At 36.1% G+C, this 144,179-nt stretch overlaps 3 protein-coding genes and 1 non-coding gene across 12 annotated transcripts; 2 read left to right on the top strand and 2 right to left on the bottom strand.

Moving 5' to 3' along the window:
* Positions 1–6,411: 6,411 nt before the first annotated feature.
* Positions 6,412–26,671, bottom strand: LOC140160915 (A-kinase anchor protein 17A-like). The gene is made up of 6 exons (XM_072184258.1): positions 26,473–26,671; positions 19,110–20,080; positions 17,306–17,454; positions 15,532–15,772; positions 8,994–10,676; positions 6,412–7,645 (listed from the first exon to the last, which is right to left on the bottom strand). The coding sequence occupies exons 2-5, from the start codon at positions 19,914–19,916 to the stop codon at positions 10,266–10,268; spliced, it is 1,608 nt and encodes a 535-aa protein (XP_072040359.1). The 5' UTR covers positions 19,917–20,080; positions 26,473–26,671; the 3' UTR covers positions 6,412–7,645; positions 8,994–10,265.
* A 3,973-nt stretch (positions 26,672–30,644) lies between these two features.
* LOC140160920 (arginine--tRNA ligase, cytoplasmic-like) lies at positions 30,645–53,932 on the top strand. The gene is made up of 15 exons (XM_072184265.1): positions 30,645–30,777; positions 35,793–35,948; positions 36,452–36,640; positions 37,382–37,471; positions 37,647–37,872; positions 38,278–38,414; positions 40,131–40,260; positions 40,763–40,870; positions 41,926–42,104; positions 45,987–46,096; positions 46,801–46,906; positions 47,693–47,806; positions 48,901–48,959; positions 50,013–50,260; positions 51,886–53,932. Exons 1-15 carry the CDS (start codon positions 30,733–30,735, stop codon positions 51,993–51,995), a joined length of 2,007 nt encoding a protein of 668 aa, XP_072040366.1. The 5' UTR covers positions 30,645–30,732; the 3' UTR covers positions 51,996–53,932.
* Positions 53,933–56,243: 2,311 nt separating this feature from the next.
* On the top strand, positions 56,244–56,317 carry Trnat-ggu (transfer RNA threonine (anticodon GGU)). Its single transcript has one exon. It is a non-coding gene; the product is annotated as a tRNA-Thr (tRNA).
* An 18,702-nt stretch (positions 56,318–75,019) lies between these two features.
* LOC140160914 (tripartite motif-containing protein 2-like) lies at positions 75,020–141,651 on the bottom strand. 9 transcript variants are annotated; one of them, XM_072184249.1, is made up of 7 exons: positions 141,470–141,651; positions 137,455–137,576; positions 134,837–135,014; positions 90,694–92,775; positions 87,047–87,202; positions 84,873–84,902; positions 75,020–79,313 (listed from the first exon to the last, which is right to left on the bottom strand). In XM_072184249.1, the coding sequence occupies exons 4-5, from the start codon at positions 92,722–92,724 to the stop codon at positions 87,050–87,052; spliced, it is 2,184 nt and encodes a 727-aa protein (XP_072040350.1). In that variant the 5' UTR covers positions 92,725–92,775; positions 134,837–135,014; positions 137,455–137,576; positions 141,470–141,651; the 3' UTR covers positions 75,020–79,313; positions 84,873–84,902; positions 87,047–87,049. The 9 variants fall into 9 exon arrangements, with proteins under 9 accessions (XP_072040350.1, XP_072040351.1, XP_072040353.1 ...); XM_072184250.1 differs by lacking the exons at positions 137,455–137,576; positions 141,470–141,651 and having other exon boundaries at positions 134,837–135,095; XM_072184252.1 differs by lacking the exons at positions 134,837–135,014; positions 137,455–137,576; positions 141,470–141,651 and adding an exon at positions 134,738–134,809.
* Positions 141,652–144,179: the final 2,528 nt, after the last annotated feature.

The raw sequence follows: 144,179 nt of genomic DNA, 5'->3' as shown, positions 1-144,179 counted from the left end.
TGTTTGATACTGTAACTACCGCAATACACACCGATCATACTAAACACAAGGTGAAACAAAGTATGTATTCAGTAAGTTACGGTTAGATACCATTACGAGATTCGTTTGGTGGATTTTTGTGTCAACATTTCCAGGTTAAATTCTGCATTTAAGATAATTAAAGAAATGGTTTACATTTATCGAACTAGGATACATATTTCAATGACTTTCATCATAAGAATTCCTTTTGTTGGGTGTTAACCCATGGTACTAAGTCAAAGAAACTGTTGATTTTGTTCAATCTACCTGTAAGTCCTCTGAAACTATTAAGCCACTGATTGAGCCTTGATTTATCTTGTAAATTGTACATTTTTCTTTAACTTTGGGATATATTTACCACATTGGTTGAGGCGATGTGAAAAAAAAAGTGAATAATTGACAAATTGACATGCTTATTTAGTAACATATTTAGTTGTTGAATTAAACAAAACAAAAAATGACCCAAAAAACCTGGTGTTGATTTCTTTTCTTGTATGTTGTCATTTACTCCTCTTTACTGCATTTACCTTTGCATAATTTGTCGTTTTGTCCATGTAATCGGCACAACACATACCGTATTCGCTGGCGAATTGGATGTAATAATTAATTACGATAGGTAAAACAATTTTTGAATATATTGCACCGTATTACAAGCAGGTTGCACTCATCACCTGTGCATGTCTGCGGTATATTCAAAAATTGTTTTACCCTATTGCTATCGTAGTTAATCCAATTATTACCTCGCTTTGCCAGCGAATTGACGGTAATAAATGCTCTCCCTCTAATAAATGCCACCCTGAGATTTTTCAATAAAAAATTGACTGATATGCAAAAATGTCGGTAGCCATGGAAACTGGCTATCACTTTTGCTAAATTGCATGGACATTGGACAAAGCCTATTATACTTCCATCCAGTTCATTGCCCAATTTCGGAAGAATTCCACCAAGTAAATCATGTTCTTGCTTCAAATGCACTTACAGATATATTTTTGTCACTCAAAATTTGTTCCCTAATAAATGCCCCTTTTCAAAAACAAAAAATTGCATGCACTGGGGCATTTATTACAGACAAAACGGTGTTATGCAGTTTCCAAACAAGTACTAGTATGCAATAAGTTTGAAAAGTTTGCGAGGTGCCGGGAGATACAGGCTGAGTCAAAAAGAAGTAAACTCATGTTTGAGGGGCTGTAACTAGAGATCTGTAAAGAATCTGTTAAAAATAAAAACACCATTAGAAAGAGCAAATTCTACGTCTAAATAAAACAAAGAATTGTTGCAATTGCTCACAGCAAACTCAAGTTATACTCATTTGAATACAACCACCCATTTTTGTAGTTGCACACGGTTTCCCTTTCCAAGTACCTATTATATTGATTGATAAGGCGCGATATTCAATTGCAAATTAAGTTACGTGGCAGGTGTGGTTTCGATCAATAATTCCTACATGTTAAAGGGTTCTTTTTAATATGAATTTTACCTCATTATAAAGAAACGGGCCAAATGACAACATGGCACCACAATTTACCGCACGGGAGCGCACGTTTCTGTCGACGAAGTATCATGAAACTAAGAGTCCCACTGAAGTTCAGCGTCTTTCTCGTCTCCAATTTCCCACAGCTAATCGGATTCCATGTAAGGGAGCAGTAGGCCCTATATAAGAATGTGAACAAGCTCAATGTGTATTGCACACTAAGGAACAGACAGCTGGAAGCTTCAGGCAGACCACAAACTGCTAGATCATAAGTGAGATCATAAGTGAACATTGCTAGAGTTAGATATGCGTTACAGCAAGACCCAAAGATCAGCTCAAGACGTAATCCTTGACCCAACATTCCCCCGTAAATCTTCTGCCGGATTGTTCGTAAAGACATGAATTGGTATCCCTACAAACTACAGTACCATCAAGGACTTCATCCTGAGTTTACATGCATTGTCTGTTGAATATTAATTAAAAGCAAAAGTTGTCATTTCAACAATAAATCCTGTTAGCACTTTGTTGATTTGTCGAAATTGAATCAATCAGCCGTGTGCAGCTACAAAAATGGGTGGTTGTATTCAAATGAGTATAACTTTAGTTTGTTGTGAGCAATTGCAACAATTCCCTTTTTTATTTAGACGTGTAGGGTTTGCTCTTTTCGATGATATTTTCATTTATAGCAGATTCCTTGCAGATCTCTAGTTACAGCCCCTCAAACATGAGTTTACTTCTTTTTGACTCAACCAGTACATGAACACAAGTTTCTCCTTTAAATGATACGCAACATGCCCAAATTCTACTCCCAGTTGGTATTTAAATATAGGTGGGACAAAAATGCAAACCACTTGATTCATCCTAAGCTGCACCAACTGTTCCTTTCACTTTGGTGGTTCACAATTTGTTTCTGGTTGATGAATGAGGGGTACATTTCATTAACATTACAATACGCCGTAGAAGTGACGTCATAATTGGATTAACTACCATAGCAATAGATGGATACAATTTTTTTAAATAGATCGCTCTGCTCTACAAGCAGATTACACTAATCACCTACGTAGGTCAGCACACATAGATTGAATACAATAACGCTCTTTTTAAAGATACTAATCTTACAGGTGCAAGTGATCAGTCTTTCTTTGATATCTATGGTTCAATGCATCGGTACCGCGTTAACGTTGTAGTGCAGGGCGGTATAGTCAAAATTGTATTCATCTATTGCTATGGTAGTTAATCCGATTAACTACGTCACTTCTACGGCATATATGCATCATCATGTCCAAGCCCATCCTACAGAAGATGTGCAATGGGTTTAGGACTTACGATGCATAAGTGCACTCAGTACGCCAGTGACCAACTGACCATCTTCTATTGATATGCAAAGTTGTGCTAAAAGTCAATTGATACATGTTGAAATCAGCATAATTCAGAAATGCACCTTTTTGCTTTGAAATTAATTTTCTTGGTAAAAAAAAAACAATATTTTTTCCTGAGACGAATATATTCGTCTCAAATTTTTTAATATTGTCGGATAAATACATGGCACTTGGATATACCTTTTTTTTTTAAATCCGACGTTAAAAAATTTGGCATGAAATTGTGTTTTTTAGTGCAAGATTTTTTATACGCCCCAACTTCGTCTGTGAGCTTTTTTTTTAAAGTAACTTTTTAGCGTTTCAAACTAATATAGTTCACTAAAGAAAGATTTTTCCCACCTAAGGCACATCGTGTGGGTCTATATATGTTTTGTCAGAATATCTGTTTTGATTTCACCTTTTTCACTTGCGCCTGCCAAAACGTTCAACTCAGTACTTCATTTCTAATATAACCAGCAGAAATCAATATTTATCCTGTGGCTTGCAAAATCATCCATCCATGGGTACATTCGCGAGTTGATTTTGACAAAATTGGTAGTCGGAATTGAAAAATGGTGCAATCAAAACCGAAATTCTGACAAAATATATATATATAGCCCTATACGATGTGCTTTAGAAAGTTGGGAAATACCTTTCATTAGTGAATTAGGTTACTTTGAAAGGCAATAATGTTGACCCCCCAAAACAAAAGCTCATGGGGTAAGTTGAAGCCTGTGAAAATCGAAAATCTTACACTAGAAGCCTAAATTTCATACCTAAGTTTAACACCAGGGTTTGAAAAAAATATACAGTACCAAACAGTTTTTCCCTGACATTTACTGAAAAAATGAAAATTATTGCTTTTCATTTGGCCGAGAAAATTAATTTTACAGTGAAAAGGTATAACTCAAAATATTGCTCATTTCAACACCAAATTCGATCGTTTGTATTGCCAGCCTCGTATAACAATAGCTATCGATTCACTGGCGTTCTGAGTGAGTGTTGGTGAAATGCACGCCATATCAGTGGTGGTATATTTGTTATGGCAAGAGAGAAATTGGGATTGGTTTATCAAAATGTTGAACTGTGTTAATTTCAGTTGTCAAGCCGGTAACCATTCAAAATCACCCGCTCAACTGGCTAGTGTCAAAATTCTGGTACAGCCCTGCAGTGAAATCATGCCATGGTTGGCTTTTCTGTACTGGGCATATCTGTAACCAGCCTTGTCGACGGGGGAGCGTAGTCATTTTGAATTTGGTTTCCGATTTGGGCTGATTTTACAGAAATTTTAATCCTGGTTTTACCTGATAATATAAATTGCCCCCTCCACTGGTTTAATGCCCTGTTCCAGGCTGCAAAATAACCGAAGGCAATTGCCTTCGGTGCCCAACTAGTTGCCTTGATGCCCTATTAATTGCTGCTATTGTTAAACATGTAATTGCCTTGTAAAATAGATGTGCCCTCTCAAAATTGCCTTGAAATGGGTGCCCTTCAGAATCCATGGTTTAGGACAAAGATAGGTAACAATAAACATGAGTAACCAACAATCCGTCCTCTCCCTTGAACATGAAGCAAATCATACACTATTTAATATCATACCAGGGTCTTTACTATACTTGGGGTCTTGTCCAAAACAAAACGAAAAAAAAACAAACCCTTTATCAGGGTGTGGACTGTTTTTAACTACCTAGAGATGGGGAAGGGAGAATTCTTCCCATAAATAGCCAAATGGTTGTAGTACAGTTTGAAGCCATGTGTTGTATGCATGACACGTATATACCAAAATGACAAATATATTGCCCTCTTGTGATAATCAAATTCCCTGCGCTTCTCTAATTATTCCATCTGGGAAAAGTGGATTTTAATTTTCCATAAGTGGCTGTGAACCCTTAGTGAGATTATAATTCTGACGACCTGCTACATGTTTGAGTGAAGAAAAAGTGTTGATTACAAGCATTACATACCTTTGTGTCCTGAAACCGTAGAATCATAGGCATTTCCTCAAATACCTATGGTAGAATGGTCCTAATGCTTTAAACTATAGGCCCACGTCTTTCAATTCATGCATGTAACACTTTCTTAGTGCTAATATCGTTATGAATTCGGCAGATGGCCAAATCCGGATTCGACTTTTGGTAAATTCATTTTACGCATTCATTACTTTTGAATTTGAGAATAAGGGATCAATGCTATACATAATAGAGGGCAGCATATCAATTTTTTAACGGAGATCAGATGATAACAGCATAGAAAGTATTCAAAAGAGGGCGGCATACAGGGTTAGCTAACGGTGACTCACAGTACGGTCAAAGACGATGTAAAACCGTTAAAAAATCAATATGTTGCCCTCTATAGGTAAGACATTGATCCCTTGTTCTCTAATTCAAAAGTAACGAATGCCAAAAATGAATTTACCAAAAGCCGAATCCGGATTCGGCCGTCTGCCGAATTCATAACGATATGATCTATTCCAACTCCCAGGCATGAGATTTTTCAGCTGATCAGCTGAATTCAGCTTTTTTGACTGTTAAAATTTACGCATTTTTATTTATTTTCAGCCCAATTTTGGGTCGTTTTTGCCAATTTCACACCGTTTTTCAGCTGTTTTGTCCACAGCCACTCTCATGCCTGAACTCCTTATAAAGCAATGACTATTGAACAACACATTATTCAGTCCAAACTGTTGGTTTATTTGCTACATGAAGTAAACACAAAACTATAATCCATCAACAGTCGTCAACATACTAAGGGGCCAATTTATATTTATGCCAGGAATTGTTTCCCTATTGCATTTGCTTCAAAACGTCCTGTCCTCCAATTTCTCTATTTAAAATTATTGGTTCAATTCCCTATTTTACCTGAACAAAGAACTGAAACAGCTGGTCCAGTTTTCCAGGAAAGGCTGTATGGTGCTCGAAGCAAATCGTTGTGAAAAAATTCTCTAGGCGAAAATCTCAATAAATCTTCAAATTGGCCAACCAACAAAATCTTTGAAGGGAACATTGGTGATTGTCATCATCAATGGACTATTGCAGGTGAAATCCATAAACCCCCTCCCTATGGCAGACATGAACTTAATTTATGCACAGGGGTATAGATTTCAAATGGAGTCGCCCATTCAGGTAACCCCATTTACAATTCTAATTCCCTGTGTAGGAGACCAAGGCCATGTTTTCCATACAGGGTATGTGGATTTCAATTGGAGTAGCTTAAGGGGGTACTACACCCCTGCCCAATTTTATGCCTATTTTTGCATTTTTCTCAAAAGTTATAGCGCATTGGGAACAAGTAAGATATGTATATTATAGGGGCAAGGACTACAACTACTGCACTGGAAATTTTATTTCAGCACAGACAACAGTTGTGGAGTTACAGTCAAAATGAGGGAAAACCAATATTTGATCAATAAATCAATAACTACTTGCTTTGAGTTGCTGAATTTTCAGTACAGTAGTTGTAGTCCTTGCCCCTATAATATACATATCTTACTTTTCACCAATGTGCTATAATTTTTGAGAAAAATGCAAAAATAGGCACAAAATTGGCCAGGGGTGTAGTACTCAGGAACCATCCATAATCCAAACATCCCATGCAGACTTGGTTGCAAAGTTATGACTTGACTTGGTACAATGCAGAGCCATTTTCTTTTATTGAGGGGTCAGAGCCAAAGGCCTTAAGTACAAAAATGACATGTAATGATACAGGTGTTTTTGTACTTTTGTATACACATTTCATGCACAGTGTTGCACTTACGGCTTTACATTTTCACTTCACTTAGGGCTTTACATTTTCATTTATAACAGTTTCTGTGGCCATTCGCTGTCATAGTGCACCAGGGACTGCCTTTTGAAGAGAGCGAGAGCGATCGCTCTCCACTGCTCTCCTTAAAACTGGTATAGGAGAGTGATTTTTAGCTCTCCTTAATTGACCATTCTCTCCTTACATTCTATTGTAAATGCTCTAAACAGCTCTCCTTGAAGGCACCAGAAGAGCTATTTAATGCTCTCCTGCAAATTACAAAAGACAGTCCCTGGTGCACGTTAGTAACCATTGGTTATTGGTTCAAGCCTGGGCTCATACACCTGTTCCGAATTATGATATGCCATAGGCTTTTGTGTTGTGATCATTTCGATCAGTGGTTCGTAACAAAGGAAGCATGAGCCGAGCCAGTTGACCTAGCAACGGTCATATTCTAATGTACACTACGCCAGCGAATAGCTTGATTTTGGCTATACAATCATAAGGTGCCCAGTGTTGTAAGAATTATTTTGGTACCAGACAGCCCTATGTACAAAAATGCCATTTTGAGATACACATATTTTTGTACTTGGGGCTTTCTGGCTCTCACACATTTCATGCATAGTGTTGCACTTAGGGCTTTACATTTTTGCTTAAAAGTTCTGTGGCTATTCGCTCTCGTAGTGCATGTTAGTAACCATTGGTTACTGGTTCAAGCCTGGGCTCATACACCTGTTCCAAATTATAATATACCATCCATAAGCTTTGTGTTGTGATCATTTCGATCAGTGGTTCATAACAAAGAAAGCGTGAGCCAGTTAACCTAGCAACAGTCATATTCTAACGTGCACTATGCCAGCGAATAGCTTGATTTTGGGTATACAATCATAAGGTGCTCAGTGTTGTAAGGATTATTTTGGTACCAAATCACATTTTGGCCAAAAATGCACTTAGGGCCTTTTGGCTCTGACCCCTCGATATATGTTACCGTTTTTGGCTCCCTTGTTTTTTGCATGTATCTCAATTTCACAATGGGTCTGATTGGATCAGATAAGGCCATCTTAAGGTTACACAAAGAAACGTATAAAAAACGTATAATAGACGTATAAAGTTGTTCTCTAAAACCGCGTTTTCTCAGCAATCAAATATCGCAGTGAGTCAAATGTTGGTGCATGGATGTATCTTTACATTATTTTTGTGTGTTTATACAAATTTTTAGAATCCGTTTGAAAATCCTTCATTTAAATCATTTTTACGCACCATGTTCACAAGGTCAAAAACGCGTTCCATGCAGTTTTTTTCAAATGTTCGCTCCGTATAAAACCACGCCGAGTGATTGTTTTCTCCTTTTTTGTATTGTACTACAAATCGACCAAAGAAATAATGTTGCCATGGGGAAGAACCAAATACAGTACCGATTAAATTTTATTAGCCCGTTTTGGGGAACAATTTTCGAGAATCTTGTACCACAAAACACTGTTATGTTACATTATCGATATCTGGATTGTGGAGCGTTAATTTGGATTTCTAACTGCCTACATTATTTCTCAAATGTCTGTCGCTTACTTTACCATTTGAATTTCACTCCAAATTTAAGCTACTTTTGCAAAAAGCGAGGTTTTTCGCCATCGATACCTCCGACATTTACAGCGGTGATGAGCTTGTTTATCATAAGAGCCTGTTATGCACTATTCCATAATAGTCAGTTTGAGATCAATCAATTTCATGTGTCCCTCAGTGGCGCAATCGGTTAGCGCGCCGGACTTAATAGCCTGCTATAGTTTTGAGCTGGAAAACTTTGGTACGTGTTCGAGTCCCTATGAGGTCCATTCCATTTATTTTATTTTATTTTTCTCTCACATTTATTTCTTTTTTCTTGTTCGTTTCTTTCTGACTGCAGCGGTTGATTGTTTTTGCCCTTTTTTCATTATATAATTCAGGAATTTTTAGGCTATACTAATAGGCGCGGCCTATGAATGTATTTTTACAAATTATATTGGTTGTTGGTTTTGTTATTGTTGTTGTAGTTATTGTTGTAGGCCTATATATTGCATAATATAAATAGGCCTACTAATAGGCCTATTATAGCCTATAGAAGCATTGATTTATTTCATGACAGATATCATCCAGGATACTTTTAAAAATTGAAAATTTAGAAAATCCAAAGGAAAATTGCCGAACACGGCTGCCCACAATCAACCCCCCCCCATCAGCCCATATGGTCCTATCATGGTCGCCTCCCTATCCCTGCAACATATAGGATGACTCACGAGCATGCGGTTTGTCCGTGGCCCTAGTTCAGATTGATACACTATTGTACGCGTGAGTTCATTCTTTTCTGCATGGCTGTTTCCATTATTAACTTACGCCCCTCTGGAATCAAGCCTTGAAAATCAATTATATTTAACCTTAATTCAACAGTTCATCTCAAAGCCCCCACACGTATTAGTAAAATCACCCGGTTTTTGTGTGTTATTCCTGCTGCATTGAGTAAATAATAGTTTTTTCTCGCTGTTTTATTTATTTATTTTTTTTAATCCACCACACAAAAATATCACGTCTGACATCATCTAAATCACCTTGAGTCAGTAAATCTCTGTGACAGTTGAAAAGGTGGTCTATTCTTATCAAAATGCTCATCCCACAGATTAAAAAAAAAGTAAAAAAAAGTTTTAAAAATCGCATTCCGCATAAGGTTTTCAACTTGGGAAGGGCTTTGAGACAAACTATTAAATTAAGATTGCCTAATGTCAGAAATTATATTGGCATCTTTGATGCGCTGACATCGGTATTAATTATGACTCTACAAAATTGATTTGATCAATAAAATGGGTTGTTTGTGACTTAAACTTGCCTTGAGAAACAACCATATGAAGTAGTCCTATTTCTTTCTCAGAAACATTAAAATTATCTCTGGATCCACACATTTTGATGGACTTAAGCATGGCATAGCTTGTAAAATAGGAAAAATATTAGTTGTAAAAAAATAACTATTTTGCTTCATGTAACTCATATTTTATTGATACCATCATATCACGACGATGGTAAGGCTGAACAAAAAATGGCAGGAGACTGTGTGCATAACTATGTTAACATTGCCTTTTTATATCTGAAATGCTCTTACATTCTGTTTTGGCTGCAAAAAAGCATACTATAGTCCATATATCTACCTCCAGTCACCGGTACTAGCTTTGAAGTTCATTGTGTGCTGCGTTTGCTTAGCGTTACTTGGTGTGTGTACATACTTTAACGTGCCTGCGATCAACATGCCGCATATGTACACGCAAGAAAACATGCTAGGCCAACACATCACATGCTGAAAATCGAAGCTAGTGCTGGTGACTGGAGGTAGATATATAGACTATAAGAAGGGTTTTCCCATTTTCTGCAGAGCATTTATCTTCTATAGCCTATTTGAGGTTTGAGGTATACCTTCATGTAGGTATACTCAAGAGTAGACCTACTCAAGAGTTAACCTAGTATCAAGACGGGAATTATACAGCTTACAGAATAAAGCTGTATAATCCCCCAATAACACCCTTGACAATAGGTTAATTCATATCTACATGAATGATTAGACCCTAATTTTACTTCAATTATGACCAATTTCTGTCAAGTACTTTATGCTCTAAAAATCCAAGATTAGCACCGCTTATCAAGACGTACTGATGCTGGGAATGCTAAAAATGTATTCCACTATAGTTATAAATACTAGTCCATGTGCCTGTTTTCTTGTTGAATACTTCCACTGGACTAGACCTCCCAGGTGGACTCTCATCACCCCTGATATTAGTTGAAGTCTCCGTCTTCACAACAGCAGATTTGAGTCTTTTAGGCCTTGTGGCCAGTTGCTGACGCAACTCCTCTCTTTCAGTTTCTTTGCGTTTTTCCTCACGTTTCTCGTGATTTTGCATGAGTTTCTCTTTTAATTTTGCCTCTCTACGTTTCAGTTCCCTAAGTCGTCTATCTTCGTCTCGTTTCTTCTTTCTCTCGGCTTCTTCTTTGCGCTGTTGTTCTTCCTGCACCTGTCTGTTGCGTTCTTCTTCTAGTTCTGCTAGCTTCCTCTCTACTTCAGTCTGTTGTTGTATTATCTGAAAAGAAAATGATTATAAACAATGCAAATCTTTGTTACTTCAAACAACAAAATCAACAATGTAATTTGTAGTGCACAATGCACAGGTATAAACACACAAGCCTCAGCACACTTATTAGGAATTCGACCACTGTGCCCCAAGACACCCCATGTTAATTATTTTAAAGCAACAATCAGAGACTTACAGGTGAAAAGTTGTAACACAATACCACAACAAGAGCACCAATGGCGCTGTGGCTCTTTGCTTTTTGGGGACAGTGAAAGTAATTTTTCTTGGGAGTCAAATGCGCAACAGGTGACATTATTTGATTATGTGACAGGTCACATGTTGGTTGGTACATGTAGCTATCTCATTTGCAGAGCATACATTAATCAATTTAGGACAAATTTGAACTCAGATGACCCCTGGGTGACCACGGATGACTCCGAAATGCCCTTCCAAAATTTGACTCCAAAAGTTGACTGTACTTACTAAGTTTCATGCCCATTCAAGTTTTTAGTAATTTGACCTCAAATGACCCCTGGGTGACCTCTGATAGCACTGAAATGACCTTCCAAATACTTGACTCTAAATGTTGACTGTACCCACCAAGTTCCATGCCCATACGACAGTTTTTAGTCATTTGACCTCAGATGACCCCTGGGTGACCTGAAATGACCTTCCAAAAACCTGACTCTAAATGTTGACTCTACCCACCAAGTTTTATGCCCATGCGACAGTTTTTAGTAATTTGACCTCAGATGACCCCTAGGTGACCTCGGATGACCCCAAAATGACCTTCCAAAAAATTGACCTCAGATGATCCCTGAGTGACCTCGGATGGCCCCGAAAGAACCTTCCAAAAATTTGACTATAAATGTTGACTGTACCCACCAAGTTTCATGCCAATGCGACAGTTTTGATTAAGTTGACCTCAGATGACCCTGGGTGACCTTGGATGACCTTCCAAAAATTGACTCTAAATGTTGACTGTACCCACCAAGTTCCCTGCCCATACGACAGTTTTTAGTAATTTGACCTCAGATGACCCCTGGATGACCTTAAATGACCCCGAAATGACCTTCCAAAAACCTGACTCTAAATGTTGACTGTACCCACCAAGTTTTATGCCCATGCGACAGTTTTTAGTAATTTGACCTCAGATGACCCCTAGGTGAACTCGGATGACCCCAAAATGACCTTCCAAAAATTTGACCTCAGATGATCCCTGAGTGACCTCGGATGGCCCCGAAAGGACCTTCCAAAAATTTGACTATAAATGTTGACTGTACACACCAAGTTCCATGCCCATATGATAGTTTTAGTAATTTGACCTCAGATGACCCCTGGGTGACCTCAGATAACACTGAAATGACCTTCCAAAAACTTGACTCTAAATGTTGATTGTACCCACCAAGTTCCATGCCCATATGACAGTTTTTAGTAATTTGACCTCAGATGACCCCTGGGTGACCTTAAATGACCTTCCAAAAACCTGACTCTAAATGTTGACTATACCCACCAAGTTTTATGCCCATGCAACAGATTTTAGTAATTTAACCTCAGATGACCCATAGGTGACCTCGAATGACCCCAAAATGACCTTCCAAAAATTTGACTCCAAATGTTGACTGTACTCAAGTTTCATACCCATATGAGTTTTTAGTAATTTGACCTCAGATGACCCCTAAGTGACCTCAGATGACCCCGAAATAACCTTCCAATAATTTGACTCTAAATGTTGACTGTACCCACTAAGTTTCATACCCATACGACAGTTTTAGTCATTTGACCTCAGATGACCCCGGTGACCTCGGATGACCCCCAAAATGACCTTCCAAAATTTGACGTCCACATGACCCGGGTGACCTCGGAAGACCCTGAAATGACCTTCCAAAAATTTGACTCTATTATGTTGACTATACCCACCAAGTTCCATATGCCCATACAGCAGTGTTTAGTAATTTTACCTCGGATGACAAGGGGTCGTGGATGACCCCTTAACTTACTTAAAATATTTAAAAAAACACCTTGGGGTCAAGGTCAGGTGAACAATTCTTATGACATTACTATGCTTATGCCCCCAACCCAACCCCTGGACCCTCTCAAGGTATTTCATTTGGATTTTTCATAATTTTTTAATTCATCTATTTCAATAAAATTCATTTCAATAAATTTTATTTGTTTCACTTTTATTTTTTGTTTATTATTTTATCATATTAATTTTGCATTTTCTTATTTTATTTATTGTGATTCATTTTTATAAGCAAATATCACTATTTAAATATTATTTTATTCTATTTATTTACTTCAGCACTCCCAATAGTATTATGAACATTCATTAATAGCATAATGAACCAATCACTGCCGGTTGAGCTTTTGTCATACAGGCTTGATATAGCAAGTACGTACAATTTTCCACCTGGTGAAATAATATTCTGTTTTGGCGTTCCTAAAGTATTATGCTCGGATTTGACTATTTGAGACAACAAAATGTCCTTATTTTAACAGTTTTATGTAAAATATACTCTATCCTATGTTCATACGAAACATGAAAAAGGTTGCTTTGGTGAAAGTTATGAAATTGATGGATTCCCGGCGACCATTATTTTTGAAAGATCGGAGAACATATTTTCTGGGGACAATTTTGCTTTCGTCCATGTAAATTGCTATGTGATTCTTCGTCAATTTACTCCACGAAACTTGGTGATTTCCGCAATTTCAGCCACAAAGTCATCATTATTGATTCTTAATCTGCTGTAAAATCTAGCATATTTGTGAATATTGATGTAAACCAAGCTAAGAATAACGAAAGCTTCGACATGGTTTCATCATAGCTCGATGGTTTCATGTTTACACTTTTCTTTGATGTAGCCGGCCCTATTAAATTGTCATTTGTTTTCAATAATATAATTGAAGATTTCGCCACTGATCTATTCCTTAAGGGCTCTTTCTCCTTTTTTATTTGGTGAAAGTTCAGTATTTTTCCCCCGATGCTTTGGCTCTCAGTCTCAGTCAGAGACAGCGAGTTGCATTCACGTACTGCTGCCTTTGGGTTGGTATCTGGGTACCGGTAGGCCTATGAATACATGTATTTGCTAGGTTGCGATGTCATGATGTGCGCTACTACAGCGCTAGCAGCGATGACCGGCCCGCCGGACATGTCCCTGGCAGGTACTAGCATGATCCCGGTATGATTGCCGTGTGGCAGGTATGCAATATGCATTTCCAGTGATCATCATCAAGATTTACAAGCAACTAGTGACATAGCCTAGCTAGATCTCCTTCCACCTCCCTTGTGAAATTGAAAATGTCAAAGGTATCATTCAACATTATTTTCTTCCTAATCATCTTGGTAAACTATTTTCATGATAATTATTTTATCAAAAGTAGCCATGCTGCACCAGCCCAGCCGGGCGTATTCAAAGTCCGAATGTAGAAAATCACGACCTTGACCTGAATCAGATGCATAGAAAATAACCATGGATTCAGGGTTGCCAAACCCATGATTTTGTAGCCCATTGGGCGACTTTTTGAAGATTTTCCCGCGACTTTTCCCTGCCCCATATAAACCAATGGTAAAGAGAAAAATTGGGCGACATTTCGGTTATTTGACCCGCCATTCAAGCTGAAATTTGTTGGAAACCCTGGTTGTTTTTAACCAAAAATCGTCACAGTGCTTTCGTACTGCACTTGCGCAAGCAAAATAGTCCCCCAGAAAAGTCATTTGTTCAGATTTATTCGGGGATTTATTCAAGATTCAGACATGTTCTTGACTATTTTTTGACATTCCTTAACTATCTCTTTATTTAAATTATAAAGAAATAGTTAAGAAAAGTTAAGAAGTAGTCAAATAATTTCTGATCTGAACTAAATCTTAAGAAATGTACCTCCATTGGTTTCCGTCTGTATCACGCATCTTAAATTATACAGACCAGAATGATCTCTAGCACACACAGGGAACCAAGATATAACTCGATTATCGTGACTATTTTGGTCTTTTTTACCCAAAATAATACTTTTATCGCCTGGATTTCAATAAAATCTGGAGTGCAATCGATTCAAAAATAACTTAGCCAAACTTAGAAACGAAACTTAAGTCTTCATATCAGTCATTAAATTATCCTTAGCATAAAAACCAACAGCGTATTGTGGCCTGAAAATGAATGCTAGTTAGTTGCATGACAAAGGCACTGATAGCTCCGCTCAGAGCCAATAAGCTATCGCAGCCAAGATTAGCTTCCTGGGTTCTTGCATGGGTACCCGAGGTAATAAGCAGTTAGTATCTTGTCCAGGGGAATTTCAAGTGGCTCAATTTATTTTCTTAAGAACAAACTGGTACTGCATCAGGGTTTGAACTGGTATCCTCAAACCAATGCACAGAGTCTAACGCTGTCTGCGCCACCGATTGAGCCAACTTGACTGCTTGGTGGTTCTCCAACTGCAGGCCTTGCCTGATGTCGCATTTGAGTGAATTTTCACATTTATAATTACCTACTGATAATTTAATCAGGTGAGGAACAGATGAATATTCATTCCTCCATCAGTTTTCCTTACCGTAAGGCCAACAGATTTTAACATAATTTGTCCATAACCTATAGGGCCTGGTATTAATTTTCAAGGATATTTGACTAACTTATGCAAAATTGCATATTTTTCACTGAAATTCTCATCACGCAAGGATATCCTTCAACAACATTTTGCCACCAATAGTCTAACAGATCTTGAGATACAGTTGCAGACAGATGTTGATGCAGACGTACAGAAAAGTGATTACTAGGTTTCTTCCTGATCACACTTCAGGTGAAACAAGAAAAGCAATACAATTCAAACAGTTTACAAAATAAAATCTAAAAAAATATCTTGCAAATACCTTGGCTCTCTCCAAGAGTTCTGTGAGTAACCTGATTGATTCCAGTCTTCTCTGAGCTATCAGTAGCTTTCTCTCTTCTAATAGGATCTTCCTCTGGAGTTCCTGTTCACGCTTTTGTTGCTTTTTCTCTTCTTGCTTCCTTCTTCGCTTTTCTTCTCTTTCCAGTTGTCGCATCTTTTTCCTGGTTAGTTTTTCCAGCTTACGTCGTTTCTTGTTTGATTCTTCCTTCTCCTTTTTGATCCTGTAATAAGGGCAAGGTAGAGATGCACTTAGTGCTTTATCATAAAAGGGGAAAATATATGGACAAGCAAACAGTCATGCCTACTTAAAGGTTAATGTTAAGGCATGTATGCCTGTGTTCACAAGCTGGGGTATCCATCTCTTTATGAAGTACTGGGGCCAGACACATCCATATGCTGGTTTCATACTTTCCTGTCGCTTGCTGCTTTGCCACTCTGACAATGATTTGCTTCATGATCACTTCACAGTCACACCACACACCAGAAACACTAGCAGTGACCAGTGGCAAGGAGTTGAATTCAAGTCAACTCGGGAGCGGCCCGCTCTGAGTATAAGAACCGGAAACAATTTTTGGCGGTGCTGAGCAGCAACATTGGCTTTCATAATCATGCCGCTGCTGCTCAGCAGTGTACCACTCCGCTTGCAGAAAAGCTTAGCGGCAAGTGGCAGAAAGTATGAAACCAGCATATAATATGCTGGGCTAGGAGCCCATCTCCCACACAGCGTGTCTGTTTACCTCCCCAACATACAATGTAAGCCAGTACTCATTTATATATCTGAGCGAAGAGGAAAGTGCTCTTAGTACCCAACACAATGGCACCACCAGATCGTAACCAGTAACCTTACAATCATGAGTCAAAGCCCATACCGCGGAGCCACTGTGCCCCCACTTGTGCGTTAATTTCTGATTAATATGTTGTAGTTAAACCAGACTTGAACGCTAGTCCAAATGAAAATGAAGATCGGAGTGCAGCCTCACTACAATTAATCACTGATAACAAATGCTGTTCATGTGATATGAAAACAATGCAGACTTATGTCACCTTGATTGATGGTATTCATATGAGGATGTTATCATCCATGATGAAGGAGGAATAAATATCAAAGGGGAGGGCATTCTATACAGACATGCTGTCATCCTGGAGCAGCAACTCACAGGAAAGTGCATGATTTTAAATCATGGTACAAACTGCACAATCCAATTTATGTATTATTTGGTAAAATTTGTAGCATTTTTGATACGGAGCCACAGCACAAAACAGTGTTTAGGGTGGGGATTTCTTATGTTTGTTAAAAGTGTTATCTTGTTGCAGTGAGAATGAATGAACACAACGTGCCATTTTAGATGTGTGCTTAACCCTAGCACCCATAAATACCACAAAATACCACAATGAAAACCGCTGCGCATGTGTGAATCCCAGGGTCTGCGATGCCGCAATCACCCTAAGTGCTATATGCTCATGGAATCGCTGTCCGGGGAACCTGACCTGTGTAGCTACCAATCGGTGATTGTGTGCTTGGCATGCGAAATCGCAGGTTCAAATCTCAGGGTGCCAAGTGACTTTTTGTTTTGTTCATCTTCTCTCCTTTTTGTTTCTTCTTTAACTTCCGATAGCAAAAAACAGGGTTCTGTGTTAGGGTTAATACACACGTCTGCTGCGTTCCATATCCTCCTTATGGATGTGTTGTCTTGGATGCATTCATCACACTGTGTTCATTCATTTACCATTCTCACTGTAAGCTTAATACTTACCTTTCTTCCTCAAGTCGTCTTTCTTCCGTTTCCCTCTCAAGTTTTTTCTGTTCTTCTCTTTCCTTTTCAAGATCCATCAGTCTTTGGCGCTCTTTCTCTCTCCTGCGAATGGACTTGGCGCTGAGATGTCTTGTCTTGTCAAAATCAATCTGGTGTTGAAGGAAAAACCCACAAATTACAGCATGAATTTTCTAATGTAAGTTCATATGTGCTGGTGATAAACAATTTCCATAAGTTTAAACTGACTTTCAGCACAAAATTCACTAACCTTGAATTTTCGATGTGACACATCCTCATCAGAAGAAGTCCTAAGATGTTGTGATGGACTTGCCCTTTTTGTTGACCATCGCGATCAGGGACTGGAATTGCCAACCTTATACAGTGCCCTCATTCGACCAAAAGTCACCAATGGTCAACAAAAGGGTAAGTCCATCACAACATCTTAGAACTTCTTCTGATGAGGATGTGTGTCACACATCGAAAATTCAAGGTTAGTGAATTTTTGTGCTGAAAGTCATTTTAACTTCAGCATGAATTTTATCAGCTGCTTCACCACATTCATGCTGAATATTTGATTAAAAGAATGATCACCTCGACTCGGATAATATAGATGTGGGTGCTGCTAATAAAATAGATATAGTTAAGATATTTTTACCTTATTTTGTCATAAAATTGTTTCATAAAATTCAAGCCATATTGTAACAATTCCATAAAAATAGAATTAGTATTTCTTTTCCATAAAATGTTAGCTTTTACTGTCAGATACGTCCCCTTTTAAGGTAAAGCAAAGAAAATGTGTCAGTCGTGCTATGGCACAGTCCTTTGATGTGCATAACCATCTCACACGCCATGAACATACTGTGTTATGAATATCAAATACGCATTCGACTAAAATTTCCATTGTAATAATTAAATAACTGTTCCTGCGCTTTATTCCAAATCTCAGATTTTGACAAAACTATTGCACCTAAAATCTTGAACATTACAAATTTTATTTGAATAATATTGAGGGCATCCTCCTTGGTAAATGTTACAATATGGCTTTAAGTGGACGAAAATTAATTTATGTGTATGATTTACACAAAACAATTATAAAATGCTTTTGTTTAATAGAGAGAATATTTTCATTTGGTGAACTAATGGAACCACAGACTACTACAGACTATCCACAACTAGGTTAAGTCCCAGCATCACCCGTTAATGAGGGCCAATAGTTCCATGAAGTGCGACAGATGAAACTGATGTGCATATACCACATATTTTTACAGTCTTTTGCTAAAATTCTAAGACACACAACGCCCTATCACCTATTATGCGAAGGCTGTCCTCATTGTTAGACATGCACGATCGAATGATCGGCCCTCATGAATATCCATGAATTTACAGAAAAAAGCACAGGAACTTTGGCTGCTTGCAAATATAATTAATAGTCTGTGAAGGGAACAGTTTCTATTTGTGACCTGCTACAACGAAATCAGCATAAAGTCGCAAGGCCTTAGTAACGCCTTGTTGGTGTTCACTCACTTGTTAAAGCCACTAAGTATGTCTGTATGTCCTTTGTGAATTGGGGCACAATGGGCCATTCACGAAGGATAAAACTACTGGCTTGTACAGGTGGCGGCAAACAAAGAACATCAACTTAGTCAGACGAAATATCTCGAAACTACCAACTCAACAAAATGAGTATAAAGTCGCGTTGACTTTACGCTGATTTCGTGGTAGCAGGTCACATTTCATTTCATGAAAATATTCATAAACATTCAATATTTGTATAATATCCCTTGTTTTATTCCCCCTTCCTCACCTTAAGTTCAGCTGTATATGCCTTCCCATCTTCTGTTTTTCTCATTAGTTTCATTCCTTTCAATGCATCCATTGCTTTCACAAAACCAATGTATTCTTTGAATTGCACATAAGCTTCAAATGTCAGTTGATTACTGAATGGAGAAAATGTCCTGAAATTACCTCCTGTGATCTGATTTTCATGTCTGTAAGGATCCAACAAAGGCACATCAATGTGACGAAGATCTCCAAAAGTTTGAAACACCCGCCTCATGATGTTTTCACTTGGAAGATCAGGTTCTGATTTGGTGGCAAACCAGCGACATGGAAGGTTTTCCAGGTGGATTGTGTCAGGTCGTTCACCAGGGTTGGCCTCGTTCATTCCTTTGGCGTCGCGAAAAAACGAGTCCCAATCGTGCCGAATAGGGAACGGTATCTTAGCTTCAGCAGCTCTGATTTTGAGTGAATCGGTGAATCCACTTAGTTTGATAGCTTTACCGTCCATTCGGGCGATTAAAGTTTTGATCAAACTCTTTGCCTCAACTTCTGCTTCAAATCGCAGAAACTCCAAAGAGCTCTTACTGACCCTTAGCACCAAGAACTGATCAGGTTGGGCCATTCTTTTAAGCTTTTCCATCACTTCCCAGTTACTTAGACTCTTTCCTGGTGTTTTGAGTTGAGGTAGAGTGACTGATATATTCAGTTTAGCGATGGGTTTTAGGAATAATCCTCGTTCTTCAAAAAGTTCAATGGCCTCTGATGCATTATTGCACAACTGGGCTGCTGAAAGCACTGAGTTTTGAAGATGGTGGACGGTAGGACGAGACATGATTACTTCTGTGGTGGGATGAGGTTACTTGGTAACAGGAAGATTAGAGCAAGCTATGAGGTTGAAAGGCTGAATACTTTCTTCAAAGTCTGTCCAATCACTAAGTTATTATCAGTAATATTTTCTTCTCCACTGCACATACATACTTTTCTGAAGCTCACATCCTGTAATGAAAAAAGGTACAGTAACACAAATGATTAATTTAAGGGTACTACTTAGTATCTTAAAGCTGTATTTATCACAATTTTACACAATTTTTGGGCACCCCAAGCATGATAACTTATAAGAAATCCCATTGTCCTTCAATGCAAATATCGAATACACTAATGTGATCACATATACACAACGTAATGTTTGACGCACAGTAAATGACTCTGTACAATTATGATATGATTTTTAACTTATTTAGCTCTTTAAGTACCGTACATCAACTGGCATTTATCTAGCCAAATTACATAGGAATTTTCAAATCTATAGTTATAAAATGGATAGGCACTTGGTGTAAACTCTGTGTGCAGACATCATGACTATTGTGGGATACATAAATTAGACTGCATGTCTTTTGGTAAAAATGTGTGAAAACCAACCACTACTTACGCGCAGCTAGTGCGCACCTCAACAAGCGTGTTGCGTAATGACAGAGACCATATCCTCTACGGTGTGATAGATGACATACATAGGAACTAACAAAATTCAGCGCTTACAAGCTAGACCACTCCCACTGACTAAGAATTGTAACTGTTTGCCATTAAATAGCAGCGACTGAAAGACAAAGTTTCCATTGCACAGTTTACCGGTAAATACTTGACGAACAGCATCGATCGACATGCCTGAAAACTTCAAGAAAGTTTACTGGCAGAAGGTTGGGCCGTCAACCCAGCCGTAAATCAATTAACCCCAAATCATTGCATTACATGTTGATTTTAGTAGGCCTATTACAGAATTTTGTAATTGTTTGACTTAAAAAAATGAAATAGCAAACTTGAGAAAAGAAGACTGAAGAGTAGAATAAAATTGTGTGTATTTTCTTTGGTTTTAAACATCATGAATTCGTTCTTGTGTCACATTACACCATTGGGGGAACCACCAGTTTTTATCGACCTAAGGATTCAGTAATATGTGAAGTGTCATGTCAAAAACAGACACTTTTAGGCAGGTTTATCAATTTTTAGGTTTTTACATATCTTAAATATGGGCAATTCCAAGCGTTGCGGAATGATGCAAACTGCCTTTGTACGAATTTCTTTTTGATGCAGCAGCCAAATATGTATTAACAGCACAAGGTGAATAGCATAATGTTAAAGTATTTTTGGTTAGTGAATGATTAAGGTAGGAGAAACTTTTCCAAACCACCCTAATTTCCTAATTTGCATATGGTCATTTTCACGGTAAAGGGTGTAACTTTTGATTTTTAGGGTCAAAATTTCAAACCACTTAAATATATTTCTGTTTACTGAAATCATGCATAGAAGCAACTTAAATTCCAGTAAAATAATGTTTCAAGGCTTAAACCTTTTGATTTCTAATAAAAATTTGACATTTGCATAACATTTTGGTTAAAATCTAAGAAAAAATGTATTTTACATAACCTCAGAAAATTTTGACATGAAAGCTGGAATACATGTGAAATTCCATTCCAAAGTAAGTCAACAGATATAAGTTAAATTTTATACCATGTTTTGCTATGTTTGTAATTGCAGTTTTGAAAATTTTTAACATCAAGTGTCATTTACAATGGAAATTTCCAAACCTTAAACATATTTTTTAAGTTTTAATTGGGTTCCTAAAATAATTTGAATGTCTAACTTCATGTACAAATACTACTTGATGAAAGGAACCTCCCAGCCAAGTTTCACAGAAATTGGAGTTATTTTTTTAGAATTGGCAATTCAAGCGATTTGTGTTTCGGAGGCTTCAGTTAACAACACAGGTGATCATAAAAGTAAAATATTCAGCTAACTACTACAAGTTGACATAAAAAATAGGTAAAAAATATCACAATTACCAATTTTCATGCTTTGCTTCTAAGTATTGAATTTCAGTTGTGACAAAAATTAAATTATCACAGCAAGTCATTTTTTTTGTTTCGGAGGCTTCATGTTAACAATTGTTAAACATTGCAGAAGTAGTTTTTTGAAAACAACAGTGTTGGGATCATCTAAGCTGTTATTTTCTTGTGTGTATTGAATCAATGATTCTATGCGGCAGATATTGTAGATTTATCACACATTAATTTTTTCACCCATTTGTCAAGTATGGTGTTTTTTGCATGTGAAGCCTCCGAAACAGGCTTTTTAAGGTATCAGTATATTTTTCAAACATTAACCATAATGTCAATTTTTTTTATATTTTTGACATTCTGCACATATCAAGTAATAATTACAATGCAGATATCAGTATGAAACACACCAATTTAGATATGCATAGATGATAATTAAGTTTATTGTTGTTTCGGAGGCTTCATTTGTTTCGGAGGCTTCAATTGTTAACGGAAAGTTTGTATTGGTTCCCATTTTCAAACGGTGATATATATCTCCACGATTTAAAAACATGTGACTTGAGGATCTACTTTGCTACATTTTGATAAATAGATTGGATGAGCTCTTTTATTTATATTTGCACAAGCTTGCTGAACAGTTTGTTTCGGAGGCTTCAAAAAGTTAACGGAAAAACGGCTATTTGAAGTCAAGATTTTATAAAAATTTTAAAAGCTTGCAAATCGGCTAATTTTTGTTACCCATTTCAAGTTAAGATAACAACTGTTATGAATCAAGAAGAAGTGAAGAAATAACCAAGAATTATGAACCAAAGCTACACCCACAAAGTTTGTTAACAATTGTTAACGGAAAATGAAGCCTCGAAACGACAAATATCAAGTCCGGTTCTCAAAAATACAGGGCCGTTCACAATTAAATCTAATGTGGCAGTGTTTACTGAACATATGACTGTACTTTCAGGATAAGAAAAATTATCCATGAACTAACTGAAGAAAACACAGGGTTTTACAAAAATGTTACTGTTTTTATAGTTTTTCAAAATGGCAATATTAAGTACATTTAAGCCTGCTAAAACTGAACGCAGTAACTCCCAAAGCTGATTATGCTACCCAACGTAGCTGCTAACTAGATCACTTATGTGGCCAAAAATCATGGAATTCTGTGGCTTTATTAGAACACTACGGATTAAAATGTTAAAAATCCAAAGTTACACCCTTTACCGTGAAAATGACCATATGCAAAGTTCAAGCGCTATGGAATGATGCGCACGGGACCAGTATTTTTTTTTTAGAACATTTTTGACAAACTCTGTGAGTTTAGTAATCTGAGATATTAAATTTGCCACTTAATCTAAAGCTTAGGATGTAAACTGACAATTGTCAGTATCGATTTAAAAAAATTTGGGCATCGTCTCTTTATGCCAAATTTTCCGACACTAGGTCACGCTATGAATGATGCAAGGAGCGCTATGGAATGATGCTGTGTGTAAAATCCCATAGAAAATGAAAAGCAGTCCATGTTTGAAAATAAAAATAAATAGATCAATAAATTTGAGTAAATTGTGTTTTATATACTTGGCTACTTTATATGTTAGCTGACAAATATCAATATTTATCCAAAAATATTTATCACCGATTTTTTTAAATCAGATAACTTGTGTTGCATGGTCACATTTTGAAACTAAAATTATGTCAACATTTTGCTAGTCTAAAATTCTTGGAAGTGAAATTTAGCACTGGGTGTTAGCCATAGGATGTAACATAACAACTATCACCATCTATCAAGAAATAATCATCACAGTTTTTATTTTATCGTAAATTTAAAGAAAAAATCCTTGCAATCCATGAATCCTTATGGCGTTGCGGAATGATGCAGGGGGTTTTGTGGAGTTATGTCACTTACAATGGTTCAGGCAATGCTGAAACATCAATTACTGTAAAGATAATTCTGTGCAATGCATTTCAGAAAGTTCTAACCCAAAATTGTGAATATTTTTTTCAAACTGGCACATTATGAATTATGCATCATTCCATAACGCTATGGAATGATGCAACTTTAATTGGTCGTTACCGCCGCAAATTAGACTTTTGAAAATTATTTTTGGGTCATTGGATAGGGATGAATAAATTTGCTTTGCATTCTAGTTTCAATGAAAATCAACCTTATTTTAAAATTGCAGTGATAATAAATGATACTTTTGCGTTGCGGAATGATGCTTTTAATCGTAAAATTGGTACTCAAACAATGCTGATGAAGCTACACGTTATAAAATTTGAAAATTTCTGGTGTTTATATTTTGAGCTACTTATAAACTTTATATTCACATGCATAATTTGTTTCCAAAATTTTACAGTACAGAGCAGTTGCTGTGTTTTTAGTTTTGCTGCTTTTACCAGTCAAGAATATGCAAATTTATGCAAATTAGGATGTTTTTCTAACAATGGACACCATTTCCTCCTAAAAAAGTACGTTTTCAGAAAATATAGCTTTTTAGCTACAATATGAGACCAAAATCACATACTTGACTTGATTTTTAAATTTTGACAATTTGGGCGAGGTTGCTTGGAATTGACCATATAGAGATATTTTGCTCCACAACACCGTTTTACCTAATAAAATCGGACATTCCTAAGTGAAGATATTGAGTGAAGATATTGAGTTTATAAGTTATGGTACCGTATTATAAAATTGGAAATTGAGATATTGGCCTTTTAAATACCGTATCATTGACAATGTTGAGAGTAGGAATTACCTTGAAAAATGTCTCAAAAAATACAAGATGCCAGTTATATCGGTCAGAAACTATCAGACAATATTTTAAACATTAATAACATCACAAATTCGCAACAAACCCAAATTGTGAAAAAAAACACCCCAGGCAGATTTTTGGCCATTTCTCCATTTCTGATCCTGCCCAAAAGTGTCTGCTTTCATATGTACCACATCACATATAAAAACAAATTAAAAATTAAATGGTCTGAGGATTTTAATTTTGGGCAAAAAAAAATGGAGAAAAATATGAGGAGGCTACTGTACATTTCTAAATCTAATGCGGTGAACTGTGGCGTTTGCATCTTGTACTGGAATTTTGCCGATTATTTCGTCTTTATTTCTTCATGATATCAATATATCTAATCAAATACAATGTATCATTTATTACTAATACTATCATACATTTGTATTTGTATTGGTTCAATCAAGCATTAAATGATTAAAATTTTTATACTGGATCGTTCAAGCATGCTCAACCATTTTTGCAATGTAAGTTCCTCTGGCCCTACATGTATAGCTAAAATAATAGTTTCTCGATCATGAGAGTATGAATGTAATGCATGCACTGTGTAATGTCGCAAGTTTAGTGGAACTATTATTTTAGCTATAGTAGAAGTAAAAACGGATACTATGGCCAGAGTTCTAGGGCTAGTGCAGGCTAGACGTTCGCTTTTCGTATCTCTTTCCTTGTTGGAAAGGTACAACGTTGATGAGATAGGAACATGTACCGAACATCCGGGACCTACTCTGCCGTGTTTGGCTGAGTAACGGTACATGAACACGGTCTTTCTTTTGTGCCTATGTAAATTAGTCATTGTGTAAAGCTGTGTTTATACCCATAGGTTACTCATCATCAGACTGAATCATTGTCGTTAACTGCACAAGTTATGTGTGCAATTCTAGAGAACGTTGACCGACAGAGGGTGTCAATATAGGCCTACCGCTTTTGAAAAACAGCGATTCATGCGCATGCTCAGCAGGCAAATACGACGGCGATTTAGTACACTGATCATGTGTGCGATTCAGATTTCTGCAAAAGCGATTGAGTATAAATGCATCTTTAGAAATGACTGGCGATTGTGTGTTCTCAAGTGGGTTTTATCATGTTAATTAGTGACCTGACACCACAGAATTAAAACCAGAGAACCAGGACTCGACCGCCATCTTGATACAGGCATGGAGCAAAAATTGGGGGTATTCGGTTTCCCTCGGAATGCGCTTGAGGCATTCGTTGTCATGCAAGCGCGACATGGATGGGCGCATTTGAGAGACGCACTTGATGCGACCTGCACGCGAGTACCGACGCTTCAGATGAGACGCAGAATTGTTTTCGTTCGTCTCCGCGCACCGTCGGCAAGGACCCGAATACCCCCAATTTTCTCCCCATAGCTGACGTCGCGATTGTACGTGGCGGTATAGGGAGTCCCGGTTCTCCTTTTCTAATTATGTGCCTGACACATATTTGTATTGGTTCGATCTCGATCAAGCATTGATTTTTTGTACTGGATCGTTCAAGCATCTCCAACAAATTTTTCAATGTAAGTGCCTCTGGCCCTAGTGGAAGTAAAAACGGATACTATGGCCAGAGTTCTAGGGCTAGTGCAGGCAGTCAATGACAATGCATGCATTTACTGCAGAATTTTGCACCTGCTGCTGCTAAAAAGTAACAATACAATAATAATAATATTCAATGACAATGATCACAAGAAAAATCAAACAACAAAACACGCGTACGATACGAATTTGTTGATGTTAAAGAGTTTTTATAGCGTAATTTTGGAACATACCCCATGTGTATACCAAAACAACACACACTCTTGCAGCTATATCTGGTTCCATACAGCAATACGCAGCCAAATTGCATCAGAAAATGTTCTTCGAAGATGCCAAAAAGATGTGTTGCAGTTTTCCGAGCAGAAACTTGTCAAATATATCGATCAATCGGTTTTGGAAGGCCTGCGCCGTTGTTTATGGCTTGCCATCGTGGTGAAGACTTATTTTGTGACCTGTCTGTGACTTTCATGGAAATAGCTCCCGGGATTGATTCGTTTTGACGTGACATTGATATTACTGGAAATGGACGAAAACTGCATTTGTGTAATTTACAGCGCAAAGACATCATAAAAATGGATGTTTTATCACTGATCGACCGTCCATCGCCCAGCTGTAGGCCTACTGTGCAATATATTGGAGGAATCCTACATTCTTTTATAGGATACCCGCCGTTTACCCGGTACATCAAATTTGGCAAAAATGTACCGGTAAATCTTAATAAAACACTGAATAATTCTTGACATGAGATTAAGGGACCGTTCACCAACACTTGTTAGGGGGGCCCTGAAATATTTTGAGCCTCCTATTAAAGGGGGGGCCTGAAAAAAATGACCACAAATTTAGCTGGGAAAATTGAGTATATGCTTTTCTATGGGGTTGACCCATAATTTTCATGTCAAACAGGGGGGGGGGGCTGAAAGGTCTGTAAAGGGGGGGCCAAAACAAATTTTGTGATGACATTTTTTGCATCAGGCCCCCCTAACAAGTGTTTGTGAATGGTCTCTAAGTGAAACATTTCAATATGACTTCAAATATTTAGGTTGAATAACATATTTTTATGTGATTTTTAGCACAATTTGTACCCAAAAATTATTACAGAGGATATAACTTCCTCAAGGATCCTCCGACCTCCGCAGTAAAGTTTAATCTTCTCCGTTATGTAGCTCAGTAGCTGTGGGTTTGCCAATAAACTGTGGACATATACATGCTGCGACACTATTAGGACGAACCTTCTCTATACTTTTATGACAAATCCATCTCTGCCGGCATTTCAAATGATGAAACTCACACACCGCAATCAAAACTGCCGCAAAGGAAAGAATAGTATAAGGTCACTCAACTTAGGGACCGTTCACAAACACTTGTTGGGGGGGGCTGATGCAAAAGGGGGCCCTGAAATTTTTGACCCCTAAGGGGGGCCTGAAAAAATGACCACAAATTTTCCTGGGAAAATTGAGTTTATATGCTTTTCTATGGGGTTGACCCATAATTTTCATGTCAAAAGGGGGCCCTGAAATTTTTGAGGCCTATAAAGGGGGGGCACGGTTGTTTGGTGGGATCATTTATTAATTTTTCAAACAAAACATCATGTATAACCAAATTTTAGGCTTAAACAGCTAAAAGTGATATCGTGCTAATGTATACAGATGCTTTTGAGTCATTCTCAACTTTAATTTCCCCTCTTTTACAAAATTATTCACTTTTAATAGTATTTTTTTAAACTTTTTTGGATATAAAATGTATCTATTTATGACAAGATAGGTGGCGCTATTTAGATACTAGAAATTACTCTTTCAGGCTTTTAATAAAAATAATTCCTTTTATTTTTTTATGAAATATGTTTATAAAATTTCTTTGTTGCTTGTTTCACCTATTCCACCTGTTTAAAAGGCAGTATTGATTACATACCTGAAATTTTTTGTGATGAAATTGTTTTGCATCAGGCACCCCTAACAAGTGTTTGTGAACGGTCCCTAAAAATAGCGTAACAAATCCTTTAATTCATACAAGGTTTTCTTCCTAACATCATAAATAATCGATAGATATCAACTATTTTAATAGTAGAAGTAACAACAGAACATAACAAATATAAACTGAGCTCAAAAAGAAACTTATAATTTTTCACAAGGTCATATCTTGAAATCCTGTCCATCAAATTGAACCAAAATTACACTTCAATACTCTACTCTTAACACATGTCAGTAACCAAGCAGTTATCCAACTGACACAACAGCAAAATGCACTGACATGGGACAGCTTCCTGGACCACATTCACAGCCCAGCCCTGTTTCATGAAAAAAGTGTATGAAAAGCAGAAAGCAGCACCGTTTTATCATCTGTGCAAGGATCTTGTGTGCATTCTCATAGATTTATTGTCCTGGTTGCCAAATGTTGGGCTGTGAAAGTGAAGGAAGTTCGGGAAGCTGTCCCATGACAGTGCATATCAAAACCTTTCTATGTGAAAAGTAACATGTTTTTACCCAAAATAATATTCACTGCGCAATGAAAAACGAAAGTGACCTTCATGAACGCGAGCTATGTGGAGTCATGCTAAAAATAGATCGTATAGTCTACGCAAAGTCTACGCTTGGTCGCATTTCACTGTAATGCGAATTATGCTGTGCCATATAGACTGACTAAGACTAGCAGACCCAGCGAGTTATCGAAGAGACTAGTATACAAATATTTACTGCTCATGAGGATCTGGTGGAATCTATTGGTCCCGAGGTGAACTGGAGACCGTGAGCCTACTATTTTCCCGAGACCGCCAGGTCGAGGGAAAATAGTAGGCTCACGGTCTCCAGTTCACCGAGGGGACCAATAGATTCCACCAGATCCCGAATTTTGAGCAGTAAATATTTGTTTTATATCCTTCATTAATATATTCTTTGTTCATTAAACACAAGGCATAGGCCTAGGCATAAATGTAGGCTAGGCCTAGGCCTAGTCAAGGCTACGCTGGCCTTGCTTTGTTTTGATTGAATGCACAGGGCACGCACACAGTTGAGTGACTAAAGCTTACCGTGAAAACGTTGTAAGCTGTTGTAACCTCTACAATACCGTCGTGAAACGAGTAACCATGTTCTTTGTTATTTCACCATCAATATAAGATAGTGATCCTGATGTAAAGTTCAGATTTATGCCATTAAACCGCCGTATTAGCTGCACTTCTGTGCTGCTTAAGTGTGCTTCGCAAGACAAAACGAATTGCTACACATTAATACCCCGGAACCGGTACTGATATCCCGTGTATGTGGCGAGTTGCACTGACCACTAGGAACTGCGACGCGGTTATGAGGTCATACGCGCTCCGGGACGCGCTCAGAGGGAGATAGTAAAACTATTTCCCCGGGAGATAGTACTTTGAATAGTACTCCGTTCCCTCCTCAATCGGCTTTTTAACAAGTTTGCAAAATAGCAAAACTATTTTTGGTCACATGATACTCGTTCAACCAATTAATGAACGAGAATATATTAAGGAGGGATATAAAACTGACTTCTGATTAGGGGGTACCCATAGTTTTTTGTATGCGGCGAGACTAAATTCAGGTCTATCATAACCATTTTTAGATGACCATTAGGGAAAATGTCTATACAGTCGTTTAACCCGAGGACATTTTTAATAGCGTAGCGCTATTTCGTAGAGTGACTGTTGGAACAGGGCAGGTTTGACAGGAAAACCCAGAAAAACTTGATTCCACGCAGGGAAAGGAACACAATTTAGTGAAAACATGGAATAAATAAAAATTCAGACGGGTTCATGGAAGCACCTACAGCTTCAAAAAAATAATTTTAGGCTTAAGGAATATCTCGAGGTAATATAAACGTGGGAATAGAATTCTGAGTTCACTAGTTCGAAATTGACGGCGATTTAAAGAAAAATTTGGCCATTTTTAGCCAGTTTTCTGTTGCGTTTTGAATGGCCAAGTCTGTCGTGGATTCACTGATTCTGAAATGTTACTAAAGGTTTTGATATGCATTTTGCTGTTGTGTCAGTTGGACAACTGCTTGGTTACTGACATGTGGTTTGAGTAAAGTATTAAGGTAATCCTGTGTGTAATTTTGGTTCATTTTGATTGACAGTATTTTAAAATATGACCTTGTGATTCACAAGTTGTAAAAAATTATAAGTTTCTTTTTGAGCTCAGTTTACATTTGTACCTGCATAATATTTTACAAATAACTTTGTGCTGAACGGTTAGTAATTTTACAGTTTTCAAAATCGGTTGTTTTGTCAAAACTTGGAATCTAAAATTCCTAAGAAAGCTAAATATATGTAGATCTTAGAATTTTAAACAATACTACCAATAGTAATGCTCTTCATACCTAGAAAAATTCAACTTTCCTCATATAGATCATTCTGGGACACCCTGTATCATAATTTTTGACTGTGGTGGCCTGCTATACTTTATTTTGCACAGCTTCAATCAATTATCTAATTGATATCTCCGTGCTGCAATCGCCACTTCGCTGCCAACTTTCATTCTCTAAACATGGATCCTACCGTGTCCGGATTTCTTTCACGTGCTGTCCAACAGGTAAGCTTACTCCAATATGTTTTATTTTTAGTAGCAATATAATGATGGTAGAGTATATTTGACTGGTATTAACAGCATGATAAACATGAATATTAGATGGGACATGTAATGTACATTTAACTTTTAAGCTTATCATGCTTATCATGGATGCAGTGCCAGTGTGTACATACGTCAGAGTTGTTCGAAAATTTCTAACTTTCGTATGAACAACCGATAGCTTGTGATACGAAAGTTAGAATGTGGAAGTATACGTGCTCATGTAACGTACCTTGTTTGGCACATGTACACGGTTGCCATCCAGGGCCCAATATCATGCATATGAATAAAACTTCTTCCTCAAGTCAAGTTAATTATTGTCTCAAAAATATGAGGATATTGTTATTGACATATTAGTGACACATGTGCTATATTCCTTCATCAATTCACCTTGACGATACTCACGAAAAACGTCATTTTGTGTCAATTTTTCTCGAGTGATCGCCAGACATCACACAGTCCCCATTGTAAATAGGTGATCGACACATGTAGTGCTGGGCTCACATGTTCAAGAACCGGAAGGGTATCACCATCAGTTTGCAATGACCCTGGGCAATGACAAGTCAACCCTTGCAAATCGGGAGATGGATTGATTTGCCCAGCACTGGATTTTCTCAAATCTTTAATCACCGACGCAGTTGGCAGTTGTCAAAACAACTATGATCAAGCAAGGTTGCCGAATTAAACGGACTCATTATATGGTCGGAATTTATACTTCAGCGCCCCCCTCCCCCGCCACCCCCCCGCACACACTTCAGCTTCAGCTAAGATACATAAATGTTAGCAAATTGGACAATCTAAAAATTGTTTTCATCGTTTTAAAACTGAAGACGCTTTCGCCCGACTGGCCGTGGTATACCAGCAATCTCTATCTTCTATCCACACATTAACCATCGTGTCGTCGTGGATAGATAGATAGATTTCTCGATCAAACGTCAGAGTAGTCCGAATTTAATCAGACCCAGAACAAAATATTAATTTCTGACATGATCGTGTACTGGGTCTGACTGAACTGTTTCCATATGAAATCTTGATGGCAAATTGGACAATAGAAGCACGTGGTTCTACGTGACAGCTTTTTAATCCCTATTCATCATTCATGTTACGTGAATCACGCTATTGTGGACCATCCTTCTGATACTTGGAACGGTCTTTTGTCTACATCTCTGTTTGTAAACAAACCAGGAGGTCGAAATCGTCCTCCTCGCCGAATACGAAAGTCAGCGTAATAGTACGGCACTAACGTCAGAGATGATCATGCAATGCATGAATGCTGAATGCATAACATGAATCGATGTATCGATGATCATGTACTAGGTATGCTAGGTGAATTCAAATTTGCCATCAAACTGCATCATTTTATATATCAAATTAAAGCCCTTGAGTAAAGAAAGCCAAAACTGAAAACATTTTTGTCATAGCACTTTCCGTAGCAAAGTTACATCTTGTCAAAGTCAAAGATTGACTTTCAAGATGGGTCACCATATCCTCGAGGAGGTGAAACATCACCCGTACCTCGGCGTTGAACTTAGCAATGATTTGAAATGGTCTACTCACATCAATCAAACTGTTACCAAGGCTAATAAAATGCTGGGCTTGCTGAAGAGAAACATATACTACTGCAACAACAGCACTAAGTCTATTGCCTACAAGTCCCTGATAAGACCCAAGCTAGAGTACTGCTCCGGGATCTGGGATCCACAGCACAAATCAGATGGGGATAAGTTAGAAAGAATCCAAAAAAGAGCTGCCAGGTTTACTGTTGGCGACTACAGCAGGGAGTCTAGTATCACTAAAATTCTTGCTAATTTAGAGTGGGAACCTCTTCAGGACCGTAGGACCAAATTACGCTTGACGACCATCTATAAAGAAACTCACGGGTATATACCAAGTAACATCAAATGTCATCTTCGAGTATACAAATTCATCCAGTCAACCCAGGACCAGGCAATCGGGGGCCTTATCTTACAACATTATCACCACGCACTCGCTATATCCAAAGACTATTCGCGAATGGAACCAACTCGACCAGAACCTACGCACCGCACCCGACGTCAAGACCTTCAAGACCAATCTAGAAACCATCAACATCAAGACGCTGACGTCAAAGGCCCACTTTAATATTTAACCGCGACTTTGCACATGAACCTACCCCACACACACACACTTTTAAGCGACAACCAGAGATGGTGATTGTACGTGACCAGACAGATACAGATACATCAAAAAGATTCTGCTAGCAAAATTCCCCAAAACAGCATTTCGGTGGTGTTTCTAGATCTTAAGCTGAATTTATACTCAATCGCTTTTGCAGAAAAGCGATTTTCACGCATGCTCAATGTTTACTTACATTTCCAGAGCTTCAAGCCGATCAATCGATTCAAATCGCCGAGGCAAAAACGACGTCGCTTTTGCAAGTTGAAGAAATCTCAACTTCCCTGCGATATCGCTTGACACGTGAATGCGTCAACCAATCATAAACAACCATCTGGATCTATTATTTTGCTAATTAATTTACCTCTCTCGATTATTAATTTTTGGTGATGAATTAATTCAAAGCAATAATTATTGACAGCAACTGATGTTTTAAAATGTATTTTGTGGCATTTAGAATATTTTAATTGTCGTCTGCAATCGCTATCGCCGTGATAAGTATAAATGCAAAAGCGACGAGCGATGCATCGCAAAATTCGGCGATTGCCCATCGCTTTTCAAAAGCGTTTAATCGCAATCGCTCGGCGATTGAGTATAAATTCAGCTTTAGTCTCATGATGATAGCAGCTTTTTTTAATGGAACTGCTATCAAAATCCCTCTGTGCGATTGTCTTATCACCATAAAAATCATATATTTGGGTCAAGTGAAGTATAGAAAACATATTTATGTAGGTTTCTTGACCAGCATGACCAGCCTGTCCAATCTGTTCTTTTAAATTTCTATGACTATGTATTAATATGTATTGTGTTTGGACCCCGGTCTAGGCGAATTTGGCTGACTAGCAAATGTGTCTAAGGTTTGCCTCTCATACCTACATATACATAGTATGTCAGTTGTATGAAGTAACTACAAATTTCGAACGTTTGAGGACTTGTTCTCAAGTTGTAGATACTCCCGTTTCTCGGACGTGAAAGATGACATTAAAACTCACTGTTGGTAACCCACGCTTTAGAAAGGGTGGGTTTGAGAGGTCCACAAAATACTTAAAAGGGTGGGTTTGAAAAATTTCTGGTTAAAATGTGTGTCCAAATATAAAGGCCCGTCACTGATAAAAAGGGTGGGTTTAAAAATCAACAATTGCAATCTCAAAGCTTACTGTAATTTCCGATTGAATGACACTATTAAAATGAAACACGAAAAACATTGAAATCCCATTCTGTAGTGGTTGGTCATCTAAAACTTCAATATGTAATTCTCTTTGGATGCAAATCTGCACCTCCTGGACCATCATAACCACTTACATGTATCCAGGGCCGTCGCTAGAGGGGGGATGGGGGGTGTGACACCCCCCATCGTCAAATCCGTCGGCAAAATCGTGCCATCGTCGGCAAATTGCAAAGAAAGGGGAGAAGGAGGAAAAGGAAAGAAAAAGAAAGAGGGAAGGAGGAAAGAAGAGAAGAGAAGAGAAGAGAAGGGGAAAAGGGAGAAAAAAGTAAGTTGCACGTGTTATGCGCCTATGCCTAAAAACATGCAGTCGGGTCGATCGAAGTAGGTCTTATAATAGGCCTGCAATTATTTTAGGCATTGCTTGAAGGCGGGTCGTCGCCCTAAAAGCATGTGAATTGTGAAAATTACTGCCGGTCCGCCGAAATGCACGGCCCGTCGTCACATTTTGTCACCAAGTCAGTATTATATTAAGACGGACTCCGTGCTGACTTCAACATCAATACATGCATGACAATACATGCATGATTTAATATTGTGAGTCTCAAGTCTTGTAAAGCAATGATTTAAATAGTGTAAAAATGCTGTACCAAATGGCTTCAATTGGACCTTCATTTTGCAAAATTTCGCAAATTTCCCCCTCAAACACCCCCTGCGTAATGGATAAACAAGTGGCCATTTTCGCTTCTGCTTTCAATATTTGCCAGTTTAGGCCCTATAGTTTAACATGTTTTACAAAATTTATACACTTGCAATAATAGGGAAAACTTGTCCACGAAAGATTCCAAACTAAAATTTACACAAAATAGTGCCAAAATGGTCCACCAAATCGCTTCAATTAGGTCTTCATTTTGCAAAAGTTTTACTTACTTCTGAGGGGGGGACAAATCCCCCCTCAGACACCCCCCTGCGTTGTGGTCACACAAATGACCATTTCCGCTTCTGTTCTCGACATTTTCAAATTTTTGTTTAACACAATTTATAGGCCTACAATAATAGGGGAAAATTCGCGCAAAAGGCTTCATGGACCGCTCATTTCACAAATGTGGGGGCTTTTTCAAACTAAAATTTTACACTCTAATAGTGTCAAAATGGTCCACCAAATTGCTTCAATTGGGTCTTCATTTTGCAAAAGTTTCTTACTTTTGAGGGGGGAATCCCCCTACGTTGTGGTCAATCAAATGGCACACAGACGGCTCGTTGGCAATCATTGACTCTTACACCCCCCTAATGAAAAAGGTCTGGCGACGCCCCTGCATGTATCTATGATTAGTAACCACGCTTAGAAAGGGTGGGTTTCAGAGTTTTGGTTTTGTATAAAGGGTATGAAATAAAAAGGGTGGGTTTGAAATGAAAAGGGTGGGTTTGTATCACCACTGCCAACTATGAAACTATCCTTTTTTTCTTAAAAACTTGAAAAATGTGAAATAATGAAATAATGGAAAATAATGAAATATTTGATCAGCATTTCTTTCTGACCGGAGGCGGGTAATGGGAAACTGGGAATCAACTTTCATTAGCCTTACGGAATTGCCCAAAGGCTTAATGAGAACACGCTTAATAATAATTGTCTTTTTTGTGGTAATTGTATGTTTTTCAGGAGGCTGATATAGCCCGTTTGAAGGCAGACATTGCAAGACTACAAAACAGCAAGATGCAGGATGGATCTGATGAAGAAGATCAAGTATCTCCTGAATTACAGAAATTGAGAGCCGCCAATGATAAACTCAAATTCCGCATTACTCACTTGAAACGGGTAAGTTATTGGAATTGATTCTTCCCAATGGCCACAGTGCAAGAGTTTTTTTTGAGGGGGGATATGAAAATATAAATTTGATGAACAGACCTGGAAGTAAGGCAGGTCCTCCTTGTCAAATGCCCTCAATTATGCAAGGGCTCCAGGATTTCTTAGAGGACACAACATGCGCATAAAAGAAACACCTGGAGAGCCTGCAGAAAGTTGGGTTTATTTTGAGGCATGATGATAAATGCTCTCCCTAGTTTGTTCGGCTTATACGTGAAAAAAATGAGACTTATAACATTGTGTAGATATAGAATAGCGTGCATGCAGTTGGGCACAGCACTTACGCTAGTTGCCAGTAGCGGCGTAAGCATTGAAATTTAGGGCCAAGGGATGAGCACATTTTGTACCAGTTTTATTGGGATATTTGTGCAGAAGCGCACAAAAATGTTTTCAATTTTAAGACTATTTTTTTATAGTTTACATCGTTACAATACATATTTGCATTTTTTATACAGAATATTGAGGCAGAAAAAGGCCAATCAGATGACTGCATGCCTGATATCAATGAGGTGTTGAAGGATGTGTTTGGCGATGCCATCCGTGCAGCCTTCCCAGACTTAGCAGATCCTGTCATAGCAGTGACAACTAGCCAGCAACAGAGGTTTGGAGACTATCAGTGTAACAGTGCTATGGGTCTCGCTCAGGTGAGTCACATTGGGCTATGGTATTCCAGTTGAAATCCATACACCCCCTATGGAAGACATGATGTTAATCTCCTACACAGGGAGTGTGAATTTCAAATGGGGTTACCTAAATGGGTGACTCCATTTGAAATCTACACTCCTTGTGTCGGAGATTAGGCCATGTCGTCCATAGGAGTTGAAAGAATGGAATATCCCATTGTACGTGCAAAGTGCCATGCTCTGACTCTGCTGTCCTATTAGAAGTGCATCGTTTCAATTGAGTTACCCACCACCGCCCGTGGTCAAGAAAATATCACAACCTTCAAGAACCTTCTTAAAACCCACCTCTTTGCCGCTGTGTAGCTCCCACAAGCCAATGGAGAGAGCAGATAAATGGTAATTTGTGATGCGATCAAGCAAAATCAGTCGGAACTCAAAATATTAAATTTTCAGTTTCTTATAGGATAGTAAAAGCATTTAAAAAGCTGCATTTTGCAGAAAACCCCATTGAAATTGAATAACCAGTTCCAAAGATATGAGCAATTAAAGAGTCTCCAAAACAAGAGGAAACAAAACGAAATTTTTTTGTTTGGCTATATCTCAAAATCAATATTTCCAAGTTCCGACTGATTTTGCTTGATCGCATCACATTTATGGACATTAACAATAGTTAACCACTGTGCCATGCTATTCTATCCGAATATGTCTGTGTCTGACTGGTATTTGGTTTTGAGTGACATTTTGTTTGTTTCTTTTCTTTAGCAACTCAAAGCCCTTGGACAGAAAGTTGCTCCAAGAGAGATTGCCCAAAACATCATAAGCCATGTTGGTGAGAATGACATTATTGATAAGGTGAGTTAGGTTGAAGATGATTTGAAGATGATGATTTTGTAAACTTAGTGCATAATATTTTATATCAAAACTTGATCTCTTGGATCACATGGGAATGTATTTGAGAATTGGATTAACTTGTAGCCAACTTACAACACGGTTTAAAGTATGAGATGCATTGTTTGAATTCTTCCAGTTGGATATTGCTGGTCCAGGTTTCATCAACATCCACTTGAAGAAGACATTTGTCTGCCCCATCCTGAACAAGATCTTGACCAGAGGAGTTTTACCACCTTCCGTTGGGGAGAAGAAGAAAGTCATTATTGATATGTCGTCACCTAATATTGCCAAGGAGATGCACGTGGGTCACCTGAGGTCAACTATCATTGGAGAGAGTATCTCTCGTCTTTTGGAATTTGTTGGTAAGGATTGTTGAAATTATTGTAATTTAGAAACTCTCAGTACTTTTTTCCCACCACCTGAATTTAAACAGAACGCTTTGAATGGCATATTTACGGTGGAAGTGACAGCATTTTACAGCTGATTTAAGACAACGTGCAGTCATGCATTGAAGAGTGGATGCGCCTTAAAACACCTGTAGTATTGTCCAAAAAAAACCTGAAAGCACTAAAAACATCTGAAATTAACTATCGCATATTCTTTGGGTAAATGGCTAAAGGAAGAACTGGGAAAACAACAAACAAAGTTTGCAGGTTTTTGCCCCAGGTGGAAAAAAACATGATTTCCACTTGGAAAACTCCCACTTTGCTTCCACTTGGAAAAAAAAACCCATCTCTCTAAGTGTTCACATTATTTTACTGTTTCAGGTCATAATATACTCAAACTGAACCATTTAGGTGACTGGGGAACTCAATTTGGCATGCTTATAGCTCATCTGGAGGACCAATTTCCTAATTATCGTGAAGAATCCCCACCACTTCAAGATCTTCAAACATTCTACAAGGTGAGGACAAGTCGTTAGCATTTCAACAGGTGCAAGGTCTTGAAGAAGTGGTTGCAGTTATCCAAAAGAATCGCTGTATGTTCAGAGCTAGAAAAAATGTATAAGAATTAATTCTTTTTAGAGAAAGATTTTCAGTACCACAAAAATCAAATAAAGTGACTTCCAATAACCTTTAGTCATCCAAGTTTTTAAGCATTAGTGAAGGGATCAAAATGATGAGTCATTCATTAGGCAAAATCAATTCAGTCATCAATCAATCAAGTCATTCAATATAATGATGTATATTCATACGTAGCGGTAAACGTAAATAGGAAGCAATTTAAGACTTACTACGCTACTCAAATTTCTCTCACCGGAGCGCTTTCACCGGGTCAACCGGTGTCATCAGCGGATGCTATTGTTCTGAAGATTTGTTGTTGCTAGTGATGTTATTGGGAAGGGTTAGACGTCGACCCTGTTTGGGACAACCTCCTGACCCCCCGGAACCAAGGGGGCGCCACCACATCTTCAAGTTTGACGTCATCTACATCTGTGACATCATCGGAGGTGTTCCAATAACATCACTAACAACAACAAATCTTCAGAGCAGTAACATCTGCTGAAGATGCAGGTTGACCCGGTGAAAGCGTTCCGGTGAGTGAAATTTGAGTAGCCTAGAAGTCTTTCAAGTTTTCAAGCATTGGTGAAGGGATCAAAATGATGAGTCATTCATTGCTTAAAATCAATTCTATTTTTCATCAAACATTCTTGTTGAAATAAACTTCTTGAGATACATGTATTATTATGCTATTGAAAACAATGATATATATAAAGTAGGTAATGGGGATACGCATCCTGCACAAAAAAGAAACACAATGGGGAACTATTGCTTGCTACAAGAGGAAACTGAATATAATTAATAAGAAAGAAATAACAGTTTAACAATCCAAAATGTCACAAATTAACCAAGACAACAAATACATTTCTTATTAATTATAATTCAGTTTCCTCATATAACAAGCAATCGTTCCCCATTGTGTTTATTTGTTCTTGTGCAGGATGCGTATCCCCAAAACCTACTTCACTTGTATTATGTTGGGGAAACGATTAAAAGCATCAGTAATGATCTCCTGTACTTCCTTCCTTCCTTCCTTCCTTATAAGTGCAATCCTCACATGAGTGAGAACAGGCACACTGCGTGGTGTGCATGGGCTGGAACAAATAACTTGTGTTATGTACTTGCATAATACATGTATTTGTTTGTGTGTATTGTATACCTCGACTGCTCACATAAGACCCAGTTTTAACCACCGTTTATCAGTGGGATCTGGTAGCCTAATGGATAGAGCGTACGTCTAGAGATCGGAAGGTCGTGGGTTCAAATCTTATGCCGGCACTTTCCCTTGCTTTTTTTTTCATGTTGGGTTGTATGCCGGTCGGGATTTGTGTTTATTTATCTTGTTTAATTGTAACACTTTGGGTTGTTAAACTGTTCTTTCTTTCTTAATGATATATACAAAGAATTGGACTTTTAGCTGTTTTTTTATGACTCATTTTACTATATCCCATCACACAGATGATGTTAAAGTTGTCAAACAGATCACGATATAAATATAATTTCTGAAGAGGAATTGCTCTACTAAATGTCATCTTGTGTAAATATTGAATTATGCTAAATGATATGGTAAATAATTTCATTGACAATGTAATTTCATATTGTTTTGCATATTTTTGTAGGCTTCCAAGGTACGTTTTGATAATGAGGAAGAATTCAAGAAGCGGGCCTATGCGCTTGTAGTCAGGTTACAAGCTCATGATCCAGACATCATCAAAGCATGGAAGCTTATATGTGAAATATCATACAGAGGTTTGTATTATATGTATGGGTTACCTTCTTTTACACTTGTATGTCCTTCTTGAACACATTTATTACGAAAAAAGCAAAAAACACCAGAACAAGGAACACAACACTGGGAACAACAATGCTTCTGGAAAGCTCATATTTTAAAGCAGTTGTCACATTTCACACACATATCAACTTACAGTTCTGCTTCCAATTTTTACTTTTTGTACCTGTTTCCCACTTTTACGGTATTCGTACCAAATTTTCTCAATCAGTGTTATTAAAACTTTCCTCCCACTGACAAAAGTGGGGGTGGGGTACATGCCCCATCCCACTTTGCATATGCCACTGTAGGTAAACTATCTACAGGCCACACTTTCCAGAAACACATCCAAAAAAGATTACCATGGATCAAGCTTACTATTAAAAATCTTAAATTAAAATTTTAGGAATCCGGCAGTTTTTAATGTTTTAAATGTATATGCTTAGAATATATAATTTCATATTTCTTTTTCCATTGTTGCAGAATTTAACAAAATCTATGACAAGTTGGACATCCATAATCTCATTCCAAGAGGCGAGTCATTTTATCAGGACTTGATGGGTGATGTTGTCAAAGAGTTAGATGGCAAAGGTAAGCGGAGTAGTATACTTGGTAGATTTTGTCATTAAGCGAGGAAAAAACCTGTCTTACGTCGGAAGTACCCAAGTGCAAAAATGTAGCATGAATAAATTTTAATGTAAATTTAATATAGGAAGAAATATGTAGAAAGAATATGGACTGAAAATATGTGATTTGATTGTAGAAGTAAACAATATTTGTGAGCTTCAAATATCCCATTTATACTATAAATTTTAATTGAATGAACATAGCCTGACATAGCGCGAGTATTTTTCCGTGTACAGTGCGCGATGTGCGCCAGCGTGTGAAACTGTGCGAGCATAACGCGAAATCGCAAAAGTGAATCCAACCATGCCAACTCAGATGTGCATTGGTTAGTATTTTGATTATTGTTTTCAAGGTCGTACATTCACGTTGTAGTTTGAAATACGCGATATATGTTCACGGTTGGATTGCATGAGAAAGCTGTGTTCATTCAATTGAAATTGCACCTTTTCAGTGGTAGTAAAAGGTAAGGGGGATGAACCTATGTTCACAGGTCAGAGTGTCCGTGGCTCATTTGACTCCGACTCCTCCACAAAATGTGGCTGGGGGATGGCTACACGTCCTCCACAGTGAGTCTGTTACCTTCCCAGCATTGAATAAAGCTGGTACCCATTTGTACACCTCGGTGGGGAGAGGCAATGCTCAACATGTGGTGCCACAGGGATTTATACTAACAATTTGAGCTACCTCATGATTATGAGTTGAAATCTTAGACTGCTGCGCCACTGTGCCCATGATAGTATAAGTATGATTGGGTGCTTAAAAGTGTATTGTAGCTCAGAATTGTTACTTGCTTCTGATTTGAATCTACAATTTAGCTCCCTAGCTACCTTGTGATTATGAGTTGGAAGTCTTAGACCGCTGCCCCACCATGCCAGTGCCAGTTGTAGTTTAAGCATGATTAAACTACAATTTTGAGCTACAATGCATTTTAAAAATCTATTGTTACTGAAAATTGTTACATGCTTCAGAAGAACCTGTTTACAACTTACAAACTAACTACTTAATTACATTTTGTTTAGGATTCCTGGAATTTGATGAAGGTCGCAAGATTATGTTTGTCCCTGACACAACTATACCTATGACAATAGTGAAATCAGATGGTGGCTACACATATGATACCTCTGATATGGCTGCTATAAGACAGAGATTACATGACGAGAAAGGGGATTGGATTCTCTATGTAATTGATGCGGGACAGGTAAGCGGTTTTGCTCATCCTTTTAGGGTGCATCAAACGCCCCTCATGTCATGCAGATTTTTTCTACCTAGTCTTAAAATGTTCCATTGGGCTAGAATACACCCTGTGTAAAATTTGAAAAAAATTGAAGGTGGTCTAGGGTGGCCTCGGTAGCGTTGAAGTTGCAAGGTATTGAAATTGCATTCTTACGTATGGCAGCTATTTAGAAACACCTTTGTTACCACAGGATAAAATAGCTGCTATTTGTTTTATTGCTTACAGTGATGCTGAGTGATCATAATGGATATCAAAAAGTTCCAAAATGAAAACAATAATCATGCGTAAGCTGTAGAGTCCTCACTTATCAACTTACAAAGGAATAGCTGCCATATGTGCTATTTTCCAATAATGACTGTGTATGTTGTTTGTCCTCCTAGTTCCTTAATATATGTTGGTTTTTTGACAATGCTACAGGTTTAAATGATATTTGTTTACTGTAAAAACACATAAATAAGGTATTCCTTATGCTAAGAACCATTTATTTCTACAATATTATATGTTCCAGCTATGGCGACCCCTAGTGACGTCACACTGGATAAATTCCATTCACTGTGAGAGGAGGTTCGTGAATGCAATCACAGATACTTAAATTTAAGTATATCTGTGATGCAATGGAGCAAATAAATCTGAAATCAATACAGCATTAGTTTGCTTAGAATTGAACAGGGCACCTGTCTCATTAGTCATAGGCTGTATAAGGGTGTAGTTGCAAACAGCTTAGGGTACCAGCTTATTTGATGCAGCTTGTTGGTCTGAGTAATTTTATTGAAATCGGCCAAAAATTGAGACAGTGCCGGCCAAATAACGACACACAAGGGGGGGGGGGCGGATTTGACCTTTATTTTCTAGTTTTAAAGGAATTTTATCACATTAAGAATTATGTAATGCATTTTTGGTATTTACTTACATAGTTTTAGGTCTCCAGGAAGGTCATTTATGCACTTTGTGTCAAATGAAACTTTTATGTGTCCTTAAAAGTAACGGTTTTGGGCAAAATTAGGCTGTGAGGGCGCTTTACCATTTAGTGACCCCTTTCGCAGCCATTTTTTATTTTTAAGTTAATCATACTAGAGATAATCATTAATCATCCATATTCTGAAATTTTCAGTCATTTGTCACATTTGGTGTGACCGTGGCGCTAATTTTTAATACAGGGGTAACCTGCCCATAGCAATATACAGGGGTCAACGAACTTTGTATCACATGTAAGTCAATGGAAGCGTCTCTACACATTTTCAAATGGTTACCACGCACAAGTGAAATAAGCTTGAGAGTTCAAATTTGGACAGATGCTGTTATTTATCAGTAATTTTGATTTGATAATAAAAAATTATAAAATTTTAGTAGGGGGGATACGTAACGGCTATTATGTTGAACAGCGCCCTCACATCCTAAATTAGCTCTTAAACTTGCATCAAAACATACGATTTGTGTAAAAATTGCATAAATATATCCAGAGGACCCAAAATCATGTAAATAGTCATTAGAATCCAACAAACAGCAAAGAAAATGCCCATAATTGTCAAAATAGTGAAAAACAGGGGGGGTCCCAAGAAATCCCCCTTGTGCGTAGTTTTTTGGCCCGCACTGTCTCATTTTTCAACCGATTTTTTTTAAAAGGTGGCAAAATGCTCAGAAGGATTAGCTGCTTCAATTCAGCTAGTACCCTAAGCTTTTTCCAACATCACCCCTTTTTTTGGGCTGTACAGCCTATCACTAGTCTCATCAAATTCCTCTAATACCTCTTTGAAAGTCATAGAGGTGTCATCAAATTTGGGTTGATCCTTCATGTAAGCTAATCCTAACCCTAGATACTATATAGGCCTAGTATTTATAACACCAATGCCTATCATTCGTAGAAGTTGAGAATGCTGCAGATTTTAAGATTAAATGACCTGGAACACTGCATAAGTCTAAATGGATGGCAAATTTCTTGTATTCAGTAAAGATCTGAGAAGAATCCATTACGCAACTTTCTGCAGGAATGATCACCAAGAAGCGGCAGTTAACAACCTGGAATTCCTCACAGAAACTGTTAACAACTGGCCCAAGTGGAGTTGATGTGGAGATGCTGAATTGTAAACCAGAAGTCTTGTGACACTAAATCTGTAGTGGACTTGTGATATCTCCTGGGAACTTTGGTTCCCAAACCTGTGCCAAATTTGTCTCTTGGTGCTTGTATTTCTTCACTTGGTTGAAGCTTAAGGATTCTATCAGCCAACCGTTGTTTCTCATCCTCCGGTATCTTGCTGCTAAAGAGGAAAGTGGTACCATTACAGGTGTTAAGTACCAGAGGTATTGCTTAAAAAGGCTTTAACCATGTTGACAGCGCTGCTGGAGACATCAGGGTTCACAGCATAGTAACAACACAGTAGACTTTGAAAGAGCTGCAGATCATTCCAAGGAGCATCAACAACACTGCAAGTACTCCACCAAGGGCTAGAGATTAGTGTTACGAAATAAAGTCACAAAGTCTTGCAACTTTGATTACTGCTGCTTCTTGGTGATCGTTCCTGCAGAAAGTTGGTTTATGGATTCTTTTAGGAGATAGATCTTTATTGAATACAAAACTTTTGCCATCTCTAGACTTATGCAGTGCTCCAGGTCATTTGAACTTACTTACAGCTCAAATTTCTCAGATGTTGAAATCTGCATCATTCCCAACTTATGAATGATATGCATTGGTGTTCTTATATTCTATGTTAGAAATTAATGGTTTTGAGCATTAGGAATACCTTATTTATGTGTTTTTGCAGAAACAAATATCATTTAAACCTGCAGCATTGTCAAGAAACCAACATATATTACAGATAAACAACATACAGTCATTATTGGAAAATAGCACATATGGCAGCTATTCCTTTGTAAGTTGATAAGTGAGGATTCTAAAGCCTATGCATGATTATTGTTTTTATTTTGGAACTTTTTGATATCCATTATGATCACTTATTATCACTGTAGGCAATAAAACAAATGGCAGCTATTTTATCCTGTGGTAACAAAGGTGTTTCTAAATAGCTGCCATATGTAAGAAGGCAATTTCAATACCTCGCAACTTCAACGCCACCGAGGCCACCCAAGACCACCTCCAATTTTCTTCAAATTTTACACAGGGTGTTTTCTAGCCCAATGGAACATTTTAAGACTAGGTAGAAAAAATCTGCATGACATGAGGGGCGTTTGATGCAGCCTCAGGGAGTGTGGATTTCAAATCGAATGGCCACTGTGAAGTTTGTTTTGTGACATCTGTATTCGCTGTAGAAGTGATGATGTAACAGGATTAACTACCATAGCAATAGGTTAAAACAATTTTTGAATATATCGCCCTGTACTACAAGCAGGTTGCACTTGTCACCTGTGTATGTCTGCAATCATAGATTGAATACAAGACCATTCTTTTCAAAGATACTAATCTTACAGGTGTCAGTGATTAGCATGATATGAATATTCTATAGAAATACAGTCCAGGTCTTTATCCCTGTTCTTTGACATCTATGGTTCAATGCAGAGGTACTGTGTGAACGTACTAGTATAGTGCGATCTGTTCAAAAATTGTTTTAACCTATTGCTATGGTAGTTAATCCTATTACATCATCACTTCTATGGCGAATAGAGAGAAAAAATAGATATATATTTATTTCAATATGTTTTTATGAAGTTTGGGGATTTTACTGAACCGTTGAAAACAAAACTTCACACATTTGACCTGCTATTGTAATAAATACATGGTATCATTCGAAACCATCAACAAATATGCACCCATTTTGTTGATATGGACCCATTTTGTTGATGAAATATATAATTGCACTGGCTTGAAAAAAGTATTGAATTTGTTGTTTTCAGGGTGTCCATATGCAGTGTGTATTCTCAGGAGCTAAAAAAGCAGGGTGGTATGATCCTACCAAGAATAGAGTGGAACATATTGGCTTTGGAGTGGTACTTGGTGAAGATAAGTAAGTTTGTAGTGGTGAAATCTTAATGATAGACCCAAAGACAATTTTGTATTTTGATTGTTTCAATAGTTGGTTGGTGTCACATTATACAGTTAAATACTCCCCAAGACCAAAATAAAGCAGCATTAATTATGTCAAGTGGAAGCAGTGCCAATAATTATTTTCATGTGAAGTGACTTTGTATGGAAGTCAGAATTCACTGGTCAAATTACACCTGTTGACTTCAAGTTCATGGCAACTTTCTAAGGACATTGCTAATAGCCTATACTGAACACTGATAGCATTTTTACAGATGCTGCTAGCGTTTAATCACCGGCAATTTTTGGATACATGCTGTGATGAGTAATACGATATGGGCATTACTTTTCTGAAACAAAAGGCTTTATATTTCTATAGCTATAGTCTTATCTCAAGTTAACACCATGTTGGATTTCAAAATGGCAGATTTGATTCACTCACGCTACCCTAATTCTGTGGGGCGTATACACATGCGTAGAAGGGTTCCTTGTCTGTACGCTGGTGACGCAACCGTGTAAACGCACTAATTCGAATATGCCCTTGCAAAATCCAACATGGCGTTACTTTCAACTTGAGATGAGACCATACATATAAACATAAGAAGTGCTTGTAATTTACAATATTGAATTTTTAACTCCTGCACAGTCTATCATTTCACATGTATATAAACTTGTTATTTGTTTCAGAAAGAAATTCAAAACTCGTTCAGGCGACACGGTGAAATTAAAGGATCTGTTAGATGAGGGTTTAAAGCGCGCCTTGGACAAACTGAAAGAGAAAGGCAGACATGAGGTAAATATTTGATATAGTGGAAATGATCTGTTAAGGGGGTACTACACCGCTGCCCAATTTTGTGCCTATTTTTGCATTTTTCTCAAAAATTATAGAGCATTGGTGACAGCACAGACAACAGTTGTGGAGTTACAGTCAAAAATGAGGAAAACCAATATTTGATCAATAAATCAATAACTACTTGCCTTGAGTTGCTGAATTTTCAGTGCAGTAGTTGTAGTCCTTGCCCTATAATATACATATCTTACTTGTCACCAATGCGCTATAATTTTTGAGAAAAACACAAAAATAAGCACAAAATTGGCTAAGGGTGTAGTACCCCCTTAAAATCAAGAGATAAAGTGAGAGGTGTGTAATTAATAACTATTGATGTGTAATTCTGCATTGCATTGAATGTCCAAAGTGCTTGAATTTTGGACAACGGAGAGTAACACAGAAATATGTTAAGGGGTTACATTAAAATGCTTCAAGGCATTAAAGTAAGGTCCATTTCCCTTTGATTAATATTATGTGTTGCCTTTAAGATTATTGAATTGGATTAACAAGAAATTAAATAATAGATGTTCATGGGGGTTAGGTTATATGGTGGCAGAAGCCATATATCTTTGATTAGAAGTAGTTTCTATGTGTAGATATTTGCAAAATATCCAGCTGCAAATATGATACAGAATTCTGAAATATAGCCAGACATGTTACCCCCAAAATGGTGGATGAATAATGTGTTTGCTTCACAATTGGATTGAAAATGCCTTCAACTTTTTTTTCTCATTTTAATTTCTTTCACAGGTGTTGAGTCCAGAAGAGCTAGAAGCAGCCCAGCAGTCAGTAGCATATGGATGTATTAAATATGCTGATCTATGTCATAATAGGGTCAATGATTATGTCTTCTCATTTGATAGGGTAAGTATGTTATGAAGAAAGCCCATCACCTAACCAATATCCAAAGTAACAAGCAAAACTGTAACACTGTTTGCTATAATCAAATGCTACGAAACCTTTGATTGGCGCGACTACCGTGATGTTGCAAATTGAGCTAACAACGCGTCTGGCGCACAGTTCATTCATAAATTTCCACTCGGCAACAGCAGATGGCTTCAGCAGCCAATCAGAGACAAGTGCGTCCAACACAAAAAATATGTGTTGTATACTTAAAATACACGCTCATCAAAGGTTTACTGCATTTGATTATAATATACCGGCTTGTAAGTGTGTTGAGAAAAACAAACCACCTCCCATTGAAAAGTACATTTTCTTTGAATACAAATGCACATGCAAATAAAAAGTGTCAATAATATTGGTTTGATGTTGTTCATCTATAAATTATGGTCTTTTGATATAAATGTGCAATGCTCACAGGTGTATTGGTATATATTTGAATACATTAGCTTTTTTAAAATTTTTATATTTATCAAATCAATTAATGTCAGGCACTGTTCTCCTATGATCCCCAGGATAGGGTGTACAGACAGCCAGGTGTTGCCCTGATCAGAACTGGCTGTGAGATCTTTGTCATTCACTGCATCTGCCCCACAAATCCAAGTGCAGTAATGGAGAGAGTGCATAATAAAGTTTTTGATATTTGCCTCCATTCAAAAATTGAACCAGGGACTTAAAGATCTTAACTACTAGGCCACACTACCCGTGGCATAACATAAAGAACACTCTTTTGGGATGACTGGTGTAAATATATCTTGATTTTTTCACCACCTTTGTTATTTTCACACCTGTGTGTGGGGCCACTTTATTACGAACCACACTGTGTAATTCTAGCTCACACTCTCTATGCATTTCATGGAGTGTGTGTTTTAAAGACCCTTAGTTGCCTATACTGTTTTTCATCTACCCCTGGGTCCAGACCAGATTTTGGCAGCCCTGATAACAAACAAGAGGCTGGAATCAAAATAGAATTACCAAAATGGGATTACCAAGAGAAGTAACCCAAATTGTAATTAGTGAAGTAATAACTCTTGTTTGATTGTATCTTCTTATTTCAGATGTTGGATGACAAAGGCAACACAGCTGTCTATCTCTTATATGCGTACACAAGGATCAAGTAAGTCATTGGTTTGCAGAATTTTATATCAGTTAACCTCCTGAGCACTACCTGCTGATCTAACATTGCCTCTGATTGATCAATTACATGATATCTTCATTTTAATCACCAATCAGAATGGAGCTTTGCAAATAATTCACCCCAATTTTTTTGTGTGGTGAAATTATTCTAACAATGTTGTTGATTGGTCCAATTGATAATGAAAACTTCTTTTTGGCCAATCGGCAGGTAGTTCTCATGGGGTTAAATTTATCCAATAATTATGATGATAATAATAATAATAGTGAAGGGAAAAATTGCTGTAACAAATCTTTAAAAAAAAATGAAACACAAAATGTGTAAAAATAGTATAAAATGTCAGTAGGCAGCAACATGAAATGACAAAAAAGTAAACTAACTTCTGAATATTGTGAGCAAATGGGTAAATCCATTTAAAATCCCCCCCCCCCCCTGTGGAAGATATTGCAAATGTCTTTCACAGTGGGAGTATGAATATCACATGGAATTGGCACATTATCCAAATCTGTATTGAAACTCACCATCCTTTGTGGAAGAATCAGGTTGAATCTTTCTCAGAGGGTGTATGAAATTAAAATGGAACTGCCTAATGTGTTCATTCCATTTGAAATTCATACTCACCATGTGGAAGATATTTCTAATAAAGGGTGGTGTGGATTTTAAATGGAATAGCCCAATGAATATTCAAATGAGAAGTGCAACATTTGGAAAGCAGTGACCATTAAATAAGGAAAAAAAAAAAATTGTTGTGTTGCCCTCAACCGTCCGACCCTAAATGCTGAAAAATCAGGGTCGCAATTTTTTTTTTTTTTTTTTTTTTGAATGATGATTTTTACAGATTTGTTCAAAAACTCAATGTTTTTAACTTAAAATTAATAAAAAAAGAAGAAAAAAAAAGAAATCCAACCGTCCGACCCAAATTTCCCATTTTCCCACTTGAGGGCAACACAACGATTTCTTTTTTGGCCTAATATATGATGCAATCCATTCAGTAAATTGAATACTAATAATACAATGCATCATCTTGTATAACAGATCCATAGCCAGGTTAGCCAAACTGGACCAAGAAGCCATCACCAAAGCAGCTGCCTCAGTAGCGGTCTCACTTGACCACGAGAAGGAATGGAAGCTTGCCAAATGCATCATCAAATTCCCTTCAATTATCACCAAGATCCTGGATGATTTATACATGCATACATTATGTGAATACCTGTATGAGTTGTCTACTACATTCACAGAGTTCTATGATGTATGTTACTGTGTGGAGAAGGATAAGCAGACTGGTACGTATGGGTCTTATAAGAAGTCAATAGTATATAGAAAGGTTTCATTCTTCACTCTGGTACTATACCAGAGTTATCATACCCCAGTACTAAACTACCGACATGACTAAGCCCTGCTGGGATAAAACTTTTTTTGCTAAGAAAATAGTCAAGTTATCCAGAATTAATTTTAACATTATTGAGATATTTCATGTAATAACTCACCATCAAGAATAACTTGGGAGCATGGTGGCCGAGCGGAATGGGCTCCGACAAATGGGTACCGGCATTGTTAAATGCTGGGAAGGTAACAGACTCGCTGTGGAGGAGGTGTAGCGATCCCCCTATAGCAACATTACATGTAGGAGTCTGGCCCAATCGCCAATGAAAGAGAGATGGGCACTCCGATCACTGTTTGTACAGGATCGTCTCCTTTACCCTTTACCTTAAGTATAATTTAGTTATCAAACAACCAATACAAAAGATCAATGGTTGAAAAAGTTGAAATAGATTGTACCCATTAGTTGTATTGTTGCACAGTTTTTCTTCAAACCTATTTTATAATATTCCTTGCTCTCTTATGTAGCCTCTTAGTTGGCTCTGTGTATGTGTACTGATCCACCAATAGCTGTTTGGCCACTTAAGGTTCGTTCATACTCACCGCATTTGCGATGCGGTGCTTTGCGATGCGGTGCGTTGCCGCACTGCATCGTACTGCAAACTACTGCATTGCGATATCGCAGTAAAGTTAAATACATTTTAACTTGGAAATGCGACGAGTTGCGTTGAGTTGCGGCAAAAGTAATCGATATATCGGCATCGCAAAGCAACGCATCACAAATGCGGTGGTAGTATGAATGGACCTTTAGTCTTTTATTGGCATAAGTTAGGTAAAAAGCAACCTCACTTTGTCAAAGATCAAGAACAACATCAAATAAAAGTTTAAATGAAAAAGTTCGATTCACTCTTGCTGTAAAACTGATTGTGGAAAATTCTCTTTGTATGATGCCCTTGTCAGTGTCCAAGATGCCCTTGTCAGTGCCCAATTTCCCCATTAGGGAACAACCCAAAAGTTTGATGAAGCCCTATAAACGAAAGTCCTTTAGTTAGGGAGGGAGGTCAAAAAGTCCGATAACGAATAAAAAAAAGTAGTTTAAACATCGGTCAAAGTTGATATTTTTAAAGAATTTAATATATAATTGCAAAAATTTTAGTATTTTCTGAAGTACGATATTGACATTTTAGAGTGGTTGCTTGAAAATGATTTCAAATAAATATAGAGTGCAGTACTCACAACCTGCAACTTGTAAGTTCATTTTTTTAAGCAGCTGTACTGCACTTCCTGTTTATTTGAATATCCAGCAAGTCCTAATTTTTTATGAAGAAAAATATTTCCAAATAAAATATCTTAAACCTGATCATTATCCTAGCAATGTCGCACCCCTCCACAACCCCATCGACCGTAGCGATGGCCCTGTGCCCAATGAATACGGGTTGGAATTTTCGATATTTGACACTTACGTTAGAGGGGAGGGAGGGGGTTAGCCTTCTAACGAAAGGACTTTCGTTTATAGGGCTTCATCGAACTTGTGGGTTGTTCCCTTACCAGTATGTATGACATTTCTTAATATCTTTGTTCTCTGCAGGTGAGGTAGTGAAGGTCAACATGGATCGTATCTTGCTATGTGAAGCTACTGCAGCTGTCATGTCTAAAGGCTTTAGCATCCTGGGATTGAAAGAAGTCAGCAAAATGTAAATTACACACTCTACTTAACTGACTATTCAATGGTACAGTGAGAATCATGGCATCAATTCTCATAAAGAGTCTGGTAAATAAGTACTGAAAGGAAAAACACCTGTTCTACGGGCAGACTGACTTTCCATGTTGGCTGTGATTTTTATTCTCTTTTATACTGGAAGAGACTAATATAATAAGTGACCATGAAACATCACAGTAAGCTTGGAAAATCTGAAAAAATTTGAACAGTTTTGCAAACATTTTGACAATTTTCTGAATTCAAATATTTTTATTCAAAATCAATCCGCTTCGGCCAAACAACCGCTGTTTTACTTGCATGCAGCTAAGAGAAATATAGAAAAACACCCAAAATATGAAATCTGGGTCAGTATGGCCAGTAGAACAGGATTGGGGGTTTAGTTGTTGCCTAATGCCTAATTTTCTGAACTCAAAATAGCTTGCTTACCCAAGGGCTTTATATCAACAATTATGCCTTAATTCTATCACTGAATCCTGATCATGTATGCAAAAACATTTTTGCAATGTTATTTATTGAAATAATAACCCGGACAAGAGGAAACATCTTTATTCCTAGATCCCAGTCAATCACAAACAATATTTTATCATAGATATGTATGAACTCCTGTCCTAAATCTGGGATTTTGTTTGGCAAATATTACGCTTCATTTATATAGGACATCACATTGGAGATTGAAAAATTAATATTGAAGAGATCTTTTACTCTTTTTTTCTCAGATTAAGTGGGGATAAAATGGGAAATACATGGTAACACCTGCTTAGCTAAGGTGTGTGGAAGTGTAGAAGAGAAGTTTATTTTGCCTTTTGAATTAATGTGTCTCAAAAACAATTTGTTGCAAAAATGTAAATAAGCATTTTAGTCAGAATTTATAAAGCCATATAAGCATCATGTATATGATAAACTGCTGAAGTTGATTTATTTAAGTCATACATGTCCCGTAAGAAGCCCTTTGCAGTCACCAATGTGGGGTGAGCCACAATAATCGCATAATTAACCAGGGGACTAGTTTGAGAGCAGACTCACTAACCTTGCATATCATTTAGTACTTGAAATTGTTGGAGATTGTATTTCACGAATATAAAAAATAATAATTTTAATATGTAAATCTATCAATATTTATACAGTTATGTGCATTATTATGTTTTGATGAATCCAAGTGTGGGAAAATATTGGATCCAAAACCTAATAATGATAAAATTGGATGCTTTACGCCCAATATTTATTGGTCTCACTATGAGTTTTAAAATATTTTAAAACTCATAGCTCGACCAATAAGTATGGACTCAATCGATCCAATTTTATATCAATCATACTGTTGACTCACTTTGGGAGACTATATGCACTTTGTGAGACAAGCAAAACACAGCTGGTGCTCAAATGTGTACGCTTTTGGTGACTGGCTTGATACTTTTCAATATGGTACTTAGTTTTGGCCAATTGTAATATATTATACATGTTACACATACACAGAATCAGAAGTTGACATCAAAGTTATTTTGTTATCTGGGTAAAACAGTTTTCTTTATTAAATTGCTAGTTTAAGGAGGGTGTATGTAACACAATCTGGTCCATGGGGCAAATTTGAAATTGAATAAAAGCAAAAATATGGAGTAAATAAACAATAAAATACATCAGGAAATAGACATCATAAAACTTCATAACTTAGAACCAAGTATGCCAGACCTTAGATTAGAGTCCGAAGTTTACAGTTTTCTAAAATCCATTTTCTGTGTTGTAATCCGTGTTGTAAAATTTGTAAATCTGTGTCATTAATAAAGCTTAAAATGTATAAACAATGACATTAAGGGATCTGGAATGAGCGTTTTGAGCGTTTCGACAGTATTTTTTATGGAACATGAGAGCACCTCAGACGTATCGAATTGCATTCTGAATACGAAGCATGTCTTTCTGATATCAAATAATATTCATTTTTTGAAAATCACGATATAATACAAATTTTATGACAAATTGTAAAAATTTGATATTTTTCAATTTTTTGATATATAACAGACCTCGAAGTACATTTTATAAATCTAATGATATATTCTTAAAGTGTATGTAGCTGGGAGGAAAAAGCCGACGATCAATTGAAAATTTTGACCTTTCATATTGAAGATATGGATTTTTTCCCAAAAAGACCTCATTTATTTTGGTGTTTTGGGGAAAAAAATCCATATCTTCAATACGAAAGGTCAAAATTTTCAATTGATCGTCGGCTTTTCATCCCACCTACATACACGTTAAGTACAAATCATCAGATTTATAAAGTTTACTTCGAGTACTGTTAAATATCAAAAATATCAATTTTAATGATTTGCCATAAAATGTGTATTACATTGCGAATTTCAAAAAATCAAAATTATTTGATATCAGAATGACATTCTTCGATTCAGAATGCAATCGATATGACTGATGTGCTCTAATGTCCCACAATAAATACTGTCCAAACGTTCATACCCCACCCTTAATGTCACAATAAAGTGTTCAATATCGCGATCAATATGCTCTGATTGGAATATTCTCATGATAATAGGCCGACTATTACGAAGTTTGGAGGGATATATGGGGTTCATGCCTTAGTAATATACCAATATTTCGGTATTATTAAACAGTATTTTTATCATAAAAATTGACATACACAACTCCTCATCGTTTTTAACATTTAATTCTCTTATCTTTTTGTCACATCATACAAAAATGTCATTTTCCGTGTTGTACCTCCGATTCTGTGATTTTCTTGCGTTTTCCGTAAAACGGAAAACTTCGGACTCTACCTTAGATGTTTTTAGTATATGATTGCCTAATGTTTGTATAAGGTAATAATTTTGGCCTCCATTTACTAGACCATGTCTCATATTGTCAGGGCTTGAATCATGCTTTAGGCAACAAAAAAACAAATCCCTGCTTTCAGAAAGACTTGGGTCAGTCATGTGGGTAAACAAAAATTAATACCTGTGTATTCCCTAATTCATTATTTTCAATATAAGCTTCATGTTAGTGTTTAATCTTGTTCAAGGTGCTCTCTTAATACTACGGCCTGTTTTACCAACCGTCCAAGTGCATTGAACAACATATACGAACCAATGTCAGTTTACAAATCTAAGTCTGTGAGGTAAAGCTAGCCATCAGGCATCTTTCTTATTCAACTTGTCTAGCTCATTGTGTAAATGGGGCAATATATTGACGTAATATATGCCTTTTTCATTCCCTGTAGAACAGGATTTTTCGTCACCTTATCTACTACAGAGAGTTTGAAAGTATACAAGAATTAACTTTGATCCCGGCCCCCAACTCAACACAAAAGTTGGCAACCATGAGAGTTACCAAATCTTTTAAAGACCCCCTTTGCAAGGATTTTTTATCAAATTTTCCCCCCTTTTTCATGCAAAATCAAGGACAAATTTTGGCCAAAAACAACCCCTTTTTTGTGGTTTTCAATGACTAGAATTTCCAACACCCCTGACTAGAATTTCAAACAGCCCTTTTCAGACACTAAATATTTACATAAAGCTACCGGATTTTCCCAAGTACCCCTTTTATCCAAATTTCATGGACAGTGCAAATTAAATACCCCTATTCTGCTGATTTTGCGGTCAAATTTTGTGGACTGTCCAAATTAAATACCCCTTTTTTCCCAATTTTGCGGTCCTCGCTACTGGTAAAAAAATTACCCCTTTTCTGCGCTCTCATGATTGTCAATTTTTGTGTTGAGTTGGGGGCCGGGACTTTGATTCAATCAAATCGTTTTACAAATACCGTTGGGAGAAACAATTCACAGATACTGGCCAAAATTCTAGCTTTTGAGTCTGGGCCTCATAAAATTTATGAGATGAAGGCTCTGTTATTTATGTCAATATACATTATTACTACGACCTGTAGGCTTGTCATCCATGTGGCATACTGGTATTACTTTTAATAGTAATAAAAAAGTGTATTTCACTAGCTCAGTTGGTAGAGCATCGGTCCGGTGATCCGAGGGTCCCAGGTTCAAATCCTGGATGGTCAGTGAAATTTTTTCACTGGCTGTCATTTATGTATGTGTTGACTTGTGTTAAAAACCTTTCTCATATTTAATTTACCACATAGATTAAACTTTATTTCTCCGTTTCAAATATGATTTCGGAATGATTTCCAAAACCTCTTTCTTAAAGCTTCTTGGATGAGAAGATGATAGAGGGCGGGTATTGAACTGAAGGCCTATAGTAATATCACTGCTCTTCTCCATCTGACTCATTAGCTCAGTTGGTAGAGCATCGGTCTGGTGATCCGAGGGTCCCAGGTTCAAATCCTGGATGGTCAGTGAAATTTTTTCACTGGCTGTCATTTATGTATGTGTTGACTTGTGTTAAAACCTTTCGTGTATTTTACTTGTTTTAAACATGAATAAAGCATACAAGCAGGTATTGACCTGAACAATATGAACATAATCATTCTGTTGTCTTTCATTGGTGCTTGAAATACTTCTCTTATTGGGCTAATCCAATTGAAATCCATACACCCACTATGGAAGATTTGACCTTAATTTTAATGGGGATACCTGAATGGGTGACTCCGTTGAAAATCTACACCTGTGTGGGAGATTTAAGGTGGTTCTATAGGGGTGTATATATTTCAAATGGAATAGCCCAATATACCATCTTTAGTACAGTGTTGTAGTCAAGACCTCTGTCCGAGACCAAGACCTACCCATCCAAGATCGAGACCGAGACCAAGCCTTCCGAGACCGAGACCTCTACGTTCCGAGACCGAGACCTTGGTTTAATCCCGGGGATACTCAAGTTTGGTTTGGGTAGGGGTATGCCGCTGAGAATTTGAAAGGGGACCTATCAATGTACCAATTTTTAAAGAAATTTGGACCCAAATTAAAAACAATTTGTCTTAATTTTTTATAAATTGAAAGCAATTTTACCATATTTGGGCCCAAAACACAGGGCAACTATTGCTTTATTTGTTCTTTTATTGTTTTTTCTATTTTTTTTTTTGAGGATGTTCCCCTTGCAAAGGTTTAGTGGGAACGTGTCCCCCGCTTCTGCAACCTAGTACCTGCCCAATTACGTTTAATCATGAACTGAAATTGGAAGCTCACATCCGAACATGCTCACCTACGAGTCAGTTATAACACCATTTATTGTTAAATCCCTAAACTCATTCATGTCGCTATCACAAAAAAAGATTTCTGTATCTTTATTCTTAACAATTTCTTCAACATTCATTGAAATTTAGGGTAAGGAATAAGTAATGAACAACAACAGAAAATCATATCTTTTTCTTCAGGTCTCGACTGGTCTCGAAGTAAAAACATGTTCGAGACCGAGACTTTTGAGGTCGGAGACCGAGACTTTTGAGGTCCGAGACCGAGACTTTTGTGGTCCGAGACCGAGACTTGTGAGTTCCGAGACCGAGACCTTGACATCCGAGACCGAGACACTGCAAAACCAGGTCTCGAGATGGTCTCGAGACCGAGACCTGGTCTCGAGACCTACAACACTGCTTTAGTAGATAGCAACAATCATAACTCTGTCCTTTGACAGTCAGATGATGTTGCTAATGTTTGGATGTTTCTCATGGAAATAATCTACTAGTTTTCAATACCCACTATCAGTAAAGCCACAATTTCTCTGTGTTACAAAATTTAAAATCTGTGTTACAAATTGGACGATTTCTATGATTTTCTGTTTTCCAATATAAAGCACTGAAAAGTGAAAAGACATGATTTAATAGGGTATTTTGCAACATCGCCATCACAGGGCTAGAATTAATGCTAGAATGGATCAATTAATGGTTGATTACTGCTAAATAATCATTTTCTTTGTTTTATTTTGCAAATCAACACAAAAGTTAGACATTTCTTTTTTGTATTTCTGTTTTTATTGCCCTGCACTTGGAACTGGTGGGTGGAGAAAGATACATCGAGATAACCACCAGTCCCCTTCTTTAATTCAACTACATGACAACAACATTAGAGTGAAACTATTAATTGCAAAGCATTCAAATAAATTGCAATGATGAAGGTAATCTTTCACAATTTTGGGGCATTTTAAAATTTCCGTGACCAAACCCCGAATTCCGTGAATTTTTCTGTATCGCAGAGAAATTGTGGCTTTAACTAGCAACAGTAGATAGGCACTTCATCAATATATCACATCATCAGTACATACCCAGCAAACAAACTGTTTTATAGAAAATGTTTTATTGTTGGGTTGTATGAAACGTGGTAACATAATGTCATTTGATGTTTTTAAAATGTTATAGTATTTATTCATATGTAACATTTAAAAAATGTTTTCATGACCTATATATATATAACCCCACATTTAATTATTAAAACATTTTGAATAAAACCAGAACATTTTTGCATTTGCTGGTAGCTACTTCGTCAATATCAGTAGTAGATAACTACTTCATCAATACAAATATCAGTAGTAGATAGCTACTTCATCAATACCAATATTAGCAGTAGATAGCTACTTCATCAATATCAACAGTAGATAACTACTTCATCAATACCAATATCAGGAGTAGATAGCTACTTCATCATTACCAATATCACTTCATCAATACCAATATCAGCAGTAGATAACTACTTCATCAATACCGATATCAGCAGTGGATAACTACTTCATCAATACCAATATCAGGAGTAGATAGCTACTTCATCATTACCAATATCACTTCATCAATACCATATCAGCAGTAGATAACTACTTCATCAATACCGATATCAGCAGTGGATAACTACTTCATCACTACCAATATCAGCAGTAGATAACTACTTCATCAATACCGATATCAGCAGTGGATAACTACTTCATCAATGTCAATATCAGGAGTAGATAACTACTTCATCATTACCAATATCACTTCATCAATACCAATATCAGCAGTAGATAACTACTTCATCAATACCGATATCAGCAGTGGATAACTACTTCATCACTACCAATATCAGCAGTGGATAACTACTTCATCAATACCGATATCAGCAGTGGATAACTACTTCATCACTACCAATATCAGCAGTGGATAACTACTTCATCACTACCAATATCAGCAGTAGATAACTACTTCATCAATACCGATATCAGCAGTGGATAACTACTTCATCAATACTGATATCAGCAGTAGATAACTACTTCATCAATGTCAATATCACTTCATCAATATCAGCTGTGGATAGCTACTTCATCACTACCAATATCAGCAGTGGATAACTACATGTACTTCATCACTACCAATATCAGCAGTAGATAACTACTTCATCAATACCGATATCAGCAGTGGATAACTACTTCATCAATACTGATATCAGCAGTAGATAACTACTTCACCAATGGGAATATCACTTCATCAATACCAATATCAGCAGTGGATAGCTACTTCATCAATACCAATATCAGCAGTGGATAGCTACTTCATCACTACCAATATCAGCAGTAGATAACTACTTCATCAATACCGATATCAGCAGTGGATAACTACTTCATCAATACCAATATCAGCAGTAGATAACTACTTCATCAATACCAATATCAGCAGTAGATAGCTACTTCATCATTACCAATATCACTTCATCAATACCAATATCAGCAGTAGATAACTACTTCATCAATACCGATATCAGCAGTGGATAACTACTTCATCAATACCAATATCAGCAGTAGATAACTACTTCATCATTGCCAATATCACTTCATCAATACCAATATCAGCAGTAGATAACTACTTCATCAATACCAATATCAGCAGTGGATAACTACTTTGTCAATACCAATATCAGCAGTGGATAACTACTTCATCAATACCAATATCAGCAGTAGATAACTACTTCATCATTGCCAATATCACTTCATCAATACCAATATCAGCAGTGGATAACTACTTCATCAATACCAATATCAGGAGTAGATAGCTACTTCATCATTACCAATATCACTTCATCAATACCAATATCAGCAGTAGATAACTACTTCATCATTACCAATATCACTTCATCAATACCAATATCAGCAGTAGATAACTACTTCATCAATACCGATATCAGCAGTGGATAACTACTTTGTCAATACCAATATCAGCAGTAGATAACTACTTCATCAATACCGATATCAGCAGTGGATAACTACTTTGTCAATACCAATATCAGCAGTAGATAACTACTATAGATAGCAGTAGATAGCTACTTGCCTCATCAATACAAATTTCAGAAGTAGGAGGCTACCTACTTCATCATTACCACTATAATAACTACCTCATCAATACCAATATCAACAGTAGAGAGGTGCTTACCATATCAATATCAACAGTAGATAGCTACTTATTTCATCAATACCACTGTCAAAATTAGATAGCTACTTCATCAATACCAATATCAGTAGTATATAGCTGCTTTATCAATGCCACTATCAACAGTGGATAACTACTTCATCAATACCAATATCAGTAGATAACTACTATAGATAGCAGTAGATAGCTACTTACCGCATCAATACAAATGTCAGAAGTAGGAGGCTACCTACTTCATCATTACCACTATTGATAACTACCTCATCAATACCAATATCAACAGTAGAGAGGTACTTACCTTATCAATATCAACAGTAGATAGCTACTTACTTCATCAATACCACTGTCAAAATTAGATAGCTACTTCATCAAATCAGTAGTATATAGCTGCTTTATCAATGCCACTATCAGCAGTAGATAGCTACTTACTTCATTAATACCAATATCAATAGTTGGTCAACTACTTGCTTCCCTCAAAACCAGTATCAGCAGTAGATAGCTACTTCATCAATACCAATATCAGCAGTAGATAACTACTTCATCAATACCAATATCAGCAGTAGACAGCTACTTCATCAATACCAATATCAGTAGTATATAGTTACTTCATCAATACCAATATCAGAAGTAGATAACTACTTCATCAATACTGATATCAGCAGTGGATAACTACTTCGAGTGGTGTCCTCGAACTGTGATGGCTTTCCACAACTTCCTGTCCTCCATTGCTGTCTTGAAGTCTGCTGCCTCCAGTCCAGTGTCATCTTCCAGAATGTCAATGTAGGTCAGAGCAGGTCTTCCAGGTTTCCGCCTCCCATGCTTGGGTATCCAAGGTAGGCTTTCCTCTTTAAAAATGACTCCAATTGCAACCGGTTGAGATGAGTACCTACATCACGCCAAGGATGCTCCCTCACGTGATAAAAGTCACTGTGCTTTAGGGCTTAGGAACCGTTCACAATCACAAACACTTGTTGGGGGGGTGCTGATGTGAAAAATTTAATTGCAAAAATTTTTCGCCCCCCCACGTTTACAGATCTCAAAAATTTCAGGGCCCTTTTAAACATGGAAATTATGGGTCAACCCCATAGAAAAGCATATAAACTCAATTTTCCTAGGAAAATTTGTGGTCATTTTTCAGGCTCCACCCCTTATAGTGTCAGAACATGGTAAGCTTTAATAGTTATACTTGCTTGAGCCCAAAGGGGTTGGTGAATTATGGTGGGGGGGGGCAAAGATTTTTGGCAGGCCGAGAGGGGAAGCATTTTTGGCACTCATTGAAAAGGGGGCTCAAGCGAGTTTTGGCAAGTCAAAGACAAGGGGGGGGGAAGATATTTGTACCGATATTTGTGCCAGAGAAATGTTTCGCCCTCCTCCTCCTTACAGATCTCAAAAATTTCAGGGCTCTTTTAGACATGGAAATTATGGGTCAACCCCATAGAAAAACATATAAACTCAATTTTACTAGGAAAATTTGTGGTCATTTTTCAGGCCCCACCCCTTAGTAGGGTCAAAACTTTTAAGGGCCTCCTTTTTGCATCAGGCCCCCTAACAAGTGTTTGTGAACGGCCCCTTATGTATCAATCCGCCAAAGAATCTAACATAAGGGCTTTTTCTTCTATAAGTTTCTTCCATAGCGGGGGGGGCACCAAAAAGTGAAACCACTTGGCTGCCATACACTCTCAGAAAAAAAGGTTCAAAAAAGGTTCAACTTAGAACCTTTTTTTGTCCTGTATGCAGAACCCAGTTAAAACCCAATTCTTTGTAGTTCTTTGTACAGCAAAAAAAAGTTATGTAGCCAAGAAAAAGCTTCTTTGTAGAACCTTGAGCTTTTAGAACCTTTAAGGAATCTTAAAGAAAGAACCCTCAAAGGTTCTAAGTAGAACAGAAAAAATTTTCTTTATCCAAGGAAATGATTTTTTAGTACCAAAAAGGGTTAACACTACGTTTTACTTTTCTTAACTTTGTGATCATGGTGATGAGTCCCTGAATGAATGAATTAGAATGTCACCAGGCCTATTTAAATCTTTAAGGTTCTTTATAGAACTTTTTACGGTTCTTTTTAGAACCTTATTACTGCTTAGGGTTCTGCATACAGGACAAAAAAAAGTTCTAAGTTGAACCTTTTTTTTGAGAGAGTGATTGGTGAGTGCAAACTATTAACTTAAAATTCACATACCGTCATCCATTCATTCCCCAGTTTGGTGCGTGACATAGACAGTTCCCGCGACAGTTCAGCCTGATTTTACATAAAGTTAGACAGTTTTAGCTTTTGGCTTATAAAGTTAGGCAATCTCAGGTTCATGGCTCATTGAGACCGGCTTCATAAAGTTAGGCAATTTTAGCTTTTGGCTTATAAAGTTAGGCAATCTCAGGTTCATGCCTCATTGAAACCGGCTTCATAAAGTTAGGCAATTTTAGCTTTTGGCTTATAAAGTTAGGCAATCTCAGGTTCATGGCTCATTGAGACCGGCTTCATAAAGTTAGACAATTTTAGCTTTTGGCTTATAAAGTTAGGCAATCTTAGGTTCATGCCTCATTGAAACCGGCTTCATAAAGTTAGGCAATTTTAGCTTTTGGCTTATAAAGTTAGGCAATCTTAGGTTCATGCCTCATTGAAACCGGCTTCATAAAGTTAGGCAATTTTAGCTTTTGGCTTATAAAGTTAGGCAATCTTAGGTTCATGCCTCATTGAAACCGGCTTCATAAAGTTAGGCAATTTCAGCTTTTGGCTTATAAAGTTAGGCAATCTTAGGTTCATGCCTCATTGAAACCGGCTTCATAAAGTGAGACAATTTTGGCTTTCATCAGTTTCATGTAATTCAAAGTGGAGTGGACCAAAAATTTTTCCCGGGAATATTTTGTCCAGTCCAAACAGGATTACAAAGCAGGGCACGGTTTTTAAAAACTTTAGGTTTATCATCTTTTAGGACTACAACTTACAAATGACTCAAAACGCAGTTTTATTATTAATGGTGGGAACTTGAGTTTGACCGATCGCGAGTGAACCCAGCATCAGTATTAACACCCGTATTAACATAACCCCCCTCTGTTTGCGAATGAATTAGTCTCCTCCAGCTGAGCTCTATTCATCAAGGTCGTGTCAGTGCGCAAGCGTGTTGCGCGTAGGCCTACTAATTGGCCAGTGATGCCATAGTGATACCAGAACAATGCCGGTGATGCTTTAATACCGCGACAATTTAAACCTGTAGACACTGAGACGGGGATGCATGGTAAGCTTTAACAGTTATACTTGCTTTTGCTCGAGAACTCTAGCTTCGAATTTGCACACGATAGTTACGCATTCGATGCTAGAGTAGGCCTACTTTACTATGGTTTTTCGGTCGGACAGCGGTTCAATTTTTTACACCGGAGGTTATTTATTCTGTTCATGTTGAAATTTGAATGAAAGTTATTTCGATGAGTCAACTGTATCTTTTGAGCAAGATTTGCGTATTTTGGACAGTCTAAAATTTTGCTGAAGTGTAATTTTAGCAACATTTTTGATGCAATCGCCTGTTGTGATCGGCTGTGTTTACTTCTGACCTTCCATTGCTTTACACGGTGTCATGCTTCAGCAAATCCGACTAGATTTTGAATGCAAAGGTCTCTAGCCTAGAATGTGAAGCTATCGGTGAGCAAATTCTTGGCTAGAGTTCTCGAGCAAACTTGCTTGAGCCCAAAGGGGTGGTGTAATAATTATGTGTACCCTCGTGATGATGAATTATAAGGGGGGGGGAGATTTTTTGGCAGGCCGAGAGGGGAAGCATTTTGGCACTCGTTGAAAAGGGGGCTCAAACGAGTTTTGGCAGGTCAAAGAAAAGGGGTGGGGGCAAGATATTTGTGCCAGAGATATTTTGGGCACCGTTTCTGTACGCCCAAAATGTTGTAGGAAAACGTTAAGAAAACATTCAAATGTGCAAAGATTTTTTTGGCGGGGAGGGGTCGGCAAAGGTTTTGGCACTCCATCAAGGGGGGGCAAGCCATTTTGGCAGATCATTTTGAGAATTCACCATCCTGGGGGTATTATAGGCCTACAAATAATTATTGCACAGCCCCTAAATAATGTATTATTATAAAAATTAATTGAATTGTTATGTATGTACAATTTCACTGCAATTTTGTCGACTACACACATTCGATGAGTGACATCTTGGTTACGGCTGTTTGCTATTGATATCTAGTAGAAATTGATGAAGCATGACATGACACTGTGTAAAGCAATGGAAGTTCAGAAGTAAACAATACTGATTACAACGGGCGATCGCTCAAATTCTCAAAGAACTTGTAAAGAATTTGTAATGTTCACACCGAGTAGCGGTACGTCTTCCAGTACTACGCCAACTCAGTGCTGAAGAAGTGACCTCGGATGAGGCACGAAAATTCCACTCGTAAGTGAAATTTTACATTGCTTGTGTGAATCAGTTTTAAATTGTTCTACATTATGTTTACACAATTTGTTGTCTTTGTAGGTCAACAGAGCAAAGTTCGACATATTATCATAATTTAAAAATTATGATAATATGTCCTCCCATAGAACTGTGTGTTAAATGGCCAAAATACTTTTCAACCTAAAATGGACAGCAACCCTTACCGTCAGTTATTACTAATATTATTTCAACATTTTGAATAAAGAATAACAAAATCAAAATTTGACGGAAATCGTACATTAAGGCTTTAACAAACAATACGCATGAAACCTATTTTTGATGAAGTAATAGAGAACATAGAAATGAGTAAAAAGCAAATTAGTTTCTGCAGATTTGGAGAGTCCCTGGACCTAGGGCAACTTGCTAGGATCATTCATGGTTGATTAGGGATCGATCACTATTTACACCAATGAGGGGGGCGGAAGATTTTCATATATTTCCGCATAAATATTTTGTATCCCCCTTATATCGCAGTAAAAATTTCACGTCCCCTACTTGAATCCTCCATTCCTTGTATAAAATTTCATGCCCCCTCCAATATTAAGGTCAAAATTTCATGTCCGCCCCTAAAGTCAATCAAAAAATTTCACATCCCCCGTAAAATCCTCCATCCCCCTAACATAAATAACGATCACTCCCTAAAATATAAAAAAGAAAAGGGGTGTCATTTCCAACCCATGTTCATGATATTTCTCGAAGTGAAAACCATCCACTACTAGGAGACATTTTTCTGTGACAAATCTGTGACTGGTTAAAAAAATATGTGAAAAATATGTGTTGGATTATAGATTTTTCATGATATATCCACAGACCCTAGAACCCCCTAGAACGCTGGAAGGGTCTGTGGTATATCCAAAACTTTTTATTTTCATATATAATTATTGGCCTTAACTCAAGGACCACAACTTGCTTTTTGGATAAATTACAGCACCATTATTTTAGTTAAAGGGGCATTTCGTGACCCCGTTCGTGACCCATCATCCACCACTTTCCTAAAAAAAAAAATTGAGATTTTTATACCACTCAAAACCCCCGACTACATAAGGTTTGTGTGCAAAACAATTCTTGTACATTAATTAGCTTTACAGAAATAGTGGGTGTCAAATTTGTAATTTATGTTCTGTTAAGGGGGTACTACACCCCTGCCTAATTGTGTGCCTATTTTTGCAGTTTTCTCAAAAATTATAGCGCATTGGTGACAAGTAAGTTATGTATATTATAGGGGCAAGGACTAAAACTACTGCACTGAAAATTCAGCAACTCAAGGCAAGTAGTGATTGATTTATCGATCAAATATTGGTTTTCCCTCATTTTTGACTGTAACTCCACAACTGCTGTCTGTGTTGAAATAAAATTTCCAGTGCAGTAGTTGTAGTCCTTGCCCCTATAATATACATATCTTACTTGTCACCAACGCACTATAATATTTGAGAAAAATGCAAAAATAGGCACAAAATTGGGCAGGGGTGTAGTACCCCCTTAAAAAAATAAAATTACAGCACAGCACTTGGCCTAATGAATAACTCACAACTACAAAATTGGAATCAACTGAAATTTTGGGAATAAAGTCGCGGATATCTTACTCAAACGTTTGTCCTGGATATCTTACTGAAACATACCACAAGGTACTCCTTTAAATGGCTGGCAATTTTACTCATGGTTGCGAACAATTTTAAGAAAATCAATTTATATTTATATAAAATATTTGATATAAATCAGCATTAGGAATGAAATAAAACAGTTATGAAAAACAATTTATGAAAGAAATGAACTTGCATTAATCAAAATTGGTAAGAAAATAAAAAAGTTGATTTAAATCAGTGATTAAAAAATGAATTGATTTAAATCATGATAGCAACCATGTATTTCACTCCAAATTTAGATCACCAGCTTCATCCAAAACTGTGGTCAATGATTTGTAGCCTGTGTTGGTACCTGAAGTAGGCCAGTGTTTCAATTTGGATGATAACACTGGATAGTATAAGCATAATATATTTTAACTTGGGGCTTATGAGTAATCAAAGATCGAAGAACCACCACTTAAAGCCATATTACAACATTTCCAAGTATTTCCATAAAAAATAGAATTGTATTTTTTGGTATAAAATTGTTTGTTTGTTGTTGTTGATTCAAAATCTCGGATTTTGACAAAATTACAGCACCTCAAGTCTTAATTTTTGCAGGGTATGTCAGTTTACTAAAGTACATAACAATCATGTAAAAAACAGAATTTTGAAAAATATTGAGGGTGTCCTCCTCAGCAAATGTTTAATAATTTGGCTTTAAGCAGCAAACCAGCATAGGCTTATGCATTATAAAGTAGAGACTGAAATTCTAAAAACCATTTTTTTATTTTTACAGTAAAGGATGTGGACAGTCACGATGGCCTTGCACACATACTCTAGTGAAGGGACTCCGAGGAAGTGGATCATGGACGCATAGGTACGTTAATTATCAAATTCTTAATTATCAATACTAGTTTATAGGCCCAATATGAAAAACTACATCTGGGGTTCTAAATAGGTGGCCCGCTGACCACTTTTGGTTAGCCCCTTGAACAGCTCTGAAATGTACAGTAAACATGGTAAACATGGTAAACATAGCAAAACATACCTCCATACCCCATCACTGTTCCTATTTACCCCTCAAAACAATGACCAAAAGTCTCCTTGAATTATTGTTCAATAGCCATGTTGGCGACCTAAAAATGTAAAAAAATAAATAGATAGATAGCAATGTTGGCCAACTATAGTAATAGCTATCTAGCTAGCACATATTTTTGCTCTATTCAGACAACTGCAGTAGTAACACAATTATACCAATTTGCATTGTACTATCCCTATAGGACATGGGGAGGGCGAGAGGGCTGGTTTGTGCATGGTTTCTTTTAAACATACTCCGGGAATGTACTAACATTTTCTTCTTGTTTTTTTTTATCTCAGATTACTGGCGGAGATGAGAGTTTCTACCAAACCAGCTGATGACTCCAGATTTTTTTGTCTGATCAATAATTTGCCACCATGCAGTACATTGAGATTCTTTGTCTGATCAATTGTACAAGACATTAGTGCACAATTGCCACTAGATGCCATGACAGTGCTATCGGCTTCTGGAATAATATCAGCTTCTGGAATGACAGAGTTATTGGCTGCTGGCCTAACCCCCCTCCCAGTTAGTGAGATTCCATTCCTCCCCTACCCACACCTTTACCCTCCTACTGGCCCCCAGTCCGATCAATTGTACAAGTGTACAATTGCCACTGGATGGTCGTGACAGTGCTATCGGCTTCGGCTTCTGGAATACTCCTACTGGCTTAGCCCCCCAGTTAGTGAGATTCCACCCCTCCCCTACCCACTCCTACTGGCTAGCCCCCAGTTAGTGAGATTCCACCTCCCTACCCACTCCTACTGGTCTAGCCCCCAGTTAGTGAGATTCCACCCTCCCTACCCACTCCTACTGGCTAGCCCCCAGTTAGTGAGATTCCACCCCTCCCCAGCCCCTCTTTGCCCTCCCATCCCCTCCCATTGTACTAACTTTTGTGTGTGTATTTTTTTTCTTTCTTTTTTGTATCTCAGATGGATGGTGCAGATGAGGATTGGGGTTACTACCAGACCAAACCAAACCAAACCAAACTACCAGACCAGACCAGACCAGACCAAACCAAACCAGACCAGACCAGACCAAAGCAGCTGTAAGACTCGTGAGGCATGAAGGGGACACTACCAGGTAGAATGAACTTTCTATTTCCACACTGAACAGTCATTGAACGAGGTGACAATTGAAATCAAATGACAGTTAAGGGATTGGATAGCGACCTTTTCACATATTTATTTATTATGGCAAATTATTAAAATTTTATATTTTTGATATTTAACCCTCCTTGAAGTAAACTTAATAAATCTTATGATATGTACTTATAGTGTATGTAGCTGGGATGAAAAGCCGACCATCAATTGAAAATTTTGACCTTTCATATTGAAGATTTTTTCCCTAAAAAGACAAATCTATATCTTCAATACCATTACCAAAGATCAAAATTTCCATATGATGGACAGCTTTTCATCCGAGTTACATACACTTTAAGTACAAATCATTAGATTAATACAATTTATTTCAAGAACTGTTAAATTTCAAAAATATCAATTTTTAATCATTTGCAATTTTTGATATCAGGACATTCCCACTACTACAGACCATGCTTCAACAGTCAAAGTCCCCTTGCATTGTATGCTGTGAATTCTCGCATATTCATGAGGGCTGAATATTCGACCGTGCCTTGTCTAACAATCACGCCAACGTTGTGTACCTTACGCGATAGAGCATTGTGTGCCTTTGTGATTACGCAATAGACCATAAAAATATGCTATAAAGTGCGTAGCAGTTTTGCCTGTCTCATTTCATGGAACAATCGGTTATCATTATCGAGTGATGCCGAGATTTTGACTGCTTGAACCCGGTCTGTTATCTTTTTCGGACATGGATATTCCTTGTTTTCAAAATGCAATTCAATATGTCTTATGTACTCTCAGATCCCACAGTAAATATGTGAAAACATCTCCAAAGTTTTGTTTTGGACCTTTTAAACACTTTTAAAGCACTTAAAAGTGCTTCCAAGTATAAAGATGAACCATATACATACATATATTTTAATTTCGTTCTGAAAGACAAGTGGTCATAATTTTTCATATTCTGTTTTCATCCTAACATTGAGGTACCATTAAACACCCTTTGACTTGCATTAATCCTGTTATTTTGATATGAGAAGCAAAAACGTGTATATCCAACACAATAGTAATGAGAAAAATATCAGCTTTCATTCTTGTGATACCAAAATCTGTTTCGATAATTATAGAAAAATGGGAAACAATCTGGTCACGCCATTAAACGCAAGTTTGTATATTTCTATCTCTATTACAGGCCATTGGTATAGCGAGCAGAAGACGGGATGATGCTTGATGATTGTTTGTTTGTTTGTGTCTTTGTTTATTGTTATGCAAGATTCTTGAATCACCCGATTCTTGAATCACCCGATTCTTCGGAATCATGGTTGGATAGCATGCGTGTGGTTGGATAGAAATGGGAACCCTGTGCCCTGTGCCGTCCTGTAACGAGAATCTTAGTGGGCCATCTGTGTGGGCTCAGATGTCATAGTTTCGTTGAACCACATTTTTGGTGTAGTCTGCTACTATTCTCAGTGAAAATGCTCCGCGCTGCAGGCTTAGTCGGCATTACGGAGGGTTGAACTGGATTTGCGTGTCCAGTTGTAGTTGTTACCCTTATGAGGCACAGCCAGCTCTGTCTCATGGTGTGGGTTCTCTACCCAAAAGAATCATAACCAAAAGGGGCCTACCTTGACGTGGTGGTTATGCTTTAAACTAGACGGCTACCAACTGGCATATGTATAACAAACAAACACAGACCCCTAAAACATCCCACGAACAACAAAAAATTTGAACAGTTTTTGCTAATTTGACCTTAGATGACCTGTAAAGTCCCGAAATGACCTTCCAAAAATTTGGCTCTAAATGTTGACTGTACCCTTAAAGTTTCATGCCCATATGACAGTTTTTACTAATTTGACCTCAGGTGACCCCGAAATGACCTTCAAAATATTTGGCTCTATTTGTTGACTGTACCAACCAAGTTTCATACCCATACTACAGTTTTTGCTAATATGACCTTAGATGACCCGTGGTAACCCCAAAATGACCTTCCCAAAATTTGGCTCTAAATGTTAATTGTACTCTCAAAGTTTCATGCCCATCTGACAGTTTTTACCAATTTGACCTCAGATGACCCCTGGTGACCCCTAAATGACCTTCCCAAAATTTGGCTCTAAATGTTGACTGTTCCCTCAAAGTTTCATACCCATATGACAGTTTTCACTAATTTGACCTCAGATGACCCCTGGTGACCCCTAAATGACCTTCCAAATATTTGGATCTATTGACTGTATACCCACCAAGTTTCATACCCATACGACAGTTTTTACTAATTTGACCTCAGGTGACCCCGAATTGACCTTTTTTTAATTTGGCTCTTAATGTTGACTGTACCCACCTAGTTTCATGGCCATCCGACAGTTTTTACCAATTTGACCTCAGATGACCCCTGGTGACCCTCAAATGACCTTCCAAAATTTGGCTCTAAATGTTAACTGTACCCACCAAGTTTTATGCCCATCTGTCAGTTTTTGCTAATATGACCTTAGATGACCCGTATTGACCCCAAAATGACCTTCCCAACATTTGACTCTAAATGTTAATTGTACTCTGAAAGTTTCATGCCCATCTGACAGTTTTTACCAATTTGACCTCAGATGACCCCTGGTGACCCCCAAATGACCTTCCCAAAATTTGGCTCTAAATGTTGACTGTACCCTCAAAGTTTCATACCCATATGACAGTTTTCACTAATTTGACCTCAGATGACCCCTGGTGACCCCTAAATGACCTTCCAAATATTTGGATCTAAATGTTAACTGTACCCACCAAGTTTTATGCCCATCTGTCAGTTTTTGCTAATATGACCTTAGATGACCCGTATTGACCCCAAAATGCCCTTCCCAAAATTTGACTCTAAATGTTAATTGTACTCTGAAAGTTTCATGCCCATCTGACAGTTTTTACCAATTTGACCTCAGATGACCCCTGGTGACCCCCAAATGACCTTCCCAAAATTTGGCTCTAAATGTTGACTGTACCCACCTAGTTTCATGCCCATCCGACAGATTTTACCAATTTGACCTCAGATGACCCCTGGTCACCCCCAAATGACCTTCCCAAAATTTGGCTCTAAATGTTGACTGTACCCTCAAAGTTTCATACCCATATGACAGTTTTCACTAATTTGACCTCAGATGACCCCTGGTGACCCTAAATGACCTTCCAAATATTTGGATCTATTGACTGTATACCCACCAAGTTTCATACCCATACGACAGTTTTTACTAATTTGACCTCAGGTGACCCCGAATTGACCTTCCTTAAATTTGGCTCTTTTAATGCCGGAGAAAACCAGGCAGTGGCAGGAACATCAAGGTTGTCCGAATTTGCCCATATTTGGTGTAGTAGGGGTGTTTGATGAAACATTCTCACTGAAACTTTTCCAGGATTTTGACCCCTCAAAGGGTTTATAGCCCTTATTTGTTTTGGTACAATTTACCCACCTTAAAAATGGATTAATTTTTCCTGAATTTAAGCCAATTTTGTATTCTCATTTTTTCACAAGTGGTTGAAGTTATTTAAGTAAATTAAGTATTTGTAGGAAACATCTACCCCGAGCATTACAGGGAACAATTGACATTCAACCAACCCCTATCATTTGGCTCTAGGGGTGTCTAAACATACCCCCCCCTCAAAATGTCTTAAAAATTGAATTTTTAGTTGAAGAATTCAAATGCAAATATAAAAAATATACATCCAAATTTTTGTTGGTGTCATTAGAGTGACTCAACATGTGGCTGTGGGAAACAAATTAGAATATCTTGGGGCGGTGTTGCTTTTTTTTAGAAAATACAGTGTTGCTGACCTCAGATGACCCCTGGTGACCTTTCGAAACATTTGGCTCTAAATGCAAACTGTACCCACCACATTTTATGCCCATTTGGCAGTTTTTCATAATTTGACCTCAGGTGACCCCGAAATGACCTTCCAAAAATATGGCTTTAAATGTTGACTGTACCCACTAAATTTCATGCCCATATGACAGTTTCACTAATTTGACCTCAGATGACCCCTGCTGACCACCAAATGAAAAATTGAGCTCTGACCCGAAATGACCTTCCCAACATGTACCAAGTTTCATGCACATCTGACAGTTTCTACTAATTTGACCTCACATGACCCCTGGTGACCCCCAAATGTTTCATGCCCATACGACAGTTTTTACTAATTTGACCTTAGATGAACCTTGGTGATCCCGAAATGACCATCCAAAAATTTGACTCTAAATGTTGACTGTACGCACCAGGTTTCATGCCCATACGACAGTTTGTACTTATTTGACCTCAAATGACCCTTGGTGACCCTGAATTGACCAAACAAAAATTTGACTTGTAAATGTTGACTGTACCTGCTGACAATTTGACCTTGGATGACCCCTGGTGACCCCGGCGATTTGACCCCAAAAACCTAAGGCCTAATCAGGTCGAGATTTCCTGGCCCCGCTACTCCCCACAAAGTTACGTCACTGTACCCCATACGGATCTCCACATGTGGTCAAAAGGTATTTTGCTTCTTACGCATAAATTATGCAAATTAGGTATTTAATTAACATATTTTGCACTGAAAATCTAATCAGATCGAGACCCTCTGATCATTCTACCCCCTCTCAAGTTATGGTTCTTACGCGCACTGTGTGGTTCTTACGAATCCCTGTACAGCTCCACGAGTTGATTTCTTCACATTTCCAACCAAATTTGTAGAAGCGTTCCGCATAAATTATGCAAATTAACGATGATGCAAATTAGCTAGGCCTATGTTAATTTGCATATTTTTCACCAAAAAGCATACAGTCAGAGAGCACAGTAGGATATCCTTCCTGCCACCAAGTAGCGTCCCCATAGGTCTTACTGATCCCCAGATACAGCTCCGGATGGACAGACACCAACCCCCCCCCCCACACACACACCCACACGGAATATACTTCAGGCGAGACAAAAACGCAAGCATATATATGCAAACAATCACAATTAATCAAGCAATCAAATTGATTAATTTGTTTGATCAAACAATTATCAATCAATTGAACAATTAAACTGTCAATCAAACAATCACTTAAATGAATAATCACACAAAAAATCAAGCAATTAATTTTAAGAAAGTATCTGAAATGTTTTTAAATAAATGATCAACCTGATAATCAACCCAAGTGATCAAGCAATAAGGTTACTCAATCATTTAAATAATCAATAAAAAGATCAGAGATTGATTGCTTGATTGTTAGATTAAAAAACAAGATGTTGATATTGATTTTGGGTTATTTGCTTGATTGTTTGAGGTTATTTGCTTGATTGTTTAAATTGTTTTTTTTTTCGTTCAAATGTAATTGATTAATGAATCGAACATCACAAACCAGCCATCCACCCTATTCATAAATTGATTGATTGTTTAATTATTTAATTGCTTGATCGATTATTTGTTCGCTTGATTGATTGTTTCATTTTTAAATGATTGTGTTGATTGCATAATTGCAAAAGATGTTGATATTGATTTTGGGTTATTTGCTTGATTGTTTGATTTTTCAATTCATTGTTCACTTTATTGTTCGAATGTAATGGCTCAATTGATTAATGATCGAACAATAACAAACTAGCCATCCACCCTATAATCAATCACGAAATCAATTAAGCAACAGCAACCAAACATTCATACAATCAGCCAGGATTTTCACCAAAAATATTTGAAATTTGGGCGAAAATCAGGCTTTTTTTTATTTATGAATTTTTGACCCATTATTGGTGCAAATTTCTCATAGTTGGTCAAAATTTTTAAAAAAATAAACAAACAGCTCCTAGATATTTTTTACCTAGTTTTTTAAAATTAATAAAAAACATTCTTGCCCCAAAAATGTTTTTGTTACGTTTAACAAAAAAAGAAGTGGGCAAAAAAACCGATTTGGGGCCAAAATTTAGCATTTTTGCCCAAATTTGACCTCACAGGTGTATTTATCAAGTGTTTGCCATTCTAAATGTGTTAGACCAACAATTGAGCAGTTATGAGGCCTGAAAACTTCTGTGTAAAACATTTGCGGGAATCATCTTTGATTCACACAAATCTGTTTACGAGAATCTTTAGTACACCATTGGGCATTACATTCATGCAAAAAATAGAAATTCAACAAAAATTGAGGGCGTTGCTGTGGAGCAAATCACACAATAATGGCTGTAATGAAGGTCTTCCTGAGATACACAAGCAATAGAATGGGTTGTTCCCGAAAAAGATGCACCTTCTATAGAGGAGTTCATATTTCCGGACTTTTTGTCCAGTCATGATTGTTGGAAATCCAGACTTTCAAAGTGTCTAAATACGAACAAAAGCAAAAACTACTTCAAAATCAAAAATCCTAAATTTAAGGGGTTCATTCCGGACAATTCCTTGATTTTTTTTATACATTTTATTGCATTTCCAAGCTTTTTACAGTTACATTGGCAGCTGGAATTCCAGTCGTTTTCAGGAAGCAAACCTGTAAAATCCAGACATTTTTTTTATTGAAAATTTAATCCTCTATGTGTGCACTAATTTTCTGGAAGAGCCCAATCACATAACAAACAGACCACAAACACAAATATATATGATAATAATTATTTTAATCATCACTATACAATACAGATCAACTACAATAGTACTCAAAACATTTGAATTCATATCCATGTGACGTGTCATATCAAAAGGTGCTTTTGGGCAGGATCGTAAATGGAGAAATAGCCAAAAATCTTTTTTTTTTTCTTCACAATTTGGGTTTGTTGCGAATTGTGATGGTATTAATGTTTAAAATATTGTCTGATAGTTTCAAACCGGAATATAACAGACATCTTGTATTTTTTGAGACATTTTTCAAGGTAATTCCTACTCTCAACATTGTCAATAATAGTTTTAAAGGCCGATATCTCAATTGCCAATTTTATAATACCATAATTATTTACGAACCCAATATCTTCGCTTAGGAATGTCCGATTTCATTGGGGAAAACAGTGTTGTGGAGCAAAATATCTCTATATTTAAGATATGTAAAAACCTCAAAATTGATAACCTGCCCAAAAGTGTTTCCTTTTGACATGACACGTCACATATGGTAAAACATGAGGCAGTTTGTATGCTGCTGTTATATCAGGGTGATCAAAAAGTCAATTTGTGTTCATTTTAAAGTGACTGTAAAAATCACATATGGTTATGTCTACTGGGTGAATTCAGATCATAAACATTTCAAGTTTTGCAGGGATATGCCCAGAAACCATTAGCCCTGGAAGACTAGGAGCCCATCCAGGGGCTGAGTGGATGAAATATGTCCTAAATTGTGCACAAAACCAGGGAGATAAAGCGACCAAAGCCATTGATCCATCCACTGGATATAACACTGTTTTTGGGGTGAACATTGTAGGTTTTATATTATATTGTCAATATATTGCTTGCTTGTAACAAAAATGTTTAGATTTTCAAAAACTTAATAACCCTTCTACTGTAATTACAAATAAGAAATTACCATTGACACTAATATTAAATGTAGTGTTTTTGATCACCCTGTATAACTGAAGGCAACTGACACTGTTGTACAATGAATGAATGTAGATACAATTGAATACAAGGGGGAACTTGGGAATGAGGCACAATAGCAGTAAATCAGGGATCAACATCAACATATTAATGCGAGGGGTGTTTTAAAAAGTCTGTTCTATTCAATGAAAATAAATTGGGCTATTTCAGTTGAAATCCATACACCCCCTATGGAAGACATGACCTCAATCTCACACACAGGGGTGTAGATTTCAACTGGAGTTGCCCATTCAGGCAACCCCATTTGAAATTCACACTCCCTCTGTCTTGTTTACCGTAAGGGGTGTATGGATTTCAATTCGAATAGCCCATTGTCTTTTGTTCCAACATTGTACTATGTTAAAGGTGTATTTTGTGATCCTATCATCCTCTTTTTATGACATTTTTCAGTAGATATTCACGAAAAAAGCTTATTCCCAAAATTTCAGTTGATTCCGATTTATGCATGATTATGTGTATTACACTGCCCCACAGACAATGCGTTGTAATTTCACTGTCACAATATCTTTGCTTAACGGATTAATATGCAAGAAATTTTTTGTACATAAACATATGTAGCCAGAGGTTTCCAGTGATATAAAAATGTCAACTTTCTTTGAGAAAAGTGGGGGGATGATGCTGTGGATTACGAAATTCCCTTTTAATTTGAAGCTGCACACTTAATCAACGATTAAGATCATGTCTGAAAAGTGTGTGACTTTCATAAACCCAAAGTTTACCATTATTTTAGCTTTCAGGATTGTTTTTGTAACTTGATTCCACATGGTCAAGAGGTTTAGGTAAAGGTGCCCTTGCTGTCCTTAATTTAGATTCCTTGGTAATAAAACTTCCCTATTAGTTTTCCCTTGGATAATATGTAAAAAGAATAAACTTGTAGGAATAAACAGAAAGAAATTGTTAATTCCTCTATTTATACAGAACTTGATTAAAAAATATTATCAAAATAGCTAAGATGAGGGCATCTTAATTTAATAGTTCATCTCCAAGCCCTTTCCAAATTAAAAACCTAATGCTGAATGCAGTTTTTTTAGAGTTTTTTTTATCTGTGGGACGAGCTTTTTGACCAGAATAGACCACCTTTTCATCTCTCAAGGAGGTTTCACTCTGGTCAAGATGAAGACTTTTATTGAGATCTATGATTTGACATCTGGTGAAGTCAGACATGAGATTTTTATGTGGTGGATTTGGCAAAAAAATAAAACAGTGGAAAAAAGTGATTTTATTAATGCGCTAGGGCTTTGAGATGAACTATTAAATCAAGATGGCCTAATAAATCGCTTATATTGATAGGATAAGAAATCTGATATCAGTTTCCTAAATTTACCCTTACAAATGAGCCCCCTTTTGGTATGGCCTCTAAACATATCCCCTGGTTTTTTTGTAATAAGTTTATTCACATAGCCCAATACCAGGCTAATGCCTACAAAAATGGTATGACATTCAGGATTTAGGTTAGGATTAGGGTTTAGAGTTATAGTTGGGATTACAAATGAAGGACATGGTTTTAGAGCAGGTAGTGCTCAAAATTCAGTATCGAAGTTATTTAGGCCTAACTATGTCAACGGGATCACGCTCTTTGAGTAATGAACCACAATCGAAACGATCACCACACAAAGTATATGGCAGTCGAAGGCATACCAAAATAGCGTGAAGAGAATTATGTAACCACTTGGATGCTGAATAAGCCAACATCTTCAAGGGCCGTTTATTGGCTTGGGTTTGAAATCTATGGGCCCAAATTCAATAGTAAAATGCTAATGTTACACTGCCACATTTTGTAACATTGAATTTGTAAGACTCTCAAATTAACATTAGGCAATGCCATGGATCAATCAAGCCAGTCTTGCCGACAGAAAATCACAAACAAGCATATTGGCAGGCCTGTAGTGATTTCATAGCCTTTTAGCTTGAGGGCGCCCTATTTCGAGCACTCGGAGTAGGACTAGCTGGGACAAAATAGCACGTAGGGGAAATAGAAGCAGAAACGTCACAGACATTGACACTAAGTAGAGGATGATGTGACCGATGTTTTATCCTATTTTGATCATCTTGCTGGATTTCTCATAAAGGGACTACCATGTTCAACCTAATTCACACCCTGGCTGCTTGTCACTTTTAAAAAGAAAGTCAATTCATAGGGGCACTTCCATTTTCCATGTTACAAAATGGACATTTTCCATGCACATCAATGTTGTATACTTGAAATAACAGAAATAAGAACTGCTAACAAATGTTGCAGCAATTACCAAGAGAGCATTTCGTTTGGTGGTGCAGACTCATGTCCCAGTTGAATAGTGAAAAAAGTCTGATACGTCCAATGATTAGGGCTTAGCTTTGGGTGTGCAAGGTCCCCGGCTGTTAGGGGCAAATCAGGAAACACACAAATCTCCGTACAACAGTGGACGCACAGCAACCATGGGATATCCACTGTTCCTAGATGGTGTACGCACAGTAACCATGGGATATCCACTGTTCCTTGATAGATGGTTTATCAAGATGTAAAACTCCATAAGAAATGTTATACAGTTGCTTGAGCCCACACTTGAATATATAGTGAAAAAACTCAAAATCTGTGTGTTCATGGTTGGAAAGCAAACACTTGTCCTCATGTACTGGTGGTTCAACAAGGGTGTTCATCAGTGGCAGCACCAAGGGGGTATGGGCATTCCTCTATCTTGGGCTTGCCCGGGGTAAAAATTTCTCTTTAATTTTATAGGCAATTTTTTAGATTTTTGCTACCACTAGAAAAAATCCCTGGTGCCACCACTGGTGTTCATGTGTTTGTCATATTTTCAAAATCTTCCTAGTTCATATTCATCTCACAGGTCATCCAACTACGACTTTTCAATAATTTATATTATACCCTTTGTGTGTGACTATTCCATTGAGGTATAGTTGATGTCTTTGGAAAATAGAGATAACATTGCTTCCAAAATATTCAAACATATATGTTAAAAATCATGAAACATTGCATAAAACAACATTGGGATTGAGTACCAAACAATCCCATAATATCTATGTTGATACAACTGCTTTTTTATTTGCAACAATTACAATCATATTGATACACATTAAAGTTAAATAGCTGAATAAGTTAGGATGAGCTGCGTCCATTAACATCACCACATCACAAAGCTTGCTGCTGTAGATGATAAAAGTAGTATATCGAGTACCTTTCTGTCTCTGAAGAGGAGTCGTACCAACCACGGCTCATTGGGTGTCCAAGCATCTTACAGTATTCAAGTACCCTCACACGCTGGCTGAGAAGAGACCCGGTGCTGTCCGTTCACCTGTGTTGCCATGGCAACCTGAGCTGGAGAAGGGGGAGTCCAAAAAATCTCTCAGAAATTTGCAATAGGTGTGCAACCAAAGTAATAAAACTACTAAATTTGTTTGTTTGAAATATTAAATTATATCAAATTTCAAAGCTCATATATGAAACAAAGAAATAAACATAATTTAGCCTTTTAAATATATAATATTATAAAATAAAATTTGTTCTTTACTATTAGTTCACATCAAATTAAGTTTATTAGCAAATACATCATACGCATTAAAAGTTTATATTAAAAGGAAATAACATGTCTTCATGAGCAACAAAAGGTTAGGCATTGTTAGGTAATTAAAAAGCAGCATTTAGTTTTATCATTGTTAATTAGAATGATGTATGAAAAATTGGAAATCATATGAAGTGAATTTAAAATTTGGCGGCCTAAATTTATTACTTTTTTTGTGGGGCCAATATAGGGGCCCTATGAATTAACATTTCCGGTTGCACCTATAATTTATCATGATTATTAGAACCTAACAAAATTAATTAAAAATAAATGATTTAAGTTCAGCCATCTACCAAGCTATTTGATTGTTTAATTAGTTAACCATAATAAATCTATGGCTGAACTAATTAACAATTCTTTTAAACCTGTTAAATGTACAGAACCGATTAAGCTATCCCATAAAGCTACAGCTTTGGTTGCCATAGAAACATGCAAATGAGCAGAGGGCAAACAGAAGAGCATCAGGTCTCCCCTTAGCTCCAGCGCCGGCCAGTGCCACTGCAGCCGGACAGTACCGGTTAAAAATGGTATGTTACATGCAGAGAACTACCATGCAAAATTCTACAGTTAAAATTTTATAAACTTAGAATACATAATTTTCACCCAAACACCATTACAACGTTTTCTTTTAATTTGGAAAATACTTATCTTGGTGGTCTCTAAAGTTCATACTCTCTGATTAAGTTCAGTCAATTAGGCAACATCCAAATGCTTAGGGGGCTGGCATTTTCTTCGGAAGGGGGGTCCCGAATATGTCGGTGACCAGAGTCAATTTTTTATGACCCCCCTATCGCGGACAAAATTTTTAACACCCAAAATAGGGGGGTTATAGAATTATTAAGGGCTGGTGACTTAAAATTTTTCGACCCGCGATAGGTCTGAAAATTCTATGACCCCCCCAGTATTTTTGGGACCCCCCCACTTCCGAAGAAAATGCCAGCCCCCTTATTTGCTGGGCTCTTTCAGTTACACAATCCAGGCATGTGTATACCATCCAGGCAGACAAGCATAGCGCCCTCTCTTATGCTAGCTTCACACTGCATGCTCATCCAAGTCAGCAAGAGACACAAAGTAGCTACGGTAACAATTGCATTTAGCTTTCAAAATCATTGCACGCTCCAGATTTGAACTTCAATAAAAGCACTTAATCAGCAAGTATGATTCAAATTTGGAAGTAATTTGAGTTTCATTTTTATCTAATTCTCATTATCAAATTGCTATCTAAAGATCACTAGGATCTAATCAGTACTGTGTGTCATCTATGTCTCGTGAATAGTCTAGAAATTTATAAATACTATACAATCATTTGTAATACTAAAATCACTATCATACAATAAATAAATTTTTGATCACTGATTGATAGTTGTTATTATTGCACCATTATGTATGAACAAATATTACATAATATATACGTACATTTCAACTGATTTAGATACATTTTAAATACCGTACATTGTTCACACATCTCAAAATTTGTTCCACTTTTAAATAGTATTTTTTGTTTTTGTTTTGTTTTGTTAATTTAAACATCTGAACCAGTAAGTTATTTAGAATGGAAAATTCAGCATTAATTCAGGGGAAATCTCAAGTTCAACAAAATTGATGAAATAATACTCCAGCTCCAGAATGCAATAATTCACCCATGGAACTGAAATTACATGTTGCAGCAAAGGGTTCAATGTGACAATTGTGATTTAACTGTTTAATTTAGTCTTTTTAGATATGTTCCCTTTATATTGAAACGCTGCATAATTCATTCCAGTTGCCCACTTTGAGTAGTTTGGGCCACATAGGGTTGAAACTTGGATCACTGAGTCTAACGACAGTCTTACTACTTCTGACACAGCACAGATAAAATTGTCAACATGCATTTTCCTTTTTAAATTTTCCATACTAAATAACAGTTTTTGATTGGAGTGTATTATATTGTATCACACATTGACTCTCACATTTCATCACGCTACAAGGGATAAATATCAAGGGTTATAGTCCATATTCTATGTTCATAATCTACAAATATAAGACAAACATATCTAGCCTACAAGTGATGAAATTCTCCATGTTCTGGTGCCAAGTAATTTTAGTTGAGTATATCTAATTTTCAAATATTTTATATCTACTTGCGGTGTTTGGGTGAGTTAGTAAGAACAACCTTCACCATCAGTTTCTCAAAACAGATTCAAATTCATATTTTTGGCTATATTTTACCACTATCTTTAGATCAGTGCTCACTTTTTCTCTCTAGAATTGGGTGCCCCAAATAAAACATTTTTTCTAGAATTGGCCCAATTTTGGCTCAAAAAATCCTCAAATTGACTAACTATAAAATACAGGATTACAAATAATTGTGTGCCAAATCTAATTTTCACTGGGCTAAAATAGCAACATATGCCATCTGACTGAGCACTGATTAGTATTAACATCAAAGTCAAATGTGCCTAATCACATTCCAACTTCTTTGTTCTGAATGTTTTGCTATCTCTTGAAATTGAATGAACACAATTTGCCATTGTAGAAGCATGTAACCTCCATGTGCCCACATCCTCAACTTGCCATGGTTGGGTGGCGGGAATGCGGCTTTGGTCACACTGTATTCATTCAAAATGCAGATCTTTGGTTTCTCTACCATAAGTCAGTTTGGCCAAAATTCTTCCCACAGTACAATATGTGGGTATGTGTTAGGAGCACATCCGTTACCACCCTACACATACAATCAACAGAGTGTAACGTATGCAGTCCTGTGCAACATACGCCTTCAGGTTTTCCAGGATAGGCAATCATGACAGGGTAATTTCGATCAACCCCGTAGAGAAACCTAGGATCTAATTATTGTACTTCTAACCCCATATCCATAGACAGTGGAAAACACAAGCCAGAAATACAAAGAATCTGTTGCCCAGATATTAAATTCTACCTGTACTATTATTATCAATGAGAGAAATGGATAGAACCAGACCATCTACAAGGTGATTAGTCAATTGGAAGCATACAATAAATTACTCAAGTACCATGGCTGCCATGTACCATTCTGATTCAAATTATATGATTTTAAGTCTAAAATCTGTCACATTTAATCACAAAAATTTAGTTGACTCTTATTTTGAACTGTCTTAAAATCAATTTTAACAGATTGCTGAAAATTATTGTACCAGATATTCACATTTACAATGATTAAAATGAGTGCAATTCTTAAGAATGACATATGACAGCTATTGATATTGTACTTGAGCACCTCATCAACTACTTTCCAATTGTTAAATATTACTGTCATCTATCTAGAAAAAAGCACCTGTTTCAGTTCAATGACATAAAAAACAATTTCCAAAAACACTATTCATTGAAATATTAGCTGATTAGAGTACAAAACGAACAATTTGTACTAAATTTATTTCGATACACAAGAAGGAAAGTTTATTGAAACTGATATTAAAACTAGATGAAATTTGTATGTTAAGGAAGTAATATAATTATAATTCGTGATCAAAGTAATTACTTTGATCTATCTAAAGTTTTCGTTGAAGCATAAAGATTCTATTGATGATATTAAGACTATTCGTTGTATATGAATATTTGCTATGTATTCAAATAAGGAATGCCCCATCACCATGGAACTCTCTCTGACTGTAGCTAAAATGTAATTTTTAGATTCAAATTATTGTTTTTATATCCAGAGCCATTGTTTGAAACAAAGGAATATATCCTGTAACAGCTTTATTGAGTCTTTTATATTGGTAAAAGTATGTTTTTTTAGTTTTCATAGAAACTTAAACACTGATAAAATAGTCTTCTGATAAGAATTCTTCTCGGTTGCAGAATTAGAATTTATGAGATTCTGCCAAGCTGAGAAATATTTTTAGCTTTGAAAGTGTTTCTTTCTTTGACAACCTTGCGTTCAAATTTAAAATAAATCTTGATTAACTTTCACTGCTTTAAAGACAAGATGCTATCTTTCAAAGCATCCATGCTCAACGTTTAATATATTGCAATTTGGTCCATGGTTATTAAGGCTATTCTCAGTTATAAAATTCACAATGGCATTCTCTCTGGATTCAGTCAGATAGTGTTCCTTATAAAGCTGATAGACAAATGATTCACTTCTTCATTGCAAAGAAATAAACTAAGCCATTGCTAATGAATTAAATGCTAATTTGCAAATAAGGTTAAGAGTTAGCAAAGTCAGAAAATCAAGCAAATCAAGCAAAGCATCATGCAAGGTTAGCAACATAAACTTCAAAAATAAAATAACATATTGCAGTGCTGACGATTTCCAAATATGGATGTGATATTTTCTTTGGTGAAATGTACATTATACATGGTCATTCTTTTCTAATGGGTGCTAAAATTTAATAACTGTTCATATGATGCCCATTTGCTAAAATTAGACAAGTACAGCTTTTTGCAAAGATCCTTCCACAGTTTTTATCCCACCTCGTATGCTCGCGCGAATTCACGTCACACGATTGATCTGCGAATGAGGTGCTGATGTGATGGTGACATGATTCAACTAGCCAATCAGAGCCCGACTTCATGTTTACGCCATAAACTGTGCCAAAATAAAACTGCAAATGAATTTTGCAAAAACATTCTTAAATTTGGTCAATTTAGTGTTTCTAGAAAAAAATAAAGCAAACATGTACAATTTTATTATAGGGCTTTAGGTTTTGAGCATCAAATCCATGTACATTTTGCTGTGGAAAAAAATCTCATCCATATTTTTAAATTTGTCTAGACTGTATTGCATATTATTGTAATTGATGAATTTATCCATTCATCTTTCCTATGATCATACTGGCCAACAATAACTAAAATGGAATTCATAAAAGTGTTAATAAAAATAGAATTTGGAAACTAAAAATACAAGACTTCGGATATTGAATAAAAAATAAATAGCTTTTGATACTTTACTAAACTTTTCACACTTTATTTCAGAAATAATCATACATGCACATAACAAATAGTGGCATAAAATTGGTTCTCCTAAGGAAGAAAAGAAAATCCAAATATATCTACAAAGAGATCTAAACTGAGTGGTAAACACAATAAATCATTTCAAATACCAGGACAAAAAGTGTTTTGGTGGGTTTATGCCAACAAATTATGGTTGATTTATTTTCATTGACCTGATCAAATGTTATTCAATTTAATATCAACGAATCGGCATTACATTATTATAATTTTGGCCAGAAGGTAAACTTTTGTCAAAAAGTACCATTTCAAAGATACTTATTGGTGACTGTTTTTGGCTTCAGTATATTGCACTTTACTGATAACGAACCCCTTATCATTTCTCCTCAAAAGTACTGCAGTATGCCTACCTGTTAAACTTGAACCTGAAAGTTAACTACCTGCAATGTAATTGTAATATCAGCAAGTTATTACAAATTTGCAAAGCAAAAATGCATGAATTTGATGAATCAATGATTGTGACATAAATGATATAGAATTGGAGTGATTTGCATGCATTTGTGATGAGATAAAGGACAGCCCTATGAGTACAGAGAAATGCTATTGATATAATAACAAAGGAATGTTTTGATAAAATAACAAAATGTTTATTAACTCAGAGAGACTATCCAGGTATTCCAGGGGCAGGGTTTTTGAAAGGGAGGCCAGGGCCACTCCTGACAAACTTTCTGACTCGCTTCACTTGCCCAATTTATACAGCGATTGGGGGGGGGGTGACCTGGGGAAACAAGCCCCCTCCCGCACCGGCTTGAAATACCAGTACAAAATTGACCAAATTGGGGATTTATCTTCCTTTTGGTATGTTTTTACACCAAAAGTAACCACATATTGGCCAATTTTTGCATTAAAATTGCAAATTATTATGCACTTTGCACAAACTAATTTTGCCCAGAAGGCCACCGAATGAAATGGGATAGAAAACAATCTTTGAGGTCAGTACTAGAAATCATATACAAGCCTAAATGTTGACTTTTGATTTAGGCTTATTCATGCAGAACTCTGTACTCCATGGCAGGTGACTGCAATGTCATAAGGAGATGATATGATAGCAGGGATAAATGATAATGAAAAGAAATAATAATGTAAACAAAAATGATGCAAAGCATGTGGAATTATATAGTACTTTGAATCTGTAGCAATAGAACTTATACCATAAAAAGATGTTAATAAGCATAATAGCATATGTGTCTATTAACAAGTTGCTCGGATAAGAACAAATTTTTACAGTAGCTTGTTAAACTTTTCCAATTTTATTTAACTTACAAATATCTGTAACATAGATATTCACAAATTAAATTTTAAAAAAATAAAAAGGTTTAACAAATTACCCTAAAAATGTGTTCTTGTCCAAGCAACTTGTTAATAGGCACATATGATATGCTTATAACAGATTTTTACGATACTTTATTATAAATTTTGGTCACTTGGCAACTCAAACTATAGAAGTAAAATATATTTCAAAATAAATTCAGATGAAATTAAATTGGCACCAATCGTTGATTTTAAAATAAAAACCAACCTGTCACAACAAATTTCAAATAATCAATTGATGATAAAATTACTGTTGTGTTATCAGCTTGCAAATATTTGTCCATGGACAAAACCTGAATCATTTGAACTTGGCAATCTTGAATTCAATTGGAAAATATTACTTCAGACAAATCTTGAAGGAATTATTTTGTTTTCTAATGAACTTCTCTCTTCCTGACTGAATGTAATGATCAAAATTGGCACATTACATACAACTTCTTTTTCTATTTCATCAAAACATACTTATTTTCATTACTAATCCTTTATAATCAAATTTGCATATTCTTGAGATTTTAGGCTATTTCAGGTAACTATAATTAAACAAAAGCAGATTCCATTTGTTGAAAATGAAAGTTTTACTGATAAATACAGTTTCACGTATTTTGGCTGACACATTTGCTCAGAGCAACCAACTTTGAACTGAATGTTATAATACTTTGTAATTTACAGTATGTAGCATACATTGACCGGACTAATAAGAATTTGATATTCTGACTATTCTTTGCTCAAATTTGGTAGTGATGTCAATGCTTTTTCGCGGTTGCGCTGCATGTGTGCCGACAAACCAGCCTTGTATGTGTGCATGTATGTATGCATGTATGGTGTTGATGTAGGAGAGGAAGGAATCTGCGCAACTTGATTAACTTTATGAGCATGATTCAATGTTACAACCAGCCAAATACGCACCTACGTCACTACCAACCTTAAGGCGAACCAATGTATAATGACTGAAGTCTAACACCTTAACCATGTTACTTTTCTTCTTTCTTGTAAATTTAAGTATTATGTTACGCATAACTAAATCACTCTGACAAAAAGTGCACCGATTTTTCAAAATTCAGTCAACCTGTATTTCAGCAAATGAACTCTGCTAATTTGCATATGACCCCTATATTTTCCATCCATTTCTCTCCATTGATCTTGCCCTAGGTTGTCCATAATAACACAAATCATCCAATAGCCCTCTGCATGGAACATAGGGGCACTGGCGTACCTTCTACTGCAAGTACTTGTACACCTTCACGCAATGGTTACCGGAGTCGGCCACGGCCACATGACCGTCGCTAGTCACCCCAACGTCCTGTGGTCCGTAGAGCGGGTCACCCATGGTGTTGATGTAGGAGAGGAAGGAACCTGCGTGATCAAAGATCTGTGGGATGAAAGGAAGGAGGAAAGGGTGGGAAAGCGGAATGGAAACAAATAAAGTGATTAATAGTTTATCTGAAAGTTGAACTAAACAAGGCTTTACAACTATTTCTAGATTCTATAAGCATTGGGCTATTACAGTTGAAATCCACACTACCCCTGTGGAAGATTTTGGAAATACCTTCCACAGGGGGAGTAAGTTTTTCAAATATTTTTTTGTCAGAGTTAATCATTTTGAATCTCATACTCCCCCTGTATTATGGCTTTACATGTATCTTCCACAACGGGAGCGAGTATTTCAAATGGAAGTTACCCAATTGTATATTCTATTTGAAATTCATACTCCCTCTGTGGAAGACTTTGGGTAGATCTTTTACAGGGTAGTGTGGATTTTAAATGGAATAGCCCATTGTTAAGTTGCAATAAGCTAAATTATAAGCAGTCTACAACAGAATCATTATTACTTAAATGTGTGTCAACTAAAACAGTGTCACAGAATTTATAAGTAAGTGTTAAGGAGACTAAAAATTACTTAAAGTGTGATATTATTAGTACCACTTGCAACAACATGTAGTTGGTTTAAAAACTTTAAAGCAGCAAAAATTATATAATATAAGTTAAACTGGTTTAGGAGACTGTCATAATCAATGCAAATTATCAATGCCCCATTTTCAAAACTCGGACATATCAGTGTCATGTCCACCTTCAATCAGAAATGCTTCCTCAGGGCAAAGACTACTCTGTTTCTTTTGACATGAGAACTTTGTATCAAAGCCAAAGCATTATTGATTTAAAATTATTGTACGATATATTAACAGGGTGTTCACTGTATTTAAAAGGTGCAATACATGATCATTCTCGAATTTCAAAATACCCCCTATACTTTTTGGGTCATTTTATGCAATTCACCCCCATGCATATTTATCATGTAAACCAAGAAAGTTGATGAAAATCTACCCTTTTTTAAGCATTCCAAGGATAATTTTTATCAAATCTTCTATTTTCATCATTTCAAGGAAGAATTTTACAAAATATTTCACAAAATTCATTAAGAATGTTCCCAATCATAATGAAAAAATACACCCAATTTTTATATTTTGCGGATCTTGTTCACCAAGACACCCGTAATTCTGAACATCACAGTGGATGGCCTCATATAAAAGCTAACACCTTTTCCGTCAATTTCAGATGTTCATGTGCATACATAGTCAATGTGGGTGAACACCCCCGGGGAATATTGCGGCATAACTTCAAGTGTAAGCAGGTAATGTAGTGGTGCATGCAGGCTAGTGACGGATATCTCTCAAAGACATTCATAGAACTCGGATGAATGGAGGAAAAGCCAAAATGCAAGGTATCTTGTGGTAATTTAAATGTAATTTACAAAAATTAATGACATGCAATAACCTGTGACTTGCTTTTATCAAATTATTCTTTCTAAAGTAATTATAAAGCAATCTAACAGTAAACTAACTGAGTATAACTAGTACTACACTCCATAATGAAATAAGAACAGGGTGTGGGAAAGCAACATTACACATACTAAGCAATGTTGTATCTTAATCAAGCATTTACAATTACTGCATGATGCATTGCCAAATACATGTACAACACATTTAAGTGATAGTAAATTTTCAATGATTGCAAATAAAATTTATCATAAATGCAATGAAAATAAAGTACATTTACAACTGAATGTGGGTGATTAAAATATAATTGTGCCCAAGTATGACACAATTAAAGTTATACAACAAATTTACTGCATGGTTGTAGATAAGAATGCTTAAGAAACTAAAAATATATGTGATAGAGTGTGGATGCAGTGAGGACAGTTAACATGTGCATCTAGGAATGGTGGTAGAGCTTCTTTTTTTTTTTTTTTTGAGGATTGGCAAAGCCAAAATAAATCAACCATAAGAGTTTCATTATACAAAATGGTATGCAAGCCTGTGACACACACACTTCTTATTTCAAATCCAACTAGAACGGTAGAACTTATAAATGACAAGAGGACCTTCATTTACTTAATTTGGTACAATTTCTTGTTATTTCAAAAAATAAAGTGTAATGCAGTATCCTTTATACCCAAATAATGTGTCCAATGTAGTAAAATGTATGCCTATTCTTTCAAAGTTTACTGCAGAGGACACAATATTTGGGTCAAGGAAATGGCAACACTCGTTATTTGCTATTCTATTTTATTACCCCAAAATAGTGTGATTTGATGCTAAATATCAATTACTGTCCACATTTTTTAAGTTGTTTACCGTGAGGTGTAGGGTACATGCATATCCACAGCATGAGTAAAAGCACATATTGCAGAAAATATGAATGCATAAAGTTCCATGTAAAATGTGCCACGCTTTATTGTCATTCAGACGCTTAAGGATTGGACCATTAATTTACCCACTGGTAATAGAATTCATATATAATTAATAAAAAATAAACTTAAAAACTGACAAAGAAATGAACAAACAAACAAACAACTGGATTTGTTTTGAAGCTATGGCAACCTAATAATAAGGAGTGTTTTAAAACAACAACATTGCAGTGCAAGCTCAAATTTATACTTTGGGATCCCAAGAAAGCATCAACCATGCGGTGGAATAAAGTGCATGACAAGACAAGGCATTTTATTCTACCATACACTTGATGCATGCTAAGGCCCTAAAGTATACTTTATCTTCAGTGTCTTATTCCACTTGCCTGTATGGATGCAAACAAATATTTGAGAAAAGTAAAAAGCTGTTAATTCAAACTAAATATTGTTAAAAACACAGCATTTTCAACCATTGTGGTCTTAAACTTTGTGGGCAGTGGCATATCAAGGTATTCAAGTGGAGGATGCCAGTGTTTCCATCCCCTTGATTGATTAAAAATGTTTTGCTCACCAACTCCTTTGCGCACACCACTAAACTATGGAACTTGAATGGGTCAGAAATTTTATTTGTTGGTTGTAAGTGTCAATACAGAATACAATTTACAAATTAAGGAAAAGAACTGTTTTAAGACATTTGGTTAAAAACTGATATTTTCAAAATGACCACACTGATTTAAAAAATGAAATAAGCTGTGCTGTAAAATGATATGGTATCCAGATGTTTGAATTATGACGTTACTAAGTTAGCTGTATAATTTGATAAAAATTTGCTCAACATTTGTCCTGATCCCATATCCTGATCATATTTGCTCAAAGAATATTGTGTGCAAATATCAATTTACTTCATAGTTCATACTTCTGGAGTGAGTATAATACATCAAGTTTTTCAATTCAAACATTTTTACTTTTTGGGAGTGCTGCAGTGCATTTATTTTTAGCATGTTTAAAATCAAAATTAGGAGTCAGCAATTAAATATCAAAACGTTTCATTTTGCTAGTAAAATACATACATAAAGCTTAAACTTTTTCTTCATTTCTTACGGACATTTAAATAAAACATAACAAACACTCACTTTTCTTAGCATAACAAATGAGGATAAAACAACTGAATTTACCTGTATTCTGCTATTGCCCCAGTCAGACACGATGATATTGCCAATGACATCACATGCTACCCCTGTAGGAGCATTGAACTGTCCATTGCCTTCCCCACGAGAACCAAACATGCTCAATAACTGCCCATCTTGATCAAACACCTTCACACAATGATTGTGAAAGTCCGTCACCACGATCTGGTTGTGAGTAGTCACAGCCAGGAAATGGGGACCGCAGAGTTGTTCATCGTCTGCTCCTCGCGATCCAAACTTGTTGAGTAACTTTCCCGTTGCGGTGAACACGTAGATCATGCTAGCTTTGTTGTCTGCTACGATGATGTTGTTGTTTTGGTCCACGGCAACACCTTTTGGTCCGATAAGCTTCCCCGTTCCAATCTTGTTGATATATTTACCTTCTGGAGAGAAGATGTTGATCCATTTATTATCATAATCAGCTACGACAAAATTCCCGTTGTTTGCTACAGCAACACCAGTCGGTCTTTGCAGCTGTCCATTCGAACGTCCTCTAACGCCAAACTTCAACTTACAAGTTCCCTGGTTTGTGAAGACTTGTATGCACTGATTGTTGCTGTCTGCAACAACAATACGTCCATTTGCGGTGCACGCCACCCCCTGTGGGTTTGTGAATTCCCCCTTGTTTCGTCCTCTATTCCCAATTATATACACCAAGTCATCTTCAATGGGATTGGTTTTACGATACGATCTGAGTGATCCAGCTGCACTATGAGGCCTTCTTGTGGCTCGTTGTTTGACATTACTTCGTGGTATTTTACTGCCGGGTGATTTCGCCATAACACCTGGTTCTTTTACGGCTTTGATTCTGAAAGGACTCCCTTTTATATGCATATCAAATAGTTTCAATATAAGATAGTGAATTCCTTCATGTGTTGCCTTATATACTACATCATATGTTCCATTTCGATTGTCTAGTACTTGTACTTTGGCATTAGTACCATCAGGTTTCTGTATATCTGCAACTAAAATTGCCCTCCCTTTGTTGACCAGCTCCCCCTGATAGTTCTTAGTGGTTACCGTAATGACAGTTTGTTCCCCTAATATCGCCCTCTTGAGGCCCTCACCAGTAGCAACCGTTTCATGAGCAATAGCACTGTTGCTATGGACATTGCCTAAATTTGTTATACTCTTCTCTATATTTTCCAGCTCGCATGAAAATTGGATAAAGTCATTTTCTTCCGGATGAAGTTGTACACTCATCTGTGCTAGTTCCTGTAATCGCATCGTCATTTGTTTCTTCACTAGTAATACCTGGGTTTCATTCCCACTACTAAGGGCCTGTTCTGTAAACTCACAATTACTCAGTATACTTGATAATTCCTGTTCTAACGTCGCTTTTTGTTTCTGTAACACATCCTGTTTGGCATCATGCACAGTTTCCACATTCTTAATCAAACTATCCTTCCTTCCTTTCACAAATTGGTCTAATGTTTCAAACTTTTCCTTGATTTCAGTTTCAGCTTCTGTTCGTTTCTCTGATAGTTGTTCCGACACCGTAGCAACCTGATTAATAGCATCTTTAAGTGATGGAATTTGAGCTTTAGCTTCCTCAAGTATCCTCCTCAACTGAGCTTTGTGTTCTTCGATGACATCTTCCAGAAGAACCGTGCGGTGGTCGTTGTGTTCCGTTATGGTACATTCTTGGCATACGACCGTTTCACAACTATCGCAGTAGAATTCTAATGATTGTCCATGGGTAGAACACTGCAAAGCTTGTGATGAACCGCCTTCTGCTTCGTTGTTATTTTCAGGTCTTTCTAAGACTTCCATTAGATTTGTGATGAAGAAGTTATTTTGTAATCCTGCCACGCCCTCTATTGGTAAGATCGACTGCTGTCTGCAGATGGGGCATGAGAGAGACAATGACTCAGGCGGGACGTAGTTCTGTAGGCACTTTTGGCAAAACGTGTGCAGGCAAGGAAGAACTTTGGGCACTTTGTAGCGATCTAAACAAATGCCGCATACGAGAAACTGCTTGTCAATTTGCTTGACGACGGGACTCTGTGTTGTCGCCATGGTGATGTAGTTGCTATGGCGGCAGCACTCAAGCCTGATGAATCACAAGACCTGTAGGGAGAAATAAGACGCCAAAGATGTTACTTAGAGGAGTGTCAAGAATATCAACTAGGAGACATTTGGTGAAAACAAATCACATAACGACTTTGACATGAACAGATTACATTTCTCTAGGCACACAGAATTACATCATTAAGTTCAACAAGCACTCGATGTGCTCTTCATGCAGAGTTAAGTTCATGGCATCTGGTTTAATCGTGATTGAAATCTGCATTATTTTGAACATTGTCACGTCTTGTTCTAGTTAATAATGACAAGTTTATGGTAAGTAAAATCATGACCATTCTATATTTCCATAAAGGAAAAGCATCCTACATTACATTTGCATTAACCAGCAAGGCTAAAAATACTAATTTCTCACAGCGCTGTTGAATATTATTATTCTCCAACTACAAATTTTTATCTGAAAATGAAATATGTACAAGTGGCATTATTATGTGAAAAAAGAACAACTTGTAAAACACTACATTCAAAATGCTCTCTTCATAATCAGATGAAGATTTGATGTTTAAATGTTAAGAATAGATCCCCACAAAGAGGGCAGGGCTTAAATAATGAGGGTAGGGATGTGTAAAGTGATTTCTTCCTCAGGAGCAAAGTGTTTCTTTGTCATTTTTCTTCCATATGGCATAATTTATTTCCTCAATTTTGATAGCCATTTCCTAGGAGTGGTGCTCCCCACTGCCCTCCTTTCTGCATGACTGAATGAACAAAATTATGGGGTAAAAATAAACATAAATTTGCATGAATTAACATAATTTTGCATAAATTAGCATCATTTTGCATAAATTGCAAACTGAACTTTGATGACACAAGACTGTAATTTATATACCGGTAATACTTGACTATTTAATTTTAGACTTCAAAATAACATAGTGTCTTTGGTCAGGTATATCTTCCAATATGACAGGTCATAAATTCATCCTTTCAAAATAATATTACAGCACTATCCCTTTGGCGATGCTATTTTAATAAACACTAACCTGATTATAAGGGTATGGAATGCTGCTGCAACTATCTTTGTGGTATTAATTTACTAATATGCATTTTGATCATCACACTTAACTCATTTACAACCTCACTAATATGAATATTAGCTTTTTCTTCAAGATAAAATACAAAGATAACACAGTTATTGTTGTGTTTTTTTTAGATAGAAAGTTTGATTTTTTTTCGATAGGCCTAATTTTGTGCCAGGGGATGGTAAAATTGGTGGGGAGAAATCAATTTTGACAAGTTGAAAGGGGAACAAGTAATTTGGGGGGGGGTCTTAAGAGGGTCAAGAGGCTTTTACCAAACAGTTTTACTCTTAGGGCATCTTTAAAATAGAAAATGGATTAGAAAATGGCATGAAAACCTTCATACTGTGCAACATTATCTGCTCACTATGCTCTCCAGCTATCTAAAGTATATCCAGTATAAAGTGGAGCATAGCCCCATTCATAACCTTTGTTATCTCCTAGTAGAAATACACTGTCCAAAGTCAAGTTCAATCTATCTCCGAATGATCTATAACAGTAACAACCATGGACATCAATTTGGGGGGGGGGGCGGGGCAGGGGACCTGGCCCCCCAACTTTCGGAAAAATGACCCATTTTTGGTTCTTATCAGCCACTTTTTAACAATTTTGGCCCCACATTTCAAGCCGCTAATGGTAACAACTAATACTCTGTCATAAGTTGGTAACAAATCTTTTGCCCCATTTGTGTAACCATGCATTTTAGTGAGGTCATATCTCAACTTATAGGGGAAAGAGCATTTAAGGTTTGGAATATCAGAGCACTGACATTTGGCATGGACAAAAGAAGGGGGGGGGGAGGATTTGCAACCTCCCGTGGGACACATAATTATTGTACAGCCCCAAAAGAATTTTACACACAAAATACAGATTTTCAAAACCCGATTTGCATTTTGTGGATTTTCAAAACCCGTTTCGCATTGTGTGCTGGCATTTACTTCTTTTATCATGTTTATGAGACATTCCATATAAAAAAGGTTAAAAGCAGACATAAATATGTGTGGGCTGAAATTCTACACTGAATGCTGCCTGAGAATATAGGCTACAATGTTAAGCAGGATAGAAACTCAAGAAATTCAGTCATGTTGGTAACAGTATCTTGATCCACGTTCAATGCATGCATGTGTGCTTTTATTTACTGTGGAATAATACATTCTCAAAACCCTGCTCAAAAATTCACATGGACAGAAAAAGGGTCTCAAGAACCTTTTTTCCTTTTGTCATTTTTAGTAAAAAAATGCACTTGAAGGATTTCTAGTGCATTTAAAAGTAACCTACATTAAATAGAACAGATTTCTTTTATTGTGTTTGTGTCTTGGCTGCTTCACAGAAAATATTTTCTTTTTTCTCACATCTTACAAGAAAGGCCTTACTGCATACAGTTTTGTGGTAAATACATTATTTTGTATATACACCTGTGTTTCCGAGGCAAACCTGGTTTCCTTTCTTTTTAATACTGATATTAAGTGCACGTATTGACCGTGATTAGACTTGAAATGAGTCTATTGAGTTGTTTTGCAATGTATTTTCATGACATGTTTTGCGATGTATGTTTTGCACTAAAACTTCGTAAAATCATCAAAATAGGGTTTTAACCAAGGTGTGTCAGAACTGTGCCTGAGCTAGCAGTGCATGTGTTCAAATATAGAGAAAATAAATCCCACACTCATAGGGAAAGGTACGGGATCAATATGTGAGATCCCAAGGCTCATTAAAAATGGGGTTTATTTCCCATGTGCATGATTTTCACTGGGACGGGGGAAATAGGGACAACTATCATTTTGACCTCTTATTTGTAATAACTCAAAAACTGCAAAACATGTGGAAATATAATGTGACAAGTGGCTTCCTCGACTTGTTTCTTGTATTTTGTAAGCAAAATAGCCAAAACTGGAAAGATATGACCTGAAGGCTCCCACTCGCCTTATACGTATTCAATACTGCTAAGCATTAAACATTTCAATCTGTTTCTATGAACTGTATCCTGCACTTTCCAGGTATGAGAGTGGCTTTGTTTGAAAAGTTGAAGTAGAACAAAAAAGCTGAAAAAACAGTGTGAAATTGGCAAAAAAGATCAAAAATTGGGCTGAAAATAAATAAAAATGTGTAAATTTGATAGTCAAAAAAGCTGAATTTAGCTGATCAGCTGAAAAATTTCTTCCCTGACTTTCAAATATCCTTTTGTTCAAAATATCACAAATTATATGAAATTTCTGCAACTTGGTAATAAAATGGTGCTCAGTGTATGTATTCCATGTTGCATGCATAATTCTTAACCTCTGCTCTCAATACGAACTACAATCCTGCACTTTCAAAGAGTCTCATTTTGTTCAAAATATCATAAATTAGGCAAAATGTCAAGAATTTGGAATAACGTTATTCTAAAATGGCATGTCTATGTGTTGCAACGTTGCATGGATAATTCTTCATTGACACATTTTACGCATATAATGGTTTAGTTAAAGCCAGGCATGCAAGTACTTCGATCCATTAGCGTTAATCCCCCTGGGGTAGAACTTCGCCAGGGTAATGGAAATTAAAAAGACAAGAAATCCTTCTACTGCAGCTTATCACAGTGAAAGTCAAAGTTTGAGTTTTACTAATCAATGCTGGTGTATGGTATGAATATTGAACAGTCATCTTCAGCTGCTTAAAATCCCTGGGGTCGCAGATTGCAGATTGATCATTCCATTTGAGGTATAGTTTTATGTGCAAATCATTGCAAATAATGCAAAATTGAGACTGATTTAGCATGTTTAGTATTACTTACAGGGAAAGAAAAAGTGTTGATTCATGGGCCCATAAATAACATTAACTGTAGCGCATGAACTGATCATGCAAAAAGAAGATGACATTTTTCCTTATTATGAATAAATGAATTGAAAACATACAAATTTTATACCTTTCTAACATGTCTAATGCATCAAATGATATATTGTGGCTCATTTTATTTCAAGTTTAAAAATCATGATAATGTTTTAGTAAATGTGAATATTTTGGATATAACCTAAATAAACAATTCCCATGGTATTCGCCATAGAAGTAGTGATGTAACAGAATTAATAACCATAGCAATGGGTCATCACTATTTGTTAACATATTGCCCTGCACTAGTCATTACGCTGTCAAGAAACAGGGATAATGACCGTGATCGTAATTCTATAGAAATTTCACAATATGCTGAGTCTGGGCAATATATTCAAAAATAGTGTAAACCCATTAAACCTTCATCATTACTTTTATGGCGAATATGGGATGAACATTTTTAATTAAACCTTTCCAAGCTCACCACCATGTCTGGGTGGAAGTGTTGTGCAATAATAGTCAGTTATTGCAGGCCATGAATACATAGTGTATTTATGTAACAACCCAGCAAACACAAAAACGTTTTAAAAACGCTTTTAAATAAGTTATATTTTGGCTTTTGGTTTAGGTAAAAACGTTTTAATAACATTAAAATGTCGGGTTATATAAAGGTCATGATAACGATTTAAAACGTTTTGTATGAAAACACACTACAACAATATTTTTAAATGTTTTCAAAAAATGTTATTGTAAACTATTTTTGCAAACATTTTTGCCAAATATTGTGTCAATACTTAAATAACATTATGTTAAAATATTTGAACCCAGCAAACACAAAAATGTTCTTAAAATGTATTTTTCAAAACCTTTTAATAACATTTAAATGTCGGGTTATATAAAGGTCATGAAAACGTTTTTAAAACGTTATTGAAAATATTTTGGGCAAACATTTTTCGCCAAATATTTTTTCAACCCCAAAATAACATTTTGTTTAGAATGTTTTGTATCAAGTTTTCAAGAATGTTTTTGGAATGTTATTAAAACGTTTTTATACCCTTCATATAACCCAACATTTAAACGTTTTCTGTATAACATTTTTGTTTGCTGAGCAGTAGATTATCAAAAAATGTTTTTTAAGGTTACAAAAACGTTTTATACTCTTAATATACCTTTTATATAACCCGACATTTAAACGTTTTCTGACAACCATTTATAATCTTTTGCGAATGATGTCGAAAACATTTTGTGTTTGCTGGGAAAGTGAGTACTGCGTTATTTTGGTTCACTTGATGTGACAGTTTATCATGAGCACTTTTGTTTCTCCAGAGGCATCAAAACAAAAACATTAAGAACAGATATGGCAAGATATATGACTACAAGAACAAGAAGAAAATATGAAAGCAACATGGCAACAAAATTAACAAACTGACCATAAAAATATTACCACCAACAATAAGTGTAGGACATTTTATTTATAAGCCGGCCTGTAGACAGGGGATGCGACAGCAACCCTCAACCCACAAAGATCCACTTTTTACCTTTTTTTTTTCAATAAAAAGGTCCAAAAAGTGGGAGAAAAATTGACTAAAGGTCCACTTTTTGGTGATAAAATGTTCAAAAAATCTTTAAAATGGCAATTTTCAGGGGGGGGGGATATATCCATTAAAAAAAATCTACAAAAATGCACTTTTCATTTGAAAAAGGTTCACTTTTTGTAAGTCTTCCACCTTCCCGAAAAACAAATCCTGTGTACAGGCCAGATTGGGCACTCATAAATGCCAGTATAATTTTCTAATTTAGTCCTCACACTTTTCCATGTGTGTGGTTTCATGCCTGGGTATTATGACAGGTAAACCAAGTTGTCCTATATGGATATGTAGGGCGTTTTCAGTAATGGAGTTACACACCTCTGTAATAATAATAATCCACATTTATTCAGCTGCACTGGTAATGAACGAATATAATAATAGCCTTATTTATTCACGGTAAGAACAAGTTCAACATAAATACATTGCTCTTTCACATGTCTGTGAGAATGAAATATTATTTAAAGGTTAAGATGACATAGACCTATTCAAAATGTGACTGGGTGACTTGTGACGTAAGAAATGGTGAGCTGTGAGAAATTTATGAAAACTATCAGCATCATATTTTTCAACATTTTTAATTTCTTTCAATATCTTCTCTCTTTCACTGCACTTCCTCCTATAATCTTTGCTTGCTGTGTCTTAGCTTGTGTAATTCTTACACAGAGGTAAAATAGCCTCATTTTTGGATGCCACTGTTCATTAACAATCATATCTCACCTTTTGACCTCAAAATATGGAGGATGATGTTTTGTACCCAACATGTTTAAAGGTCACTCTATGAATGGATAAACATACTGGGATTACAGAACTGTGGCATGAGAGATGAGAATGTTTGAGATCCTAGTGATATACAACCCAATAGATTATTATCATCTGTTAAGATTATGCTTAAAAGTGAATATCAAATTTATGCTAGAATATAAATGGTATAAAATTGCATCCTTTTATTCTGATTTCCTATGCGGTAAATCTTTGAATGAATCTTATTGCCATGGCAACACATCAAAAGCCCTAGCCTAATGTTTCCTTAATTCCAACCCACATCTATGTTTGTTCATGAATACAAATACAGCTGAGTAAACTTGTCATGATCAAATCAGAGTCTCAAATTTAGTCAAATTGTAAGAGTGCCAAATCAAGACAGGTGTTTCTGTATTGTGTGACCTGTTCCCACTAACCAAGAAAATGTCAAAATGTTATCTTTTGATAAATAACAAAATCAACCTTAAAATAACATCAACTTGGATTTGTTGGTATACCATGTATATTTTTTGCAAGATTTGTCAAGGGTCCTTTAGATATCACATGTAGTGTCAATATTATTCTGAGATATACTGTAATGAAACTCCAAATATATAGTGCTACATGGGGATTAAAGGAGCCTTTCATGATCCACAGCTTCATTCCCCACTTTTCTAAAATAAAAATATCATCAAATTTGTAACGAAGAGGCATATGGGCTGCCGGTGACTTGCTAAAAAAATTCTGAAAATAATATGGGCAATTGCGAGCGACAGGGAGCGTAGGGACTAGAGCCTAGCAGCTCACGGCCGGGGTGTCCCTTTATACCAAATTGTAATTTTTGTTCTCCATTTTTTAAATCAACCACAAATGATTGTAGCATTTGGCTCTAGGTCCAGGGACTCTTCAAATCACACACAAAAAAAAAACCTGTTCGGTAAGCTGGCATCTCTGAATATTGTTAAATTTGGTATGTATCTTTAAAAGGCCTTTACCTCAAAAGTAAGTCTGCTGACTAAATTTTCCCTGTATACTATTATCATGATTATGGAAACAGGTCACATATTAAAACCAATAACCATGCACCAAGTCTTCACCGTGTTCACTGCTGAAACAACAAGTACAAACAAGTACGTAACAAGGAATATCACTCAATACAAATAACCTTCAATGATGCATTGAAAAAAATGATTCAGCTTTTAAATCCAATTTGTTACCCTTCTTGAAATAATGACATTCAAGTGTGTGTAAAAACCAGTCACGTATGATTCTTACTGCACTTGCAATAAAATGAAATCAAAAAAATTGTTATAACTAAAGTAAAATTATGAAATAAAATTAATGCTACTTGTGTCGATCAGGATGCTTTCATGTTGGCTTATGTCATAATTCTGACTGAATTTGCACAAGGTTAAAATAAGTGATGCCAAGCATGGTTAATCATACTTATTATAACCACCAGTGAATGAGAAATTGAAGCATAATTTTTTTGTACAAGTGGTTTGCATATGTCTTGGTGTGGAAGGATGCTGCATGCATGCAGAGGCGGGATGCGGAGATGAGTAAAAAAACCGGTATGTGATGGGCAAATGTGCAACCAAGCAAAAACTCTACAGCTATTTGAATTTGTAACCCAATTTGATTAATCCTAGTCTTTGACAAAGACCTTTACATTCCATTCTGAGTGCTGAAGGCATGGGACTGAGGGCTGAGGGCAACCTGTTAAACATAATTTGTACCAAGCTATACTCCCACACAGTCTGCATTATGGAGATGCAGCGGGTTCTATTCATTTCACAGGCTGTATGACAAACTGTAAGCTGGTTCTGAAAACAAACTTTCAAATGTTATAGAAAAAAACTAACATAGCTGGATGTAAAATATTTACGACCATTTTGTTCATCCCTTTTCCTTTCTTTTCCCCCTTTTGGTCATCATATTTTGACATTTATTGTATCTCATCTCAATCAAATCTGGATATGTCATATTTAAAAGTGGTAGTTAAAAGAGTTAAATGCGCTAACACTCAAAATTGAGGTTTGGCACATAAATAGCGAGACGAAGAAGAACTCAAAACCTATCACAACTGGTTCAGTTGTATTTAGCTATCTTGGAGAGTGTCTGATGGCAGTAAGCCAGTACAACGTTAGCATGGTTACATGATCTTATTTGGTATTGGACCATAATTTAAACAGCTCTTTTCAGAGCCACCAACCTTGTAGTAAGGAAGGGGTAACATACTTTAAATTTTAAGAGCCACCATTTCTCCATAGTTATGGACTATTTTTCACATGTCAGAGCTATTATGATCTGGATGAAACTAGTTTCACATAACCTAATACACAGTGAATCTTTTGAAAATCTCCATTTGTATTATGAAAACTGGTTGTAAAAGCATAACAAACAATTCAAAAGGGGTTTCGCACTAGTTAGCTGTCAATCTACACAGTTTCTAATATTTATGGGAAGCACGGTGGTCCAATGGTTAGGGCGCGAGCTTCATAATCGAAAGGTTGTGGGTTCGAACCCCCACCGCGGCCACTGTGTTGCGTCCTTGGGCAAGACGGCTTAATTCCCAATTGCTTCACTCCACCCAGGTGTAAAATGGGGAGCTGCTGGGGGTAATCACAATTAAAGTCAGCTGAGAGTACCTGCGCATCAGTTGCGGACTTGTGGAAGCGGAAATGATTCTGATATATCCTAATGGCAGCGGAATAATTGTTGAAGTGTGCTGGTACTTAGGTGTAGCACACGTTAAATCACCGACATTTATTTATTTATTTATTTTATATTTGTAATGTCATGTTTCTAGGTTAGAGAAACAACTAGTGGCAAATGGTGGTCATAGACCACAAACCTAGCCGGGGGCGTGTTGGTATTTTGGAGCTATACGCCCCAATGTCAGGGATTACTTCCGCAAGGTACAACCCGGTCGGAGTAACTTTAATTATTTGACCTGACCTTTGACCACGGTTGTTTGATGGGATCATTTATTAGTTTTTAAACAAAACGTCATGTATAACCAAATTTAAGGCATAAACAGCTAAAAGTGATATCATGCTAATGTATACAGATGCTTTTGAGCCATTCCCAACTTTAATTTCCCTCTTTTGGCAGTATTAATCTCCTAACCCTTGCAAAAAATAAAGAAATATGATTTAGGATAAATAGCGCCATCTATAGTTTGCATTTAGTTAATAATGAAGCCAATTCTATATACATCAAACAACCGTGTGACTTTGGATGACCATTATGGTCTCATATTCCCCAAGCGTCAGGGATCGTTGTCTGCAAGTTACGCCCAGTTGGAGCAACTTTAAATTTCTCCTGACCTTTGACCTTGGATGATCTTTACAGTTTTATACTCCCCAAGTGTCAGGGAACCTTGTCTGGGAGTTACAGCCTGGTTGGAGCAACTTTAAATTTGTTCTGACCTTTGACCTCTGATGACATTTATGGTTCCATACTCACCAAGGGTCAGGGATCATTTTCCACTAGTTAGTCCAATCGAACAATTTTAAATTTGACCTCCAATGACCTTTTGCGGTTTCATACTCCCGAAGTGCCAGGATTGTTTTCCCCAAATTACAGCACAGTTGGAGTAACTTACAATTTGACCTGACCTTTGACCTTGAATGACCTTTGCGGTTTCATATTTCCCAAGTGTCAAGGATCATTTTCACTGAGTTACAGCCCAATCGGAGAAACTTTGAATTTGACCTGACCTTTGACATCAGATGACCTTTGCAGTTTCATACTCCCCATATGTCAGGGATCATTTTCCACAAGTTACAGCCCAGTCCGAGCAACTTTAAATTTGACCTGACCTTCACCTCGGATGACCTTTATGGTTTAATACTCCCCAAGTGTCAGGGATCATTGTCTGCAAGTTACAATCTGGTTGGAGCAACTTTAAATTTGTTCTGACCTTTGACCTCTGATGACCTTTTGATTCCACCAGGGATGTTGGCCAGTATTTGAAAAGAAGAAGACATAGAGATACATCTCAAAACAAAGAATGTGTTGACACTATTAAAAAATACATTAGCACTATTAATGACCACTACACTAGAAGTTTGCAAAATTTGATGTTAATTTGATCTCATGAAAAATCTAACTACTTCCAGTATATAATTGGACATAGTGTTCAAATGAAAAGTAATAAAAACAAAATAACATTACAGACTGACTTCGATTATTTTAACAAAACTAAAGAAACTGTAATATGGTTTTGATTTAGAATTTGGTTTATTGAAACTCAAGATCATGTTTCAAAGAAACAAGGAAACAAGTGTATAATTGCAAACAAGAAATCAACTATGAATGAAACTATAAGCAACATTTAGGCTACCAATATTGCCTATACAAATAAACTGGAAAATTAAAGAATATACATGTGAAATATGTGAAATTCAAGTTATGTTACTCAAAATTGAGTATTTGATTGAAACGTATATATGCTTATTTCATTGTAAGACAGAATAGCTTATGGGTGAAGAAAGTAATTCTGAAACCATGTCGCTTTACGTATATAAAGGCATGAGCTGACATGCATAAAAACAGAGACAAGTATGTATCTGATTTGAACGAGATACCTTTACTTTAAGCTCCAGACCAGTTACTCTCTAAATGTACACCGAGTGGAAAGAGTGGAAAATGAGTGAAATGGAGGACAACCCCTTGAGTGGAAAAATTCACTCTAAAAGGATTGAAAAAGTAGTCTATAATATGCTCTCAAAATTGTGAATATTGCCTAAAGAAAATGTACTTTATTTAATTTTAGAGTGTTTTCCACTCACATGCTCGAAATGGGTTGTCCTTCATTCAACTCCTTGAAAGAGTGGAAATTCACTCTTTTTACATTTAGAGAGTAAGAACTGCTGACTTTAATACCATACCTGAACTATTATGTGTATGCTGCTTTTAAAATATGACTGCTTAATTACTTCATGTCCTCGGAATCTCAGCAAGCAGAACCAGAGCACAACATGATATTCCAGTGATATTCCATACTATATCTTACACTCAAGTCGAAAATCCTGCCATACAATAACTGTTACAATCACTTTGTACACCAAGGGCAAAGGTTACTATGAACATTTCTTCGTTGTTAGGGCAACACAGATGAATTATAACTTTTCCAATATATAATAATTGTGTTTGAAATAAGAGCTGACTATCACTACACTTCACCAGGGACCATATCCAACTTCCTTAAAGATTTCAGTGAGAACTACAGCTGAAGCTGATTTGTAAATTTTAGGAAGAAGATGCTGAACATTGCTTCCAGCACCCTAAGTTCCAGGGTAGAAGAACTTTCATCTTTTCCAGAACTTTGTACCAGTGGAAAATGATGAGTTGAACAAAAACAAGACAACTCTAAAGGTCCGTTCATACTACCACCGCATTTGCACTTACTAGTATATTGATATGTTCATCAATAATATATTGACATTGATATAATGTTATTATGCATGTTTAATCTTTCAAAGAATTGAGATCTATACTAGGCCTATATCACAGACATGCCTTATGGAAACAATGTTCCATTCTTACAGGAGGGGGCATGTGAAGTGTCATGTTTCATTTCCCCCGAGTTACAGCCCCATTGGAGCAACCTTGAATTTGACCTGAGCTTTTACCTCAGATGACCTTCATGGCTTCATACTACCCAGCGGGATCATCACCCCCCCTCCACCACCACCACCACCACACCACCACCATCATCACCACCACCAGTTAAGGACTTTATTTTTCCGTATTCATATTATAATGGGAAACAGATCATTATATCTTTTTGGCCAAAGAAACATATACATATATCGATGTGGCCAAAAAATGTACTACCCGTGTTTCCAGAAATGAATTATTACCCACTCGCCGACACCCAATCCAATCATGTTCAGACAGGATAGAATCCTTGAGAATTGTGATTCCTTATTCCTATGTCCACACTACTACATGTAGAAATCCTCAAATTTTGCCCCAGTCAGCTTTGGAATTGCAAAGGGAAGCTAAATATGTCCAGACATGCACAAACTCAACATTCATCACAAGTTTACCCCAACTGGGCACTCTACTCAAGGTAAATAGGCCTGCCCATTTGCTCGAGTTGAATACTATACCCCATGTCTGAACACACCTTAAATTGCACTTTGTGGCTGTGATTACCCAAGTATACAGGTGTCAGGGATGATCTCCAGCAATAGCCAGCGGTGCTTCATATCTACAAGGTGTCCTGAGGTGTCTAAATGTTAGCAAAAATGGCTTAATTACTTCAAATATGTACTTTAACGAGTGGCTATTAAAAAAATTAACATTTCTCCCCAAACACTGGTCAATGGGCCATGCATCAGTGCAAATGGCATCAACGTGCTATGCTGCATGTAGCAGATATAAATTTTGAAGCTTTTTAGACTTGTACGAAATGACCCTTAATGAACTTTAACCCCAATTCTGTGTGCAACCTTTAGACACTGGGTATAGCCGATGCTATATGTGGAAGTAATATATTGTACTATGTAATTTGTGGCACAAGAAGCATTTTACAGGTATTTTGTTTTATACCGTAACGCCTATTAATGACCTTTGACCCCAATTTTGTGTGCAACCTATAAACAGTGGATATAGCAGATGCTTATGTGCAAGTGACGTCATTGTAGGATGTTGCATGTAGGAGGAAAAGCACTTTTAGCTCAAATCACATTTATGGCCTATTTGACCCCTCTGTAACGTTTAACCCATTCAAAGTCACGTGACATGTATGGTCGTGGTCAATGATGGTTGTGGCTGTTAGGTCAAAATCGGTCAAAGCATGTCTGAGCTGGAGCAAAAAATGTGTATTTTGTTGCCAGAATTTGGTGACCGATTAGGAAAACAATCCCTAGCCGGGAGAGACCCGGCTAGGTAACAAACTAGAGCTACATGTCAAATATGTCAAAGGGAAGTCCCCTCTAAAGCTTTATGCTTGCTGATTTTTAATATTCTGTGACAAATGTGATGTGTGTTTAAGTTAAATGCATCTAAATGTCAAAAGTTAATTGCTGTGAGCAAAGCAATTTCTCTTGACCATAAACCCAGTATTACCAGAAGGTAGAATAGTGAGATATATCTTAAAACTTAACTGCTTTTCAGGGGTCAATTAATAATGTACCTGAAGGGTACACAAAAATCAAGTGTGTGACTTAAATTAGTCTGTTTTAACAGTCTATAATATCGAATTGATTAATTTGAATTAAACAATTCATCGAGTGGCCATGGCCAGCGCCATTAGACATGTTACAAGACTACCAAGTGACAGGTGATGGACCGTACACACACAAAAGAATAGGCACTTTTTTGATAATTTTCACCAAGGTTACTCAAAACTTACCTAGCTAATTTATTATACAGCAGGGGTCTCTGCCTATTTAATATGTTATGAAAAACATAATTTAAAAAATATTTACCGACGGAAATAAAAATCCATCGACGGATAGTCTTGTTATGCTCTCACAAACTTAGAAAAAAATCTAAAAAATCCAAAATTTTGGTCTAAAAATTGGCCAAGGTTACTGCTGTCCCATTCAAAAGCACAAGAAGACCACCTACAGCGTTGAGGTCAACTTTCTAGACTTCCTGTCTACTGGCAGTAAATGGCTACTACCCAGTGCTAACATCAATGAATTGTTTAATTCACATTAATCAATTCGATATTATAGACTGTTTAAAGTCCAAAATCATGGTAAAGAATCTATCTACAACAATCAATCAATCAATTAATCAATCATTCAATCAATAAAATAAAACTAAAATCAAGTAAAAAACAAAAACAAATCAAGTAAAAATAAAAACAAATAAAAACAATAAATAAACATAAATAAATAAATAAATAAATAAATAAATAAATAAATAAATAAATAAATAAATAAATAAATAAATAAATAATGAATTGAAACTAGGGCTCCTTTGTTAAACTTTCCCATCTTAATAAATAAATAAATAAATAAATAAATAAATAAATAAATAAATAAATAAATAAATAAATAAATAAATAAATAAATAATGAATTGAAACTAGGGCACCTTTGTTAAACTTTCACATCTAAATTCCCAGGCCTAATTCAACATAGCACTGAAACACACATATTATTTTTGTTTCAAAACCTTCATACTCCACCTCTAAATTGAACTATGTCAAATACCAATGAATAAAATGAGATGCAATATTGATAGTATTTTGAATCCTTGAAATAATAAGCTATCTAAATAATGAGTTTCCATTAACAGGAATATTTTAATTTGATGATGCTTAATGTAAGTCAAGATATTGATTAATTAAGGTTGGAATACATAATGAAAATTATCTAGGGCAAATAGTGAGGTTACATTATTCATGATTTCTATTAATGCAAAGCTCTGTGTAAACTCACTTTGATACACTGTAAAATGTCTGTGGTACAATGTGATGTAAAAATACTTATGAAGTAAATTTGTTCAAATTAGAAAAAGCAGAAATGAAAAAAGTGGTTCAAATTAGCAAAAGCAGACATTTTTCTCTCATTTTTATCTTACTCTCATATAGTTGCGAATGGTGTTTTTCTTTCCTTAACTTCAAAACATGATTTTATTAAGTGAGCCAAATATGTGTTGTCGGTACATAAGACTTCAAAATAGCTGAATCAAGGCAATATGCATAAAAAATGGTTGCTGGAAACATGAACATGATAAAAAAAGGGTGGAAAATGTGAAAGAAAATTACATCTTTAACCATTTACCATTTCAGATTTTTAAAAATCAAAATGCACATCTCATATGTGATGAAGTCAAATGAGTTGGATGTCAGGAATATTTATTTTGAGATATAACCAATAATAGTATTCAACTTCCTATGTATTTTATTGTTCTGAGCAACACTAAAATGGCCATATCTCTGGAACCGTAAGTCTAATTATGAAAAATAAAGCTCTGAGAATGGCTTGTGTAATGAAATTGAAAACTGAATTTTGATCATCATACTTATTTTGCTTGATTGCATCACATATTTTGAACAAAGTAATATATAGATCCTGTCAAAATGTTTTACAATCATTGATAAGAGCTATAAAGAAACTCATCCCATGTTTGCAAATTCTGAAAAGTTTTGTGGTTCATTAGCTTTGGCAATTAATATCATGAAATTGTTACAATTTTATCGTTCTATGTAATCAGTTCAAATCCATAAATTGGCAGAAAATGTCACTGCTTATATCCACAATCATACGCATACATAGTTTATACATTAAAACACATCATGCTAGAATGCTATATAACAAGATTACTCCTAATGTAATAATACACACACACACGGCTACAAGCGAAAAGCATAACATTATTAAAACTGCTCGCTAAATACATCCATCACGAGACCAAACTACCATCGTAATATTGAAGTCATGGCTAGACGTGGGTTAGCCCCAGCTCCCGGCCCCATCTGAGTTAAATCGGTTCTGAATCAATACTAACTAACTAACCTTTTGGTCTGCTATATATTAGTGTTCTCTGACTCATACTTGGCACATGATTTGTAACTAACAATATATCGCATGAAAACATCACTCAAATTAATACATTACTGGGAGACCAGACAGCCATTATAAAACTCAACCAGACATGTTGGTTGCCCTGCTTTTTCTTTGTGCTGATTTATACAGGGTGAGGCTCAAATGACTTATGTTGAAAATCATATCTTCAAAATAGTTCCCAGCCCACTACCAGTATTCAAATAATTCCTCTTATTGCATCATGCCATAGGCAATATTAACAATCGAGATGGGTAGATTACTTAAAACTATAGCTATATCTTGTGATTAATCTGTGAAAGGTAACTTATATATATATCAGCCATCTGATAAAAATAGTAAAGTTTGGTGTCATTCTAAAAGCGTGTTTATACTGAGCACCTTGCATTTCCGTGATTTCACCCTCACCCGCATTTTAGTCCTCACACCTTCATTGGGTTATTTCTACTGTGCTGTACAGTGCACTACCCACGTATTTAGTGGGGAGGGCGGAAGTCCAGAAATTAGTCTTTGTGACCTTCAAGGTCAAATTTTGAATGCTCCCACCGTATTGTAGTCAGCTAACATCCGGTGTTACCCGCAAAATCGCCACCCGAACTGTTTCTACAGCGAATGTTACCTATATCCACCACTATTATTAACCACCTCAATAGATGGTTGACGGATTCACTCGCATCACCACGCATACACCTTCACCCGATCTGTTTCTGCTACAGACATTTCCGTGCATTCCTCGCATCATCCCAAATTCACTTGAATTCACCCGCAACCGTTTGCTCAGTAGAAACACACTGTAACTCACCCTGTGATAATACGATAACATGTTCATCCTAACTCAATAATAGGCCCTATGACAAATCAGTATTGGTTTACACAAATATCTAGGCTATATGTTTGTCTCAGCATGGGAGATTCTGTCATTGTATTATTATGGCTTTTATTATATTGAGAAAAGGCGCCTTAACCATGTGGGTCGTTTTACGTTCAGATTTTGCATTTGTTTATAATATATTTACAATAATTTAAAAACATAAAATACTGATAAACCATATTTTGCACATACAACTGAAATTAATTTCAAACAGTACCATTTAAGTATTTATGTGCCACCTTTTTGTAGAGTGTCATTGGTTATTTTGCCCAACATTGAAAATATTTATTAAATAGTGACAATAACCCACATAAAAGAATAATTCTGTCAAACATTACAGTGATTCCTATTTATCGAAAATGTGTTTGCTTAAATATAAAAGAACTTGAATACCATTTCACTTTTACATGAAAGAAAATACATACAAACGAATCTCTGTATTTAATAGAATGAACACTCGCATGCTTCATGAAATGCGATCTTCATTCTCATATACTATGTAAATGCTGTTTCTAATGTTTCCTGCTCCAATATTCATGAAATAAACATTTTTAGAAACATACCGTGATGTAATTTAAGTCAAAATACAAACATAATACAAACTCGCTATGAGGCACGATATCTGTGTTGATAATATTTCACATCAATTGGATTACCATGACAACCATTTAATTGGATATTTTGCTTTAGGGGCAAAACAATATTGCATAACACTTGTTGTCTTATTTGACAGAACCGGATTATGAAATAAGAGCTACAAACCAAATTTGTGATGCAAAATCATTAATAGTCACGTCATATCACATGTGGTATGACCTTTTCCGAGAGAAATTACTTTATTTATAAAGGTTATAATATGGAAAAAAAGATGATTGCAAAATAAATGTTTTATAAGGTAGGCATTTGGTTTGCAGATATGAAAATAGCCAGACATGATGACTTGCTGAATCTCTTCATCTTTTCTATCTTTTAATTCAAGTGATATGAGGCATGACAAATAAGCATGCAGGATACCAACATGAATTTTTTACATGAAGTAACATTTTGTTTTAAATTTCTCTCAAGTAGTAAGTGATATGAATCATCTTCATCAACACCAGCATCAGAACTATAAATGATGATTTAATACGTGAAAATTACTTGAAATCAGCCGAAACATGTCCACGGTCGGTAAAATGTTTTTTAAAACATTCTACCAATGTTGTACCAAACATTCTACCAAACATTCTAGAATGTTTTTTAAAACATTGTACTGTTAAAACAATTACAGTGAGCCCAGGATAGTGAGGCACAAGGTCTAAATTGGAACAGCCATTTGAGTCTTTAGAGATTGTGTATTCCCATCTTTTTCATTAAAGCTGAAGGCAAAATTGTTGGGAGTGGTTTTCTATTCTCTAACATATTGCTTTTTCATTCTCATCTTCTATTATTTCAATATGGACAGTAAAATGTGTAACTTTTATTCAGTTGATCTAGTTTACACATTTAAACCGGAACCATAGAACACTGTGTTAATTTAACTATAATGCATGAAGTTAATCATGAATGAATAAGTTGTTTTCAAAATACTTTATAAATGAAACATATTTCAGCTGTTATATTTCACAAACCATAATTGCAATTCCAACTCCCCTTTTTGATGTGTCATAAGGCTGTTTGGAATGAGTAAAAATGGTGAGATTCTTCACAAGGTGATATCTTGCCTGCTCTTTTATCAAAATCATGAACTTAATTTAAATTCTAATTACCCTCATCAATCTTTATTTATCTCAGTCATTGAATTAGTTAATTGCTCTGTTGACCTGATCATTATATTGAAGCCAATTCAAATGTGGGCATCTGAGATTTTAAAATGGTTGCTTATATCTCCTTGAAACATTATATAAATGAACAGTCAGACAGTTTGATAGCATCAGTAACATCAGTTTGACAAAGACAGTTGATACTGAGAAAGCTCTGGCAAGTGATCAATTTTAGCTGTGTAAAGGCATAGTACACATCAACATGTTGAAAGTCATCATCTAACATCCATTGTCATCTCCCTGTTATCATCACTATTATTTGGTTTATCTCAAGTTTGGTAGTGACGTATGTGTGCCTATTTCACTCGCCGCAGTATCAAATCGTGCAGGTAAAGTTAAACACGCTGAGTGTACATGCATGTGGCGCAACCGCGAAAAAGCATTGATGTCATTACCAAACTTGAGGTGAACCAAATTATATCATTATCATCATCATCCTCATCACCATGCATGAAGAACATCATTGTCTTTCTCCTCATCATCATATTGTTTAATAATTGTATGAACATCATCATCAATGGAAGTACCAGCATCTCTGTCTATCATTGACTAAATACTAGTAGAGCCGATTTCTAAATCCGGTATTTTTATATTGATTCTGCTATTGATTCTGTTGATTCATCAATCTGTACGATGTCAAAATATCAGAAAATACAGTGACACAAACTCTGGTGAATGAATAATCAAACTCAAGGTCACAAACATCGCTTCTTTCACAATTCATTTATAAATAGATATATCTGCAGATGCTTGCCTTGCTTTAATTGCTTCATGCGTGTTAAATGAACGATTGATATTGGTATTGATGGCTATCTTGATTCAAGCCAATGATTAATCATCCATTTTGGACATTATAATATTTAAATTCAATGAACCCATTTTCGAGTTATAATAGAGTATTTTGAATGGTTGAAAAAATAATGGTTAATGGTTTAACTTAGTTGTTTTGCAGAGGATGATTTAAGCACTTCCCAGCAAGTCTTGGGGTTAGCACAGCTGTGTGAGTGAACATGACACCACTGCCCGCCCACTGCATACACATGTGCATGGTGAAATTTGAATTTGGACAGATATATTTACAATAAATACACCTTCAAAGGGTTGGTCGATTTCACATTTTATGTTATCTACAGAAGGTGTGAATTATCCTTCATGCATACATCACTTTAGATCTGAAATCGACCAAGTAATAATGACACACGGGCAATTCTAAAACAACATCTTTTGCACAGAGTTCAATGGGATTTGAAAAGTAAAGTGGCAGTTGAAACTCTAGTGATAACACTTTTACAATGCATGATGGGGCTTCCTTAAATCATCCTCTGGTTGTTTTGCAGCTGTGGATATTACACAAGATATTTTCACAAATAGTGACAAAAGCCATTAAATCACACAAGTTGTTGCAAGAATTATGTCGGATTTACTGACTTACACAAAACATAATTAATACAATTGAAAGAAAGTGACTTAATAAAATAGAATACTATAATATTAACAATATAAATATAATTAATATATAAAGTAGCGCTTGTTCAACATATGTGCATGTACATTAGCCTAAAAATTATATGATGTGATTTCTTTTAAAATTTAGCCAATACAGTTTATCAGACACTTAGTAATCCAATGCACATGCAGCTAGTTTAAACTTTCATTCGCTTTTCTCATGAGAATTTTAAATAAAGGATACAGAACCTATATACTGGAGTTACTTTTCTTTTCAAAATAAACAGTGGGCTATTGCATTTGAAATCTACCATACCCCTGCAGAAGATTTAAGAAAAGTGTTCCACAGAGGGAGTATGTTTTACAAATGGAATTGGCTAACAATGTTATTTTGAAACTCATAGTTCCCTCTGTATGCTTTACCTTTATTATTATACCACTGGAGTATTTCAAATGGAAGTTACCTATTGTCCATTGTACTTGAAATCCATACTCCCTCTGTGGAAGACTTTAGCTAAATATTCCACAGGGGTGTGGATTTCTAATGGAATAGTTCCATTGCTTTGTATGAAGTATGGCCACTTCTCGCCCAGCCTAAAGGCATGCTATACTATTTCTTCTGCCCTTAAGTGCACAATAGTAAATAAACATGCACTTAGGAACTACAAAATATCCTTAAGACCCTTAATAAGACAAGTGCTTTATTTTGTTTATATATTTGTTACAGACCTTAGGGAAAGCAAATAGCAAATATATCTGACATCAATGATATAAGATAGATGTACCAGTTAATCTAATATTTCCTATATTTTTTTCTAATAGAAATATGCTGTTGAGCTTTTGACATACGTGTATTGTACCCGGTGTCGTCACTTTACATTCAAAGGCGTAACGCATGATCGTTCCCTAAGTCAAAAATACCCCCCTATTTTGCGCGGTTTCAAGAACATTTTCGTCATTTTTACCCCTATTTTACACGCAGGTACAAATTAGCCTTAAAAATACCCTATTTTTTTGCATTTCAAGTACACTTTTACAAAAGTACCCTTTTTAACATTTCAAGAACACACACAAAAAGCTACAAAAACACTTGTTCTGATTCATTTTCGTTTCTGAGGAGAACTCTGTTGTCCTTTTAATATATAAATGAGGAAAATATCAGAAAAATATATACAAATACATCCAATAGAGAGTTCCCGTGTTTTGGGTTACCCGCCATCTTGGAGGGAAACCTAAACTCCGTTTACAATTTTCAGAATACCAACACTCGCGCAATAATTAGCAAATGTTATTTTGTAGAATGTAGCACCAATAGGGTCATTGAACAAATCAAAGGAATGAGGAATACGGCGGTTCGAATCACGTTATAAACACTATTGTAGTCCGTTCCGCTTGAAAACACGGGAACTCTCTACAGGATGCATCACTTGAACTCGTCACAATCGCGGCACTATTTCTGGCATTTGCCACGAACAATTCCTTTATGATCAGCTTGATCAGGTGCCATTTCGAAGAGTTTGTGGTCCGGTTTGTGGGTACCCGGTTTGTCAAGGCTCGTCATTAATAAAGCCGATGAAAAAAGTCTCATGGAATCAGCGGCCAAACTGGGTAAGTCCCCAGTGACGTAATCGGTGTAAACAAACCATGAAACAAATAAAACCGAGTCGAGCGTGTTGCTGAATATTTAAGCCGGGATATTAGGAAGGCAAAAAAGTTTCACAAAAGTGAAATCCGGGAGTAAATTGAGCGAGAAATGGTAAGATTTCTTGGGATTTCAACATTATCAATTTATCATGATTCACAAAAATATACCCTATTTTTTAATTTCGAGTACACCGTCGTCAAAAACAACCCTATTTGTTAAACATCGCGAACATAAAATGTTCGCGAACATAGTTTAAAAATAACCCCTTTTTTCGCGAAATTGGGAACGATCATGCGTACACATAGTCAATGTTAAGTGACGACACCGGGGTATTGTACAACCAAAGTATTCTAGCACTTTGGTACAACATCAGCTGCTTCAATTTGATTAAGAAACAAGATATCCTGATATATCATTTCTAATTACTTCCATGAAACAATTTATGTCACAGTGATTTTTCAATATTTCAAGGTTATGTTATCCAAGCCAAAACCAATTAATAATAAATGATCATCATAAAATAAAGATAAGTAATTAGTAGTAGTTAAAATACATTTTTTTTCCCAGTAGCAGCACACTACAAAACGTTATATTACGCAGATACTGAGAAACAGAATAATTCTGTTTTTAAGTCTACAATTATCCTGTATGTTTTCTTGGCTTACAACTCCCTATTACACCTGTGTAGGGTAGAGCAAGTAATGTAAAATGTAAATTGCACTGCCCAGATGCACAATCTATTGGCAATGTGGGTTTGAACCCATGATCACCAGTTACCTTACAACTATCACAATATTGCATAACAGCTTTCACTTCAGCTTTCACCAGAGATACCCACTTCCAAAAACAGTGAAAGTGATCTGCCTTTTTGGTATCCATACCGGTATAAGGATAGCAACAGCATACTACAATTGGTATCTGCCTGTGTACCATCTCACAATTCCAAATCAGGAAAAACAGTGTGTTGGAATGAGTGGGTGTTAGTGTGTTTTTGTAATTACACTACAATTACTCATGGCTAAATTGTGACCAAAATCACAAACCATCATGTGACATCCTCATCAGACACTTCAACCATAATGGACCAATTCTTGCGCAGCATATTTTAACCAAACTGTGATAATTACAAAACCACCGGAAAATTTTCAATTTAAAAGTGTAACACAATATCATATTACAAACAGATGCTATGTTACTTAAAGTCTCATTCCATCTAGATCAAATATCATTCCGTAGGATTTGGTAATACATTTTAATTACCAGTGCAAGTACATGCAGGCCTATGCGGCAAATTCTAGCATTTCTGTACATATTATGAATTCTGTACAATCGCTTCAAGATATATGTACAGCTATGTGAGTAAAAACAAGTATTCAAATAATTTTGATTTTTAAAGCAAGCAATTTATTTATTTTACTGCAAATTTATAGCCTGATGGCACCATCAAAGATGAAATGTGACCAATAGCAAAAAGCCAATCAGTTACACTGCAACAAGAAAAATTTGTAAGCATTAACAGTATGTATGATCTAAAATATTGGTTAAGCATGTACAATACTGGAAGCAAGCAAGCCATGTGCAATAACCAATTGGATCATATAATTAACAAGTGGCATGGATAGAAATACCGTCAAAACATCTTCACCACGTTCACTACAAATCAATTCCATTCACCATCTGCTTCACACCTACAAGTTACCATCACAGCACATTATAAAATATACCATAAGGCAATGACAGGATACATTTGGTACCATTTTATACAAAAATTCTGACTAGAATCACAAATTCTGGTAGCTTACCTGAAAATCATGGCTGCTGAATGCACATTTGCCGGTGTGTATGCATGTATGGAGATGGGTGGGTGGGTAAGTGATGCAGTCGTGCACTGTAGGATGGATATAGAGAATCTCATCTACAAGCGCACACACGGCGGCGGCATAAGGTGCTCTTACTTGCTAAACAGCAGTATGGATAATATGATGGTAAGGATCATCCATTTTGCTTATAGGGGTGTGTGTGAGACTAGGCAGTGATGATTGATTTATAGACCGTTTTTTCAGGCATCAACCAGTGATTCAGATTACTTGCTCTGCTTATTTTAGCCAAGTGTTATTGTTTGGATATAGTCCCTGGAGGTACATAATGCTCTTTTGTCCACGTTTTATAGTGCGTATTTCGTATATGACAAGAATCATTTGCTTGCTTTGTTCGTTTGTCACAAGTTGAAAAAGTACAAATTTTATCTTCAAAATGCCTAAACTGTAACCAATGCAATTCTATTTATATTTTCAAATCTTCTGGTTATGGTCTGATCATTAACAATAATAAGAAAACATTTGTTTGCCTTTTCTTTTTTCCTTTTTTTCCCTTTATCAATTAAGTGTGCAGTGCCAGCAGCAAAATGATACCAGTTTTATGAGATATGAAAAATTATATTATACCAAATTTAAATATTTGAAAGTATGCGTGGACACACTGACACCTCAGGATATCTAGCGGTCTATGACAAATGTGTGCCCGTCAGGTCATACTGGTACCTGATCAATCACAAGTAATAATCGCTGACCGATTCAATATCATTAATTATGTATTATTCATTATAATTAGTACGGTCACGGGTGGAAGGGCAGAGATTTTGTGGTTATTATAATGACATTGAAACCACTGTTGGTGAGTTAATATTGAAATCAATTTCAGCAAGAAATTATAATAAAAATCTATTATCTTATTGTAAACTGTATCAAAAATAAACATTTTTGAATCTGTGAAATATGTATTAGAACAGATTTAAATAAACTAGTACTATTTGAATTAATATTTGTAACTTACTATATTTTGAATTATTCCTCCCACTGAGTAAATACTTTATACAAAGATATATCATGGACTGTAGAATTGTTTTTCAATGGTCCATGCATAAATATAATGATGTTCAAAACCAATATGGAAAAGCACACACTGTCACTCACAACTTTCTCCAACATTATTGCCCAATGTTACCAAAATGATGAAATGGCAATGTTATATTTTCAATTTTTTCCTCTACTTCAATCAAAATGCAAGTGACTTTTCTTTGGATATGGGCCACGCATTCTTACAATCAATGCGATTTTCTTTGGGGAATTACGCTCACAGGCACTTTCTCAACCCACAATTTGCACAATGGTAAAATGATACCATTAATCTGAAAGATTCTCTGAAAACTGCGCTCAACACACAACCCTATAAAAATAATAGTACAGCCTGTATTGGACTTACTTCTTGCCAGATATATCCAACACTTGCATATTATATATGGTGCAAGCGCATAATGAGACAGACTGCGCTGGCTGTTTGTCAATTCATCTTTAAGCAATGTGCATGGATTTAAGGACATGCAGAGGGGATTTCTAACCTAGATGTTTTATTGCCAAGTACTAAGTCCATAGATACATAAATAAATATTAACTAACTCTAATTGGCATTCAGGATTCAAACACACACAATCAATTTAAATTTTTTTATGTTTAGACTTCAGATGTAGCTGAGCAAGGGACAGTGAGTTGAATGACGGAGGACCAAGACATACTGATTGCATCTAAGCTTTTCCGAAGGAATTGTTCGAAAATCTAACTGCATTATTGACAGATCAAGAAGCTCTTTTCCGGCAAATTGGTAGTTTGTTGGGACATGTTTTTACAACCCAGATTAAAAAGAATCATTAGAAATTGGTTAATGATGATATTGTGAGAAATTTGGCTTATCATCCTCTATCTTATAACTAGTATTTTTCAGGAGCTTCAATCTTCCTTATTGCTCAATAATATGTTTTCAATACTTGTGTCATCTCTGCCATATAGCCATATCGACACAACTGATGAATCTATTCATCTGGACTTCCATTTTTTTTTATGGCTACATTGTCAGGTCTGATACGTAACAGGAGGCATCTGTAACAAGACATATCTTCCGGTTCAAGGGATGCATCTGAGACATGATACCATTAACTTATACAAAGATGATTATGAGCATTAACAGATTATACGTGAAACTAATTAAACTGCTGACTCATGAAGCATGAACAATGATTAATGGTATATCTAGCAAGTGCAGTCTAATTTTACAAAATATATTTTGAAAAGCCCCCTACAAGTAAACTTTCTCATCACAGCCATTACCCCTTGCAAAAACTCAGGGGGATTTTTGCTAAAAAAAACAATGGAAAATTGCACTTTTGAGAAAATTTTGAAAAAACACACTTTCTCAAACCAAGTTTTTATGAAATTGAGCGTCATCAGTAAACCATAGCTTAAAATACACTCCTCATCTGAACTAAACTAAATTGCAAAAAATACACTCCGAATCTGTCGCACATCCCTGTACTCTCATTTCCACTAAGAACCCCCTAGAAAACACTACCAATATTTTGGCAGGCGGATTTTGGAAAATTTAGAAATGTTAACGGCAGGGCTTGAAAAAATGTTCGTTTTCTGGGAAGCAAGCTAAATTTCCCACAATTTATAGCATGTTGTTATATACAAACAAAAAAAATCCCTCCAAATACCATAATTTCCCTCCAAACACCAACATTTCCTGGGAAGGGGGCCTCCCAAATTCCCCACTTTTTCGAGCCATGGTTAACTGAATATGGTAGCTTCAATCTGGATGTCCTTAAGGTAGTATGAACGGCTAATCAAGCTTGCAGCAAAATAGCCACAATAGCAAATTGGAATTGTTTATTAATTTAAAACTTAGAACAAACTAAAGATAAGTCTTCACTCCACCTATTTTTAGAGTGTCATAAAAATTTTACCATTTCTTATGTATTTCTTTATTTTTTGAAAATTACCTAAATTTTTTCACATTATAATTTTTTTTGCCTACATGGAGTGTGCTATGGTTTCCAAACTTTCAGGGATGGTGTATAAGCTTAATATCTAAATTCTCTTGCCAGCTGTTTTGGATAAAGTGTTTAATTTTTTAGAAAAATAATTTTTAAATTTTTGATTTTAGGGAAATTTAGAAACACCTATAACTTAAAATAGAAACACTTAATTAAAAAAAGCTGGCGAGAGAATTTTCTAAATTTGATTACCTTTCATATGACACCTTGTTTGTTGAAATTGGACCTATAGTTAGCTCAAAAAAAATTCTAGAATTTAGGTAATTTAGTGTTTCTAGAAAATGTCAAAAAAATTTTAAAAAGTACTAACATTACCATTTTATATCTCCTTTGTTAAGGCCAATACCTTGGAAAAAAATGCTTTCCTTTATTAAGAAGCACTTTTGCAATAAAATAAATTAAAAACCAGATTTATGCAGTGAGTATAAAGGAGAGAAAATCACATTTAAACAAATTACTTGTTTTCAAAAATTAAGCTGATTTGAAGAACTTGGCAACATGCCAAAAACATGCCCTGTGCAAAGTCTATGGGGTTTTTCAATCACAAAAAATGACATAAGTCAAAAACGCTCTTTTGGAAAAAATTAATAATTGGCAGGTGAGTTGTTCTCACCCATCTCCACATTCTGTGTCATTTTCAAGCAAATCTGAGCATGACACCGTAGCCGTTCATACTACCTTAAGAGACGTGTTCCCCTCAAAGACTACGAAACAGACTAAACCCGCACATTATGTCTTCCGTCTCACACATAATTTGCATATGAATTGATTGGCAATGACATCATTATTATGGTGTGGCTTTAGCAGGTGACGTGTAGCTGGAGGCGGTATACATTGCATTGAGGAACTGACAACTCTATCAGTAGGAGGGGAAATGTGACGATAAAAGCAATAGAATCTGTTTCAATAGCTGAAATCAGATAGAATCAAGGAAACACGTCTAGTAATAATCAATTTTGATTCCAGACCATGACCTCTCAATTTGGGGTGAGATAATGTTGAATAATTGTGATATGCTTTGCAGCAGGTTGAATAATTTTATTGATAAAACATTGAAGTTTTCTACATTTTTAGTCCTGTCATGTTTTATACTTACACAGATTTTAGTTAACAAAAACAAACAAACAAACAAACAAAGTAAAAACAAGAGACAATAATGCACTATACTACTTTAACAAGAAGGATTGATAATTATTTGGAATCACAAGTTTTATTCCATTATTCTAATCACAGGCATGTGACTGCACTTTCCTAAACAAACTGAAAAAAAGAACTGAAAATGTGCATGCAATTGGGCAAAAAGTACCAAAAACAGGCTGAAATTAAATAAAGTTGGGCAAATTTTGACTAAAAAAACTGAATTCAGTTTTAAAACTGAAAATTCTCATGCCTATAGTCAGCTAAAGTTGGTATATGTAAGGCAAGTCGGATGGTAGGAGTCTTATTTGTTCAGTTTTAGGAATTTAATAAAAAAAAAACCTGTGACATTCTTCGTAATATTAATACATTGATCTCATCAGAAATGAGTCAATGAGTGCATTGATATTTTCATAGGCCTTGTGGATCTTGAGTTGAGGCAAATGAACAAAAGCATGCAATTGGGGTGGAAATTACACCCCTAATTATTTCAAGCCTGGGACATCCTTTACAGAACCCATACCATTAGTGTGTCAGCTTTATTTGTCTAAATATTTCAGTGAAAATACCGCTAGGTCATGTTCCCCTCCAACCCGCCTTAAGTATCCCTCAACAAGCACCAGGCTTGCATTTGTATATTCTTATACAAACATTAACAAAACATTTAATTTTCACATACTTACTAAAGATACTCAAGTTCCCACTAAGTATGTTGAATCCAACTTTAAATAGTGAATAGTGTCCAAGTAGACAGCATACATTCACCCATTTCTTAGTGTCCTACTGTACAGTTGTTTACATTTCACAATCTATGCCACTACATACATGCATACAAGACACACCTGAGAGGCCTAAGGTTCATGATTGTATTATATATCAATGTGTGCTGTCTACCCCTGATAGCACATACAATCAGTATAAGCTATGTAAAGTTCAGTGTTCTTTTCTGTTTGACCAAATAATAAAATTTTACTCAGCACTTTATAATAATTATAATCACACTTAGACATGAATGTGTTGTTTATTGAACCTTTATGAACATAATGAATGATGAGAAAAATCTATTGATGTTGGTAGTTCATCAGAACATACTGTGCATACAGTTTGAATGCAATATTGATATTGAACATGCAATAATGGTCTAAAAATATTACATCTAACATTGCCGACAATCAATGATTATTTTGTAAACATTAATTCCACAGTAATTTCATTTTCACCTTGGAAAGGTACAATTTCTATTAATCGAAGAAAATTAATATAAAGACAAGTTGCGCTCAATGGTAAAATACAGTCAATTCAAAAACTTGGGCATTCTTTTTAATTTTGTTTTTAACACTACATGTGTTTTTTAACATAACATGTATTTTTAACACTACAATTTTTGTGTGAAAGACATCAACAATCCTTGTTGCAGCCAAAACAATTTTTTTCATTGCTTTTTCAAACCCATCTGATTCATTTTGGTGCTGAATCCACACCCTTTTCCCCAAGTGCTTGCCTGTGCACTATAAAGCATCTGACACACAACTGAGCAGCACTGTATGGATACCAATTTTTTTCTTCAAATCATGCTATAGCTCTAGAATGTATAGATAATGCAATAAATCTAGCATAGCACCCTTAACCATAACCTACCTCATTTTGAACTCCATCCTTATTTCTCTAACCCAGACATGTAATCTTAGCACATAAGCAAACATCTTTAATGGTTGGTTGGAAGCACACATAAACCATACATAGACTACTATATTTGTTGTATATTTGCCTCCAGCAAAAACTTCCAACTACCAAGTGCTCAGTATACTCTACCATTTAATTCAAAAAACTGCTATATACAAAATGCCATGCTCTACCATTTGTCTCACCATACAATAGGATCTTCAACATGCTCATACAACAATACACAGTTCTATAACCCTCAATAGGCTTGTATACACATGAAATGAACTTTGCATAGTTTGGGTACAAAAACTCATACTCAACAGCTTGAGGTCAATTTTTGAGCTATGTGCGGCAATGCAGGTTATTGAACTATGGCACTGGACATGAGACTATTTGGGCCCGTAGTGATAAAAGCTGGTGTTGTGAACAACACGACTGACTGGCCAACATGATCAAAATCCATATGCTTTTAACACTCTAAAATCCATTAATTTATTTACACCATTTAGTTACACTGTGTTTACGCCAATGTGTCTATGCGACATATGCATAATTTAATGTCATTTGTCTTAATATTACAAATTAATATGATTGGACTTTTATTATGATTTTTTTTTAATTTTGTAAAATATTACATTTGAAATGTCTACATAGGAGTATTTTCACTGTAAAATGGCGCTACATACCTGTGAAAAATAAAGATTGTTTGCACTCTTATATATGCAATTAATACCAAGAGTGTAAATTAATTGATATGTGGTTCAAAAACCTCACGTTGATAATATTTTTGTCAATTTTTTAATCACCTTTTAATTTAGTATGAAAACAGTAGATTTGGTTGGTCACACACACACCCCTACACGTTTCACCGGGACGTTTCACCAACAAATGTGGCCCCTATGAGCCTCCTATGTATTTAACAGCATATCCTTGGACTTCTACGCACTGACATTTTACTATTGAAAGCATGCACTTTTGTGGTAAGACGATATATCTAATCACCAAACTGTGGACCTTGTATTACACCTACGATGGGGGCCTATATAATGCCCCATATGCATTATTACACCGTGTACCGCCCTCTGGCGGGCGCTGTCTTATGACCATGGACATCCATAGTTGCTGTGGTGCCGCACTTTATGAGTGAAATGTCCACATTTGTCAGTGAAAACAAACGTACCCCACACACCCCCGGGACACACCCCAACATACATGCACTTTCTTATAACAATGCTTTAGATGTACATATATTAACAAAGTCATTTTTAATAGTGCTTAACAAGAGCATCCTAAAACGAATCAGATTTTGCCACTTTCAGAACAAACATGATAAATGGTAAAAATTCCAAACCTAAAAGCAATCTATTATGAAGACAAAATTAGACATCCATTATGACGGTAGGATAAAAGTATGTTCTGCATGTGAGACTGTCAGATTATGGGAGTACTGTGAGTATGGATTAACATACGCATGTGAGCAGTTGATGGTGTTGCATGGCTAATAAATACCTATACACAAGAGGTATATTTGCAATATTGCATGATGATTAGGCAAAACAAAAAGGTCTGTCTGCCCTTTCAGCTCAAAATATATTTGGTTCGGTAGGGTTTTTTTTTTTAAGATTGCAAAGAATGCTAAAATCCCACAAGAGGAACACACTGAATTTGCGAAAATTGTTCCAACTTTTGTTCTGATACAAAGCTTGGTGGAATTTATGTTGCAGAATAAACCATATCAAAAATCACTCAACGGCGTTTAACATTTTACAATACATCTTGGTCGGGAAGGTATACAATACATCCAGCTGCCATTTTTCTGTGTACGGTGGTGGATCAGCATTTGTTTTACAGCATTCATTGACATTTATAGGTGAATAAATTGGGTCTACACCTTTTAAGATCTAAATTTCACCAATATTTATTGCTAGCTGAGAACTGCATCAAAATGTCTACATTTTCTCTTTGGAAAAAAAAAAGAAGAAAAAAAAAACGACAGATTTTTTGGTCGGCCAGGAAAGGGCAATGAAACCCTTTTTTTGAGGTATTATGATCAATTGACCTATTTTCACTTATTGATCATTTGGCGTAGAGTTGCATGATTACAGCGTTTTTAATAGTTGGTAAGCTGGCACCATATAGTCGCGACTGCAACGCTATTTGGAGATCAAATCTGAATAAAGGATAACGGTACTATCTAAGTGCCCAAATGCACAAATAAACACATTAAAGTATGGTCTAAAGAACATATAGTGCAAGCAACATCATACAAATACCCAAAACACACTTAAACTTAAACTGTTAATGTTAAGCCATATTGTAACATTTGCTGAGGAGGACACCCTCACTATTTTTCAAAATTCTGTTTTCACACGATTGTAATGTACTTTATTAAGCTAACATACCCTGCAAAGTTGTTCGGCTCAAAATTAAAAGGGGACATATCTAACAGTAAAAGCTAACATTTTATTTTTTCATATACCAGAAGCAAAATATGTTGTATATACATAAAATCCCTGATTGTCCCTTTAAACATTTTCTAATTTCAAGAAGTATGTTTTTGAACCCTCAGGATAATAATAAATATCACTGGCTTTATCTTAGATCATCTCAACAGACTTATTTGCTGATGAGGTCTGGTATTTCTACCAAGCAACTGCTTTAGGTTGACGAGATTGTATATTTTAGTTGATAATGAAAGTATTATAAATATAGGCTATTCCAGTTGAAATCCATACACCCCTGCAGTGTAACACATGATAATCTCCCACACAGAGTGTATATTTCAAATGGATTCACCCATTCAGATAACCCCATTTGAAATTCACACCTCCTGTATGGGAGATTATTAAAGGGGGTGTATGGATTTCAACTGGAATAAAAAAGGCTAAAGAAATCTCAGCAAAGTTTGAGAGCACATTCTACTGTATACACCAATCCGAGAAGCGTTTACTGTATTTGGCCCTCTATTGACGGCAACACAGATGTACCAGAGCGGGAGATTTAATTCGTAATTCAATACTCATGATTGTGTATTGAATATCACTGTTGTGTACAATTCCGGGTACAATTCTGTATAGCACACAATAAATAATGGATGGAACCCCCGACCTCGGGACACCGCAGTTTTACATCGGGGACACCGCAGTAATGGCGAAGTCGGATAGGTGTATACTGTTCAAATAGCTGGGCACATAGCAAGTGGAATGAAATGCAACTGATTACTAACTGGTAATGCATTTCTTGCTTCTTTTGAAATATTTTGGATAAAATTCAGATTAATCAAGAAATGATATGGAGTAATGCAGTAAATGTATCTGTGGCAGTAAAACCTTAATCTGAATAAATAATATATTTAAATGACGTGTTTGGGGCTCGAGCAAACTGACATATGAAAATATTGAGAGAGAAAAAATTAGTAAAAACAGTGGGGATTGAACCCTGGTCGCTGGTAATCCAGCAACCGGAGTTCAATCCTCGCTGAGTCCTAAGTTTGCTTGAGCCCCAAACACGCCATTTAAATAATAATTTCTCGGGCTTGCATCGTCTATTTACGATCCTCGCATATATTAATTTGTGTCTCGCATTGTCTTACGCCCTGGTAGGGTGAAGCATATAGGCCGCCGCCTTCTTCATTATTTAAACATGTAAATAATATATACATAAAAATGTCAGAATGGTTCACATTTAGGTGACAATTGAGTTTCACACCCATAGCCATGCAAGAGTCCACAAAATGACATCTACCTCAACATTATCAGGGGAATAGTGCCCTACCAACTTATCCCATTGCTAAACCCTATTTTCCTATTTGAGTAGGACTAGGCTACTATGTCTTTCTCCATTATAAAATACTGACAACTAAATGGGAATAAGGCAAAAAAAGGGTTCATCTCAAAGCTTGTGCGCACATTTGTAAAATCACACAAATTTTTTTTATATCAATTTTTTTTTTCATTTTTCCTGGAAAAATTAAGAGAAAATCAGATTTCGTTATCAAAATACCAAGTCGGGAATAAAAAAAATCGCATTTCGCATTTGTTTTCAAAATACTCGTGAGCTTTGAGACTAACCTTTTTTTTTGTGCCTAAAACAAGTAACATAATTTTATAGCATCCAGTACATTTGCAATCCCCCTCATCAACTGGGCCCTCACCCTATATTCCTATGCATACAATCTATTGCCTCCAGATACTGGCTACATCATTGCATCACTATGAGCGTGTTTCTACAGAGCCAAATACCGTTTTGGAAACGGTATGGAACCGCTAATCACTCCTGTGGAAACAGCCTCCAACGCCTTTTTCCAACGCCTTTTCATCGCCAACGGAAACCTCGTTGGAGTAGGTTTTTGCCGTTGACGAAGCGGGTAGATTTTCTGTGGAAACAGACCTAAGCGGTAACTTGCCGATTATTGAGCAAGATCAAACAAAATGGCTGTTAATCAACATGTTAATTGGACAGACGACATGACAAAAACGTTAATAACAGCATGGGCAACATAACAAGTCCAAACTATTATGTAAAGCCACAATTTCTTCATGATACGGAAAAACAGAAAAACTCACGGTATTCGGGGTTTGCTCACGGAAATTTGTAAATGCTACAAAATAGTGAAAAACTGTGTAAAATGTAAAACTTTTCTGTTGGTTTGCAAAATATAACAAAAAAAAGTGATTATTTAGCAATAATCAAGCATTAAACAATCCATTCTAGCATTTATTTCTAGGCCTACGATGCAAGATTTTGGCCATATATACCGTAAAAGGTAAGACAAAATACACTTTTAAAAACGGTATGAACACGCCAACGGCAAAAACCTGTCTGTGGAAACAGCCGGTTAAACGGTAAGATAACGGTAAGATAGCGTTATCCATTTAGCGGTAACTTAGCGGTGCGCCTGTAGAAACACGCTCTATTAGGCCTCACATTTAGTATCCATTTTACCTTGGGTGAACAAAAATTAAAATTTGATTTGTGAGTCATAAATAATAAGGACTGCATGCAGAGGAATTCACAGGGCGCAGTTGATTGCAATGTCAAGTTCACTGTTGACACCTGATATTTATAGGTAGTCTCAATCTCAATGAACCAAATGGTCATGTGAGAGGAGATATGTATGCAGTATCTCACAAGTTGAGACACAACTTCTCGATTCCTCCAACCATGGAAGTACAAGAAGATGCTCCCAACTGATACCCTGAACTAAATAGACAATTACCTGAATGCCAGATAGACAAATTATTACCTGACTGCCAGACAGCTGCCATAGTCCCCTGGTTCTCCTTCTTTGGACTGCAGAAAAAGTCCAAGGTATAATGTTTACTCTCCAAAAACCCATTTGACCCCCCCCCCCCCATGAAACCAAACATTCACCTTCATCTTTGTGAATGCACAGAGCATTAAAGCCAGTTTTAAAGTGATACACATCCTGCCAAGATACAGCAATTGTGTAAAGCGAAAAGCATGTGAAGACATGATGGCCAATAAGGCACCTTTGTATTGAGAAACATTATTAACTTGCCTTTGTTGACTGAGAGCTACTGAGGAATAATGTTTTCTAAATGTTTGCAGTCCCCTGATTCGAACTGTGCACATGGGAGTTGGAAAGAAGTACTGAATTACACAGGTGAAAGTCAAGGAGGGTTCGATTTACTTCGAAAAATTTGCGTAGCAATTTTTAGCAAAAACCTTATTCAGGTGATGTTCTTATAATATTAGCATATATGTTTACATTGTAAAAATTGCTATACAAGCTGAAATTTGTGTAGCAGGTTGTCCAAAATGGGGAGCATTTTGCTCCACAACACCAGTTAAATCGAACCAACCGTGAAGTCAAGTCACATTATATTTATTTGACATGCAGAGGACATCCAAACAAATTCAACAGATAATACAATCAATCAAAATATGATCAGCAAACTTGTCACATGTTGCACTACTAGATGAATGTCAAGTATCATGAACAGGAGCTAGCACATCAATTTCTGTCATTTTGCACATATCATACTTTTCTTTATCCTGAATAAATATTTCTTTGGTGAAGCACCCAGCCCAAAATGCATATTTAACATTATAACCATACCACTTGATGGTGTCATTTAAAAAATGTGGTATCAGTAAGTTAAATTAATATAAAATGTGAACAAATTTAAACATGAACATTTTCACACTTCTACACCTGGCAAAGGATGCATTACAATTGCTAGCTCAACATGAATTCAATCATGATGTATGAAGTTGTGTGCACATGTGGGCGTTGCAATATTTAATAGTGTCACATTCATGTAAGTTGTTCACCTTTTGACTTTGGAAAAGTGTATGGATCACGAGATGGATGGTGCTGTCAGATTTCATATAATTAGATTGACATTTCAATTCAACTATATCCAAATACATGTAACTTTCACAAACCAAATACATATACATTTGAACAATTTATTACAAAATGTGCATACAAATTATTATCATTCACAAAACATATACACCAAATCAGGCCCGTAGCCAGGGGGGGTTCGAGGGGTTCGATCGAACCCCCTAAAATTTTGACACAAAAAAGGAGAACATTGGAAATGTGGTTGAAATGGCCATTTTAGCACAAAATTGTTATTTTTCTCGCTTGGCCGAATTTTTCCCATTCATTTTAGGATCAGATTAGCAGGACGATTTGAAAAATCCCCCGACGCCCAGTTTATGTAGGCCTACATGTATGGGGAAAATATAAATGATGACATAATTAATGCTATAAATACAGCAAAGTGATTATTTGCCTCTTTGTCTCATCTAGATTTGAAGACTTTTTGAAAGTTATTTGGTGTGCAAAAAAACGATAACCGAGAAAGCTTAGTTCAGAGATGAATGGAGTGATATAACATAGGAAAATAATTGATATTATTTGTGATGAAGTAAAGCACCTGATTTGCAACTTTTTCTTGTTTTGACCGCTCTGATTTCCCTCTTTGCTATAATATATCCATATATTCCTGATAATAATGTAAAAATGATGCACCAAATGCCTTCAATTGGGACTTCATTTTTCAAAATTCTTCCAATTCTGAGGGGCACATCCCCTCAGACACCCCCCTGTGCCTGATTTGCAACCGCTTTCTTGTTTTAACAGCGCTAATTTGCCTCTTTGCTATAATATAATTATTGAAACCATACTAGGTAAAAATGGCGCACCGCCTTTAATTGGGACTACATTTTCAGAATAAATCAAATTCTGAGGGGGGCACGTCCCCTAAGCTCAGACACCCCCGGCGCCTGATTTGCATCTTTTTCTTGTTTTAACCGTGCTAATTTGACTCTTTGCAATAATAAATTGAAACCACAATATTTCTGATAATAATGTAAAAAGTGTGCACCAAATGCCTTCAATTGGGACTACATTTTTCAAAATTCTTCCATTTCGGAGGGGGGAACATCCCCCCTCAGACACCCCCCTGCACCGCGCTTCCGCGGCGCGATGCCCGCTACACGGCCATTACTCATCAGTTATACTTAACAGAAATCTGCAAAAACGAACCCCCTAACTCGGAGGGCTGGCTACGGGCCTGCAAATAGTCTCTACAGAATAGAATATGATAGCGTTTCTTCTTCAAATTTGAATAGTAAATTTGACATGTAAAATAATCTTCTCAGATTAGGAGTGGGCTTGCTGTAGGTCAGCATAGAAGCAACTGACTTGAATATTGACAACAATCAAATTGGTGTTAGATTTACACAAGATTGTCAGTATATATTCCAAGAGAGGCCAGAGAAAATACTACTGTATACAGTGACAGGAGGTACTGATAAGGTTCAAGTTCAATCTTTATGTAATTTTAACTTTTGAAGTTTTATATTGAACAAACGATGTTTCATTTTATGTTCTATATTCAAAAGGTAAATTGAAGCAGGGCCGTAGCAAGGTTGAAAAATGTGGGGCGGCCAAATTACAAATATATGCCCAAATTGAAATAGAGATATAAAAGAAAACATAACAAATTTCTCAAAAAGTGGGGCGGCCATGGCATCCCTGGCCGCCCCGCTTGCTACCGCCCTGAATTGAAGTGATACTCTTTTAGGTAAAAACTGAAAAACTTGGCTACTTACACAATTTTATAGGTATAAAAGTTTTCTTTATATTAATTTTTACATTAATTTTTACAGAATAAAGTGTAATATAAAATATATAGTATTACAAACTAATTAGCGTAATTTCAATTTAATTTGCATAAATTAGTATATTTTACATACTTTTTCTTTGTGGGACTCTAAAAATGCTGCCACAAGGAATAAGGTCTCCATAAAGATGTTACGCAATGTGCAAATGTTGTATGGCCCTGTCATACAACATTTACTGTAACTAAAATGCTCTACAAGTGTACATTTCAATAATTTTCCTACATTTTACAACTAAAGCTCAAGTAATTTCCATTGTATTAATCATGATCCATGTGAAAAGGGGAAACCATAATTTCCTATAGATCATGTTATGAGTTATTAATGAGCACATCTCTTGTGCACATCAGGGGAATCTACCTGAATTATTAAGCGTAACAGTATCTTTCTCACCTGTGAGGTAAATATATCATCATGGAAGAATGAATACACGACTAGATTCCTATTGATGCCTACCAGTGGTACACCGTGCTGCCCAGCTACTCTGTGGCTACTAGAGTGTACCAGTCCAATATCAATCCTGTGCCAGTGTGTGTGTGTACTGTATGTGCGATCCCAATATGTGTACTCTAGAGTACCCACAGAATTACTCTAGAGTACCAATGAAGTAGTTGGGCAGCAGTGTACCTCCAGGGTGGCATCAATAGGAATTTGGTACTGTATGAGTAAGGCCCTATATATCTGGTGTCAATATTATCATTCAACATTCTTTCACAAACAAGAAAAAGTCAGGTCTTGGTACGTGAGAAATTGTTCCAACCTTTTCGAAAAATTATTCAATTTTACTTTGTAACCTTTAAAAACCATTTGCAAAAATTTGTGGTGTGTGAAAAATGAACGTGTTTGATCTGCAGTAGTCAAATTTCCTGTGACGTGATATTAATGTTTCATGACTTGGCTCGGTTTCACATAGAAAGTGTAGAATAAATGTAGACTCAAGTTATCTCAATGATGCGTAAATATCTCGTAAAGGTCAGAGTACCTTACGGTAATGCAACTCTGGTAAAATTAATGTTAGTTGAACGTGATCATATAATAATTTTAAGGAGTGATTTTTATCTTGCTGTTTTCATATTTGAAATTTTAAAACATTTGAAATTCTTGGAAGGCCTTTACATCCCAGGCTTTACATCAGAACTTTTTTGATTTCAAGCAAATTATTCCCGGAATTATCACAGTGACAATGTGTTTACTTGTCTTTTGTATTTCAATTCAAACTTGATGGAGGATAGATATTTCTACCCCAACACACACCCAGTACCAGGGATGTGTTGTTAATATGGGTCTCATTTTCAGGTGTCTGATTTGTCAATTGCTCACCTTTTCTAGGTCAATTTTGGTATCAAAATGGGTTCTTTTTTTTAATTAAAAAACTTTCACCTATCTGGAGGTTAATTTCATTTTTTTTAAATTGTGTAAAAATGTCACTAAATTGTGTTAAGGCTCTTCACAAATAATTCTTAGTTTACTGTTAACCGCCCACGTCCAAAATTGAATATTGCAAAATATTTAATTATTTTATTTATATTTTGCATTTTCTCCTTTAAAAGAGCTTTTAATGACTTTTACTTGTTACTTTCTAACATGAATCATATCAACAATAATGATGAACAGCATAACTACACCTTATACTATGTGTAAAAGTAAGCATAGTAATAGAATAATTAAATGCCGGCTCCAGTCAAAGTGGGTTGATAATTGGTTGTGATAACTAAAACTAAATAAAAAAAAATAATAGATAATTAATAATTAATAATTAAAAGTCACCTCGTCCTATTTTTAAAATCTTGAACAGTAAACTCAGAATCAATTGTGAAGGGCCTAAACCATTGGGCGCGACTCTGGCCCCAGATGTAAAAATGGGTCCAATGGGAGGAAGCGCTCTAACATTCTTCACAGACATATGCTGTAAAATAATTTGATTTGGTGAGCAATTTAAGAGAGACCCCAATTCATAAATCCTGTAAATATATTTATTAATTAAATCACTTATTATGTAATGTGCAAATATATAGCCTATGCACCTGTAAGATTATTTAATTAAATGACAGACACATACATTTTGCAGAAAATTGCCATAGGACAGTAGCCGTATCATTCACTGTAATATTTTATGCATCTCTATGAATGTCCCTTTAGATTATTCTAATGTACTTATGTAAATACAACAGTAAACCATTATAACTCTCTGTCAATCTATGCGATATGTTAATTTTGAAAAAAATATATATCCAATGATGTCAAAAAAATGCCAAAACAGTCTTTCAAACCATGAAATATAGCGATTTTAAAAGAAAACAATTATACAATGATGTAAAAACAATGTTTAAATTCACAGTTTATGATCACTAAAAGAGCATCCTCTTTCTTAGTTTGCAAATGTTATATTATCTCAAAATTAAGTATATCCTGCTACTGCGTTAATACAGATTTACAGAAATTTACTTGCCAAACCTTGACACTGGCTTTGTGAAATATAAGCTAATATACATATAACTAGAATCATTGAAGATTATATATGCCAATACTCCCTGTAAGAGAGATGGAATAGGAATTGATTGATCAGTCTAGGTTATAATGGTATTAAAATATTAAAGGTACTAAATATCAGTGATCCTCCACGAAGGCATAAAATATTTGACATTTGTGTATGATCTGTGAATCCCTTCACATGGTGACATTTTTCATTTTCGAGTTTTGAAGTAAAAAAACATGGAAATTTTGAAAATTAAGGATGAAAACAGTATTTTAAAGAAAATGTAAATCTCCATTCAATTGTGTGTTGCTGTAAGTGTCAGTATGGACAGACACTTCCAACATTGACTGAAATGTTCAACTTTATAATAGGTTACGGTTTGTATCACTTGCAGGGTCTTATTATTAGCACACCTGAGGTTCTCACCAAAATGCTAACATCTCATTTTAGATCTGTCGCATAGCTGGAATTTTGTTTATTGTATCTTGGTCCTCAAAACTGACAAGCCAAAAAAAATGCAAAGAAGTCACACCTATTAATTTTAAAATACAATAGTGCATGATTTTCAATAACATTCCTTTGTATAGATGAAAAAGTTAAAACAACAACAACAACAACAACAACAACAACAACAACAACAACAATAACAGTTCTACAACAGCATGGAAAGGTGGGGGATCCAGATGGCCACATTTTGTTGAGGCAGTCGCTCGCCCCTTGCTCATTTTGTTTGGGTTGTTTTGTAATTGTCTGATTTTGCAAATCAATGTGCCTTTAAAACAAATGACTTGTGATTAAGCATTAGCTTTATTGCTGGTAATCCCGCTGGTAATTAATTAATCGATATGATGGTTGTGGTATTATTAACCCAAGTAATTTGTATTGTGAAATATATGCATACGTGTTGCACAAATGACATGTCTAAATAAATTATTAATAGAAAATAAAAGAAATAAATAGATAAAAGGTAAATAAATAATTTAACAATAATAATTCATAAATAATCAAATCATAAATAATAAAATACCAAAAAATAGATTTAAATAAAATCAGTATATTTTGGTCTCAAATATTTTGAAAACACACTTTCAAACTAAAAACTATAATATATTTATGACAGTAATGAAAATATCAGTTTAAAGGAATATTTATTGATCCTAGCATCCTCTTTTTATGACATTTTTCAGTACATATCCACGAAAAATGAATATTCCCAAAATTTCAGTTGATTCCGATTTTATGCTTTGCGAGTTATGCATGATTATGTGTATTACACTGCTCCATAGACAATACGTTGTAATTTCGTTCTGGTGCACCAGAACGAAATTCAAATTTCATGATATCTTTGCTAAACGAATTAATCTGCAAGAAATATTTTGTACATAAACATTATGTAGCCAGAGTATTCCAGTGATATAAAAATCTCAACTTTTTTAGAAAAGTGGGGGATGAGGCTGTGGATCACGAAATGCCCCTTTAAATCAAAACATATTTTTATAAATTGCAAAAACCCATCACAATTCACAACCCTTAATATTTTTAGTGCTTGCATGTACAGGATTTCCCTTATAGTAACTTGCAACGTTTGATTTCACGTATCACCTCAAATTTGCGACTATATTTACATTATCAGAACATGTCATATGAGGTACATTTTATAATCAATAAAACCGTCTGACATTTAGAACAATATAATACTAGTAACCAGAATGAAGGAAGACATGTTTGAATATAATTAATATAAGATCAAGCATATACCATGATGAAGAATTGACAATCACATAACTGATCATCTTACATGCAATGCTTTTTGTAGTTTTAATGGGGTAAATTAAGTACATTTTCAATTTCACACATTTTGCACCCCTTATTGACAACTATATTGGATAATGGTGCATCCATAGCCAAGGTGGCTGGGAGATGCCCCACACACAAGATGAAAATTCAGAGCCCCATTTTTTAAAGAAAAAAAAAGAAATTTCCAACTAGGAAAAAGAGGTAACATTTGGCCTGTGTGCATCTAAGCTGCAGGCTTCCAACGCCCATGGGCATGGCCCCTTGTTACACCCCTATGTCTGCTGTATGATCACCCCTACAGACACCCCCGCACCCCCATACACACACACACCCTCGGAAGCACATCAAAAGAGGATATTAAATTTGAAAGTACTTACAAAACGTACATACACACCCCCATGCGCCAAACACCCCCACACCACACATGGCTAGACAGACAGATGTAACGGTAAATGTCAAAACATGTGTATAATTACCTGTTGATGTTTAGCTCCTGGCAATCCAATCATTTCCACATTGAAACACAAACATACACAGTGCAACAGTGATGATAGATGTCCTATCCACATCCAAATTCAACACCAAGTTCTCTAGCCACTCCACATCCCCAATAAAATACTTCACAAGAATTCAGCAAGCTTATCATAGCCCCATCTGAAGGTGTAAGAAAAAAATATGACATTTCGAGTCAATTCAAATTACATCGGCACACCTGGACATCCACGTGCAATGCTTGCAGGGTTCTCAATGAATGCCTGTTTAAAAACACAACTTATTTATCTTGTCTAGAAAGTATGAGGCTTGTTTGTCACCGGTCTGATGCTTTCTCATACATATGTACATTACTATTCCTGTTCTAAGCACGCAAACAGCATGAGCTGTGGCTATTTGCCAGTCACAGATGAGTGGAGTTATATGGATGAAGTTCATCTTCAAAGAGATACCACTGAATTAGTACATTTTTTTCACCTTTTGCCTTTTTGATGTACAAGAATAAATTGATATTGAATTTCATCAGCATTTCAAGAATATATAGTATGTACTGTGTGGTGGGATATTCTAGCACTATTTATTTTATCTGAATTTTGTGATTTTGAGCAGTTTTTTCATTTATAATATGTGCTGTTTCAAAGACCTACATGTTCCTCTATGTCACAAAATATGTTCACAAGATTTTTAACTTCACGGATCTGACATTTACCTTGAACAAAATATAAAACAGCAAAATTTCACACTAAAATTTTGATCAATGTAAAACACGATACCCTGCCATTAGCAAGAAAAATTGGTCACAAAATACTTTTCTCTATATTCACATTGTAAATTATTACAAGTAATCTAATATTTATTTTGTTAGTATGAAACATATCCCTGATGGTACATAGCTTAGATACACAAGGATGATAATGGGCTATAAATACAGGAGAAATTGTTATGGAGAATGAGATTAGTTGTATAATCACGATAATGGGTTCATTAAAGTGCCAGTAGCTGGTTCCACTGCTCTTCCTTCCTTCCTGTTTTTTTCGTCCCTTCTTTTTTTACTTTCTACCATCCTTCCTTATTCTAATGTTCTTTCCATCTTTTTTCTAAAAATTAAACTTAACTTAGATTACAATTATAGGTTTATGAATCAGGATATAAAACATAATGCAAAACTAGTGCACAGGAATTGTTGAGGGAGCTCCAGCAAATAGAAAATATTTTACAGAAAATGTCTAAATGTCAGGGTCTATAAAGGGTATAAAATGTTTGCATAACATTTTATATAACTCATACAAAGATTCTTGTCATTTGATTGGTCAATAACTATTGATTATTTGTGCTATTTTGAGCAAAAAGACTAAAATTGCACTTCATGTGAGTGCAATAGTTCACTTATCATTGTGCAGCTACCATGATAACGCTGACAAACACAAGTGTGTACATGTAGCGCTCACGGTGCCCACCTTGACTCGCCGATTATTGATGTGGGTGCTGCTTCTAAAATAAATATAGGGTATATATTTTTTTTACTTATTTTGTTTTTCTTGTGGTTTATAAAATTCAGTGGAAGAAAAGAAATTTATGTACGAGTTATATAAAACAAATATTGAATGATTTTATTTGTTCAAATGGATAAAATATTTTCAAATATGAACTGTCCATAATTCACCTCATGAAAATATTTTTATCATTGTACTCATAAACATTCAATATATATATATATTATATAACTCATACAAAGTTTCTTATCATTTGATCAGGGAATTACTGTTGATTATTTCTGCTATTTTTAGTGGCCAGCTGCAAAAAAGGACTAGTCATTTTTCCATTGCACCGATGCGCAGCTACCATAAGCAACGCTGACAGACACAGGAGGTTTCCACCTCGACTCGCCAATTATAGGTGCGGGTGTTGCTTCTAAAATAAATATACATTTAGATACTTGTTAATTTATTTTGTTTTCCTGGTGATTTATAAAATTAGGTGGAAGAAAGGAACTTATTATATGAGTTATACAAAACAAAATATTGAATGCTTTTATTCTTTCCATTCGGTTGTAATATGAACTGTTCCATTCAACTCGGCAAAGCCTCGTTGAATGGAACAGTCCATATTTCAATGAATGAAAATATTCTTATCATTGTCGTTATAAACATTCAATATTTGTATACTAAACATTTTTGAAAACTTGCTGCAAATCTTTCTAACATAATGTTATCCAAGTGTTGACAAAATATTTTGCCAAAATATTTGCAGAAACATATGATCGTCTGCTTTTCCTCCCAGCTACATACACTGTAAAAGTGTAAGTACATATCATTAGATTAATTAAGTTTACTTTGAGGACTGTTAATAGTTAACTTTGAGGACTGTTAAATATCAAAAATTAAAAAAATATCAAATTTTAATAATTTGCCACAAAATTTGCATTATATCGCAAATTTCAAAATAATAATCAAAATTATTAAACATTTTTGTGTTTACTAGGATTTGTGTGTCATTTAGGTACAAGTTTACTATGAGATGTGCTACTCAGAATTCTAAGAAACATTATGTAGACATCAAGTAAGTAATCAATTAACTGAAAACTATATAAAGAAAACCTTACCTTCCTAATTATTTCTGTCATGCACGAGTCAATGAATTGGTCAAGTTAATTCTTTCACCTCAGTAATCCTTGGGATTATCAACACAGCAGACCCCCTACATCAGCAGCTACCTGAGAAAAACCTGAAATGGTAAACCATTTTATTTCCGTAATGTGATGTCAAATTTCTTATAAATTGTTGATAATCTAGACTTGGTCAGGTTTGATTTGTAACAATTTTTTGACCGATTTCTTGATTAATGCAAAAAAACAACAACAAACAAACAAAAACCTGTTCTACGGGCCAGACCGGCCCAGAATTTGCATTTTAGAGATTTTTTAAATTTTTTTGCTAAAATCATGTTATAAATCAGCCATTTTCAGGTGAAAATTCATTAATTTTGGCTGAAAATATTTAGTATAGTAAATATGCTTGCAAAAAAAACTTGAAAGATCCGTACACCCACAGAACGCATAACATACATTTATGAGGATGTGGACACACTGTCAAAAGTCCATGGGTCAAGTTAGTCCTTCACTAAACTACGATGGGCGGTCAATAAGTTCGTAGAACAAGGTACTTGATAGAGTACTAGCCAAATTCTTTCTAACTCACTCTTGAGCATGGTCACTACGAACCTTAATGCACCCATCGCAATTTTTCTTGAAACCTTCTATGTCAACAAAATGGAAGTCTTCCGATAGCTCCTTGAGCCACTCTTCAGTGAAAGCTCACCAGCATTGATCACCAGCAAACCTAATATTATGAAGATAGGACTTAAAATTCTAAAATAGGTTTCACTAACTGAAGGCCATGCCTGAACCACAATGTGGTTACTTTAGTTAACTGACCCCTGTGTTATGAATGGCAGCTTGACAAACTAAGAATAGCGTACAGGACACAATCCTCCCATCAACCTTCTTCACATGATGGCTTGCCTCAATTTTGCTATCAAAATTGTATGATATATGCCTATTATTGTACTTTCATTTTGCAAATGATCTGTCATCAAGACTCTCCCTGGATCTCAGAAACAGCGATGAAGACCTTGCACTATTGTGACCGAGTGATGATCTTCTTAGGGGTGGGAGATCAAGGTGCTTCCACTAAATGCACTCGTAATTCCAGTGATTAATGTATGTCTTATCACCTTTAGCCACATATAGAATAAACTTGCCTCGGTCCTCATTCTAAGTGTATAGAAGGTGTGGACCTGAATATGTCAATTGGTATCAATTTTGTACATGAAGATTCTTGGACCCCCATCTAGAAGACACCCTGGAATACCCAATGTTAATGGATTAATGTTGAAAACACATTCATCATTGTTCATCAGAGTTGTCATATTTTGTGGCTATCTCATCTTTCTTATTTTGCTCTTTATTCATTATCAATGCCACTGTACCAGCACGTACGTCAGCAAGTCTTTTGAACCTTGGATGATCTTCAAGGACGCTCATTACATTCTTGAACTCTAAGAACCATTTTGTTGCTGTTGAATACCAAGAGCTTCATTACCATTTACATCAACTGTGCATTGTTAAATTTCATTTGAGTTTTTACCGCTGTCAAGAGAAAGTTCCATAATGACCCTGTATTCACTTTTGGTAGTACCTGTGAATTCATGGAGGTAGGCTTCCTCTGAAGAGTGTCCTGCCCACATACAGTGATGCAAAAATCTAATATCTTTGCAGTAATGTTTTGAAGGAACAAGCTTTCAAATGAGACTAAATTCAATACAGTGCGACAAAGTAGCATACCGAGTTCTACTGAACTTTTGACCGCCCTTGTACTACTCATTGTCAGGTCCTTCTTGACACACTTCAGCAACCATGACCACACAGTGCATCCACATCTGCTGGACTGCTGCCTTTGTAAAATGTGGAAGGCTCAAGCTGGCAGCTGGCTTTTTTGTCAACATTATAGCTCTAATTTTAAGAATTTGGAAACAATTTGGTATAAATGTCAATGATCAAATGTCAATGCTTGACATTTTCACATAATAATCTTTTGCAATAAAGTTTTTGGCAATGTTACAAAAAAACATTTAAAGGGGCATTTAAGTGATCCATAGCCTCATTTCCCACAAAAAACATTGAGGATTTTTTAACCACCGGAAACCAGTTCGCTACATGTTTGTGTGCAAATAATTTCTTGACTCAGCAAAAATATTGCCAAATTTGTATTTATGTTAAAAACAACAAAATTACAGCATAGTGACCTCTGGAGCTATGTAATACATAAACGCAAAATCAGAATCAAGTGAAACTTTACGAATAAATTTTTTTTTGTGGATATCTACTCAAACATATCATAAAAGGATGCTTTAAAGGAAGTGTCCGGTAATCACAACATTAAGCCTTATATGTTAGAAAAATAATTATCAAGCACGAATCACATGGTTTTATTTCATACAAACTCATATTAACCATAAAAGCGAATAAAACAGCCATCTCTCAACACGCGATATTCAAAATTCGCTACCGGAATTGTCTAGAGCAGTGGCGTCCCAATAGTTCAATGAAGCCTGTCGACAAATGAGCACAAATAACCATGACGTCACTGCTCTAGAACATTTCGGCGCCGAAATTTTTGAATATCGCGTGTTGAGAGACGGCTGTTTTTATTCGCTTTATGGTTAATATGAGTTTGATTGAAATAAAACCATGTGATTCGTGCTTGATAATTATTGTTCTAACATATAAGACCTAATGTTGTGATTGCCGGACACTTCCTTTAAGGGTACATGCCCATGAGTTTCATTCAGGGGCGTGTTTGTAAAACGGCACAGCGCATTAGTAAAAAGAATAAAAAATACCAAAATTTTCACCGGGGTTCAAACCACTGCCAATTTCACTGAATGCTAAAGATGCCTATGCTGTGCCACGGTGACTGTGGTTAACATTCGGCGATTTTCAAAGATATACATATCAACACGTTTCTAGTGTATTGAAAATCATTTTGATTTTGATTTTGGTAGGAATACGGTCATAGAAAGACATATGACTCTACTTGTCTGTTTGTTTTTCATTTAATACAAATTAATTTTGATGAATTGAACTGGTACAACTCTTAGCACTCGTGATAAACGCATTTATTAATTTAGGAATAATAAAATGAAAACGCTGGGTCATTCACGGCGTCATTTGTAATTTATGTCAAAACCTGGGAGGACCACACACATCCGTGCTGCATGTATACGTGCTCAATCGATACTCAATGATCCAGACAATAGCGTTTGAATATACCGCCCTGCTTGACACATCTTGTCACTTGCGGGAAGATATACTATAGGCCTAGCCTAATAGCTTATAATAGATACCCCACCGTAAATAGCTCTGTTCGTTATCTCGCTGTGCTAGTTTATACACGCAGCGTACGGACTTTTGAACCATATTTTGTTCAAAAATGATAGGAGGGACTGTTTTCAGCTAAAATGTTGGTTATCAGCAGATGCTTAATGATACCGGGAAGAGTTGCAGAAAGGTAAGCGTGCTCTTTATTTATTCAAAATATGTATATCAATAAATTTAAATTTGAAATCCAAAAAGTAAATGTCAGGTCAAAATTCTCACCTTAGAATTATTGTGAAATAAAATCAAACCAAATTTAGGCTCCATAAACAACGTCCAATTATTCCCATTGGTGTTTGCTACACATGCATATAATAAATTATGATATGGGGCTAATTTGAGAAGAGTTAATGCCACGAGTTTCAAAATACACCGAGTGATGTTTTTTGATCAAAAACATCGACAATTCAAGACTCTGTAAAAACAAATCAAGAATTTTCTGGGATAATTGCAACTAAGTGCAATGAAAGTTATGATCTAAGCTACCAGATGCATCATTAATTTCCTGACTATGATATTTAGTTGTGGGAAAAGATTACTTTAATGTTTTGGCGGGATTATTTCCCGCCAAAAATTTCAACCAAAAAGAGCATGTAGCCTTAAGCTAGAATCACAAAACACACCTTTAAATTGTAATTTTGTATGTAAACAGGCAACAGATCCTTCTACAAATACTACTCACCATAAAGTGCTAGTATTAATATCCATTGAAAACATTCCTCTGTCAATCTGGTAAAATCTCTCCTGAAAAGTGAAAATTAATGATAATTTGTTAAATTGGTAGGCACTACTGATCCCAAACAACCAGCCAGGCCGATGAGTTCATAGATCAAAACCGCTCAGCAAGCAGTGCACATAGACAAAAAGTGCATGATCTTAAACCAGTAAGCTTGTAGAAGTATGTGTGTAGGCAGACCCGCCCCTCCAACAAAAACAAAAATTCCCATTAAGTCTAACCTCTCATAAATAAAATTTTGCTTCTGTGTGTGATGGTATGTGGCTGCATTCACCCACATCTCCACATGCACAAATTTGTCAACTGCCAAGATATGCATGAGTTGTGTCCAAGTTCATGATATCCTCATCGTTCCATTAGGTAATTGAGCTATTGCACTTGAAATCCATACCCCTATGGAAGACATGACCCACACAGGGGTATATATTTCAAATGGAATCACTCACTCAGGAGCTCTCAGGTAATCCCATTTGATAAATTGATATTCACAATTTGTGGGAGATTACAGTCATCTCTTCTATGGGGTGTATGGATTTCAACTGGAATACCCAGTACAACTTTGGAGATTTAAAGGGATTTCAAATTCCTATTTTGATACTGTGGTGATAGCAATGTTTATTTATTTTGTCACTTGAAATATTTTGTAATATAAAACAATGTGAAAATGATCATTGTAGTTTTATTTGTCTCAACCTCATATTTCCCCATTATCATCGGTGTATTCAATAGTCAAGAAAATAAGTGTTCCTTTTCTTCATTTATACAGACATAATTGGTTTAAATATAAACAAAATATTTGCTCTTTTTAAAACTCATTTTGTTTACACTATAAGTTTTCTTTTTGATTATCATTTATTGTCATATAACTACAACTATAAATGTGCTGTTGTACATGAATATTAAGAGTACACTCACTTCTTTCATGAATGCATACTTGGTACCACAGGCATCCATCCTGTGGGATGGTGTCCTCTCTACTTTTTGACAAAATGACTCATTTTTTGTTTTGAGCAACTTTTTGACAGTTCAGGCCAAATGCCCCCCCCCCCCCCATTTCAGTGGCAGATGCAGGATTTTTTGAAAAGGGGGGGCACAAACTTAGAATAATCGTAGTGGCAGCGGCGGACGTCTCGCTTGCGCGACGCAGGGGGGTGTCTGCGGGGGGATGTGCCCCCTGAGAAGTGAGAAACTTTTACAAAATAAAGACCTAATTGAAGCCAATTGGTGGACCATTTTATCACTATTATTGTGTACAATTTTTAATTTGAAAAAGGTGAACATTTGTGAAATGACGGTCCAATTGAAGTCATTTGTCGACAAGTTTTCACTATTGTGTAAATTATTGCTTTAACATAACTCTTGGTTTGGGTGTCAAAAGCAGAAGCGAAAAGGGTAACGTCCCTTATGCATACTCAGGGGGGTGTCTGAGGGGGATGTAACCCCGTCAGAAGTGAGAAACCTTTGCAAAATGAAAACCTAATTGAAGCCATTTGGTGGACCATTTTGGCACTATTATTGTCTAAAATGTTAATTTGAAAAAGCTGAAAATTTGTGAAATGACGGTCCAATTGAAGCCATTTGTTGACAAGTTTTCACTATTATTGTGTAAATTAACTATTTTAAACTGTTGCGATTTGGTAGTTCACAGCATCTTGCGGTAGCTAGATTTGGCCAAAATTGCATTGATCATTTCATAGCAAGCGTGTAGAAGAATTCAAATATCACAGATATACTTATGTAGGTCCTGTGGTTCTTGAGTTATGTTATACTTTTGTAAAACGTACATAACTCAACAACAAATCAAGCATGTTTTCAAAGTGTATAATTTGTAGAATGAACTTTTGCAAAGTGTTATTTTTCAATAAATTTCAATAAGTTAAATAATGAAAATCAAAGCAAGCAGAAGCGAAAAGGGTAACTTCTTTATGCATACGCAGGGATGCAGGGGGTGTCTGAGAAGTTAGAAAATTAGTGAAAATGAAGGCCCAATTGAAGCCACTCGTAGACAATTATTCACTACTATTACCATGATTACTGTAGGCCTAATTATTAGGTTATATTATTGCTTAAACATGTTAAAACATAAAGTGTGCGGATGTCCAAAACAGAAGCGAAAACGGCTACCAGTTTATTTCCCCTCAGAAGTTGGACAATTTTGCAAAATGAAGGTCGTATTTAAGTCATTTGGTGCATATTTTTACACTATTATCATTGCTTTAACTCAATTTTAAATAATACACTTTATTGGACTTGGGCCTACTAAAGCATGCACGGATTGATGTTGAAGTCAGCATTGAGTCGTCTTAATACAGATGTTGGTGACAAAATGTGACGGGCCCTGCGTATCGGCGGGCCCGCAGTAATTTCACGGGCTTTTGGGCCGAGGACCCGCCTTCAAGCAATGCCTAAAATAATCACAGATAACATGGATAAGAAGGCTTGGGCCTACTCAATTACGTGTAAATATTGTTTTTCTATTCTTCTCCATTTCTCTTCTTTTCTGTCTCTCATTTTCGCAGCTTTTCGCCCCTTCTCTTCTCTCCTTTCCTCATTTTTAGCAGCGGCGAGAGCGGGGCACACAGGCCAGTGTGCCCTTCCACCTGCCCGCGACTGGTCCAAAACAGAAGCCTAAGTGGGCACTTTTAGTTCTTTATCC

This window comes from Amphiura filiformis, chromosome 9, assembly GCF_039555335.1.
Source record: "Amphiura filiformis chromosome 9, Afil_fr2py, whole genome shotgun sequence".
NCBI classification, from domain to species: Eukaryota; Metazoa; Echinodermata; class Ophiuroidea; order Amphilepidida; family Amphiuridae; genus Amphiura; species Amphiura filiformis.
The sequence above is the reverse complement of the archived record's forward strand: the minus strand, read 5'-3'. Positions and strand labels throughout refer to the sequence as shown.

What these genes read in the sequence shown, in the direction of transcription:
- LOC140160915 (XM_072184258.1), bottom strand. Translation starts at nt 19,916, where the DNA reads ATGTCTCGTCCTACCGTCCACCATCTTCAAAACTCAGTGCTTTCAGCA. An exon ending in AGACGACTTGAGGAAGAAAG is followed by an intron (nt 15,773 to 17,305) that starts GTAAGTATTAAG and finishes CCCTTATTACAG; the next exon opens with GATCAAAAAGGAGAAGGAAG. An exon ending in AACTCTTGGAGAGAGCCAAG is followed by an intron (nt 10,677 to 15,531) that starts GTATTTGCAAGA and finishes TTTTCTTTTCAG; the next exon opens with ATAATACAACAACAGACTGA.
- LOC140160920 (XM_072184265.1), top strand. Translation starts at nt 30,733, where the DNA reads ATGGATCCTACCGTGTCCGGATTTCTTTCACGTGCTGTCCAACAG. An exon ending in AGAATGACATTATTGATAAG is followed by an intron (nt 37,472 to 37,646) that starts GTGAGTTAGGTT and finishes GAATTCTTCCAG; the next exon opens with TTGGATATTGCTGGTCCAGG. An exon ending in AAGAGAAAGGCAGACATGAG is followed by an intron (nt 46,907 to 47,692) that starts GTAAATATTTGA and finishes TTTCTTTCACAG; the next exon opens with GTGTTGAGTCCAGAAGAGCT.
- LOC140160914 (XM_072184249.1), bottom strand. Translation starts at nt 92,724, where the DNA reads ATGGCGACAACACAGAGTCCCGTCGTCAAGCAAATTGACAAGCAGTTT. An exon ending in GGGGCAATAGCAGAATACAG is followed by an intron (nt 87,203 to 90,693) that starts GTAAATTCAGTT and finishes TTCATCCCACAG; the next exon opens with ATCTTTGATCACGCAGGTTC.